Source organism: Bombina bombina, chromosome 4, assembly GCF_027579735.1.
Source record: "Bombina bombina isolate aBomBom1 chromosome 4, aBomBom1.pri, whole genome shotgun sequence".
Taxonomy (NCBI): domain Eukaryota; kingdom Metazoa; phylum Chordata; class Amphibia; order Anura; family Bombinatoridae; genus Bombina; species Bombina bombina.
In genome coordinates, this window is record NC_069502.1 from 546,572,167 (window position 1) to 546,716,345 (window position 144,179).

Below are 144,179 nucleotides of genomic sequence, written 5' to 3' on the forward strand. Positions count from 1 at the left end.
TAATCTTACAAAGCCTGCTGTTGACGCATGCGGTCACTGCAGCATTGCCACAATAAAGTTATAAATTACACAGAATAGCACGCATGCGCCCATGCCACGGTCAGCAAATATTACAGAAGGGGTCCAACACAGTTTTGGCACTAGCTGGGTCAGGTGGCATATCAATTGATCGTACTTATGTTTTCACAATATACATTGTTACAAGCACTCTGGGAACCTACTCAATTTGGGCACTAGCTAGGTGGCAGACAAATGGATCTTGCCTATTTTACGTAATATCAATATTTACAAACACTCTGGGGGACATCTAAGTACCACTGGCCAAAAAGTGCCCAAATTGAGTAGGTCCCCAGAGTGCTTGTAACTATGTATATTGTGAGAACATAAGTACGAACAATTGGTAGGTTACCTGACCCAGCTAGTGCCAAAACTGTGTTGGACCCCTTCTGTAATATTTGCCGACTGCGCCATGGGCGCATGCGTGCTATTTTGTTTCGGCCAGAATTTTGGCTATAACTTTATTGTAGCAATGCTGCAGTGAGCGCATGCATCAACAACAAGCTTTGTAAGAGGTAGGGGTATGTAACAAAGTCGGCAAATCAAACAGAACACCGGCCACGCCTCCAAAATAGTTTCAAAGACAGTTGTTCACGCATGCACTCACTGCAGAATTCCTACAATAAAATTGAAAATTACACTAAAGAGCATGCATGCGCCATGCCACAGCCGGCAAATATTACAGAAGCGGGACCTACACAATTTGGGCACTAGCTGTGTGGCATACAAATAGATTGTACTTATTTGAAAAGCAAGAAAGTTTAGATGCCGGACCATTTTTGGTGAATAGCCGGGGTTGTCCATGCTGATTGGACAGCACCAATAAACAAGTGCTGTCCATGGTTCTGAACCACAAATTGGCTGGCTCCTTAGCTTAGATGCCTCTTTTTCAAACAAAGATAGCAAGAGAACGAAGAAAACTTGATAATAGGAGTAAATTAGAAAGTTGCTTAAAATTGCATGCTCTATCGGAATCATGAAAGAAAAAAAAATGGGTTCAATGTCCCTTTAATTATTTATATAATTTTTTATTTTATTTAAAACATTCACTAATTTACTCATTTTTTGGCCAGTGGTATTTAGATGTCCCCAGAGTGTTTGTAACTATTTATATTATGAAAAATAAGTACAATCCATTTGTATGCCACCCAGCTAGTGCCCAAATTGTGAAGGTCCCCAGAGTGTTTGTAACTTTTTATAATATGAAAAATCACCCAGCTAGTGCCCAAATTGTGTAGGTCCCACTTCTGTAATATTTGCAGAATGCGGCATGGGCGCATGCGTGCTTTTTAGCGTAATTTTCAATTTTATTGTAGGAATCCTGCAGTGAGCGCCGAAGGTAGAAACTATTTTGGAGGCATGGCCGGAGGTAGGAAAATTTAACGCAATCTGGGAATAATACAGAACACTGGTATATACAAATCTAAATAGTCCAATATCGGTATGGGGGGGGGGGTGAGAAACATGGCCACTTTTTCAATGGAAGGATAATTACACTACTATTTGAAATGTAAATACAGTTTGTTTGTTTTTTTAATAAATACCTCAATCTGAACTATCCCATGAATATGGATTTGCCCAATGCTCATGATTGTTACTATCAATTATATATTCAAAGGGTTGCATGATATAAGTGCTAGTCATTCCTTTATCAACATGCTATTGTTGAGGGGAGTAATTACACACCAGGTGGGTATGTTTATACTAGAAATAATCTGATTGGGTTATGAACATAACATGTAGGCAAATGAGGCCAGCTGCGCCTTAGACAAAGCACTGAAGAAACTGTTCTGTCAAAATTGAGATATCAAATCTCGATGCTTTGTCTGCGCATGCTCGCCGTGCGCACCCTCAATATGTAAATAAAAGTAAGAGTCTCTTCAGCAGTAATTTGCAGCTCCGTATATCATCACAATTAAAGATTACTCCTAAATTAATTAACACAGTTAATGAATTTAGGCGTAACCTTGAATTGCGATAATATATGGAGCTGCAAATACGTATTGAGGGTGCGCCCAGCACACATGCGCAGAAAAAGCGTTGAGGATTTGCCATCTACCCCTCTCAGTGCGCATGAGTACACATGCAGTGACGTAATATGTGCTCATGCGCAATGAGAGGGTAGCAAAAATTAACAGACACCTAACCATAGTGGTAATTTGAGTAGAGATCTTTTCTACTCACAAGGTATGCTACAATGGGCTTCTCAGTTGTAGGCCATTTACTCCGTTGAATTGGACTAATATGTTAGTGAATTTTAAAAGTTTGATTTCTCTTAATAAAATAAATATAGATATCTTCATATACTTCAGCAGTCATGATTTGCTGTCTAACTGTTAAATGTATTTAAAGGGACACTGTACCCACATTTTTTCTTTCGTGATTCAGATAAAGCATGACATTTTAAGCAACTTTCTAATTTACTCAGATTATCAATTTTTCTTCATTCTCTTGGTATCTTTATTTGAAATGCAAGAAATGCAATTAAGTAAGTTTAGATGCCGGCCCATTTTTGGTGATCAACCTGGGTTGTTCTTGCTGATTGGTGAATAAACTCATCCACCAATAAAAAAAAAGTGCTGTCCAGAGTTCTGAATAAAAAAAAAAAGCTTAGATGTCTTCTTTTTAAAATAAAGATAGCAAGAGAACGAAGACAAATTGATAATAGGAATAAATTAGAAAGTGGCTTAAAATTGTATGCTCTATTTGAATCATGAATGAAAAAAATTGGGTTCAGTGTCCCTTTAACAATGGTATTTGTACACCTATCTTAAAAAGGGACATGAAACCCAAAAATTTATTTCATGATTTAGATAGAGAAAACAAATTTAAACAACTTTCCAGTTTACTTCTATTATTATTATTATTCTATTACAGGTATACCTCACTTTACAGCGCTTCACTTTACAGCGCTTCGCTAATACAGCGCTTTGTGGAGCTGAAGTTCAACCTCCAAGGATTTTAAAACAGTGCTGTAATCTTCGTGAGATTGCAAGAAAAGTGACTGGCACCATTTTATTATCCTTAGTTCGCTCTGTTTACAGCATTACAGTGCAATCTGTGTCTCAGTGCTATACTCTGGCAAATTGTACTACAGTGATTGTCACTATTTTGCAGGTACAGTATTTATTGAATACTGTGCTGTGCTAGTGTTAAACTAAACTTAGCGCTATTGCACACCTAATATAAGTTAATTAAAACATGTTTTTAAGTTTTTAAACACACTGGCAAGTGAAAAGAAAGCTAAAACTGCATTGTTTCACTTTAAGGCAGTTTTCACTTTACAGCGGGGCTCCGGTCCCTAACCCGCTGTATGAGCGGGGTATACCTGTATTTAAATTGCTTCCTTCTCTTGTTATCCTTTGCTGAAAGGTTTATCTAGGCAAGCTAAGGGGCAGCAGAGAATCTAGGTTCTAGTTGGGTGATTGGCTCACCCATGTGTTCAGTTAGAAACCATTAGTGCGATGCTGCTCCTTCAACAAATGATACCAAGAGAATGAATTAGATTAGATAATAGACGTAAATTAGAAAGTTATTTAAAAATATATTCTCTATCTGAATCATGAAAAAAAAAATTGGGGTTCATGTCCCTTTAAACTGCAAGATTATAAGTCATTTTTTGGTAGACTCACCTATATGTAAAATTTGTGTTGCTATTTAGCACTAATAAGTGTGTGCTCAAGGGATTTTCTCTCTCTCTTTCTTTTTTAGATGCATATCTAGTTAAAGGGATGTCATTTTTGCATTACTGCCTTTAACTCACATAAATGTTAAGTTACAAGTCCAGCTCTGGAGCTATGCTCTATCGCCCTTCCCTTTGCTAGCAGTAAACCTCCCTCTAGGTCTATTCTCTTGCATGTTGACAGCAGTGTGCTATTGTGAGACTTTTTGGGCTATAAAAATTAAATAGCTAACGTGACTTACATACGTCCCTGCATGTTGGATTATATGGGATATTCCATAAGGTTCCTGAGCCCACATTTTTGTTTCAGTCTAAAGAGACAAATGCTGCCTGTCTGGGCAATGATATTATAAGGTTAAGCTTTTGTATGAGTTTTGCAGAGTTGTTTTAAAACAATTTAATGGATAGGAAACTACTACTGAGGCTTGTTGTATTTCGATAAATTGCATTTTTGTTAGCATACTGTATAAATAGAATTATGTATATAACAACCATTGCATGCAATACTCGGACCTATTAAACAAAAATAATTATAGAGGAAAATATATATTTTTCTTAAAAGTAACCACCTTTACTAGAAAACACGGTTTTAGGGCTTAACCATCCCCGTCGGGACTTATTTGTCTACATCGGAACTGTAAACAAATAAGTAAAAATTGAAATCACACAATCGCATTATTTCAATGAAGGGATCATGTCAGGGGGGAGTGCCTAAGATGCTAGGCATGCCCTCGAGCCCACTATCCCATTTACGAAGCCACTATGGCTTCAGGACAGCCAAATGGCTAGGACATACATGCCGTCCTAACGGCGCTAAAGCCCAGCACAGTTAGGATGGCATGGTACGTCCTAACAGCGGGAAGGGGTTAATCTGTTGGCCCAGTGCCAAACAAGAAAATGTTTTGTTATATCAATATATTTAAAAGACAGGCTATAAGAAAAAGGTGAAAAGGAAAAAATACAACATGGGAGCAATGGTGTAACTAATAAATTTTTACTCTGAAAAATAATTGCACACTTTAGTATTTTGTTTACAATTTGCATATACAGTTCTATACACCATGGTACAAAAAAATCTACAAAGTAATTGAGTACATGATTAAGTTTCTTTCAGACACAGAAAATATTGTAAAAGTTTCAGAAAGAATACAGTTGTGAGTTATCAAACAGCTGCCACCTTAGTTATAAGGAACATTTCATTTTAACAGTTGAATTTATAGAACTGAACCCAAACTTTTGTACAAATGGAATTATCAAGAAGGGCAGAGGTTGACTTGAACTATTTTTACATTTCATGGGGTTTTTCTTTCTTCATCTTAAAGGTTTTGGCTCCTCTCCTACCCCTCCTGCAAGGTGATACACAGCAAGGCATACTTCATACGCCAGCGCATTTGCATTCCCCTGTGAATTCAGAAACAGGGATACATTAAATTCAGTTATGTGCAAAGGGATAGGAAAGTCAAAATGACATGCTCTATCTGAATCAGGCACGTTTAAGACACTTAAATTCACTTCTGTTTTCAAAATGTACTTTGTTCTATATTCAGATATTGACGAAACATTAAAACCAAAACATTTGGTACACAAATGTAATGACAACCTAACCATTCTAGAAAGAAAATCTTTGAAACTATCAGAAAACAACAGTGTGGTATTCAGGTTGGCTGACAAGGGTGGGCGGGTTGTTATACAGACAAGAGAGGACTATTTATCTAAAGCTTTTAAATTTGCTCGGAGAGAAAGATACATACACCATACTAGAAGAGGACCCCACGCCTAAATGTGTAAGATCTAAATAGATTGTTAAGTGAAGCCAACAATAATCAAATATTAACTAATAATGACTATCATTTCATTTATGAGCCTTTTCCCAAGAGGTATACTTTTTATCATCTCCCTAAAATCCATAAGGACCCTATCAATCCCCCTGGAAGACCGATCGTGTCAGGAATAGGGTCCTTATGTGAAAATCTGTCAAAATATGTAGATTACTACATTTATAATAAAAAAAGAGAAAATAAAGATCTCACACCAGCACTCTTGATCCAATATGTTTACTTAGTAAATAATAGTTTACACATGTATATAAACTATCTACTGTGCACAGTTTACACAATTCCTAATCTGACGTTATAATATATAACAGGTATAACATAGCTGAACCTGTTAAATAGCATAGAAACAGTAGGTTTGCAAACAGTAGAAACGAAAAATAAGGAGAAAGCTCATTGAAAAGACTGCAAACAAGGATAAATTTGAATGTTCAGATAGAGTAATACAGCACAGATATACTTATCGTTGGCCAACGTTAGTGCTGTTAACTTGCTGTCTCTTATACATCCATATAACCCATGATCTGGTAAATAACGATTTGTCCTCGTTATTGTTATCCAAAGAAAACAAATCCTCAAGGGGAATTACAGGACCTCATGTTTGAAGTATGTAGATTACTACCTTCAACCCATTGTGAAAAAAAACCAAGGTATGTATGTATGTGTATATATATATGTATGTATGTATATATATATATATATGTATGTGTATATATATATATATGTATGTGTATATATATATATATGTATGTGTATATATGTATATATGTATGTGTATATATATATATATATATATATATATGATACTGTGGAAGTAATCAAATTATTTAAAGGCCTTAAGTGGGAAGATGATTATTGGTGGGTGACGTGTCTTCCCTTTACACCTGCATTCCTCATAATGCAGGTGTAAGGGAGATATAAAATTAACTAAAAAACACTGGAGAATTCCCACTAATCACAAATAATTTTTAGTTAAAAGTATACAATTCATTTTACAGCATAACTTTTTTTTGTTTTGAAAATAAATGCTACTTACAAACCAAAGGCACAGCGATGGGGACGACTTTCGCCCTATCCTATGCTAATTTATATGTGAACAGTTATGAACATAAATATATCTGGGCTAACAATCCATTTTGTAAGAACATAATTAAATATAAATCGGTATATAGACAATGTAATAATCAGTGATGTGCAGTCACTAGAGGCAGGTGAGGCAGTGCTTCACCTCTCATATGGGCAAAAATATATATTTTTTTATTGGCTTTAAAAATAAAAATGTAATTTTTTTTCCCCCCAGCTATATGTTGTGCAATGGAGAGGCACAAGCAGGTCTGCCCACCATTACACAACATGCTACACCACCTACTGGATGCAAGTGGTTAAGATCATTGCATGGCCCATTAACTGCTTATTTGAGGCAGTCCTATTTGGGCTGAACCAATCCAGTGAGAGGCATTAGTAAGTGGAACTTAGGGTTGAGGCTGGATGTTAAATCATATAAAATAAAACAAAAACGGAAAAAAACAACTTTCATATATTTTGTTGCTGTCCTGTGAACCTGCTAGCTTTGCTAAAGTGAAAAAGAGAGTTCTGTTCTTCCCCTCTAAGTGCAGTGGAATGTGCCACTGTCACTTCCTGAATCCTTACAGAGCAGGAAGAGAGGCAGAGAGAGCAGTGTTTCAGCCACATCTTATTAAAGTAAGATTTTACTGAAAGGGATTCTGTTAGTGAAAATGATAATTTAATGAATGTGGTTTAGTGGTTTTTTTTACTCTTTTACAGCAGGGTCGTTTTTGTATTTTGTTTACTCAAACTTTACACCCACTAACTTAGCAGCTTGCCTCTGTACTTCACACTTAATTATAGACTCACACTTAATTATAGACTCATTTTCTGAACTATCTGTAGCTCTGCTGTTTTATTACTTTAAAATGCAGTGGTCCCTCTCCCCCCCCCCTTGTGTGTGTGTGTGTCTCTCTCTATCTATCCATCTCTCTCCTTATGTGTTGTTCTCCCCCATGGTCTCTTTCTCTCTCTGTCTCTCTTCCTCCCCCTCTGACTCTCATCCCTTATGTGTCTCTCTAACTCTCTGTGTGTGATTGTGTCTCTCTCTCTGTCTCTCTAACCCTCTGTGTGTGATTATGTCTCTCTCTCTCTAACCCTCTGTGTGTGATTGTGTCTCTCTTTTTCTCTAACCTTCTGTGTATGATTGTGTCTCTCTCTCTCTTTCTCTCTCTAACCCTCTGTGTGTGATTGTGTCTCTCTCTTTCTCTCTCACCCTCTGTGTGTGATTGTGTCTCTCTCTCTTTCTCTCTAACCCTCTGTGTGTGATTGTGTCTCTCTCTCTCTCTCTCTAACCCTCTGTGTGTGATTGTGTCTCTCTCTCTCTCTCTCTAACCCTCTGTGTGTGATTGTGTCTCTCTCTCTCTCTCTCTAACCCTCTGTGTGTGATTGTGTCTCTCTCTCTAACCCTCTGTGTGTGATTGTGTCTCTCTCTCTCTAACCCTCTGTGTGTGATTGTGTCTCTCTCTCTTTCTCTCTCTCTCTCTAACCCTCTGTGTGTGATTGTGTGTCTCTCTCTCTTTCTCTCTAACCCTCTGTGTGTGATTGTGTCTCTCTCTTTCTCTCTCTCTCTAACCCTCTGTGTGTGATTGTGTCTCTCTCTCTCTAACCCTCTGTGTGTGATTGTGTCTCTCTCTCTCTAACCCTCTGTGTGCGATTGTGTCTCTCTTTCTCTCTAACCCTCTGTGTGTGATTGTGTCCCTCTTTCTCTAACCCTCTGTATGTGATTGTGTCTCTCTTTCTCTCTAACTCTCTGTGTGTGATTGTGTCTCTCACTCTCTTTATTTCTCTCTCTCTAACCCTCTGTGTGTGATTGTGTCTCTCTCTCTTTCTCTCTCTCTAACCCTCTGTGTGTGATTGTGTCTCTCTTTCTCTCTCTAACCCTCTGTGTGTGATTGTGTCTCTCTTTCTCTCTCTAACCCTCTGTGTGTGATTGTATCTCTCTCTCTCTCTCTCTAACCCTCTGTGTGTGATTGTGTCTCTCTCTCTCTAAACCTCTGTGTCTCTCTCCCCCCGTCTCTCTCTCCCTTCCCCCCCCCCCCCGAGTGCTTTTCTGTGTTTCTGTCTACCTTTTATTTATTTATTTAATGAATTGGTAGTGCCATCTGATGGTGGGGCTTTATTTAAAGGGGTGGGGTCAAGCGCCCCACCATCTTTTATTTTCACCAGCCGCCACTGGATCAAGACATTTCTATATTTACTGAATAATGAAAGAATCTATAAGCATAATTTGCAGCATTAAAGTAAAAAGTATGTTTTAAACATATTTTAATGGGCATGGATTTCTAGATCTCATAATCAGAGCAAGCATTGTGTTATCTGGCAAGAGTTTCTGTTACAATCCTTTTAGACTAAAATCAGATGTTTACTAAGTTGACCAGTTTTCCAAGACACCATTTAAAAGGGACATGAAACCCATATGAAACCCATATGCAAATTTAAATAACTTTCCAATTTACATCTAATATCTAATTTTCTTCATTCTTTTGATATCCTTTGTTGAAAATCATATATAAATATGCTCAGTAGCTGCTGATTGGTGGCTGCACATAGATACCTCATGTGATTGGCTCACCCATGTGCATTGCTGTTTCTTCAACAAAGGATATCTAAAGAATGAAGGCGTAGCCTAGCCACTGCCTCACCAGCCTCTGACGTCACTGGTAATAATTTGTTTGGAAGGGTACCTTAGAAGGCATAATGGAATTTTAGGAGTACATTAACAACAACAACAACAACTATAACCTAAAATTCACATGAAAACACTGCCAAAATAGAACTGAGTTTCTGGATTTAATATTATTTAAAAATTAACATAATCTGGAGAAAGTAAGGAACTACAGAAAACCTACTGAAAAATATAGTTTTATTGATGCTGAAAGCTCCCATAAACTAAATTGGATAGATAATGGACCTTATAGCCAGTATTTAAGGCTTAGAAAAAATTGTAGTAAAATAAATTATTTCAAAACAAGAGTCCTTAATTTTGGATAAGAAATTCCTAGATAAGGGTTATAATAAGAGCTTCTACAAACAGCTAAAGATAAAGCTCTCACATATGATAGGGCTAAGTTGTTGGAGTATAATCATAAAAAAGAAAATAAATATAATCGAAAGGAAATAAAGCCAATTAAGGAAGCAAGATTTGTTACTACATACAACAAAGGTTCTTTTTTAATGCAAAAAACTTTAAATAAACATTGGGCGATATTAAAAGCTGACCCTATTTTAGGCCCCACTTTAGGAGATAGGCCATGTGTAATATACAAAAATGGAAAACATTTGAAAAATATTATGGCCCCTAGTAAATTGAAAGAACAGTCTGTAAGATTTGAAAATAGCAACTGGATTTCAATTATTAAAAGGAACAAGAAAGTGTGGAAAATCCAGGTGTAACGTGCACACATATTGATTAATCTACTAATTGCCATAATTCTAACAATTCACAATGCTTTGAGATTAAATATAAAACCAATTGTGATGCCTTGTTTGTAGTTTATCTTATCTTGTGGGTGTGGCCTAAAGTATGTAGGTCGTACTAAAAGGAGAATCATAAGACGTTTTAGTGAACACCTGTATAATATAAAAATCAAGTTATTAAAACAGTATTTCTAAGCATTTTTTAGATGTTCACAATTGTGATCCCGGATCCCTAAAAATCCAGGTAATAGACTAGATTGCTCAATCAGTTCATAATAGACTATTAAAATTAAGAAAACAAGAAACTTATAGGATTTTTAAATCAGATAGCTCAGAACCCAAGGGTTTAAATGTTGACATAGATATATAGGCTTATATGTAGTATCCTTTTTGGCATACAGATTTTTTCCTTACACAGTTTTTCTTCCGCTATTTTTAGTCAGTATTTCGTAGCATATATTTATGATGTAATATGCAATATTTTTTACTATGCAATAGGAAATGTTTATTATGGAATGTTTTTTATCCGTAATGTGATATTTTTTATCCGCAATGTGATATGTTTTTCAGTACATTTATATTTTATATTATGTACCATGACATGCTCTCTATCTATTGTAAGCATATTCAGATTGTTTTATGCAGTATGAATGTACCATTCCATAATTCAAATAAAATTACATAGCGGTACCATGATAGTTTTTAGACAGTTTTTTTTTGTCTATTTGCCCATACTATGTTTCTATTGTATTATGACTTATCATGCATGTATCCTTTTTATCATATTTTGTATTCACTATAATGTGGCATTACGATGGATTTTTGTATCTATTTTATGAGATTTTTGTATTTATTTTATGATATCTATTGTTTAGTGATTGTGTAAACCCATTGCAATCATTCTTGGTTATGAGAGGGTGCTCATTCACTTTTACACGCCCATGGGCGGTTCTATGAACTTTGCTTTTAAAAATAAGCCCGTGCACGCCATAACCTCTATTCAAACATCCTCTTGAGAAAGCCCAACCGGCGTCGGGAGAAACGCATTGAGGGAACCTTTGTCTTAACATCATTAGCAGTGCAATTCGCCTCTGTCCCAGAGTGACCGTAGAAATCACAAAGACTGAACCTGTGACACGCACGGGAGATTCTGCAGGAGCTTACCAGACACTGTTTGTTGCACTTGAGTCGGAGTTTGCGCTCTTGTTTCTTATCTTGCACATCCTTTTAAGAATAATGGGCTAGATTTAAGAATGGATAAAAATGGACAAGGGCGGACATTACCACCACTGTCCACCTGACATTGCAGCTAGTGCATAGCAATACGCTGTCCACATTAATCATTGCACAAGCTATCAATCACCTGGGTCAGAGAGTCCGGGGGGGATTGAGGAACACTACTTTAGGGTTGGCGGCAGTGGTCTGATGAGCACTGCTTCCTAACTATTAACAGCAGGCTCGAGTCAGCAGTTGAAGGCGTTCCAAGGATATATTCACAGCTTCTTAAATGGAACTCAATCATTTTTATTTTGTTTTGCTATTGTGATGATATTTTACACTTTTTAGTTTTACCTCTGAATTTTATCTTAGCTTATAGCACCATATTTTTCAAAAGCAAGCTATGGCACGTAAGTATAGAACTAGTAAGCTGGAGAGCAGATTACGTATTCAAAGTATGCACAGAAGCATCTTATATGCAATATAAACTAGATTTAACACATTTAAAAACCAAGATTAATGTTTAATTTTGTTTATTTTTTTTAAAGTAGTGTAATTTTGTTGTATGCTCCTACTTGGAGTTGTTGGAAACCTCCTACTGGTCTTTAGAATGACTCCACATTCCCATGTATACCCAACCCTGAAGGGGTTCAGTTCACTGTATCTGACTATAATGCTTCATCAACAAGGCCCTGATCCCAGAATGCACTGCAAGGAGCATGAATAAGAACTCATAGTGCAAAATATTTTGGAGGTTTTGTTGAGCATTATATTGCAACCTGTGTTCCCCTCTAACGCCAATATTGTTAGCAGCCCAGCATTAAAACAGTTAATTGGAGCAATAAGCAAACCCTTCACAATGCAGACTGCAAGGTGTAGTTCCCTTATTAACTGTTTCACTGCTGTGCCACTCAAAAAACTGGCCATAGAGGGAACACCGATTGCAACCCATGTATTTTTCCTTTACATCCAGAATCCTGAATATTGAGATAAACAGCACTCATGCTAAAATTTGCTTTTCTAAAATTCTTTAAGCCGCCTTGCAGAACTGACGAGACGTCTAACAATAATCTCCTCAGAGTGGAGAGCTTTGGATTGCAGGCCCATAATTAGGTTTGCCACCTCAGCCATGTTTTTCTGGATACTTATGAGTTACACATGCTGCAGGGTGTGCAGAGGGGAGCATGAGTAGTGATGTCCAGCATCATTATTTGTTTGCTGTACAAGGGTGCAATTCATGTTCCCCTCTGCACACCCTGCAACATGTGTAAATTATAAGTGTCCAGGAAAACATGGCCTAGATGGCAACCCTACCCATAATACACGAGATAAAACATGTGAAGTACCCGTTAGACTGAATTTGTGTTTAAAACAAACTTACTAATTATGCATTTTGTTTAGAGAAAAAGTTGATATGCAGCCTTTATTATAAGTAAAATATCATTAATAAAACCATATCAAATACTATACATGTTTCAGACAGCTTGTATATGAAAAACTCAGAATGTTATTTCCTATAAAATAATCTTGTGCATTGAAAAAATGTTAAAGTGCACTTTCATTATTTATTTTGCCATTTCCTGTAATTTAAATATGACAAAAAGAAAGGGAGTTGTACATTCCATGGAAACGAGAAACCTGACCCGCTTTTTTTAATCTGAACCTAACAAGTCACAACAAGAGAGATAAATTAAACCCCAAGGCTTTTCAAAGGGTATAGCCCTGGAATGCAAAGCAATGTAACTTTTGCTTACAAAACTAAAAGTGTTAATTGCTTTTAAAACATTGATTTAATATGCAGTGATTTTGTAAAACAATTATTAATTTCCGATACATATATAGAAATGACTAATGCCTTATTCACGTTTGAAATGAGAGGGACACTTTGCAAATCATTTTAATAATTCACCAATAGACATGCAAGTCCAAAACTGTTCCTTCAAGAAACTTGTCACAACATTAGCGCATCTCTTAGATCCTGTGTAACTTGTGACAAAAGCCTTACCTGAGTGTCTGCCTCAGCATATACACGCACAACATCCTCTGTACCTGAAGGACGTGCAAATGATCTGGACAAGTTGTACTTTTTAACAAGCTCATCAATTTTCTCCTGAAGCCCTGGTGGCTTTATAGTACGCCTCTCGGCATCAGTCGTTTCAATAACCTTTCTGTCTGAAACCTACAAGATGCGCAAGGAAAGCAGAAAAATCTAATTCAGCACAAGCCTTCAGATAGAATAGGAGTAAACAGGACTAATCCCACTAATATGTTAATAGTAAAAGCAAGGTATATAGAATAATACAAAATCATCAACTCTAATATTAGTGCATATGCCAACATAATTATATAGAATAATACTGTACCTAGATATTTAGATATATAGATATAGATATATACACACACACACACACATTATTATTATACTTTATTTATGAAGCACCATCATATTCCGCAGCGCTGTCTTTGGATACAGTTCATTTAAATAAAACAATAATATAAAACTTCTAAGAGATAGGACAAAATTTACAAACACATACAGGAGGAATCGAGGGCCCTTTTCCAGTGGGAGCTTAAAATCTAGAAGGGTAGGAGGTTGAGAAACAGGAGGTGAGGACTGCAGAAGTCCTGCAGTCTAGCATGAGAGGAGGTGATAGTCGCAGATGCAAGGAGCAGGTCACTGTTGGATCTTAGTGGGCAGTCTGGAGTATACTTGATGATTAGAGAGGATAGGTAGAGGGTAGAGGCGTTGGTGAGTGCTTTGTATGCAAGGGTGAGAATTTTGAATTTTATTCTGCTGTGTATGGGGAGCCAATGAAGGGACTCACAGAGAGGTGCAGCAGATACAGAGCAACGGGAAAGGTGGATCAGCCTGGCAGAGGCATTTAGGATTGATTGAAGGAGGGAGAGGCGGTAAAGAGGAAGGCCAGTAAGTAGGTTATTGCAGTAGTCAAGTCGGGAAATAACATACATACATACACACATACATATATATATTCCAAAGAAATAACTTGCACCCGGTTTCTTCAATAGGGATGTTACCACTTTATTCACATATTGTGGTACACTTCACATCCAAATACATCCAAAGTTTTGGTCCTCCACCTGGGACCTTTATCAAGGATACAAAACAAACTTAAACACCCAGCTTAAATAGTATTCCACACGGGGATCTATACACACTTCTCATCTGAAAATCACTAAACAGGAACAGCGGAAAACAACTTCTTGTGATGACATTACCACCAAAAAAAACCCCAACTAAACTAAAAAATAAAAAAAAAAAAAAAAATTAAAAAAAAAAAAAAAAGGTCTGAAAACAGATTTCCACTTCAAAATAAACAGAAGGGCTAAACCACATTCCTGTGCAATATATTCTATGCATAGATCATCCAAAAACAAAAAAAATATCTGTTGTCATGGCAACAGATAAACAAACCAGTCAAATAACAAAAAAAGAAGACGCTGCCTCTTGTCACTAGGTTATTTACATATATACACAACAGTACTCATTTTAAGTACCAATCAAAATCACAGTAGGGTAAATCATACTCCATATAATACTGAGCACATTTCTTACTAATTCTATCTCACACTGATCCTAACTGATTTGAGTAAGATGACCAAGAGATATGATCTAAGATAAAACTTAGCACATAGTTAATGCAATAAAAAACAAAAAAGCAACTAAATTATCTTTCATCCAAAAAACAACACGAGAGACCAGACTTGCTTATTGAGACCCCAGGGAGCCATCGTTTGCAACTTATAAATCCACTCGATCTCTCTTCTGAGTAGTAATTTATTCACATCCCCACCTCTGGGCGGTCTCTTGACTTGAGCTATGGGCATACAGCGAAGGTCAGCAACCGTATGTTTCTCTTGCAAAAAATGCAATGCCACCGGCTGGTCACTCTTTGCTTTCTTCAGGGCTTGTCTTATGCTTGACCGGTGATTGGCCATTCTGTCCTTCAGGGGGCACTCCGTTTTGCCTACATATGTAATGCCACACGGGCATTTAATAACGTAGACCACCATCTGTGAAGAACAGGTTAATCTATGCGTCAAATAGATCCTTTTGCCCGTCCTAGGGTGACTAAACGAGTTGCCCACAATAAGGCTGTTGCAGGTTATACATCCATATGGCAACCTGGGTTAATGGCCCAACTCCTGACGTCATAACTTCAAATAGGGTCAGTTCGAACCAGGAGGTCCTTCAAACTCTTTCCTCTCCTATATCTAATCAGAGGGCAGGTTTTGAAAACACCCTTCAGAGAGTCGTCTGTAGATAAAGTGTTCCAATACTTGCATATTGACTGTTTCATCTGCTGGGTGACTAAATTAAACCTAGGGGTAAAGACACAGCTCTCGGTCATCTTACTCCTTATTCTGGCACTCAACACTTTTTAATGAAAAGCCTTGGTCAAGGAATTTGTTGGTCATTTCCTCCTCCCTAACCTTTATCTGTCCCTCAGAGACCATTCTATTGATCCTTGAAAATTGAGAAAATATAGGTAAACTTTCCAATAGTGATTTGGGGTGAAAACTGGAAGCCAAAAGCAATGAATTTCTATCTGTATCCTTCACATAAAGGTCAGTCTGTAGCACCCCTCCCTGTTTCACTGCCATCACATCCAAGTATGGGATATGAGAGTAGCTCGCAATCATAGTAAATCTGATTTTCAAGGGAATCCTATTCAACTTGTTAATAAACTCAGTCCATACAAAAAACAGGTCATCTATATATCTACAATAACCTTTTATCTTATCACCAAATTCAATATTTTCCAAAATGTGTCGCTGTTTAGATTCAAACAAACATGTTGGCCAGCGATGGGGCCCTATTCTAACCCATCGCTGTCCCAACCCTTTCTCTATAGTATGACTTCTCAAATTTAAAATAATTAGACATAACAAAATCTAACAGTTCCAATAGAAAACCGCTACAAGGACCATTATACTGACCACTTTTTCTGATAACCTCCAGCACACTACCAATGCCCTCCTGTATGTCAATGTTAGTATAAAGACTAGAAACGTCTAAGATTACTAAAATGATATCAGGCCTTATTTCACCAATATCTTTTAACCTTTGCAAAAAATGAGACATCTTTTATCACACTAACTCCCATACACAGGGCTGAAGGTAAAAATCTATAAACCGTGCAATAGGCTGCATTACAGATACCCTAGCCCACACAATTACCAAGAAGGAGGTTTTTCGGGAGTGTGGGTCAGACCCAGACGTAGGGAGACCAGGAGGGGAGGTTATAAGCACAAGATTAAGAAGTGCCAGACGATGGAAAAAAAAGTAATATATAATTTGAGTGACTATACCCTGTCAGAGTCATAGAAGTTATTGTTATCAGAAGGTTTGAATTTCATACCATCTTATGTTCAAAATAACCTTGAGGATGATATTGAATTGTTTAAGATGCAGAGGCTTTTGGCAGTTAAGGACAGGTTTAGTGGAATTACAGGAGATAGATCTGACTTTAGGGTAAAGAGTGTTAGGGGTGAGTGCTGGTGGCTATATTTATATGTATCACAAACCTATGAATTAGCATAGTTTTGGCGGCAAAAGAGGGGAATTTGGCGCCAAAAAAATGACCCGACCCGGAAGTGCTTTTATTATTGTGTATCCGTTTTTTGCTTATTTGCCCCTTTTACTCAGATAATTACGGCTCTGTATTGGTCCTATAATTTGGAACGAATAAGGGGTTCTGTCAGTATTAGTTTCTCATACATTATCATGTACGTTGCCGATCGCTCTGTTTCTACATACATCAGCGTCGGGCCGGAAGTGACATAGTGTTTGTTTACTTCCGGTTTCTCATACTTCCGGTTGCGGTAATCACAAAGCGGTTTTTCGCATATGGCGATAACTAAAGAAGGGGTATTGAATTTTTTTTTATTTTTTTTTACATATACATGATATATTGTAAAATTTACACTTCATAAGACTTGATTGTACCAATTTATGTTAGTGGTATAGCGAGCAATAAAAACGAGCAATATTATTACGATTAGAAACGATTAGAAATTACAAATGAGAGTAAAAATATATATGTTGGATAAATATCAGTTTGTGCATTAGTACATTTAAACATTGTACATTATACATTAAAAAACACCAATAAAAAAACTTAAAATACAATTAAAATCGACATCTTCAATAAAATAACTTACTAATAAAATTCTTATTAAAATTGGAATCAAATTTTAATTTTAACAGAAGGGTTTATTAAAACTAGTAAAATGCAGATAAAATACGGCAATAAGCCCGAACATGGGGAATAGATATATATATATATACACCCTGTGCATATTGAAATATAAGGCAGAGATATGGTAGCTACACAGAGCTACACGAAAGACTACATCAAAGGCACAAAAGGATCACGGTATTCCTGAATAAGAGCATATCTGAAAATAATTAGAAATGGGACTTGGAATAGAACTAATAATAGGACTTCAAAATAGGGTACGTGTACTATGCTCGAGAGGCTGAATAACTCCAATTCTAAAGAAGGGACCTCAGTAAGACAAATGTATGATGATTGTAGTGACGCTTAGCTATAAGAAGCTAGTATGAAAATACATGCAAACTGGCCATGTGTCACCTGTTGTCTAAGATCAGTGATTATTTGTACTTACTAAGTGTGAGAGGTCCTCCCTATTATTCAAACCCCTAGGGTAAAGACAATCTATATTAAAAATCCACTTGGATTCTACCGTCAGTAAGCGCCTTTCATAGTCACCTCCCCTCCAGTTTGGTGTCACTAATTGTATACCTATATAATTACCTAGCTCGGTGATGGTTAGTGAAGTGTTTGTAGAGGGCTGTTTCGGTGCTTTCATGTTCAATCTTTAATATGTGTTCTCTAATACGATCTTTGAGGTGTCTGGACGTTTGTCCTATATATTGGAGTCCACAGCTGCACCATATCAAATAGACAACTCCTCTATCACTGCATCTTATGAGGTCATTAATCTTATATTTGACTCCTGAATTGTACGAGGTAAATTCTTTGGTTTTTATGCCTCTTTTACAGGCTTTACAGCCCAGACATGGGAAAAAACCTTTAATTTCCTTGCCGAATACATCCCTTGTTTTATTTGGTGTTCTTTTAGGTATACTTGGGGATAGTCTATTTTTAAGATTGTCTGTTTTCCTGTATATGAAGACAGGTCGACTTGACAGTTTATCCCCTATGATTTCATCATTCCTTAAAAGTGCCCAGTGCTTCTCTATAATTTTCTCTACAATGTGTCTGTTTTCACTATACTCAGTAATAAACGGGATAGTGAGTATGTTATCGTCAGAATAGTGAATAGTTTTTTTCGGTTTATATACCAGGAGATCTTTCCGGTCTTTCTTCCTGACCTCTTCCATGGTTTGAATTAGGGACTCTTCTTCATAACCTCTTTCTAAGAATTTTTCTTTGAGAGTAGCGGCTTGTTCTTCCCACTTTTTGGGATTGGAACAGTTTTTCTTCAGTCTTTGGAATTGGCCTTTTGGTATATTCGTCTTCCATCTGTTAAGATGACAGCTTTCCATGTGTATGTAATTATTGCAGTCCACTTTCTTAAAGAAAGTGGACGTCTCCAATTCCCCTTCGATAATCTCAATTTTTAAATCCAAATAGTTAATTGTTTTATTGCTCATCTCGTGTGTAAATTTAAGGTTACAAGTGTTGTCATTCATGACTTCCAAGGTGTGTTCCAAGTCTTCTCTAGATCCCTTCCAAATCATAATAATATCGTCAATGTACCTGTTATAGAGGACCAGGTCCGCGCTAGCTGGGCATGATTCCCAGAAAATCGATTCCCAGTAGCCCATGTATAGATTAGCATAGCTAGGCGCGAACCTGGTCCCCATGGCTGTACCACATATTTGTTTATAAAAAATCCCATTGTTGTTAAAATAATTATGGGTTAAAATGAACCGTATTCCTTTGAGAATGAATTCTCTCTGTAGTTCAGGTAAATTGGGGTCTTTTTTTAAAAAGAAATCCACTGCCTCTATACCGCCTTCATGTGGTATGCTGGTATAGAGGGACACGACGTCACATGTGACGAGTGTATAATTCTCTCCCCATTGTATATTCTCCAATTTGTTGAGAATTTGGGTAGAGTCCCTCAGATATGACAGTAATTCCGTAACGTATTTTTGTAACAATCTGTCTATATATTCAGATAGATTGCTAGACAGACCCCCTATTCCTGATATTATTGGCCGACCAGGGGGTCTGTCGAGGGATTTATGAACTTTGGGGAGGTAGTATAGAACTGGAGTTATGGGATGTTTGGTGTTTATATATTTATATTCTTTTTCATTGAGAATACCAGTATTTCTGGCTTCCCCCAACATTTCTTCTAATTCTTTTTTATAAACTTCAACTGGATTTTTCCTTAATGTTTCATATGTCTGTTGGTCCGATAAGATTCTGTTACACTCGTGGTCATAATCTATTTTGTTCAAAACCACGATGCCCCCGCCTTTATCAGCTGGTTTAATAACCACGTCATGGTTATTTTCGAGGGTCTTTATGGTGTTCATTTGTTCCTTAGATAGATTATGTTTATGTCTGTTCAGTTTCTTGTGGTTGATGTCCCTGATCTCATTACAGATCAAGGTATCAAATGTGTCTATGGCATTACCCTTACTTGCCAATGGGTAAAAAGTCGATCTCGGTCTTAAATCCGTATGGAGGTAGGTATTTCCATTAGTGGTTTGAGTGTCTGAGTAAACCTTTTCGTGTCGAGTGGATTGTGTTTCCAGTGGCGTTTTCATGAAATGTCTTTTAAGAGTCAGTTTCCTGACTAGTTCTTTGGCATTTATGAAGGTGTTAAATTTGTTCAAACCCTTTGATGGGGCGAATGACAATCCATAACTTAACACAGATGATTCTTTTTCTGTGAGTTCCTTTGAGCTTAAGTTAAAAATGCCTGTAGTGGTAACCTTGGCATTTGATGGGAGGGGAGATGGTAACTCCTTTTTTCTTCTTATTCTTCTTCCTCCTCTCTTGCCCCTGTGGGTCTTCTTTTGTCTGTAGGAGTTTGGAAATCTTCTGAGTTTGGGTTCTTTCTCTTCATAGATCCTCTTTCTGGTTCTTTGAGAGTGTTCTGAGGAACCCCTAAAAAAGAATGCCCTGATGTTGTTGCTTGGTATTCTTCATTTGTGCCTAAATCCGGTATTCTCTTATTTTGTTGTCTGTCTTCTTGTTTAGACTGGGGATTCATCCCACGCATGTTTTTATCTGGTCGTGGTCCTGGGTAGTTAGATCTGGGGGGCTGATAGTTATCATTATAATGGTGATTATGCCAATTTTCACCTCTATTGTATGGCTGTCGGTGTCTGTGGTTTGGGTAGGGGTGTCTTGGATATCCTCCTTGTCCCCAAGCTGAGTCTATGTCTTCTCTGTTATTACCGTTTATTCTGGCCAATATAGGAGAATAAACGGTAATAACAGAGAAGACAGACTCAGCTTGGGGACAAGGAGGATATCCAAGACACCCCTACCCAAACCACAGACACCGACAGCCATACAATAGAGGTGAAAATTGGCATAATCACCATTATAATGATAACTATCAGCCCCCCAGATCTAACTACCCAGGACCACGACCAGATAAAAACATGCGTGGGATGAATCCCCAGTCTAAACAAGAAGACAGACAACAAAATAAGAGAATACCGGATTTAGGCACAAATGAAGAATACCAAGCAACAACATCAGGGCATTCTTTTTTAGGGGTTCCTCAGAACACTCTCAAAGAACCAGAAAGAGGATCTATGAAGAGAAAGAACCCAAACTCAGAAGATTTCCAAATTCCTACAGACAAAAGAAGACCCACAGGGGCAAGAGAGGAGGAAGAAGAATAAGAAGAAAAAAGGAGTTACCATCTCCCCTCCCATCAAATGCCAAGGTTACCACTACAGGCATTTTTAACTTAAGCTCAAAGGAACTCACAGAAAAAGAATCATCTGTGTTAAGTTATGGATTGTCATTCGCCCCATCAAAGGGTTTGAACAAATTTAACACCTTCATAAATGCCAAAGAACTAGTCAGGAAACTGACTCTTAAAAGACATTTCATGAAAACGCCACTGGAAACACAATCCACTCGACACGAAAAGGTTTACTCAGACACTCAAACCACTAATGGAAATACCTACCTCCATACGGATTTAAGACCGAGATCGACTTTTTACCCATTGGCAAGTAAGGGTAATGCCATAGACACATTTGATACCTTGATCTGTAATGAGATCAGGGACATCAACCACAAGAAACTGAACAGACATAAACATAATCTATCTAAGGAACAAATGAACACCATAAAGACCCTCGAAAATAACCATGACGTGGTTATTAAACCAGCTGATAAAGGCGGGGGCATCGTGGTTTTGAACAAAATAGATTATGACCACGAGTGTAACAGAATCTTATCGGACCAACAGACATATGAAACATTAAGGAAAAATCCAGTTGAAGTTTATAAAAAAGAATTAGAAGAAATGTTGGGGGAAGCCAGAAATACTGGTATTCTCAATGAAAAAGAATATAAATATATAAACACCAAACATCCCATAACTCCAGTTCTATACTACCTCCCCAAAGTTCATAAATCCCTCGACAGACCCCTTGGTCGGCCAATAATATCAGGAATAGGGGGTCTGTCTAGCAATCTATCTGAATATATAGACAGATTGTTACAAAAATACGTTACGGAATTACCGTCATATCTGAGGGACTCTACCCAAATTCTCAACAAATTGGAGAATATACAATGGGGAGAGAATTATACACTCGTCACATGTGACGTCGTGTCCCTCTATACCAGCATACCACATGAAGGCGGTATAGAGGCAGTGGATTTCTTTTTAAAAAAAGACCCCAATTTACCTGAACTACAGAGAGAATTCATTCTCAAAGGAATACGGTTCATTTTAACCCATAATTATTTTAACAACAATGGGATTTTTTATAAACAAATATGTGGTACAGCCATGGGGACCAGGTTCGCGCCTAGCTATGCTAATCTATACATGGGCTACTGGGAATCGATTTTCTGGGAATCATGCCCAGCTAGCGCGGACCTGGTCCTCTATAACAGGTACATTGACGATATTATTATGATTTGGAAGGGATCTAGAGAAGACTTGGAACACACCTTGGAAGTCATGAATGACAACACTTGTAACCTTAAATTTACACACGAGATGAGCAATAAAACAATTAACTACTTGGATTTAAAAATTGAGATTATCGAAGGGGAATTGGAGACGTCCACTTTCTTTAAGAAAGTGGACTGCAATAATTACATACACATGGAAAGCTGTCATCTTAACAGATGGAAGACGAATATACCAAAAGGCCAATTCCAAAGACTGAAGAAAAACTGTTCCAATCCCAAAAAGTGGGAAGAACAAGCCGCTACTCTCAAAGAAAAATTCTTAGAAAGAGGTTATGAAGAAGAGTCCCTAATTCAAACCATGGAAGAGGTCAGGAAGAAAGACCGGAAAGATCTCCTGGTATATAAACCGAAAAAAACTATTCACTATTCTGACGATAACATACTCACTATCCCGTTTATTACTGAGTATAGTGAAAACAGACACATTGTAGAGAAAATTATAGAGAAGCACTGGGCACTTTTAAGGAATGATGAAATCATAGGGGATAAACTGTCAAGTCGACCTGTCTTCATATACAGGAAAACAGACAATCTTAAAAATAGACTATCCCCAAGTATACCTAAAAGAACACCAAATAAAACAAGGGATGTATTTGGCAAGGAAATTAAAGGTTTTTTCCCATGTCTGGGCTGTAAAGCCTGTAAAAGAGGCATAAAAACCAAAGAATTTACCTCGTACAATTCAGGAGTCAAATATAAGATTAATGACCTCATAAGATGCAGTGATAGAGGAGTTGTCTATTTGATATGGTGCAGCTGTGGACTCCAATATATAGGACAAACGTCCAGACACCTCAAAGATCGTATTAGAGAACACATATTAAAGATTGAACATGAAAGCACCGAAACAGCCCTCTACAAACACTTCACTAACCATCACCGAGCTAGTCTCAAAGATTTTAATTATATAGGTATACAATTAGTGACACCAAACTGGAGGGGAGGTGACTATGAAAGGCGCTTACTGACGGTAGAATCCAAGTGGATTTTTAATATAGATTGTCTTTACCCTAGGGGTTTGAATAATAGGGAGGACCTCTCACACTTAGTAAGTACAAATAATCACTGATCTTAGACAACAGGTGACACATGGCCAGTTTGCATGTATTTTCATACTAGCTTCTTATAGCTAAGCGTCACTACAATCATCATACATTTGTCTTACTGAGGTCCCTTCTTTAGAATTGGAGTTATTCAGCCTCTCGAGCATAGTACACGTACCCTATTTTGAAGTCCTATTATTAGTTCTATTCCAAGTCCCATTTCTAATTATTTTCAGATATGCTCTTATTCAGGAATACCGTGATCCTTTTGTGCCTTTGATGTAGTCTTTCGTGTAGCTCTGTGTAGCTACCATATCTCTGCCTTATATTTCAATATGCACAGGGTGTATATATATATATATATATATCTATTCCCCATGTTCAGGCTTATTGCCGTATTTTATCTGCATTTTACTAGTTTTAATAAACCCTTCTGTTAAAATTAAAATTTGATTCCAATTTTAATAAGAATTTTATTAGTAAGTTATTTTATTGAAGATGTCGATTTTAATTGTATTTTAAGTTTTTTTATTGGTGTTTTTTAATGTATAATTTACAATGTTTAAATGTACTAATGCACAAACTGATATTTATCCAACATATATATTTTTACTCTCATTTGTAATTTCTAATCGTTTCTAATCATAATAATATTGCTCGTTTTTATTGCTCGCTATACCACTAACATAAATTGGTACAATCAAGTCTTATGAAGTGTAAATTTTACAATATATCATGTATATGTAAAAAAAAAAAATTTCAATACCCCTTCTTTAGTTATCGCCATATGCGAAAAACCGCTTTGTGATTACCGCAACCGGAAGTATGAGAAACCGGAAGTAAACAAACACTATGTCACTTCCGGCCCGACGCTGATGTATGTAGAAACAGAGCGATCGGCAACGTACATGATAATGTATGAGAAACTAATACTGACAGAACCCATTATTCGTTCCAAATTATAGGACCAATACAGAGCCGTAATTATCTGAGTAAAAGGGGCAAATAAGCAAAAAACGGATACACAATAATAAAAGCACTTCCGGGTCGGGTCATTTTTTGGCGCCAAATTCCCCTCTTTTGCCGCCAAAACTATGCTAATTCATAGGTTTGTGATACATATAAATATAGCCACCAGCACTCACCCCTAGATAGTCTTGAAAAAGGCCTGTTAAAGAGGCCGAAACGCGTTGACATTTTTGGTGAGCATTATTTCTTTATTTCTTGCTTTTTGAAATTTTATTGCACTATGTTATTCTTTTGATTTACAGGGATTACAAGAGTTTATATTGAACAGGAAGGTAAAACCATCTATCTCAAAGAGTTCATCGCCATCATTCAAACGGAGTTAGCCACAAGGAGGATCATTCACTAATACCTAATGATTAAGACTTTCACTTGGATTATACTATATACACACTATTTATTATTTCTCTTATATTTTTAATTTTTAATTTTTGTTTAACCGGATTTTATATTTTTCACTATTTTTGACACATATTTTTGACACCTATTTTTAGGGGGTCCCCCACTTTTAATTTTAATACACATTTTTTTACATATTTTTATACAATTTTTTACAATTTTTACATCACTTTTTTCACACTTTTTTTCACATCCTCCCTCCAAGGGATCTTTTTATCATCAGTTTATTTTTAACATTTGATTTTTTCACTGGTCATTTCCACTGGATTTACTCACTGGACTTTTCATAGACTTCTATTGACATATCTGGACTTTTCTATAATTTTGTATATCCCCGTAATTGGTGACATACCCTTATACCCTTTATCGTTTTTAGCTACCATTGTGTCTTTAGTATTTATCTGCTAGTACTGTGAAATTCCATTTTTCAAGTCTATTCTGTTACATGGATCCATGTTTTTAACTATATGTTTTTGAATTAAATGTTTGATAATGTTTTATAATCACTGATGTATTTGTTAGATTTTTCCTTTGCCTTATAGTTGGCGCTCTTGGATTATTTGTGTTTTTTCTGTTGTTCTTACTAGGGTAAGCTAGATACCCTCTATCCAGGAGCTATAAGGAACCGGGCTGAGCGCTGTTAGATATCTTGTACTCTAAAGAGTGTTAGGGACTTCTCTAGTACTAATGCCAACATTTCTACCTTTTATCGTAGGGTTAGACAAGATATCATGATGCACCCTAGGAAATGTTTTTTTAATTTAACTAAACCTGAACTGGACGCACTTGACACTTTAAAGAAAAACAACAATATTGTGATTAGGGGGGCCGATAAGGGTGGGGGCATCGTTGTACAAAACTATAGCTCCTATCGAACGGAAGTTTTGAGACAATTGACTGATATTTCAGTGTATGAAAAGCTAGACTGTGACCCCACCATTGACATCAAAAGAGAAGCTAATAGATCAGTATCGGTGTTGCAGGGTGGGCATATTAATAAGGAAACTGCTTTATTTTTTACTCAGAAATTTCCCATCAGACCTATACTATACTGCATACCCAAAATCAATAAGGATCCGTTGGCACCACCTGGCCGCCCAATTGTGTCGGCTAGAGAATCTGTGATGCAGCCCATTGCACAGTTTATAGATTTTACCTTCAGCCCTGTGTATGGAAGTTAGTGATTGTGATAAAAGATACATCTCATTTTTTTGCAAAAGTTAAAATATATTGGTGAAATATGGCCTGGTATGATTTTAGTAACCTTAGACATTTCTAGACTTTATTATAGCATTGACATACAGGAGGGCATTGGTAGTGTGCTGGAGGTTATCAGAAAAAGTGGTCAGTATAATGGTCTTTGTAGCGGTTTTGTATTGGAACTGTTGGATTTTGTTTTATCTAATAATTATTTTAAATTGTTGGGACAGCAATGGGTTCGAATGTGACCCCATCGCTGGCCAACAATGTTTATGTTTAAATATGAACAGCGACACAATTTGGGAGCTATTGAATTTGGTGATAATATAAAAGGTTTTTGTAGATATACAGTATCTCACAAAAGTGAGTACACCCCTCACATTTTTGTAAATATTTTATTATATCTTTTCATGTGACAACACTGAAGAAATGACACTTTGCTACAATGTAAAGTAGTGAGTGTACAGCCTGTATAACAGTGTAAATTTGCTGTCCCCTCAAAATAACTCAACACAGCCAATAATGTCTAAACCGTTGGCAACAAAAGTGAGTACATCCCTAAGTGGAAATGTCCAAATTGAGCCCAATTAGCCATTTTCCCTCCCCGGTGTCATGTGACTCGTTAGTGTTACAAGGTCTCAGATGTAAATGGGGAGCAGGTGTGTTAAATTTTGTGTTATCACTCTCACACTCTCTCATACTGGTCACTGGAAGTTCAACATGGCACCTCATGGCAAAGAACTCTGAGGATCTGAAAAAAAGAATTGTTGCTCTACATAACGATGGCCTAGGCTATAAGAAGAAAACCAAGACCCTGAAACTGAGCTGCAGCACGGTGGGCAAGACCATACAGCGGTTTCACAGGACAGGTTCCACTCAGAACAGGCCTCGCAATGGTCGACCAAAGAAGTTGAGTGCACATGCTCAGTGTCATATTCAGAAGTTGTCTTTGGGAAATAGACGTATGAGTGCTGCCAGCATTGCTGCAGAGGTTGAAGGGGTGGGGAGTCAGCCTGTCAGTGCTCAGACCATAAGCCGCATCAAATTGGTCTGCATGGCTGTCGTCCGAGAAGGAAACCTCTTCTAAAGATGATGCACAAGAAAGTGTGCAAACAGTTTGCTGAAGACAAACAGACTAAGGACATGGATTGCTGGAACCATGTCATGTGGTCTGATATGACCAAGATAAACCTTTTTGGTTCAGATGGTGTCAAGCGTGTGTGGCGGCAACCAGGTGAGGAGTACAAAGACAAGTGTGTCTTGCCTACAGTCAAGCATGGTGGTAGGAGTGTCATGGTCCAGGCCTGCATGAGTGCTGCCGGCACTGGGGAGCTACAGTTCATTGAGGGAACCATGAATGCCAACATGTACTATGAGATACTGAAGCAGAGCATGATCCCCTCTCTTCTTCTCAGTATTCCAACATGATAATGACCCCAAACACACCTCCAAGACGGCCACTGCCTTGATAAAGAAGCTAAGGGTAAAAGTGATGGACTGGCCAAGCAGGTCTCCAGACCTAAACCCTTTTGAGCATCTGTAGGGCATCCTCAACCAGAAGGTGGGGGAGCGCAAGGTCACTAATATCCACCAGCTGCGTGATGTCGTCATGGAGGAGTGGAAGAGGACTCCAGTGGCAACCTGTGAAGCTTTGGTGAACTCCATGCCCAAGAGGATTAAAAGGGACACTAAACGCACATTTATTTCTTTAATGATAGAGCATGCAATTTTAAGCAACTTTCTAATTTACTCCTATTAATTTTTCTTCATTCTCTTGCTATCTTTATTTAAAAAGCAGGAATGTGATGCATAGGAGCCGGCCCATTTTTGGTTGAGAACCTGGGTTATGCTTGCTTATTGGTGGGTACATGTCAGCTTCCAATAAGCAAGCACTATCTCTGGTGCTGAACCTAAAATGAGCTGGCTGCTAAGATTTTCATTCATGATTTTCAAATAAAGATAGCAAAAGTAGGAAGAAAAATTAATAATAGGCGTAAATTAGAAAGCTGCTTAAAATTGCATGCTCTATCTGAATCATAAAAGAAAAAAATTGGGTTCAGGAAGTGCTGGAAAATAATGGTGGCCACACAAAATATTGACACACTGGGCCCAATTTGGACATTTCTACTTAGGGGTGCACTGACTTTTGTTGCCAACGGTTTAGACATTAATGGCTGTGTGTTTAATTATTTTGAGGGGACAGCACATTTACACTGTTATACAGGCTGTACACTCACTACTTTACATTGTAGCAAAGTGTCATTTCTTCAGTGTTGTCACATGAAAATATATAATACAATATTTACAAAAATGTGAGGGGTGTACTCACTTTTGTGAGATACTGTAGATGACCTGTTTTTTTGTATGGACTGACACCATGGACAAACTGACTGAGTTTATTAAAACAAGTTGAATTGGATTCCCTCGAAAATCAGATTTACTTTGAATGCGATCTACACTCATATCCCATGCTTGGATGTGATAGTAGTGAAACAGGTAGGGGTGCTACAGACTGACCTTTATGTGAAGGATACAGATAGAAATTCATTGCTTTTGGCTTCCAGTTTTCATCCCAAATAACTAGTGGAAAGTTTACCTATTAGCCAATTTTCAAGGATCAATAGAATTGTCTCTCATGAGGGACAGATAAAGGTTAGTGAGGATGAAATGACCAACAAATTCCTTGACAGAGGCTTTTCATTAAAAAGTGTTGAGTGCCAGAATAAGGAGTAAGGTGACCAAGAGAGCTGCAAGCTCTGAACCACCTTCATGTTTATTTACCCCTAGGTTTAATTAAGTCACCCAGCAGATGAAACAGTCAATATACACGTATTGGAACACTTTATCTACAGATGACTCTCTAAACTGTGTTTTCAAAGCCTACCCTCTGATTGGATATAGGAGAGGTAAGAGTTTGAAGGACCTCCTGGTTTAAACTGACCCTATTCGAAGTCATGACGTCAGGAGTTGGGACATTAACCCAGGTTGCCATAGATCAGATGGATGTATAACCTGCAACAGCCTTATTGTGGGCAACTCGTTTAGTCACCCTAGGACGGGCAAAAGGATCTATTTGAAGCATAGATTAACCTGTTCTTCGCAGATGGTGGTCTACATTATTAAATGCCCGTTTTGCCTTACCTAGGCAAAATGGAGTGCCCCCCCTGAAGGACAGAATAGCCAATAACGGGTCAAGCATAAGACAAGCCCTGAAGAAAGCAAAGAGTGTCCAGCCGGTGGCATTGCATTTTTGGCAAGAGAAAAATACGATCGCTGACCTTTGCTGTATGCACATAGCTCAAGTCAAGAGACCGCCCAGAGGTAGGGATGTGAATAAAACAACCAGGTTTTCTGGTAGTGTCCATTCCAAGTGCCTTTTTTAGAAAACCTGGTTGTTTTAAATGTGGGGATTGTACCACATGCAACAGCATGCTCACTGGATCTATATTCCACCACCCGCGCACAGGGAAGAAATACAAAATTTATCACAGATTGACCTGCACCAGCAGTTTTGTGATATATATCCTGACATGCCCATGTTCATTGGTCTATGTCGGAAAAACCTCCACCACGTTCCGAGAAAGGATGGCTAACCATCGCCATGCAATAAGAACAGCGATTGAGAAGAAGGAATCCGACCAACCTGTCGCCAGACACTTCATGTAGGCAGGGCATACTGCGGCAAGTTTGAGAACAATGGTCATTGACCATGTACCACCTATGAAGAGGGGCGGTGACAGACAAGCTAGGTTACTACAGGTCGAAGCATCTTGGATATATCGTTTGGACATGGTCACTCCCAGAGGATTAAACGCCCAACTTGATTATAATGTGTTTATATAGCTGGATCAGGCTATGATTGGACGATCTAGGTCTTTTTCTGGACATATACCATCATTTTATCAATTATGTGGACATTTTCCCTCTCCTAGCGGGTTGTACTATATAGGAGAACAAGGACACTGGCGTGAGTGTGTTGCCAATAAATCACGTTCTACCATACCTCAAGAGACATGAAGAGGGATTTGTTGTCTTTGGCTGCTATTAGTTGCTATTTTGATATCTGGATTTTAGGTAGTAGGTTTGTTAGTTTCCATTAAGCACATCAAAACCTATCAGAATCTATCATATTTTTCTGAGTATATTCTGGGATTGTGTGTACCCTAATTGCTGACTAAATTCATATAAATAGGAATATGAGATGGCAATACCAACATGGATGTTCATACATGCTGCCCAATTATCATACCTAGTTAGTGTTAAGTTTAGCCATTTTTAAATTCTATATTTTTTCACTCTATATGAGGTTTTTACCTCTGGTGTTATTAGTTATTGCCAGCCTTTTGCGGCGTTACGTGTCCACTACTCTAAGCCGTGATGATGAGGTGCTTCGCTCGTCATAGAAGGTGGGGTTATGCTAATTAGCCATGCGGCTGTTCCCTTCGCATACCTTGGTCGGCGGTAGTGACATAGCTCATCCGCACTGGTCTGGTAATACCGGAAGCTAAGAGCATGTTAGGGGTTTAAATAGGGAGATAGGGGTGGCGGGTAGTTAGATTGTTTGCTGGAGATTTGGATACATACCCATTGAGAAAGGTGCCAGAGGAGCACCGAAACGTCTGGGGTTAACTGTGTTATGGATATTGTCATATGTGTCTAATAAATGGACTTTTTACTTCAAGAACGGTGAGTGCAGCATTATTTTACCCGTATGGAGTGAAAATTGGAAATATATATATATATATATATATATATCAAAGTTCAAAAGGAATATGCACTCTCACCACCGTCCTGTATCTGCCAGGGTGCTCTGTAGGATTATCAACAAAGTAGCAAAATAGAAGCACTCACTGGACTTCAGAATATTGTGTACGAAAATAGTTATTTGTGACGTTTCAGGACCTCAAACGTCCCTTCTTCTGACAACCTGAGAATACAAACAGACTTATAAAGGCCTTTATAACCCTCCCCCAGTGTGGCCACCAAACCCTGGATACCGTGTGCAAAGGTATCAGGGGCTGTACCATAAGAAAGCCCAACTGTGAAGTATACCACTTTGATGCAAATATATCAATATACAAAATAACCAACAAGTGCACTGCTATTAATATATAAAAAATATAATTGTAAATAACTGTGTATAATTAAGACATGGTAAGAGATCCCACCTCCAAACTACTCCCACAAACAGAATGCCCCCTGTCCAGCATATAAAATGGAACAGTCCTCAGAAACCCTTATAACATAAACAAAGACCCGGCACTATCGGAACATCCTCAAGGCTATAACATCTGTGAGTCCCTAGGGTCAGTATCGTTTGTGAACCACCATATAGCTTCCAAAGATACAAATTATATACATAACAATGTGTCTCTTATCCAATGTCCTGGCATAACCACCACTAGACACACTCATAAACAAAGATCAGGGTCACTCTTACTGAGCCGCAATAGGTCAAATCCCGGCACACCTCCACTGTGATAGGCTGGGAGGGTGTAGCTTTCACTAATAATAACTCGAGCATCCAAAAACATGAAATCAAAGTAAAAGTCTGAAATAAAATAAAAATGCTACGTGCCAGATTCCTAAAATATAGATTATGTATATCACAATGTGTCACCGATCCGATGTCACGGCATAACCACTCTAATAAACAGAGGCCAGGGTCACTCCCACTAAGACGCCATTGGTCAAGCCCCGGCACACCTCCTCTGTGGTGGACTGGGAGGGTGTAGTTCACGCTGGTCACCACACTAACATCAACTAATTTAAAATCAAAGTAAAAGTTGTTACGTACCAGCTACCCTACTATATATCACTGTGGTTAAATGTCAGTGCGACAGCAGATATCTCGGCACTACATACATCATCAGTACGCATAGAGAGAAATAGAGGGATATAAAGGTCCCTCCCACTCGATCGCGATAGATCTACACTGAACACACCCCCCTTCTGATAGGTGGGGAAGAAGTAAACAAACCGCAAAACACACTGAGCTCTGTCACCGTCATTAATCTCAATGTTATATGTGTTACAAAAATAGAATGTGGTAAAAGAAGGTGACCGCTAGTATCCCAAAAGTCCTAGTCTAACCTGTGCATCATACACAGCTAACGGACTATATGTGAAAACTCCAAATAGATTACAAAGAATATAAGAATATAAGGACTAAAGAAGTGCCCCACCCAACAATCAATACTCAAAAACAAATTGATAAATATGTGTATGGAGACACATAACATCACAGCCTCAACATCCATTAGTGCGCATTGACAATCCCCCGTCGCAAAACTAGCATACAACCCCAAAAAAAGTCCAAAGGAATTTATTTATGAAATAAAAAAACAACCACATAACTAGCAAAGACAAAATATATTGAGTGTTATTAACACTATAAGACCCAAATCACAATACAAGGTAGAATGATTCAACTGCATACTCTCCAACCAAATTCCATTAATAATCAAACCAATATTTCAGCCAGACCAAAGAGCACACCGGATCCGGGAGCGGAGAAGTGGGATCCCATCCACAATAATGAACAAGTGAATCAAAATCAGTGAAACAAACATACACTAAGAAATAAAATAGAGACCACTAGTGGTCTCTCATTAAAAACAAATAGTCCTACTAGACACCTACTATCTCCACTGATTTGCACCTGTTACTGGATCACACAGTGACAAGCTGTAAATATGGAGGTATATATTAAAAACACTAAACTTCCACAGAAAATCACCCATGGGATCCATTAAGGGTAAATCACACAGCGTAGTAGGGACGGTGAGCAAACCCTTAGAAATAAGGACAGAAATAAATTGAAAATGATATACACTACTTAATATAATATCAGACAGAAGAATATGCGATAGGATCATGTACTCTCATCTTATAATGGAATCGCAGACTCCCCAAAGGTCAGGAAAGTCATATTGGTGTAAAGCCTCCTCACAAGAACGCTTGCCACCTGGTTTGCACATTAAGGCCCCTGGAAGCTAGAGTGCCAAGTTCATGTATCCATCTGGATTCTTTCTGTAGTAGGAACTCTGTTGCCCCCTCTGTTCAGTACTGGAACATGATCTATTATCCGGAATCTCAAATCCGTAACTGTGTGTCTGTTCTCCAAAAAGTGTCGGGCTACTGGTTGTTCTGATTTTCCATTTTTCAGGGCAGCCCTGATGCCCGATCGATGGTTCGCCATCCGAGTTCAGGCATCGTCGATGGTTTTCCCAATATAAAATAGCCCACAAGGACAATTGAAGAGGTAGATGATATGGGTCGTTGTACATGTAAGGAAGTAATTAATCTTGTATTTCTTCTTCTTGTCAGGGTGTTGGAACATATTCCCAATATGCATACCAATACATATAACGCAGCCCAGGCATTTAAAGCAGCCACATTTCCGCTTCAACCACATCTGTTTGTCGGTAGGTGTCGAGAAATCCGTTTTCATTAGATGATCCTTCAAGCTCTTGCCTCTCTTGTAGGCCAGTCGGGCCGGGTCTTTGTTTATGTTTACATTAGCTAAGATAACGCCCATGGGGGCGGTGGATCTGAACCTATAAGGGTTTCTGAGAACTGTTCCATTTTATATGCTGGACAGGGGGCATTCTGTTTGTGGGAGTAGTTTGGAGGTGGGATCTCTTAACATGTCTTAATTATACACAGTTATTTACAATTATATTTTTGATATATTAATAGCAGTGCACTTGTTGGTTATTTTGTATATTGATATATTTGCAGCAAAGTGGTATACTTCACAGTAGTGTAACGTCCTTCCTGTGAAGAGAGCACTTGTGCAAACATATAAAAAGTATCCTAACACGTTTCGAAGGGATTTCTACTCATTGGATTGAGGTGAAGGAGTGTAAGTAAACTCCCAAAGGGAGCTGTATTGTCTTTTGATTACTAAATTGGATGAACAGTTCACAAGGGATTACGTCTGTACCTGTTTTTCATAAGAAGATTGTACTACAAGTGACTTTAAATTTATCTTATAGTGACATTTTACTTTTATTGGATTTCTACCACTAATAGGGGGTTTTCCTGACTCGTCATATATTTTTATTGTGGCGATTTTATTTTATTCTACAGAACTTCCTATATATTTATATGATACATTGTTAGGATTTTTGACACACGCATCCTCGCATATACAATAGAGTATGTTAGAATTTTAGGGTCAAATGTTATATGGATAGTCATCTGCATAGTGTATCGCTATAAATACTAGCTTTACAGATATTCCATCTACCATATACATTTTACTTTCCTAATCAGAAGCTCATATTCCTTTATTAGTTATTTATATATTATTATTTCTATTGATTGAACTACAGGTTGCGCCACTAGAGTTATTCCTTTTATGTAGGGTTGTTTGCTTTCCCCTTTCCCCAATATTTGGACACGATATAGATAGAGATAGATAGAGATAGATAGAGATAGATATATATATATATATATATATATATATATATATATATATATATATATATATATATATATGTATTTCAAGTGATGGTGTAAGTGCACTCTCACCAACTTATGCAACTTGTCAGGGTGCTGTAAGATAATAGATAAACTGTAGCAAAGAAGCACTCACTGAACGATTCCAACTGTGACAAAAGACTTTAATTCAAACGAGTGACGTTTCGGGACAATGTGGCCCCATCGCTGGCCAACCTGTTTATGGCATTCTATGAGACATCCATTATGAAGATCTTTAACAATGTTAACATCAGGTACTACTGTCGATATATTGACGACCTGTTCCTGGTGTGGTCTGATGGAGAGGATAGCCTAACACAATGGATTGAGGATCTGAATACACTTGAAAGTCCCATTAGATTTACCCACACAATCAGTCATTCCACGGTGGACTACCTTGATGTGAGGGTCTTCAAGGTGAATGGGAGATTGGGTACAACTTTGTTCCGTAAAGCTACGGACCGAAACTCATTACTGCATGCCAGAAGCTGCCACCAGCCTAGCCTTATACACAATATCCCTAAAGCCCAGTACCAACGGGTGATTAGAAATAATACCAATGAGGTATTGTGTGAAGAACAACTACAGGATATGACAGAGCGCTTTAGGGAGAGAGGATACAAGCATAAGGATCTGCTAGAGATTAAATCAGGTGTGTTATGTACGAGTGTACCAGGAGAAGAGTCCCAATCTAAACAAGGAGATCAACTCACCTTTGTGACCACATATTCACCAGATATTATACCCCTAACCCATACGATTAAGGATGAATGGAAACTGATTGAAGCAGACCATACCCTGCCTTTCAAGAATTGGAAGGCACCAAGGATAGGGTTTCGTCGAGGAAGAAATCTGAGGGATCATCTTGTGAAAGCAGATGTCAATCCAGAAGGGGGTGCAAGGACATGGTTGAGGACGAAAAAGAAAGGGTGCTACCGCTGCATTAGTTGTGTGACGTGTAGTGGGATGATCACTGGCTCCCACTTTCGCCACCCTGAAAGCAACAGGTCATACGAGATCAAGTACTATCTGACTTGCACCACCCAATACGTAATATATCTTTTGAACTGCCCTTGTGGGAAATTTTATATTGGCAAAACAACCGACGATGCAAGGACGAGAATGGCCAACCACAGGTCCAGCATTCGTTTGGCCATAAGAAACAAAAAGGCAGATCAACCGGTCGCAAGGCACTTCCTGGAGGCAGGCCACACTGTCAACGATCTGAGATTTCGACTGATCGACCACGTACCGACCCCACGGAGGGGGGGAGACAGAGATAACATGCTACTCCGCAAAGAATCAAGGTGGATCTATGAACTTGGTACCCTCAGTCCCAGGGGTCTCAACACCCACACAGAATGGCAATGTTATTTATGAACGCTGAGACCCAGTCTATATGAATATTGATGTCCATTTCAATGAGAGCTCATGATCCATTTGTTCTTAGTCTTCATTCTTTCTCTATTTCTCTTTCCTTTCTAACTTGACTTCTTGATTCCCCCGTATTTTTATTTAATGTGGTTTCATTTTCTGTATGGTGGCTGTTTCTGTCTAATTTACTACTGGCTTTTTTCTTCTTCTACAGTTTCTTCCCCCTTTTTTTCCCTTGTCTTTTATATCTTATTCATTTATTTTCTATATTTATATTTATTTTATTTTGTTTTGGTTAGTTTATTTTAGTTTAATTTATTTTATTTTATTTTATTTAGTTTATCTTATTTTATTTTATGTTATTTTATTTTAGTCTATTTTCTTTATTTATTTATTTTGATTCATGTATTGATTTATTGATTTCAGTTCATTTTATTTATCTATTTTTATTGATTTATCATCTCATTTTATTATTTTATTTTATTTATTTATCTTTATTTTTATTTTTAATTTAATTTTATTATTTTTTCCAGACCCTGAATACAGTTGACTGATCTAAAAGCACAATGTAACCGAAGACAATGCTGATTTTTCTGTCCTATATTGCCCCTATGTAATATCCATAGGTGGCTCTCTTAACATCATGTTGTTATTATTGTGTCCATTATATGGACGAATTAATTTTAACTTTATTTTAATTTCATTATATTCACTTTGTGCTTACCCCGTGTTGCTTTTTAGCTTGGGTGGTCTACTTCACACTAAACCCATAATCGGTGCCACAATTATGGTTAGATACAAGGCTAGCGGAGCCTTTACAAGGAACCGACAGTGATATACTTTTCACTTTTTCGTGATTACTCACTATGGATATATAATAGCTTATATGTTGTTTTATACATATAGGTTTTATGTATATAGGTTTCCCTTTTTGTATATATAGTTTCTTTTCACATTGTTTACACTTTACTCTTAGGATGTTGTTTGATGCACAGAATAGGAGTCTGCATGCAGCGACCGTAGAAATAGATAGGTATTAGAAATAACAGTTGGTTGTTATGAAATAAACAACTAAAATTTATTTGTTTATACTTCTCACTTTTTCGTGATTACTCACTATGGATATATAATAGCTTATATGTTGTTTTATACATATAGGTTTTATGCATATAGGTTTCCCTTTTTTACATATATTGTTTCTATTCACACTGTTTACACTTTCTTAGGATGTTGTTTGATGCACAGAATAGGAGTCTGCATGCAGCGACCGTTGAAACAGATAGATATTAGAAATAACAGTTTATTGTTATGAAATAAACAACTAAAATTTATTGGTAATGTTACACGAATATAGCCATGTTCGCCATTGACAGTCTATGTGTGGCCCAGGATAGAAACTGCTTGTCACTTTTAGACGAGTGTGATTATTTTAATAGATTAGCCCATCATCTCTGATATAGAGGCATAGAGGCGGACAATAACATAGTGATGGTCTTGTTACGCCCATGGGGGTGTGGACACACGGCTGATTGGTCGGATCTCGCCATCTCTTTAACAGCATTAATTTGGCTGTGCAACGCCTTTGTTATCCGATATGGGAAAGCCGCTGTGATCTCTATGGCGAGCGTATCGCTGCATCTGTCCATGACTGGCAAGCAGCGATCTGATCCGATTTAGCAAAATGTTTTTGCTGTGTTGCTATAGGCAACAGGCATAGTCAGTGACAGGTGGGCGTATCTGGAAAGCGTAATGGTATGACGCTTCTGATACAGAATGCTATTAGGCTGCTGATTGGTACTATTATAATTCCCACAAGTCTGATGACTGCCCATTGGTGGAATTACGATCTACATGACTGGGATCACACTGATTGGTTGAATTACGATCCTCACATTATATGTTTTTTTCCTTTGTTTATGGTCGTTTAGCAGCTGATTAGAAAGGGTTGGACTGTGATTATTCCCCCCACTCTATTAGCAACACGGGGTCTTATGTTTTAACTCACTTGATTAACTTGCTTTGCACTATTGTAATATCGATCACTATTTGTTACTGGGTAAGATAGGTTTTGTTACCTTGACCGTGATTGGTCACACTTATGGGGAGGGTATTTTTGGAGCCTATTTAAGGCCTGCTTTTTCACATTGTTAGCTTGTCAGAGGAAGGGACTGTTATTGTCCCGAAACGTCACTCGTTTGAATTAAAGTCTTTTGTCACAGTTGGAATCGTTCAGTGAGTGCTTCTTTGCTACAGTTTATATATATATGTATATAGAGAAGTCTGGTGAAAAGACCATAGGGAAAATTACAAAACAAAACAAATTAACACACAGAGGAAGGCTGGCACTCACTTTGCAAGCATTCAGCTAAGATTAGAAGCAAAAAACACACAAACACATGCATACATACATACACACACACTCTGAACTATTAAAATAATAAACGGATTGTTAGAACTCCCACAGAGCTTTGATTTCAGTTTGGAAAGGATGTCTGTCCACGAACCTTAACTTTAAGTTGGCGATTGGGAAGGTCGGTGTACATTTCATCCCATTTCTGAACATTAAGACCCTTGATGGACAATATAGCTTCAATTAACAGCATGTCAGAAATAGCATCTCCAACAGTCTATAAACATAAAGCAAAATATTTATTAGATTTCCATGATTGAAACAAACAATATAAGAAACGAAATGACATGCAAGATGATGGCAAAATAATACATAGGTTCAAAACACACTGTCAGGAATGCAGCTGACACTACTGCTTTCATTTTCCCCTTCCCTATTCTTGGCCACTAGTCGGCATCAGGTGGAGAGATTCCTTAAACAGGAGTGACAGTGACAAAAGTATACGTGAAAAACAACAGGTCTGAGATGCAAAAGTCAAGGAAGAGAAGGTAGCTGGCAAGGCAAGTCGTTAAACAATCTGAGGTAAGGGCAAGCAGCTGGCAAGTCATTAAACAATCCAAGGTCAGGGTAGGCCAAGATTCGAATAGACTGAACAAGGAATAAGCGCTAGGTTGCTTTAAACTGGCCAAACAAACAAGCAACGCAATGAAGGACTGACGCTACTTATAAAACCCAAGGGGCGTGACTAGCAATAGGTGAGCAACGTGTATGGTTGCCTGTATAAGTACAAGCCAAGTTTAGTTTTTTGGTTTCTGTTTAGTCAAAAAAATAAAAACTAATCTAAAATCCAATTGATAACACTGGGGGAACCTTAAAGGGATATGAAACCCAATTTTTTTCTTTTATGATTTAGAAAGAGCATGCAATGTTAAACAACTTTCCATTTTACTTCTATTAACTAATTTGGTTCATTCTCTTGATAGCCTTTGTTGAAAAGCATATCTAAATAGGCTCAGTATTTACGGATTGGTGGCTGCACATAGATGCCTCATGTGATTGGCTCACCCATGTACATTGCTATTTCTTCAAAAAAGGATATCTAAAGAATGAAGCAAATTGGATAAATAAAAATGAAATGTTTAAAATTGTGTTCTCTATCTGAATTATGAAAGAAATATTTTGGGTTTCATGTCCCTTTAACACAATGAGTATTAGCCAGTCAGCCATTGTTTAATCTTTTTTTTCTTTATTTTTTTTGTTTTGAGTAAGAATCATTTTTAAAATAATGAATGCTTCAGATACTTCCTTCATAGTCTGTCTGTCTGTGCATAGTGTTAAAAGTGCAGGAGAAAGCAGATGGAAATCCTCAGAATTCTAGTGTGAGCCTCAAATAAAGTAGTCAGTCATGCTGTGCATATATAAAAGTTACAAACTTCACAGGTAGAGATGTCACAAACAAATGGCACGCTGCTGAATTGCTGCTACTAGGCCATTTCCCCTCTAACTTCATCTAACGAAGACTTGTCTACATCAAAAGTGATTGGAGTGATTTTGTTTAGTTATCTCTCTACAGTAGCTGTTATGAAACAGAAAGTTTATAATCAGGGAAGCCAAGAGAGAAACTATAATAAATTAGCATCATTTTTACTACAACCCTTACAGCTGCACTCTGAGGTGACCACTTGGTTTCCATTGTCTAGTCTCAACTACAACCCCTACATCTGCACTCTGAGGTGACCTTTTGGTTTTCCATTGCCTGGTCTCAACTACAACCCCTACAGCTGCCCTCTGAGGTGACCACTTGGTTTTCCATTGCCTGGTCTCATCTGCAACCCCTACATCTGCCCCTCTGAGGTGACCTTTTGGTTTTCCATTGCCTGGTCTCATCTGCAACCCCTACATCTGCCCCTCTGAGGTGACCTTTTGGTTTTCCATTGCCTGGTCTCATCTGCAACCCCTACATCTGCCCCTCTGAGGTGACCTTTTGGTTTTCCATTGCCTGGTCTCAACTACAACCCCTACAGCTGCACTCTGAGGTGACCCCTTGGTTTTCCATTGCCTGGTCTCATCTGCAACCCCTACAGCTGCCCTCTGAGGTGACCTTTTGGTTTTCCATTGCCTGGTCTCATCTGCAACCCCTACATCTGCACTTTGAGGTGACCTCTTGGCTGGTCTCCTTTCCTGGATATTTTTCAAAATGTATTGTTTTCCCCATAAATCTGGTTATAAAGAAATCTAGTTTAAAGAAAGGAAGGAGAGTCAGAAGTCCAAATCATGCTTAGTAGAAGGAATGAAGATCCTGTTCTACTGACATCCTAAAACACACATTAAAACATGTTATTGTTCCTTTTGCATTACTGGCCAATTGTAGCAAAGTGAAGAGTTTTGTTTGCCACCAAAAAAAATAAAAAAATGAATTTGTTTTTCACCTGGTTAATCAAATTGATTGTGTTATTAAGCATCTGTGCTGCTTTTTTCCTTTCCTCAGTGGTTTCCATACTGACCAACTGTTTAATCTGTTCTTCGGCTGCATTGCTAAACAGTACCTGCAAAACAGAGTAGGTCATATTAAAGCATATTAATTGGATTAAGACAAGTTAGCTTTAAAGTGACAGTCTAGTCAAAATTAAAAAAACTTTCACGATTCTGATAGGACATGCCATTTTAAACAACTTTTCAATTTACTTTTATAATCAAATTTGCTTTGTTCTCTTGTTATTCTTAGTTGAAAGCTAAACATAGGTAGGCTTATATGTTAATTTCTAAGTCCTTGAAGGCGGCCTTTTATCTGAATGCATTTGACAGTTTTCCAGCTAGAGGGTGTTAGTTCATTTGTTTCATTTAAATAACATTGTTCTCATGCCCGTGGAGGGCACTGATTGGCTAAAATACAAGTCTGTCAAAAAAACAAAAGGGGGCAGTCTGCAGAGGCTTAGATACAAGGTAATCACAGAGGTAAAAAGTATATTAATATAAATGTGTTGGCCATGCAAAACTGGGGATGGATAATACATGGATTATCTATCTATTTAAACAAATAACAATTCTGGAGTAATATAACGGTCTCTGAGGCATATTTTATATGCTGTGTAACAAATAGCCTTCAATGTAACAATTGTTAAATTTACAATATTATTTAACCCCTTGGCGACAGAGGACCTGTCAGACACGTCCTACAAAGGGTGTCAGATAAAGACCAAGAACGTGCCCAACATGTCCTCAAGTAATCTGAGTGCTGGAAGCAATCGAGATCGCTTCCAGCCGCTCAAACAGTATTGCAGCAATGCCTCAATGTTGAGGCATCCTGCAATACTGTAACTGACTGCTGGGCTCCGTTTTTATCGCTCCCACGGAGCGATCACTTCCGGTTTCACTCTATGTGGAGTCCAGTAGTCAGGCAGAGCATCAGAAGCCATCAGGCAGGCTTCTGATGCTCTGTAAGTGTGCCAAGTGCCTCCGTGGGTCGAGGCACTTAGTAAAATAATATATTAAAAAAAAATAATAAAAATAAATTAATAAAATAGCCCCCCCCTCCCCCATGTGTTGGTTATGCAAAACTGGGGAATTGGTAATTAAGGGATTATTTATCTTTTAAAAACAAAAATTCTGGTGTTGACTGTCCCTTTAACCCCTAGATTGCCCGTGATCACTATAAAACACTGGCAAAAGCACAGCAGCACTTTTTTGCTCTCTGTGCATTATTTTAGGGTTTTGGGGGGTTTTTTGTAAAAAAAAATTTAAGACCCAAAGTCTCTTTTCAGAGCCTTTTATTCAATTTAAATTTAGTGTTGATTTTTTTTGTAATTTTTTTTCTCTGTGACAGATACAAATAAATGCCTCTATGTCTGACTCAGACCCCAATTTTGACCCTGCCATATGCTCAGATACATCATTAGATACAGTCTCAACTGATAGTGATATATCTGTGGCTGCTAGCCCTACTGCCAGAAGGAAACGTGTTGCTCCAGCTGCCATTGCTGCTGAAGAGTGGGTAACGCCTCATCACCAGAGGCCAGATATCCCACCCTTCACTGCAAATCCTGGCATCAATGTGGATGTGGCATGATTTAGCCCCCAACAGTTTATGGAAGTGTTTCTGGGTGATGATGTATTGGGGAACATTGTCGCCAAAGCTAATTTATATGCCCATCAGTTCCGTACTGCAAAGCAGCAATGGGCCCCCATCGAGGTGCCAGAATTTAAAAAATTCTGGGCATTGACTATGCTGATGAGCATCATAAAGAAACCCTCAACCCGTTCCTACTGGAGCAGTTGCCCCATTTGCTCTACCCCCATTTTTGAGGAAGAGGTATGAAATGATTCTACATTTCATGTACTTCAGAGACAACAGCCTGTGCCCCACTAGGAAGCATCCCCAGTTTGACAGGCTGTATAAAATCTGCCCCCTAATTACCCACTTTACTGCCAGGTTTGCAGAGCTTATACACCTGGAAGGAATATATATGAATATATGTGTGAAGGCTGGGATTCAAGCAGTATATTCCTTCCAAGCACTCCAGGTATGGAGTAAAGGTCTATAAGTTCTGTGAGAGCGAGACTGGGTATACACAGGCCTTCCGGGTATACAACGGAAAGGATATCCACCTTGACCCTCCAGGCTGTCCAGAACATATGGGAACCACTGACAAGATTGTCTGGGACCCAATTTTACCCCTGATGAACAAAGGGTACCACTTGTATGTAGACAGTTTTTATACAAGTGTACTTTTGTTCAAGCTACTGTATTGTTTTGATACAGTAGCTTGCTGTACAAGTCAAAAGAAACGTGCAGGTTTCCCAAGACAATTTGCACGCACCGTCTACAAAGGGGGGAGACCTCAGCTCCGTGCCAAGAGGAGCTGTAGGCAGTTAAGTACAGAGACAAGAATGATTAATACCTTCTTACCACCATCCACACCGAGAGGATTGTGGAGGTCTCTGTACGTGGCAGAGCTGAGAGCACAATGAAGCCAGTGTGCATCAAGGTTTATAACCGGCATATGGGTGGGGTTGATCTAGGTCCTAGGAGATCAGCTGCTGAAACCCTACCTAATTATGCAGATGACAATGGCCTGGTACGAAAAGGTTTCAATTTACTTAATGCAGATTGCAACCCACAACGCTTTTTTGTTGTTCAAAAAAGCAAACCCCAGAATGAAACTGACTTTACCGTCATTTCAAGGATTTTGTACCAAGATGCACCTGCTACCTGGGCAGTGATGGGAGAGAGCAGAGTTGGGGCTACACATTTTATTTTCAAAATCCCCACCTACTGCGGCAAAGCAGAATCCTCAGAAGAAAATGCAGAGTCTGTACCAAGAGGGGGCAGAGAAAGGACACCACCTTTTACTGTCCTGATTGCCCTGGACAGCCTAGACTCTGCATTGGGGACTGCTTCAAGCGGTATCACACACTGGTAAATTAAAAAAAAAAACATTTTTTACATTTGCCGTTGTGTTTTTTTTTGGGGGGGGGGGGGAGTTGGTTAAGTTTACTGTTAGAGTTTGTTTGTTTGTTTTTACTGTGCCAGATTTTTAAATTTCACTGTTCTATTTTTTATGTTCTAAAATTGGTTCTGTATTTTACCAAAACCCCTGTCAAAGCTATGCATGAGGGGTATGGGTGTACTCAGGAGGTCTTACAGAAAACAACCTGGAGTGTTTTCTTTCAATAACTTACAACAGGCTCTCCTTAATCAGTCAAAAAGAAATGTGTGTAAAAATGAAAATTGAAAAATTACCACCATACACTTTCTCACAGTTGCATCAAAGGGCATCAAAAGACTCCATATACAATACATTAGGGTGTCAACTTTTCAAATATAAGCACATTCATGGCAAACAAATTGGGGTATGTAAAAAGACCCCCCCAAAAAGGAGATAGGCAAAGAAGATATTTTAAATGTGAAAATAAATCACACACACGTCACAAGTTTGGCATTGCACCCCCCAAACAAGCCAACAAACCTATGCATAGGTGGTATCACTGTACTCAGGATATGTTGCTGAACACATATTGGGGTCTTCATTGGCAGCAACACATAACAGGAGCTGAGAATCCATGCCTAAAGTACAATGTTTGTGAAAAATAACCAAAAAATGCCTGCCCAATAGTTTGACAAAGACTAGTGGTTGAATTAGTGCATGGAAAATACCAGCTAATCAAATACCCTAGGGTGTCTACTTTTCAAAAATATATATGTTGATTAAGTAAATTACATTGGCCGGCTTCAAAAATGTCCCAAATAGGACATGGGTGCATGGGATGTAAAAATGTCAAGTTGGAAACCTGGAATGCGGCCCCTAAAATTAAGGCCTTTTAGCCCCCAGAGAACCCGACACACCTATACATGGGTGGTATCACTTTACTCAGGAGATGTTGCTAATCACATATAGGGGTGTTATTTGGCAGTAAACATTAACATTCTCAGTAAATGTATTTTTTTTTTAACTTTGGCATAGATTGGTGGTAAAATGGTTGCATGAAAAGAGTCAAAATGCCCCAAGTTTAAGTCTTAATATATTGTTATTTTACAACTCAAGCATTGATTTTTCTACTTATAGATCACAAATTTTGCATTTGTTCTTTTATTATTATTTTTTTATTACCTATGAAGAGTAGCCGTTATAGTTTTACATAACTTATTATTATTTTTATACTATAAGATTTTTTTATTGCCGATATGTTTTATCTATTGCATGTTTCTTCTGCTTTCTATCTGGATTGTGCAGATTTATTGTTTTTAAGTTTTGTAGTGCGACAGATACGTTTGTTGCTTTCTTTTTAATATTATGTATCAGATGTATTGTTAGCTTTTAATTAGTGGATTTCCCGCCCTATCATGTTTCACTAGTGTGTTTTTAAAGTCCAAATGAAGGCCTAACCTGTTATTCTACCTGATGAAACGGCCACGAGAATAACGGCAGAGAAACGCGTTGTATTGCTCTAATAAATTCCCCCTTTTACAATACATCTGATTCTGCTGCATTGTATATACAGTTACAACGTTCAAAATAACTGTTAGCTATTTTCCAACACTGGCAATCTAGAGACATTACGGATCACTTATGCAGGCTCTGTGTAACGCTAGTGTGCAGCTTTCCCGGAATCATCTGTGAGGTTGACCATCTGATCTATACACGCCTATCTGATCCGCATACGCTGTGTGCCGAGGGATTTCCCCCATTGCGGCTACCAGGACCAGCTCGCCCTCGCTTTTGGCGGACAACTGGCAAGACTCACCCCCCAGCGTACTGACTGCTGTAAAAGGTCAGCCTGCTCGTATGCACTAATCTCTAGTGCCAACTCTTTTGTGAGTACCTTTACATCGTTTGCTGTTCCCTCTGCGTTTTTCACTTTATCAATACGATATCACACCATTAGGTGCTATCTTTTTTTCTGTTTCCACTTTCTAGATCATTCGACTTACCACCGGTTTTGAAGAGGAGCTGCCTTCATTTCTGAATTGTTTGGTGATTTCACGTATTTTGAACACTTATACTCAGAACATTTGTTGCTTCCTTTATTGAACTCTCTTTTTAGCAAAGACTTTTTTCACATGATTGATTCAGGTTTACAATACCGGACATTGATATAGTTTTTTGTTTGTGGCAAATACACCATATAGTTATTCAATTTACCTATCATCTAATATTTTAGAACATTGATATGTTTATGCTCGCACATGTTATATGACACTTCTTATTTTTTGCAATTGTACTTCTAGTACACTTTTTATCAACATCGTATCCGCAATTTATATTTAGTTTTTTCACTTATTATTCCTTTTATTATTTTCATTAGTTTTTTTATTTCAGTAGCACATTTGCTGTTTTATCAACCTTTAAGTGCACCCTATTGTATGCTTGTCTGCATACTCTTTACAAACACTAATACCTTAGGTTGTCTTCTTTTTAAAAAAAATATACATGTGAAAGGTTATTCAGGGATTCCTGACAGATATCAGTGTTAAAATGTAACTATTAAAATGTAATTATCGCTAATTTTGAAAAAACATAGTTTGGAAATAGCAAAGTGCTACTTGTACTTATTGCCCTATAACTTGCAAAAAAAAGCAAAGAACATGTAAACATTGGGTATTTCTAAACTTAGGACAACATTTAGAAACTAATTAGCATGGGTGTTTTTTGGTGGTTGTAGATGTGTAACAGATTTTGTAGGTCAAATTTAGAAAAATAGTTTTTTCCCCATTTTTTCATCATATTTTATCATTTTTTAAAGTAAATTATAAGATACTAGTTGATAAGTCTGCCCAAAGGTCAGTCTACTTGTTAAAAATGCAATCGCCCAAGCTACAAAAAATAAAAAAGTAAAAATACAGAAAGAAATAAACAAAGCTTTCCAAAATAATAAAATTAAACCTAATACCTATAAAAATAAAAAGTGCCCCCCCCCTAATCTAAATACTAAACTACCAATAGCCCTTAAAATGTCTTTTTGTAGGGCATTTCCCTAAAGAAATCAGCTTTTACATTAAAAATAAACAAAGTCCCCCCTAACAGTAAAACCACCTACCCACCAAAATATAAAAAAAACTAACACTAATAAACCTTTATTTTTTTATTTTGGATAGTGTTTATTATTTATTATGTAATTTTTTTTATTTTAATTTTAATGTAGTATTTTTTTGTATGTAATTAAGGGGTTAATTTAGGGGGGTGTTAGGTTAGGGGGCTTAGTCATTACATTAATTTTTTGCTTTGTGGGGGTTGGCAGTTTAGAAGTTAATAGGTTAATTAGGTTTAATGCGTTGTGGGGGGTTGGCGGATTAAGGGTTAATAGATGCATTAGGCAGTTTGCAATGTGTTTGGCGGATTTAGGAGTTAATCATTTTAATGGGTATTTTTTTTCCTTAATACTTTGTGCGGGTGGTTGTTTTATTTTTACTTATTGCGGACGTTTAGGGTTTTGTTTTTTAAATACTTATTGCGGCGGTTATTTTTTTATTTTTTTTGTAATGCTCCGTTTGCCTTTGCTGCATCCCGTTGGATTCCGAAAATGACAGGGTGGTGAAAGAATCCACTGCATCCATTCATTTTGTTGGCTGCCTCGCGCTGCCAACATTCCTTTAAGGATGCATGCGCAACTGCCAACGGACGCGTTACAAACGCGATTATAGTATAGATGATGAAAATAATGGTATCTTTAGAAAGTCAATTTAATGGCGAGAAAAACAGTATATAATAATATGTGTGGGAACAGTAAATGAGTAAGAGGAAAATTACAGCTATAGTAAGAAAATGGAAAAGTGCTGTGGTCACTAAGGGGTTGTACTACTTTAATACATGGTAAGTTCACAAGGCTACACATTGTTAAACCAAATACTTACTGTTCCATGACCGTTTGCCTCAAAATAAACCCCAATATCAAATTCCTGAGCTTTGTGGTGTAGATGCTTCACCCCAGTCTTTGCACAGAAAACGGGCACCTACAAGAAAGAACATTTTAATTAAAATAAACAGTATAAAGGAGTTAACAAGTAAATCGGAGCCAGCTTTGTCTACGAAACCCACATACCTAAAAACCATGGTGTAAATAACACTACCATCACAATAATCCAAAGACAATGCTGCTATAAAGAATCATTAAAAGGATATAACAGTTTCAGTGTTGCAATATCAAACAAAAACTAAAAGCAGTGGCTTATGCTTAATAGAAATGATTGTAATATTTATTATATACATACACACATTATATATATATATATATATATATATATATATATATATATATATATATATATATATATATATATATATATATATATATATATATATATATATATATATATATATATATATATATATATATATATATATATACACATACAAAGTAAACAGATAGAGTCCAGCACTATTGAGCTTCTTTACCTGGCTGTGTGCTCGTTACAATGGGCTATCAGCAAAAACCCAAACAAATACAGTCCATATGTAGAAAGTAACAGCACCACTGCATCAATATTCTTTAAAGGTGAATTATTTCTTTATTGGTGATATCACAACCATTAAAACAGCGACGTTTCGGACCTACATGGTCCTTAATCATGCATGATTAAGGACCATGTAGGTCCGAAACGTCGCTGTTTTAATGGTTGTGATATCACCAATAAAGAAATAATTCACCTTTAAGAATATTGATGCAGTGGTGCTGTTACTTTCTACATATGGTGTATATATATATATATATATATATATATATATATATATATATATATATATAGTGTATTGGCACAAGAACCTGGTGACACTGGAAATAAGAATGAACTGGGTGTTACAGTCCGGTGCTACCCCTAGTAAATAAACCAACAGAAAAGGGGAGAGAGGATAAAGATTAGGGTTTAGTGGGCACTCTTTCCTAGTGTAAAAAGTAATTCTATAAAAAATAACTTTTAATAATATGTATTAAAAAATGAGGATACAAACTCTATATGGTAATTATAACTTCACAAATCAAAAGTATATTCTAATAAAAGACATGCATTCACCCCCCTGTTTCCTGGCTGATAGCTGCAGTCGTCGGCATCAGGTGCCAGGGGTGAAAAGACATGAAATACCACTATACATTTACACAAAATAGTTTCAGCCTAGATAGTGGCCTTTATCAATGTGAGCGGTAAGAAGCTGAAGCCCCAAGTGCCGCCCTTTTAAATACGGTTCAGAAGGGGGCGGAGCCTGCGGGAGCTGGAAAATGGCAGCTTAGCTGGAGAGCTCTGTGCAGGACAATAGCTACTTAGGCAAATAAAAGGTAGCAGAGTGGTGAATTATAGTGAAGAAGGGGCCACTAACTGGTGGGAACACCTGACCATCAATGCGGCTGGGAGAAAAGTGACATTGCGGCTCACACACCGCGGATCTGAGAGGAGTCGGGCTAGACGCCATTCACATGGGCCACGTGGAGTTTCTAATGCCGCGGCTCCTGCAGCTGCCATAACTCTGAGGAGAAGAACGAAGGTTAGCGCAGACACGCTGCTGACATAGCAGTGTGCCGAGATTGGAGAAGGGGACAAGGGCAGATGTGGGGGCCACACATACAGAGATGATAGTCGGCGCCTGCAGCTCCTAAGCAGCGGAACTTCAGGTAAACATCGAGGGCTGACATACACCTGTCTGAGAGTTTAAGGCTAGTAGCTTACAAGTATTTGAGACCCTGAGGAAGGATAACACAGCGGGTTACAGAGACTTGTATCTGCACACTTTAATTTGAGACTGTGGATGCACAATGAGTTAAAATTGAAAAGCGCAGGTTCTCTACTGCCGCAGGAAGGCCCATGAGCTGAAATTCATGGCAGCATGCTATATTCACTTAAAGTATAGAGACTGCATTTAGTAATCATCAGGACATGGGCCTATTAGGTTGACACAGATAACTGCATCACTGGGCTAAGGATAACACACTACAGCTACATAGAGAGAGGCATGTAGCAACATATGCATCGGTTCCCTAAGAAAATGTTAAACACGTCACAGCAGGAATGGATTTGAAAGAAGCATTATATGTGTCATGTGCCATCTTCCCCATCCTCCACACACCTGGCGATATTAAGGGGACTATCTAAGGACCTACACTTCATGTGAATTATAGCTTCTCCCTTATACATCCAATCAGACTCTTAAACCTGGGGACATTCCTTACACTTATTTAAGAATTCCAGAGAGGTGCTGATCTCCCTAGACAGGTTTAAAGCTGAAGGTCAGACAACTGTGTGCAGCCTGCTCCTAGCTTGATTCTTTGGGCCCTGGAATATTGTATACATTTTTTGTAGGCAAAGGGAAGTCAAAATGGCGGTCAGGAAAAATACCAAACTGACCTCACTAAACAAACAATCCACACCTAATCTCTTCTTTAAGCCACAGAAGGGAGAAAAATTATCTGACACACAATCACAACATTCAGAGGAGGAGGGGGAAGTGGATGAAAGATCCAAAGAGAAAACGAGTGATTCTAGCCCAGTCACTAAAGCAGATCTGAAGCAGTTGGTCTCTAAGAAGGACATTAACGAAAATTTTGAAAAGCTGTTAGAAAAAATGGAGAGCCTTCAAAATTCTGTGACTAGCAGCTTAGCAGAATTGAAGCAGGAAGTGGTGGATTTGGGTTCACGAGTAAATTCTTTAGAAGAAAGTGGAGATTCCATGGTAGAGGGTTTGAATGCAGTAACGGACACGGTCACTTCTCAACAAAAGGAAATTGAAGATATATATGATAAGCTGGAGGACCTAGAGAATCGCAGCCGAAGATCCAATTTAAGATTAAAGGGAGTTCCGGAATCAATAGGTCCCAAAGAATTAAACCCATACCTTCTCAGTCTTTTTCAAAGTATCACTGCCTCAGAGGGAGAGGATAAGTTCCAGATGGAGAGGGCACATAGGGCCTTACGCCCCAAACCCAAGGGGGAAGACCCTCCCAGGGATGTCATTATAAAGATGCTGCGCTTCCAAGAAAAGGAGGAAATCCTCGCTGCGGCGAGGAAAAATCCTACGTTTAAACATCAAGGGAATATCATACAGTTTTTTCAGGATCTTTGTCTGAGGACCCTGCAGAGAAGAAGTTCACTCCGGCCTTTCACCTCTTTACTGAGGAAAAACCAAGTCCCATATCGGTGGGGCTTTCCCTTCTCTCTGCATATAACATGGGAAAATAGATCATTCTTCATTAAAGAACCCCACGAGATCCCGGAGGCATGTCGGAGGCTGAGAATGGACCCTCCAGCTCTAATGCTACAGGAGGCAATTCCAGATCAAAGCCTACAAGGGGGAAAGCCACACCAAAAGCAATGGTCCAAGATACCAGAGAAGAAGCGGAAAACTTGAACTACCTTCAAACTACTGAGAACTTCTACATTCGGAAAGATTGAGTGTTTTCTGGGACATAAGCTGTGAAATGCAGCGGACTTATGCCTTATCAGTTCCAGCACACAGATCTATATAACGAGGGATAGATAAGTATAATCCTGTTATGCTGTTTGTGTTTGCTTTGTTATCTTACTTTCAGGAGACTCTGGGACATAAGCTGTGAAATGCAGCGGACTTATGCCTCATCAGTTCCAGCCCACAGATCTATATAACGAGGGATAGATAAGTATAATCCTGTTATGCTGTTTGTGTTTGCTTTGTTATCTTACTTTCAGGAGACTTAACATGAGGCTTTTAGAAACATAAGACGGGGAATGAGACTAGTGGAAAGGATGTGTTTTTTTTTTTTCCTCTCTTTTTCTCCTTACAGGGTGCATCCAAAGACACTTCAATACAATGGTTGTTATTGTTTGTAATGTTCATAAGACCCGAGAGATTTCTTTACAGGAATAGTCCAGAGGTGGTCTCTCATTGTTGTCATCATTGACGTTTTTGTTATAACGGTTACAGATTTCTTATTCTGCTCTACTTCCTTTTTCAAGCTTGTTTACTCCATAAACATGTGATAGAGGTATTGCCACGATAAGTAAGAGATATAAATAACTGCACTAGGGGAAAAACATGTTCTGGACTTTGGATAAGAGTATCAAAGGTTACGGTTATATGTTTTATGTTTATTGTTTTTTAACAGTTTTTTTTTTTCAAACCAGGTGTTTCCTTACAGGGAGGTAGGTAGCAAAAAAGGGGGGTGCCGAGGAGTAGGGGTGACACCAGTTACAAAGGTTATAGAGGAGAGAAAGGTCTATCAGGGCACTTGCAAACTACTTGAGTTATGGCACATAGCGAAGCAAGGGAGAGGCACACCGTGTTACATAAATGACCCATAAGATAAGACTTATATCACATAACGTTAGGGGCCTGAACTCAGACACTAAGAGACGCACTGCACTCACCCACTACCTAAAGGAAAAGGCAAGTATCATATTCCTCCAAGAGACACATTTCATATCACAGACAGTCCCTAAATATTGGTCACATCAGTTCCCCCATCACTTCCATTCTACAACGGATTCAAAAAAAAGAGGGGTCTCAATTTTGCTACATAAATCCTTAGACTTTATACTTGACAGTGAAATTAAAGACAAAGAAGGCAGGTTTGTGATAGTTAGAGGCACAATTCACAATACTAGTGTTACTCTCTGTAATATATACGCACCGAATGAAACGCAGAATGCCTTTTTCGTGACAATTTCGCAACTCCTAACCCAATGGTCCCAAGATAGAATTATCTTAGCGGGGGATTTTAATGTAGTTATGGCTCCATTTTCAGGGGGAGACTCCGGGGGATTAACAAGTAAACAGCATCGACATAACTCTATTGTCAAATCAATTAGGGATTCATTGGGGACACACAACCTTATCGACTCTTGGGAGGCGGTGGGCAATTCTAAACATGACTACACTTACTTCTCACCAGCACATAATTCCTACTCAACATTGGACTATATCTATGTGAGCCAAATTTTGACCCCTAATCTAGTTTCAGCCACCACACAACCATGTGTATGGTCGGATCACTCACTAGTGCTCTTAGATCTATCGGGCATACTGAATTTCTTACGCCCCAGGACGTGGACATATAACCCAACACTACTTAAGAGACCTGAAATATATGAGAGGGTACAAGTAGCAATGAGGGAATACTGGCAGTTAAATGTAGGATCTACATGTAACCCACTGATGACATGGGCTGCACATAAAGCGGTCCTACGGGGCCTACTAATTAAGGAAAAATCATTAGCGACGAGACACTCTGCACAGTTAGTTAGGACACTTCAGAATGAGGTTGAAACACTTGAGATAGAACACAGACGTACCCTCTCTAGGGGGGTATATAAATCCCTCCAGTCCAAGAGACAGGAGTTATCCAAGATCTTAAATGAGTCCTCGTTCCGAGCGGCAATGAGACTGAGAGCACACTATTATGTGTATGCCAATAAGCCGGATAAATATCTTGCATATAAATTAAGGGAAAAAATTAAATCATTTGCTATACCCTCTATTCATAGACTCAATGGGACCCCCACTTCCAACCCTCAAGAAATAACTGAAACTTTTGCTCAGTTTTATGAAAACCTATATGATGGGAAAAAGGTGCTCCCGGGGGATCTTGGTCGGCAGACAGAGGAGTTTCTTAATCAGGCTAAGTTACCGTCCATTCAGGAGACAGATCCGGCAAACCTCAACGCAGACATCTCAGCTATAGAAATATTATCAGTAATTAAAGACCTTAAGTCAGGCAAAGCGGCGGGCCCAGATGGCCTTACAGGGGAATATTACAAATTATTTAAGAAAGAGCTGCTGCCCCACCTATTAGCCTTTTGTAACGGAATACTGGCGGGAGGGGAGTTACCTAAAGACATGTTACAAGCTAAGATAGTGGTAATACCCAAGGAGGGGAAAAATCTGAAATATTGTGGTAATTATAGGCCTATATCCCTAATCAACACGGATCTTAAGATCTTCACCAAGATTATGGCAAATAGACTTAAATTATTCCTACCCTCACTGATACATAAGGACCAAGTAGGGTTTATTAAAGATAGAGAAGCCCCCGACAATGTCAGGAGAATTCTAACCCTGGTTGACTACCTATCACAGACCAAGACGCCATCCATACTCCTTTCACTTGACGCAGAAAAGGCGTTTGATAGGGTGGATTGGAAGTTTATGTTTAGGGTATTAGATAAAATGGGCTTCAAGGGGGCCTTTATAAAAGCACTTACAACTATATATTCCAGACCGACGGCAGTAGTGGGGGCAGCAGGATACAACTCAAGGCTAATAGATATTTTAAAAATGGGACTCGTCGGGGGGGGCCCACTCTCTCCGCTATTATTTGCCATTAGCATTGAACCACTGGCGGCTTTCATTAGGCAATCAATGGATATAAGGGGGGTGGAGATAACCGGGGAAGAATATAAATTGACACTATTTGCTGACGATGTGTTGCTGACTTTAACCAGACCATTGGTGTCTCTGACTAACTTGTATAGTGTTCTGGGGAGTTTTTCAGAAATTTCTGGGTATAAGATCAACCTTGATAAATGCGAGGCTTTGCCAATCTGCCTTCCGTCACATACAAGAAAAATGGCTGAACTGAATTTCAACCTAATATGGGTAAAGAGCCATATCACCTATTTGGGGATTAAATTAAACAGTACTTTTTCAGATTTATACAGATTAAACTATTTGCCCATATATAAAACCATCAGGAGGGACCTAAACAATTGGAAAAAAGGTAGATTTTCGTGGTACGGGAGACTATCAGCTATTAAAATGAACGTTCTCCCCAGATTGCTGTACCTCTTTAGGGCTCTGCCGATCGGGGTTCCCTTGGTGGACTTAAACACTCTACAAACTGATCTATCTCGCTTTCTGAGAGCGGATGGGAAAGCTAGGATTGCTTCACAAATACTGAAACAACATAGACAGATGGGGGGAGTGGGGGTTCCAAACCTGGTGGATTACTACCAAGCAGCTAGGCTATCACAATCTATCATACTTGAGAAAAATTTACAAGAGCTCTCTTGGCCTAAAATTGAAGCAGATATAGCGGGATGTGAGTGTCCGCCCGATCTGCTGTGGGATCCAACTCTGAAACTGAAATCACTCACTTATAAATCACCAATAACAATGGAAACTATTCACAATTGGCATAAGATCACCAAACAATTGGGATTGATTACCCCACATTCCATATTTCTTCCATTGAAATTCTTATTGCCCTTGGACCTTAGAAAGGTGGTGGGGAAGTGGGAAAATAAAGGTTTGTACAGGGTGGCAGATTTTTTAGACAAAACCACGATTCTCACCTTCAATCAGATCAGAGACAAAATCCAACCATACACTTTACATTGGTTTCTTTACTTACAGATAACCTCAGCTATAACTAAGTATGCCCTTAATAGAAGAAACCAACCCCCGTCCTCTCTAGAAAGAATATGCAGCACACAGACTAGAGGGAAACATATGATTTCACAGATATACTTATTGTTACAAGAACGGAAAATTACCCTCAAATCTACCCTTATGGAAAGATGGGAGAATGATACAGGGGAAACAAGGGAAAGGGGAGTGTGGGAGAAAATTCTATTTGAAACTAGTAAGGGAATGATCAGTGCAGATATGAGGGAAAACTGCTTGAAGGTAGCCTTTAGGTGGTATCTTACACCGGAGCGGACAGCCCATATTCCCCCCCTTAGCACTGCAGCATGTTATAGAGGCTGTGGGGCACGAGGGTCCTATAGACACATGTGGTGGGACTGCCCAAAAGTACGCCCATTATGGACGAGACTCTCGAAATTACTCAGTGACACACTAGACGAGAACATTGATTTAACTATAACTCAAGGTCTTTTGAATGAACGGATAAGAAGGTTAAACTCAGCGTCCAACACCTTTATTAAAACTCTGTGTACATGCTTACGTATCTGTATTGCTAGACATTGGAAGGTGGGTGCGCCGAACTGGTCAGAAGTACTGGATAAGATAAAAGATACCTATTTAATGTCAGAATTAGCGGCTTGGTCTCAAGGGACTACTGATCATTTTCAGAAGGTTTGGTTTTATTGGATTCTAGGGGGGAACTCATAACCTACTATTACCCATGAAGAAGAAGAGAAGGGGGAGGCGACTTGAAAGGATGGGGATAAGAGGAACAGGCGGAGATCCATATCTTTAGTTATCTAAACTCCAGAGCTCGACAGATAAAATTGGTATTTTGCCGAGAGTTGACTGCTAGACTTATTAGAAGCTAAATTGAATTAGAGGAAACACCTGGTTTGGGGGGAGGGGGGTAGGGGGGGAAAGTTCATTGACTTATAATGTTTAGCTTAATTTGTTAAATGTTAAATTAACAGATATAGAAGCTATATTTGCATGGTCTGTGCACCTTACACAATGTTCTTTTGTTATACGTGCAGAATGCTATGTGTATGTTTCTTTGAGATACATAAGTGCTCTGTAACTCATCTCTGTTTGATATGCACGACTTGTACTTTAATCATATTATAACCAATAAAAAGTATTTCAACTAAATACGGTTCAGAAACCTTCGTTCTCCAATCATGGTGCTATACTGAACAACGCCCTACATATGGCCTATCTATGCCGTTTATGGCTAGTATATGGGCGTATATTATTTGTGTGCATCGTGATTGGTAGGCAAATAGTGACATGACATACCTAATGGGCGTGACTTTTAAACAGAGTCTGACAGCTTAAGTGTATCCTACGGTCTTCGTTATGCGATGTGTAATTCCAAGCATGTTACTTGACTCTCTTAGATGTACATTCATACATGTAAAATGATTACAACCGGATAAGCTATAAAACGCATATTCCCTATGTGCTTCTCTCATCTATCGTACAATAAAGTGCATTGTGTACCCTCTGATCTGTCTGTGTTGTTTACAGCAGATATGTGGGCGTGTTTGAATGATGCACATCATAGTTAGAAGGAAGATGCTGACATCACAAACAGTGGGTGTGAGTAAATAAAGAAATAGACAGCTAATGTATGTTACAAGATCTTGTTTTACAAAGTGTGTGCATCTGTGCATGTTGCCTAATAAATATACTCATTAATATGAATGTGAAAATATAAGCTCCGGATTAGCTCTAACACTTATACCTTGTGAACTCGCCCCAATAGGTAGGGTAATAGTGACGTCATGGAGTGGGCATTCCAAATAAACAAAAACCAAAACAGTAGTTGTGTATTAAACGATCCACAATATGTAAGTAGCCGTTTATTCAAATCACTAAGTCATGTGTACATATGTGGACCCTTGCCCATTATATGCAGTCCTTACAATCAGAATATGCATTAACATGCATTCCTAATCCTATTATCCCTATGAGGTTATTTAAAGAGTGCTCACTAAACCCTAATATGTATTATTTATAATTTTAAGGAGGATTATACCTTTTCTTTCTTTCCTTTTTTTTTTTTTAACTTTAATTTGTGCAGGGTCCAATACATCCTGTCAAATCTCCACAAGGGTTCTCTACAGGAAGGCATATCTAGCTTGATGTCATACATCTTCTAGAGTATATGCACATATAAATACATATGTACACACACACACACATTTTATTTTAATAATTTTTATTAGATAGTGTTATGAGTGTAACTGTTCTTTGTAATGTGTTTTTTAATTGTTGTGCAACACTTTTTGTTTTGCAAATCAGTTACCCAGAGCTCTGAGGTTGCGGTAATCATTCTAGTGTAAATTGCGATTGCACTCACATGTTCACATTTACTTTCAACTTGTAATATGAGCGCTACTTCCGCACACACAAGCAGCATCAATAAACAGGATATCGCTTGCGCATAACTGTTAGCGCGCCACTCATAATCTGGCCCTTAGTGTTTAGTGAATGAAATGACAGAAGTAACAGAATGCAACATAAATGGATGGTCTACTTGAAAACTGTTATTGTTTAAAAAGATAGAGAATCCCTTTATTACACATTCCCCAGTTCTGCATAACTGACAGTTATATTAATGTACATTTTACCTCTGTGATTACCTATACCTAAACATCTGCAGACTGCCCCTTATCTCAGTGCTTTCTACAAACTTGCATTTTAGCTAATTAGTGCTGACTCATGCATAACTCCAGAGGAGTGAGAACAATGTGATCTATATATGGCAGACATGAACTAGCACTGTCTGGCTGTGAAAAGCTAATGAAATGTACTGAGGTAAGAGGCAGCCTGCAGGGACTTAGAAACAGGCAGAGATTTAAAAGTTTATAAAGTAGTATATTAATATAACAATGTTGGTTGTGCAAAGCTGGGGAATGGGTAGTAAAGGCGTTATCCATCTTTTTTTTTTTTTTTTTTAAACCCTCAGGTAGACCGTCCTTCAAGTACAAAACATTTGCTATTTTTTAACACAATCTGTTTCTTTTTAGGTTTACTTTAATTTAGCATATGGAACACTGTTTCATAACCCTTTACTACAAAATGTTTTAGGTGTGGTTTATAAAAAAATAAAAAACCACGCAATTTATTATCGGTATTTGTCCTACTTTTCCTGAAACTTAAATGGACATTAATCTCAGTGTTATTCCCCTATGTTCAACTATGCATAGTTTATAAAAAAAAAAAAAAAAAAAACTTTGCACTACGCTGTCTTTGCCTGTTTATCCTGTAATTTAACCCCGAAATTTGTTTTTTCACGTACCCACAGACAAGCTGAAGTGCATTTCATGGAATGCAGAAAACTGAACCTTCCACATATCAAACAGTGACTGGGTGACGTATGCTGGCGCTCATCTATATTTGTACCTAATTGGCAGCAGCAAATGAGCTAAAAAACAACATTTAAGAAGCTTTTCAAAGAGTGTGTCCTGAGACTACAAACCAATGTGCACCTTGCTAGCAACAGGAGGATTAAATCCACACAGAATGTTCATGCATGTGTGATATCTATATGCAGATTACTTGTATTTACCACCACGGCTTTACTCCATATTAAAACTAAGGTTCATATTACCTTCATGATTTCCTCCAAATAATGAGTAGAACTGCCATTTGCATACGCTGTTTGAACAACTGCCATTTTTAGATGTAAGTCTGCCTGTGTATGACAAAAGGAAAACGTCACACAGCAGTTATTAGAAGAACGAGACATTTATTTATAAAGGGAAAATCTACAGGGCAGTGAATTAGCACAAATCATTTTTTATAGGTCTGTTTTTCTCTAGGATCTCATATTTTTATTTGTACTGCAGTTCTCATGTCGTCTCTTGCAATCCCCACTTTCCTCTCATCTTTATCTCCGTTATCTTTACCTTTCTCAGTCTGATTTCCTTCAGTCTTCCCACATATAATATAATCTTTTGTCTCTAACTTTCTCATTCTTTATTTCTTCCATTATGAAAGATACTGGACTTTGTAAAAAACAAAACCATATAGGCATGTATTATTCTAACAATCACCGATGCTTATCTAATCAGGGAAAATAGCAGGATTAAAGTTACATTTATTATCAAATTTACTTTGATACTTTTGGTATCATTTTGTCAAATAAAGAATATGTACTTATCCTTCACTACTGGAAGCTAGCTGGTGATTGGTTGATACACACATCTGTCTGTTGTTATTGGCTCACTAAACATATTCAAGTTAGCTCCCAGTAGTGCATTGCTTTTCTGGAGCTGACTTTAACTAGGGCTTTAATCTTACTTTACTATAAAGGAAAACTAAAAAAAATAATAATAAAAAAATAATAATAATATGCCTCATGTTATTGGCTCACCCAATGCGTTAACTAGCTACCAGTAGCGCATTGCTGTTTTTTCAACAGAGGATAGCAAGAGAATGAAGCAAATTAGATAATAGAAGTTAATTGGAAAGTTTCTTAAAATTGTATGCTCTATATGAATCAAGAAAGAAGAATTTGGGGTTTCATGTCCTTTTAATCTTACATATGCTAACTCTGTAGTGTTTGTTATCTTGAGCTCTATACTGAAGCCGTGTTTGTATTAATGCAAGTTAATTAACACGTTAACACAGCATGCACAAAAACGTATGTGGCAACAGCCAAGGTATGTTGTTTATAACAGGTCAGAGAGGGTTTACAAGTGGTCATGGTTGTTGAATTATATACATTAAAAAAAATCATGAAAACCCACTGAAGTACATTTGGAAAATTGCAGAATACTCTTTTGAAACTGTTTACAGCTTGAAATGCATAGTCCTGCTAATGGGAGAACTTGCAATATGTACAATAAGCATAAAACATAAGAAAAATATTTACAGGGATACCAGCGATCCATTGAAGAAAATAGATAAACGGATACAGACACCATGTCCAAAAGTAACTTTTCCTTACTTTAACCAACAATTCTTTGATGAACGTGCTTATTAAGGTAGCAATTTTATCCCCATCAAGAAGGTGAAAACAATTGGCATTATCATTGTAAAAGTAAACAATGCGATCAGCATCGCCATCAAATGAACAGCAAGGTTCACCAGGAATCACGTTTATACCTAGAAAGAAAAGAAAAAAAACAAACAAGGTCATAAACATCTGAGACCAAATAAATACATTTAGTTATTTCCGTATGTGTGACTTATGAGTGACGTAACTAGGAAAAAGTGCCCCCTGTTTGTATATCTGCAATAATTATCTGTTATATTAATTTATGAAAAAGATTAAAACTCAAAAGTTTAACTAAAACCATTAATAGGTTTGATGTTCACAGCTGCAGCTCTGACTGTAGGTTTTACAAAGCAAATCATATACAGGTGAAACTCGAAAAATTAGAATATTGTGCAAAAGTTCATTTATTTCACTAATGCAACTTAAAAGGTGAAACTAATGCATGAGATGGACTCATTACATGCAAAGCAAGATAGTTCAAGCCGTGATTTGTCAGAATTGTGATGATTATGGTTACAGCTCATGAAAACCCCAAAACCACAATCTCAGAAAATTAGAATATTACATGCAATCAATAAAACAAGGATTGTACATAGATCAATATCGGACCTCTGGAAAGTATAAGCATGCATACTGTATGTACTCAGTACTTGGTTTGGGCCCCTTTTGCAGCAATTACTGCCTCAATGCGGTGTGGCATGGAAGCTATCAGCCTGTGGCACTGCTGAGGTATTATGGAAGACCAGGAAGCTTCAAAAGTGGCCTTCAGCTCTTCTGCATTGTTCGGTCTCATGTCTCATCTTTCTCTTGGCAATGCCCCATAGATTCTCTATGTGGTTCAGGTCAGGCGAGTTTGCTGGCCAATCAAGCACAGTAATCCCACGGTCATTGAACCAGGTTTTGGTGCTTTTGGCAGTGTGGGCAGGTGCCAAGTCCAAAAAAAGAGAAAAATGGTTCAACGCAACAGAACAAACTATTTACTGCTTTAACTTAAAGGTGCCAAGTCCTGCTGGAAAATGAAGTCAGCATTCCCATAGAGCTCGACTGTGGAAGGAAGCATGAAGTGCTCCAAAATCTCCTGGTAGACGGCTGCGTTGACCCTGGACTTAATGAAGCACAGTGGACCAACACCAGCAGATGACATGGCTCCCCAAATCAACACAGACTGTGGAAACTTCACACTGGACATCAAGCATCTTGCAGTGTGTGCCTCTCCATTCTTCCTCCATACTCTGGGTCCTTGGTTTCCAAATGAGATGCAAAATTTGCTCTCATCAGAAAAGAGGACTTTGGACCACTGAGCAACAGACCAGGTCTATTTTTCTTTAGCCCAGGTAAGACACTTCTGACATTGTTTGTTGTTCAGGAGTGGCTTGACAAGAGGAATACGACATTTGAATCCCAAGTCCAGGATCCGTCTGTGTGTGGTGGCTCTTGATGCACCAACTCCAGCCTCAGCACACTCCTTGTGAAAGTCCCCAACTCTTTTGAATGGCCTTTTCCTGACAATCCTCTCCAGGCTGCGGTTATCCCTGCTGCTTGTGCACCTTTTTCTTCCACACTTTTCCCTTCCACATAACTTTCTATTTATGTGCTTTGATACAGCACTTTGGGAACATCCAACTTCTTTTGCAATTACCTTTTGAGGCTTTCCCTCCTTATGGAGGGTGTCAATGATGGTTTTCTGCACAACTGTCAGGTCATCAGTCTTTCCCATGATTGTGATTCCTACTGAAACAGACTGAGAGACCATTTAAAGGCTCAGGAACCCTTTGCAGGTGTTATGGCTTAATTAGCTGATTAGAGTGGGACATTTTGAGCCTAGAATATTGCACCTTTTCACAATATTCTAATTTTCTGAGATTGTGGATTTGGGGTTTTCATGAGCTGTAAGCCATAATCATCACAATTATAACAAATCACAGCTTGAACTACCTTGCTTTGTATGTAATGAGTCCATCTCATATATTAGTTTCACCTATTAAGTTGCATTAGTGAAATAAATTAACTTTTGCACGATATTCAAATTTTTCGAGTTTCACCTGTAGGTTCTCATGCACAGAGATTCATTAAGGTTCTGGTATAAGGCCTTCTCTGCTCTTGCCTACATAGGGGCGTGTGCATCTGGTTTGAGCCCTGAACCATAATATATCAGTGTGCAGTAGGTATGCACCTGATCTAGGGTTTACTTTTATATGGAGATCCCGGCCAAAAAGATACAAAAAAAATCAACAATGATGGATTCTAGGGCGTTTACTATTGGTCTGGAAGCTGCTCTGGTGTTATTTTTTCAGTCTTTCTAGAACATCAGTAACACTATCACTGCCTCTAGATAGACATTTATATGTAGGTCTATATTCTTAAAGGAAAATGCAACACAAACTAATGTAAAGTATAATTTTAAAGTAAAGCTATATTGATTAAAAAAAAATATTAACCAGGTGACCAAATATAACATAAAAAACAAACTCCATAAAAGTACAAGATAATTAGACATCAACAAAGAAAAATTAAAGAAAGAAGAAAAGCAATTTGTAACCATCACCCAGCCCAGTAAATCAGGATCAGAGCCCTGGCGCATTGTTCTTCTTACCCTCCGGAGGTTTCTGCTGCACCTTCACATAATCAGCACCACACATATAGTTCAGTTTTCCTTTTGCGCCGTCATTACAAAGCTGCACAGAAAGGGCTGAATCAAGATAACGCCGCATCTCTTTAAGTTTTAGAGCCCCAATGCCATTTGCTCCATCTACGTTCAGGTGTCTGTTTTCACCTCCACAGCTGTGAGACTAAATAACATATTAGTAAATATATATTGATCACATTCATAAATGTTTACAATCATTGCTCTCATACCCTTCAAGTTAAAAAAAAATAAAAAAAAATGGAATCTGGCCCTTCAATTGCAACAGTTGAACATCTCTGAAAACATCCATGCTTTAATTAGAAATTATAGTGTATTGGTGTATTTAAAAATGGTTGTGTCTGCTGCTGTCTATATTGTAACCTATAAAACGTATATATTTACTAGCTTATAATACATATTAGACATACCAACGGAGTTTGGTGCATTGCAGATCTATAAATAAAAAGGTTTATACAATGATCAGGGAAACAGAGAGGCTCAAAATGGTTTTCATCACTTTTGTGTGACTTACTTGCTTAACTAGTTCAGTAAATGCCTTGGAAAGTTTTTGGTAGTAGCCTTCAACTGTTGGTTCCCCATATGCTCCGCTAGTGTTGCGACAACAGACAATATAATGCAGCTGTGGGGTTGTTACTAGACCATAATCTAAAAATATAATTGGATAAAAAAAAATAAAAAAATGTATTGCTTAAAAAGTCACCAATCAAATACTGAGATCATCTGAGGTTATGAAATCTTTTAATGAAAACCTACAAAAAAATGTTTTTTTATTAGCTGTATTCCAGGGGCAGAACTACCATTGGTGCAGGGCCCAAGTGCTGGGGATGGCACATAGCAGCCAGTCAATAGATATGCATGTGTACCATAATAATGGTTACAGGTCCATATATACATACAGACACACGGCCTATTGGGAGCCCAAAAGCCCCCGTTCCGTCTATTCTGTTACTGTGTATGCAGCCAAAGGAGCCTAAAAATGTAGGGTTAATTCATTCTCATGGTGCTAGTGGTAAAGACAGGGGGGGACATGAATGTACATGGCCCGATTGCTGTATGCTCTGCAGGTTGAGTGCTCCATAAAAATGATGACAAAAGCAGTAATAACTTTTACTAGAAACATTTTTGGAAAGGGAGATGTATATTTTAAAAAAATGCTTCTATTCAAATCTGAAATACACCGCTGTGCTTTTTTTTACAGGAACAGTAGAGTCAAAACTAAACTTTCATGATTTACACACAGCTTGCAATTTTAAATAACTTTCTATTAGCAAATATGCTTTTTTCTCTTAGAATCCTTTGTAGAAAAGTATACCTATGTAGCCTTTAGGAACAGCAATGAACTACTGGGAGCTAACTGGTTATTGGTAGATCTATTTATATGCCACCTGTCTTTGGCTCATCTGATGTGTTCAGCAAAGAGCCCGTAGTTCATTGATGATCCTTCAACAAAGGATAGCAAGAGAATGAAGCAACTTTGTAATAGAAGTAAATTGGGAAATTGTTAAAAAGGTATATGAAACCCAACATTTTTTATTGATTCAGAAAGAGCATGCCATTTTAAACAACTTTCTAATTTACTTCTATTATTCATTTTTCTTCATTATCTTGGTATCTTTCGTTGAAAAACAGGTATGTAATCTTAGGAGCCGGCCCATTTCTAAAGCACTATATAGAAGTAATTTTTCAAGAATGTTATCCATTTGCAAGAGCACATGATAGCAACACTAGTTGCTGCCATGTAGTGCTGCAGATGCCTACCTAGGTATCTTCAACAAAGACTTGAATGGGAACAAAGCCAATTTGATAATAGAAGTAAATTAAACTGGTGTGCTCTGTCTTAAGATCAAAACATTTTTTCCGTTTCATATCCCTTTAATATTGTATGCTCTAGGTCTATCTGAATCATGAAATAAACATTTTGGAGGTTTTTGTAACTGTAAATATATTTGGACTAAAAGTTAAGAATATTGGTAGACATTACATATTACCAGCTACTTTTGCAGACATGCTATGTAACAGAATCATACTCACCATGGTATTTGGACTCCAAAGAATTTACACCATCTATTACTGCAAAGGAAAGGCTTTCACTGCTTGGCCTACAAATGCAAGCAAAGGAAACGTATAAGGACAAAGACTTCAATACAAGAAATAAAACAAGTGTTTAAAACAAGCATTTATAATAAATAGGAGTTTACAGTACACAAGGAGTACACTGATGACATTTTATTCAGCTTACCTTGTATCTTTACCAATAGCTATGAAAGCATCTTGTTGCATATTAATGGTTTCCTGGTGAATGATGTCACTCAAGACCGCCTGTAATTCATGCTCTTCAGCGTTGGCAAGATTAGTAGCGTACACTTCCCAAGTCTGTGCAAGCATTTCTCCCATTGGATCTACTAGTTTTACGCCATTATCTTCCTGCACGGCAAATATGAGCTTTTACTTACTAGTCTCTGTAACATTTAACAAACATTTCAGGCAACATGTGCTATTATTTTACCTCAGGGTTGTGTGAAGCGGTGACCATAACACCAATAACAGATTTGGTCTTTTTGGATCTCAGGACTGCTAACAAACCCATGCGATACATAACATGGTCCAGATGTTCTGCTTTGGTCCGAAATCCAGCTGTGCCATACTGAAGAATGAGGCCTGGAGGCTTAGCATGTTGAGTGGAGAACTTCAATACTGCTTCCAAATGCATCCTGCTGTGGAAATAGAAAAGTTATTAATATAAAAAAGTTATTAAATAACCGCAACCTAGAGAGAAAAGGCTCAAATAGCAAAGCTATAAAAGGTGCGGTATATGAACAAAACATAGCTTTTTAAAGAAACTATATAGAGATTTTTAACTTGTTTACAGGTGAAACTCGAAAAATTTGAATATCGTGCAAAAGTTCATTTATTTCACTAATGCAACTTAAAAGGTGAAACTAAAATATGAGATAGACTCATTACATGCAAAGCAAGATAGTTCAAGCCATTATTTGTCATAATTGTGATAATTATGGCTTACTGCTCATGAAAACCCCAAATCCACAATCTCAAAAAATTAGAATATTACATGCAATCAATACAACAAGGATTGTACAACATAGAACAATATCGGACCTCTGAGAAGTATAAGCATGCATGTACTGTATGTACTCAGTACTTGGTTTGGGCCCTTTTTGCAGCAATTACTGCCTCAATGTGGCGTGGCATGGAAGCTATCAGCATGTGGCACTGCTGAGGTGTTATGGAAGACCAGGATGCTTCAATAGTGGCCTTCAGCTGCTCTGCATTGTTCTGTCTCATGTCTCATCTTTCTCTTGGCAATGTCCCATAGATTCTCTATGGGGTTCAGGTCAGGCGAGTTTGCTGGCCAATCAAGCACAGTAATCCCACGGTCATTGAACCAGGTTTTGGTGCTTTTGGCAGTGTGGGCAGGTGCCAAGTCCTGCTGGAAAATGAAGTCAGCATCCTCATAGAGCTCGTCTGTGGAAGGAAGCATGAAGTTCTCCAAAATCTCCTGGTAGATGGCTGCATTGACCCTGGACTTAATGAAGCACAGTGGACCCTTTGCAGATGTTATGGCTTAATTAGCTGATTAGAGTGGGACACTTTGAGCCTAGAATATTGCACCTTTTCACAATATTCTAATTTTCTGAGATTGTGGTTTTGGGGTTTTCATGAGCTGTAAGCCATAATCATCACAATTATGACAAATCACGGCTTGAACTATCTTGCTTTGCATGTAATGAGTCTATCTCATGCATTAGTTTCACCTTTTAAGTTGCATTAGTGAAATAAATGAACTTTTGCACGATATTCTAATTTTTCGAATTTAACCTGTATCTAGTTGTGAATAGTAGGAAAAAGGATCGTCACCTGTCTAACAGCAATCCCTCTTGGCAGAACCAGCTGAAAATTAATTGATGTATATAAATAGGTTTGCTACAAACCACACAAGGGATATTAACATTTGATAAAGGGATATTAAACTCAAAATATGATCCTTGTTAAAATCTTTAATAAATAAATTATACTGGACTGCAAACCAATGACAATTTTGCTAAGAAAATAAACAAATTTTAAATGATTTTGAAAGTTTTAGTTTACATTTATATCTTTAGCAATGTAATGATTAAAAGGCATGAAACTATTTTTTTCTTTCATGATTCACGTGCAATCAAGTAAAAAAATGAATTTACTTTTATTATCAAATTTGCTTCATTGTTTTGGCATATTTTGTTGAAGGAGCAGCAATGCAATACTGGGAGCTAGCTGAACACATCTGGTGAGCAAATAATATCATTTCTGATTAAATATACATGCAAATGTCTAATGTCCCTTTAAATGAGCAACCCTGTGTAACTCAATTTGTCACACAGAACAATGAAATTGGTATTTTAAAGGGACATTAAACACCTCAAGATATTAATATAAATTGTTTGAAAATATGTAGTAAAACAACTTTGCACTATACAGGTATACCTCACTTTACAGCACCTCACTTTACAGCGCTTCGCTAATACAGCGTTTTGTGGAGCTGACATTCAACCTCCAAGGATTTTGAAACAGTGCTGTAATCTTTGTGAGATTGCGAGAAAAGTGACTGGCACCATTTTGTTATGCACATTTCACTCTGTTTACAGCAATACAGTGCAATTTCTGTGTCTCAGTGCTATAGTCTGGCAAGTTTTACTACAATAATTGTCACTATATTACAGGTACAGTATTTATTGAATACTAATTAAATACTGTGATATGCTAGTGTTAAACTAATCATAGCACTATTGCACCACTAATATATGTTAGTACAAACATGTTTTAAAGTCTTTAAACACACTGGCAAGTGAAAAGAAAGCTAAAACTGCCTTGTTTCACTTTAAGGCGGTTTTCACTTTACAGCGGGGGCTCCGGTCCCTAACCCGCTGTATGAGCAAGGTATACCTGTACTTTCATTATTTTGCTCCCCTTTCCTGTAATTTGATTCTTAAAGGGACACTGAACCCAATTTTTTTCTTTGTGATTCAGATAGAGCATGCAATTTTAAGCAACTTTCTAATTTACTCCTATTATCAATTTTTCTTTGTTCTCTTGCTATCTTTATTTGAAAAAGAAAGTCAAGAACCTTGGACAGCACTTGTTTATTGGTGGATGAATGTATCCACCAATCAGCAAGAACAACCCAGGATGTTCACCAAAATGGGCCAGCATTTAAACTTACATTCATGCTTTTCAAATAAAGATACCAAGAGAATGAAGAACATTTGCTAATAGGAGTAAATTAGAAAGTTGCTTAAAATGGCATGCTCTATCTGAATCACAAAAGAAAAAAATTGGGTTCAGTGTCCCTTTAAAGGGCCACTAAACCCAAAATCTTTCTTTCATGATTCAGATAGAACATACAAATTTAAACAACATTACAATTTACTTCTATTATTTATTTTGCTTCATTTTTTAGATATCCTTATTTGAAGAAAAAGCAATGCACATGGGTGAGCCAATCACATGAGGTTTCTATGTGCAGCAACCAATCAGCAGCTACTGAGCATATCTAGATATGCTTTTCAGCAAAGAATATCAAGAGAATAAAACAAATTAGATAATAGAAGTAAATTAGAAAGATGTTTAAAATTGCATTCTCTTTCTAAATCATGAAAGAAAAAATGTGGGTTTCATGTCCCTTTAATATTGTGGGCTTTCCAATTCATGTTAAACATGGAAGTGCAGACAAAGTCATTTGTTGCACACTCTAGTAAGTTATTTATACCAATTCCCAATTGGCCTCAGCAGAAAAAGTAACTTAAGTTACAATATGGCAGCACCCACTGCTTTATGGGCATTCATTTTACCCTTATTATATCAATATTTAAACACCTATTTTTTTAGAATACATGTACAAATTATTCTCAGGCTGATCTTTGCTCTACATACATAATTTAAGGAATTATTTATTTATTGTTTAATGTCCCTTTAAAATATATACTTAAAACACATATAAAAGGTAAAGCTGTACTTGGAACCAATGTTCAAAAATAGGTATCAGCGTGAGCGTATAAAGAATTATTAAATCGACCCAAGCTTCTGAAAATTAAAGTTGCACTATGAGTAACAGAACACTTACTATTGGAGCTCGTAAATAAACTGCAATAAATGATTATTTTTTTAGAAATCGCACTTTGCCGCGATTCACACTATAGTTCAAAAAGGAGCACAGAGCTTTATTTAACCCCTTTTATCTGTACTCTGAGATACTCCCCTTATGACAGACATACCGCCTACACTACACATATCTATGTGGCAGCTGCATTTAGTTGACATACTATATTAGGTGTCTGCACAAACCGACCGCTATTATATAGTGATTTCCCAGACACACAAGCTCCATCCTGCTCCTACCTGCCGAGATGCCCAGGTAACTAAAATCAAGCTGTGGGTGTGTCCTATGGTGACGTGGAACCTTATCAGTCTTCTGCCCATACTGCATATTCCACTTCCTGGTTCCACCTAAGCGCATGCGTAGTGTAAGGAGAGGCCGCATCTGTAATAGCCAATCGGCGCTGACCTCCCGGGGGAGCGCAGGGTGTGCAGAGAGAGCGGTGAGTAGTCACGGGGTGCTCTTACAGCAGTGCGCATGTTTACTATAGTATCTATTTTATATGTAGCAAATTGTTTATTTCACTATATTATTGTTATTGTGTAGGGGGATGGATTAGCGGTTAAAAGGAAACATGCAGAAAAAACTGCTACTGTTATGCATATTTGAAAGATTGTGTTTAAAATCTTGTGTCATAACTTATCATAAGGAGACTTTCTCACTATAAAGGAGTTGTGAAGATTAATGTATAAGAAACATGCTGAGCTTTGCGAATTTTAGTGGTGTGTTAATCGTACAAAGTGATGGTGGTTGTAAAACAATCTGGTACCAATATTTTAGCATTTTTATCCTATTTCTTTTTGCATTTATTAATCCAATAATATTGTTTCACCTCTATCTATTTTCTATACTAATAAACTCAGGATGTAGCCTTTTAGATTACCAGCCATTTCTATAAAGTTGTAAAGTGAAGAAACCACACAAACAGCTTGTAGAAGAAAAACTGAACTGTTCTTAGGGCACTTATTAACACACTGAATTTAATCCCCTTTGCTATTAACCCCTGCAATGCCATTAATTATTAACCATTAACTAATTTTCCTATTAACCTCTGCAATAATATTAGTCTTCCTGCAACTATATTAACTTGTTTCTCTTACCTATCACAATAGGTACATTCACTACATTAAACTTTTCCTTACAACAAATTACATATCATATTTCTCCTGTGTAGTATACGATAAAGGAGAAAGGCAGCACCTGTGGTTGTATTGTTGCGTTGCTAACTCCAAACACCCCTTTTATGTATAGCACCTGCTACAATTTCCAAAACCTCACAGTGGCCCCCAAAAGTTCCGTTATATATTCATACGACCTGTATTCCGTTGTGGCGCTGATTCTGGGGACCCACCAAAACCTTCTGGGCTCCAGATCCCCTCTCTCCGTATTCTGTGTATCAACAGTGATGGCCTGGAGGTCGAGCCGCGGCGTGGGTCCCTACAGCGTCTAAGCGTGTGTGCAGGATCGATCCGGAACTATGTGACGTCACAAATGGGAGCGGAAGAATCCGCAGGTGCGATGAGTCCTCAACCAGGGAGGACCGTTGTTACAGCGTCCTACTGTGTCTTTGCAGGGGTGATTCAATGCTGCTCAAAAGGTGCAAGTACCCGTGCCTTTGAACATATCCATCAAGATATAGCGTCAAAGAAAGAGAATAGAGGCACCGGGTAGTTGCACAAACAAATGTCCTTTATTAAGGGAATAAAACTGGAAACACTTAGGATAAAGCTTAAATCCTTGGGGCAATGGTGTAGTGGTAGTTCCCCACGTACCCTAGTGCTGACATGTTTCGGCGAATGCCGTAATCGTAGCTATAGGGTGCAAGCTTGTTTGTTTATTTAAATACACAAATCACATATCATTGGTTAAAAACTTGTGTGCTACGTGGGTGACACCCACCTCCACCTGTAGTTAATCTATCTGCCCTAATCTAGGATGTGTTACCGTGCTATCCACTCTATGTACAGGTTAGTCATTCTCAATTATAAACTAAACTGATATAATAAATATAATAGATAAATAATGTCATGAAACGAGACCTTCCTTAACATATGTATATAAATACATAAAGAAATACAAAAACTAAAACTGAAAAAACCTTTGTAATAATGAATTGTAAATAATAAACTAAGTGTACAATCTTAAATCCAAAAAATAATAATAATAACAAAGGCAGGGATCTGCTGAAACAGACCCAATACTGGAGGCACCAGAGAGTATTCTCGGCAGCTAATACTCATAAGCATTTTTACATTAAACCATGTTTTACTATAGTGTACATATACTAGACTATTTTAAGTCAGTTTTCTATGTCTTTTGTATAGTTGCCAAAGATAAAATTTAAAGATAGAATTTATCGAAGGTGAAATTTATTCATGAACATATAAACTTGTAAGCATATATATATATTATAATGCTTTGTTTTGAATACACAGGCTAACACCAGAAATTAATTAAATCATACTCAGAGTTGAGCCCCTTGGGCACCCTGGTGTTCAACCTGTGTATCCAGAACACTTCCCTTTTGAGGAGCAAGTTCTCCCTATCCCCTCCCCTATTTTGTGTATTCACCACTTCAATAATTGTCCATGACAATGTCCCTGGATCCTTATTATGTTTAGACTTGAAGTGGTTTACAAGGGGGGTGGTGAGTTTACCTTGCTTGATATCGTTTATATGTTCCCTAATCCTGGTTCTGACTTGTCGAGACGTTTGTCCTGTATATTGGATGTCACATGTATCGCAACTGAGAAGATACACTGCATATGTAGACCTACAATTAAAGAGCGCCCTGTGTGCAAATGTTTCACCTGAATAGGCACTCCTAAATATATTTCCTAGTTTTACATGTCCACATGCTATACAGCCGCTAAAATTGCACTTGTAAACCCCTTTGTACCTTAACCAAGAGGATGTATTTATTTCATCTTGTTTTAATTGTGTGGGGGCTACATAGTTTCCTATGGTTTTGCCTCTCCTGAAGGCAAACCTCACTTTTTGTGTGGCAATGTGAGCGAGCTCATCATCAGCCTTCAGCAACGTCATGTGCTTGCGTACAATATTGCACACCTGATAATATTGCCTACTAAACTGTGTGACAAAAGTTAACTGTTCTGGTTTGGTGTCACATTTTGATTGTTTCTCACAAAGTAAGGTGGTCCTTTTTATGGCCCTTACTTCCTCACATGCCCTATATATATCCTGCTTGGGGTACCCTCTCTCCTTAAATTTGGTTACTAGTTCAGTTTCATGCTTGAAATGTTCACTATCTCGGGTACAATTCCTTTTGACCCTGGTGAACTGACCCTTCAAGACTGATTTAAATACCTGTTTCGGGTGGCTACTATGGGCATGTAAAAGCGTATTTCTGGTTATTGGTTTCCTATAAAGCTCGACCTTAACATATTCCAGTTTCACACCATGAAGGGTAACATCCAAAAAATTGATGCTAGTAGGCCCATATTCATGGGTGAACTGTAGGCCAGCCTTATTGATATTCAGATACTCTGCAAAAATCTCAGCTTCCTCCACACTTCCATCCCAGACAAAAAGCAAATCGTCTATATAACGACGATAATATGCAATTTTGCTTCTCTGTCTGTTTTTATCTCCATAGATGTGGCACAGCTCCCACCAACCCATATACAGGTTGGCGTAAGAGGGAGCAAATTTTGCTCCCATGGCCGTGCCACATCTCTGGAGATAAAATACGTTTTCAAACACAAAGAAATTATGTGTGAGGAGGAATTCGGTTACCCTGACAACAAATTTAATGAAATCATCATTATATTTAGTAGATCTTCTTAGAAAGAAGGCTATGGCTTCCAAACCTAAATTATGTGGAATGGATGAATAAAGCGACTTTACATCCACTGATAACCAGCCATAGCCCTCCCTCCAAGAGATCTTTTCCACCTCTATGAGGAGTTGTTTGGTATCCCTCAGGTGACTAAGGAGTTCCCCCACTAGGGGTTGTAGAAGGGAGTCTAGCCATTTGGATAATGGTTCCAACATGGAACCAATCCCACTGATGATAGGCCTACCCTCAACCTTCTCCAGGGACTTGTGTACCTTAGGGAGAAGGTTGAAGGTAGGAATTCTGGGGTTACAATTATATAAATAATCGCTAGTACCTTCATCAAAAAAACCCCCCTTCCATCCCATCATCAATTAGGTGTGAAAGTTCTCTTTGGAACCTTAGTGTGGGGTTGAAATCCAGTTCGGTATATTGTTTGGGGTCATTAAGCTGTCGTAGGGCTTCTTTGATAAAGGATGCCCTATCCATTAAAACAACAGATCCCCCCACTTCAAGTCTAAACATAATAAGGATCCAGGGACATTGTCATGGACAATTATTGAAGTGGTGAATACACAAAATAGGGGAGGGGATAGGGAGAACTTGCTCCTCAAAAGGGAAGTGTTCTGGATACACAGGTTGAACACCAGGGTGCCCAAGGGGCTCAACTCTGAGTATGATTTAATTAATTTCTGGTGTTAGCCTGTGTATTCAAAACAAAGCATTATAATATATATATATGCTTACAAGTTTATATGTTCATGAATAAATTTCACCTTCGATAAATTCTATCTTTAAATTTTATCTTTGGCAACTATACAAAAGACATAGAAAACTGACTTAAAATAGTCTAGTATATGTACACTATAGTAAAACATGGTTTAATGTAAAAATGCTTATGAGTATTAGCTGCCGAGAATACTCTCTGGTGCCTCCAGTATTGGGTCTGTTTCAGCAGATCCCTGCCTTTGTTATTATTATTATTTTTTGGATTTAAGATTGTACACTTAGTTTATTATTTACAATTCATTATTACAAAGGTTTTTTCAGTTTTAGTTTTTGTATTTCTTTATGTATTTATATACATATGTTAAGGAAGGTCTCGTTTCATGACATTATTTATCTATTATATTTATTATATCAGTTTAGTTTATAATTGAGAATGACTAACCTGTACATAGAGTGGATAGCACGGTAACACATCCTAGATTAGGGCAGATAGATTAACTACAGGTGGAGGTGGGTGTCACCCACGTAGCACACAAGTTTTTAACCAATGATATGTGATTTGTGTATTTAAATAAACAAACAAGCTTGCACCCTATAGCTACGATTACGGCATTCGCCGAAACATGTCAGCACTAGGGTACGTGGGGAACTACCACTACACCATTGCCCCAAGGATTTAAGCTTTATCCTAAGTGTTTCCAGTTTTATTCCCTTAATAAAGGACATTTGTTTGTGCAACTACCCGGTGCCTCTATTCTCTTTCTTTGACGTTTCTCCTGTGTAGTCTCTGATGGCCTATGCTCAGCATTCAGCAAAGGTCACATAGTTATTTGAGGTAATTTAGAATTTTTGTGTAATGGATAAAAAAAAAAATGGTGTAAGACACAACTGAAGGCATAAAAGGGTTAACTTCGCATGACACCATACTGAAACTGAAGGCAGGAAGTGGTTAACTTCACAGGTTTTCATGCAGCCTGGTTACTTGCAACATTGTATAAACATTGTGTTAACTGTGGCAGCGCTGAAAATAAAATGGTAAATCCTAGCATTTCAGAAACGCTAGGATTTACCATCACTTTAACCTTTTCCCGCCGTTATGCCGTTGTATTCCGTCACAACGGCGCTGGGCTTTAAAGCTGTTATGACAGAATACAACGTCATAGCCAACGGCTGTCCTGAAGCCAACTGCGCTTGCAGGATTTGATCGCGGTCTGGAGGGTGTTCCTAGCGTCATAGGGACACCCCCAGACCCGATCCCATAAATGAAATCTTGTGATCGTGCATTTCAATTTGGTTACATCGGAACGTTGTTCCGATGTAGACTTTATAACCCAGTCACAAAAGGGTTAAAGGAGATGAGATTGAGGGGTTTGAATCACCTCCCCCCATCTAGCTCCCTTACCAGCTATAGTGACCCAGTTTGTGATGTCACCACACATATCTGGTGATATCACTAGCACTCTCATTGATGGCTTGGGAGTGTTGTCTACTCTGCCACCAATAATCCCTGTCCTGTAGTGCAGGGTATTGCCAGAAACAGCTTCTGATTGTGTTCCCCCTGCATGACAAAGGTGCTTCATTATGCACACACAGGCCATGATGCATATAGGGTTGCCACCTCAGACATGTTTTCCTGGACACTTATGAGTTACACATGCTTCAGGGTGTGCAGGGAGGAACATGAATAGTATTGTCCAGGATCACTATTCGTGTGCTGTCCAGCAGCACAATGCACATTGCCCTCTGCACACCCTGCAGCATGTGTAACTCATGGCCGAGGTGGCAACCCTAGATGCATATGATAAAGCATCCGCCTCATGCGCATCAAACTGGTTAAAGTGACGTTACCTATATACTAAATCATAGTTTCTTGACCTTTTTTGTAGCAAATGTATTATTGTAGGGGTGTTTGCAGCTAGCTCCCTGATAGTGGCACTGGCTATACTATTTCAATAAAACTTAAGTATAAAACACTTTGCACGCATTCACACACCTTTTGATACCTTTGTTTCCTAAATATTAAACATAAATAAAACATAAATTCTTTATTTTCTTAGCATCTTCATGTGTTTTGTTATGCAAACTAGCAAGCAATGATCATTTACTTCATGTCTCAAAAACCATAACATTTTACAGCGCTATTTTAGACTGCACTTAAGTGCGACACTTAACTCCCCACATGTAATTCAAGTACAATGTACTCACTAACAGTGCTCCCTGCACTATCCATTAAAAGTACAAAGTGCGGTACAAAGTTTCAGATGTGATAAAGGGCTTTGGTTAACATTTTAACCACCTATTTCTAATAACAGATTTCCATTAGTCTTTGCGCAAGACCGAGTGAAAAATGACTCACCATGCACTATCGATTCCACTCCATTTGTAATCTAGCCCATAATGAGGTAATATTGACGTTACAACATTTCTGTGTCATCTTTATCACATACAGTGGTAGAACTACCAGGGGCACTACGGACAAAGGTGTGACTGGGTCCTGGATGTCTGCCACTTGGGTGGGAGGGAAGCAGGTGCGAATGGGCCATAAAGTTCTGCCACTGCTAGGGAAGCCCAGGATGTAGGGAGGGCCCAGGATGGTAGCTCCTGTGGCACTAGGGCAGGTTTGGATAATTCTAAACACCAGGAAGCCCATTGTGCCGTATTATTATTATTTTTTTGTGTGTGTGTGTGCTACTCTTTAGGATTTGGGGCCGCATGGAGGTCACAGGCACCATGGTCTTTCAGCTGCAGCAGCCAGACAAGGAGTATCTACATTCTACTTGCCGAGCTGGCTGCTGCAGTTCTGCCATCACTGTTGGGGTGACTGCTCAACAGCAAATATTTATTTAAAATTTTGACTGCTGGGCTGGGGCTGGCTCTTACTTTAGTCCTCCCATATTGCAAAAACAGTACAGTGAGCACTACAGTGTGTAGGCTTTTACAGAGAGTACAGGGTAAGTGTGTAAGGAGCAGTGTAGCGGGCTCTGTACCCCAGAATGGGTATACCCGCTAAAGTCAGCTTCCTCCCACCAAACGCCAACCCATGAACCTCCACTGGATACCTGCCGCTATTAGAATAATGGCCGCTGCTAGTTGTTATACCTACCCCCAAGAACATTAGCAGAGACTGAATGCTTGAGGGTCAAAATAGGAACTGCTTTATTGCACAGAAAACACAGCTTTTATACATTTCCAACAAATCAATAGAAACAAATATACAATGAGACAAACATCAGACAATGGTTAGTTAAACAAGATTCTAATCACATCCTGACTTACAAAAGGACAATGGATGACTCACACAATAACAGAAAGACACTTCACACCTAGACTAGATAGCAACAAGGGGTCCCAGCATTAGAGCAGGAGGTTTCAATCAGCTCAAACATTCTGAGTCTGGGGGGGGGGGTTGCAGCAGACAATGCTGGATTGGGCTGTCACCTTATACTCCAACAAAACACAGGAATCTTCAGGGCCCTTCAGTTCTCAGAGTCTCTGGCAATTCATGAAAACGGGGTAAACCTGAATCCAGGGTAAAAGTACTCCCAATGTACCCTGGACACCCATCTCCCAAATCATAGAATCCCCTCAAGTTCCAGGGTCCATAGTCGGTGGGGAGGAGGCTGGCCTGAATTCCTCTCCAAGTACAAAAGTAACGGAAGCTTCCATTACAAGCAGCATTTTAAATCTGTTGTGTTGAAGAAGTGAAAGAGGCGGATAGACATGAGGACAGGACTAATCCCTAGTCTGCCATAGGAAAAGAACTTGTGGAGGAGGGGAAGTGCGCTGATTTTGTGCAAATTATATCTATACTTTTATGTACTGAATGATATGGTTCAGATTATTGTATACCTTGCTGTATGATATAGTGATGCTTTATAATCCATAAGTGTGAGCTGTGTATAAAATGTTATGTTTACTCATCAGCAATTGATATGTTGAAGCAACATTGCATAAAACTATGTTTATCTTATACTGATTTATTTTATTGCAGAATAACGTGACACTGTGCTACCATGTGTTTGTGTAATATTGTGTTGTTGTTTTACTTCAAAGGATATAAAACCAATTTTGTTTTCTTTCATGATTCAGATAGAGCATGTAGACACCAATCAGCAAGCACTACCCAGGGTTCTGAACGAAAAATTGTCTAGCTCCTAAGCTTACATTCATGTTAAAAATGGGAAACAAAAATATTAAAAGAAGATTATGGGAATGATATATCTCTAATTTGCGCAGTGATTCCACAGTATAAATGTGTACAGTAAACTACAAAACGGTTAAAGTGTTATCATATATAATATTCTAGACCAGTGGTTCTCAACCAAAGTGACCTCAAGGCCCGGTAAATTTTAGCTGGACATGTCCAGGGCCCGGTAGTTTTATTTATATATATAGTTATAGTAAGTAGCAGGGATTTGCCCTATCAGTAACTAAGCAGTTCAGTGTGGGTTTAGTGGGGGCCCTGGAGTGGGGAGGTCCTGCCGAGGGTCTGTCGCTGTGAGGGCCATGGAGTGTGAGGTCTGGCCCTGGAGGTTGGGGGCCCTTTCTTTGGCCCTTGATGTTGGAGGTCCTGGCTCTGGAGGTTGATGGGCCTGTTGGGATTAGGGCAGGGAGGCTACCATGTTCATTTGCATAAATTTGATTACATTTGGGTCAGTGTGAAACAGTTTTCCTGGGGCCTTGATTGGTCTCAGTCTGCCCCTGGTGTGCAGTTGGGTAAGAGTGTGCAGTGGGGGAATGACAGGTCAGGGCCCACCAGCAGGGCTATCACGGCCCGGTACTGGGCCACGGCCCGGCTGTTGAGAAACCAGGTTCTAGACCAGCTACATGTTAATGAAGAAGCTAAAGATATAGAGGCATAAAATAATAATCTGATGGTACATATAATGATATTCACTGTGCTAACGTGATGATATTAGGAAAAATATTTATTATTAGAAAGGAGTAGCGATAATAAAATATTATAAAGTTGCTACAGTATATTGCCTATACCAAGTGATAAACTATTAGCCTTCAGTAACGTATCGTAAACACTAAATGGTAATTGTATATTGAAATAATGGCAGTAACATCTATTTCTGTAACATAACTAATCGCTAAATGGATATAAAGTTAATAGTATTTGTATTACTTTATGTTGCAAAAATTGTTGATATTCATGAGTATAACGCTATTGTCATGTTCAAATAATTGTTCACCTAATGGTGAATTAATATACTGTAGTAACAAGTTGCATATGTAGCCCTTCAAAGAACAGGCGTACTGACAATTATTATTCTCACTGTGTTGTATAAACTGAGGATAAATTATAAGTAGTGTAATATCATTTCTTTTATTTTACACATATGCTTGATACACGTAACTAATAACCACGCTACTCATGCGGGCACAGTGCATACACACTGAGAAGCTAGTTATATGAACAGACTACCAATCTTAAAGTATTAGCGTATGGATTCGCGTAATTAACTTTTGTGTATCAACTGCTATTGCAATTCTATTATATTTTATACAAGGATTCCCATAATTATTAAAAATTAGGACCCCAAATATCCCCTGCTGTCTCAACTGATAGTGCAGGGTGCACTATCTTGTGCTGGGCCTTATGCAAAGAATAATGCACAATCTGGTATCACAGTTACATATTTAGCAATGTTAATCAAAGCATTTTAACTTGGACAATACTTTTATACCTATAAGTGAGCTATATACTTTTTAACAGATAGTGCAGAGAAAGCTATTAGCACACGGACTGCACAATCCAAAATACTGCTTAAAAATATTGTATGTTTTTTTTTTTTACCCTGAAGTAAATCATTATTGCTTGATAGTTTGCATAATAGAGCACGTGAAAATGCAATACAAATAATGGATTTAAAGGGATATGAAACCCAAATTTTGTCTTTTATAATTCAGACAGAGCATGCAATTTTAAGCAACTTTCTAATTTACTCCTATTATCAATATTTCTTTGTTCTCTTGGTATGCTTTGTCAAATGAGCAGTAATGCACTAGTGGTTGCTGACTGAACACATGGATGAGCCAATTACAATCAGTATTATACAGCCACCAATTATTAGCTAGAACCTAGGTTCTTTGCTGCTTCTGAGCTTTCCTAGATAAACCGTTCAGCAAAGGACAACTAGAGAAGGAAGCACATTAAATAATAGAAGTAAACTGGAAAGTTGTTTACTATTGTATTCTATACATAAATCATACATTTTTTGGGGGGGTTTCATGTCCCTTTAAGTTATAGGTTTTGTGCCAGAATTAAAGCAATATGTTATAAAACAAAGGGCTGTACTGGGAACAGGGCAAAGGTTTCTATGTGTGTGTGTATGTACCTTTAAGTTGCAGGTGATCACCATTAAATTAAGATTAATTGCAAAACATGATGCTAGGGAGTTTTTGGCTGAAAGGAAAGAGGGCTCTAATGTAGCCAATAACAACCCTCTTTCAATTTGACCACTCACTGTAAAAGGTTTCCCACGGTTACCTGCAACAGTGGACATCAGGGAGATTTCCAGTGGAGGGGGCTATTACAACACCATGTCCGTTATTTAATGATGTGCCAAATTCCCTACTAGGCCTGTGTTTGATAAGAGGATTCAGAATCAATATCTCCCCTAATAAACAACTCAAAGTAGGATGAGACACAATTATGCTAAACTCGACATATAGAGAATTGGATATTATTTGGTCTCTGTTAAACTTAATACTATGGGGGAGATTTAATAAGCAGCAGATGCTACTTTCTCCTCCCGAAGTTTCCGGCTCGCCGGAAACTTAAAAGGACACTCAGGTCAAATTCAATTTTCATGATTCAGATTCAGCATGTCATTTTAAACAACTTTCCAAATTACTTCCATTAAAAAAAAGAGTGCACATTCTTTTATATTTACACTTTTTGAGTCACCAGCTCCTACTGAGCATGTGCAAGAATTCACAGACTATACGTATATGCATTTGTGATTGGCTAATTGCTATCACATGGTACAGGGGGGGTGGAAATATATACGTAAATTTGAAATTTGTTAGAAAAAAATCTATTTCTCATTTAAAATTCAGAGTAAATGCTATTGTATTGTCTTGCTATCTTGCATTTGTTGATTATGCAAATCTACTGTGTTTACTGGTCCTTTAAGTTTAGAAGCAGCGGTCATAAGACTGCTGCTCCTTAACTTGTCCACCACCTCTGAGGGGGCGGACTGCAATCATCCCGTTCTGAACCGGATGATTGACACCCCCTGCTAGCGGCTGATTGTCCGCGAATGTGCAGGGGCGGCATTGCACAAGCATTTCTTGTGAAATGCTTGTGCAATGTTATATGCCAACTGTGTATGCTGTTGGCATTGAGCGATGCCAGGCGGACATGATTTTCTACAACGAATCATGTCCGACCTGCAAATGATAAATTGACACAAAACAGGGGATATTGGTGCATCCATTGCAAATAAACAAAACATTTTTAAATGCTGCAAAATATTGTCTGCAAAAACATCTATGCTTTTATATTAAAATTGGTATCTTAGTCACACAATATGGCCATATTTTTCTTAGCCAGTCACCAAATTACAAGGTGTCCCAATATTGACTGGTCCTAACACTACAGTGCTTTGCCTTTATAGGCTGAATCATTCCTGCTTTTTCTCTTCATAATAGAATGAGACTCCCTGGCTTTATAGACACAACTCCGTTACACTGCCATGAGTACACCTGAGCTTGGGTGGGATGCTTTAACCAATGGAAGGTGGTCAGTCTCCCTTTTATTTCTAAATACAAATACAAAGTTTGTATTAGCACACCTGTTAAAAAGTTTATATACACATCTTTGGGAATGCTGCCAATGTGACCCAATAGTTACATAAAACAGGGGGTATTGGTGCACATTCATTGCAAATAACACATTTTTAAATGCTGCGTAAAATTGCCTGCAAAAACATGGACTGTAGTGTTAGGACCAGTCAATATTGGGACACCTTGTATGTTGGTGACTGGCTAAGCACCATATGGCCATATTGTGTGACTAAGATCCTAATTTTAATATAAAAGCATAGATTTGTTTGCAGGCAATTTTTTGCAGCATTTAAAAATGTGTTGTTTATTTGCAATGGATGTGCACCAATACCCCATGTTTTGTGTAACTATTTGGTCATGTTGGCAGCACTCCCAAAGATATAGATATAAACTTTTTGTAAGGAGTGCTAAACCAAACTTAGTATTTGTAGTTAGAAATAATAAATTGACCCCATTGAGTTTGCCTTTACAAAAAAGCATGTTTGTGAATATCTACACTATCTGTTTATCTATATCTGTGGTTTGTGGTCACTGTCTGTCATAATTTTTCCAAAGCACATGTGACTGGTTTAATAGTTCATAACACAGAAATTGACTATGTAAAGCTACATATATTGTTTGCCTTAAAAACCCAAGATCTTATTCCTATTTATCTGTCTTATCTGTTTATATTTATAAATTGTTCTTTTCTCTACTTTGCATTCTCTTTTGGGTTCACTAGATGGCACTGTGGATTTTGCCACGTTGTACTGTAAGAGTTTATCTGAGCTGAGGACGGTACAAGCTGATTGTCACATTCAGTTTGCGCTAATTTTGTTCTTGTCTAACCGTCTGCTAAGCCTCTGCAATTTGATAGAGCAGTTGTCAAACTAGTTGATGAATTAACTGTATGAAAAGCAACGTCAATATATATTGATGTATACAGAACTACTATAAATGTATGTCACATATATATCTATATCTATATTTATATATATATATATATATATATATATATATATGTATATGTATATATATATATATATATATATATATATATATATATAATGTGTTCATCTGTTACATGCCAAAGTTTTATGGGGTCAATTTATCAAGCTACAGAGGACAGGGGCGCACATACGCAGCCCTGGCGGGCTGAATTCTGCTGCCGGAATTCAGCATTGCACAAGAACGCAATTTTGCCCTCTTGTGCAAAGCTGCCCCCTGCCCTCGCAAGCCAATCACTTGCGGACAGGAGTTGTCAATCTCCCCAGTGGCGAAAGGTTAAATAAAGACTGCAGGTTCTCTTGTGAGAACCTGTAGTCATAGGGGGTCGAAGGCTGGCGAAAGCCTTTGATAAATCGACTATATATATATATATATATATATATATATATATATATATATATATATATATATATATATATATATATACAGGGAGTGCAGAATTATTAGGCAAGTTGTATTTTTGAGGATTAATTTTATTATTGAACAACAACCATGTTCTCAATGAACCCAAAAAAACTCATTAATATCAAAGCTGAATAGTTTTGGAAGTAGTTTTTAGTTTGTTTTTAGTTATAGCTATTTTAGGGGGATATCTGTGTGTGCAGGTGACTATTACTGTGCATAATTATTAGGCAACTTAACAAAAAACAAATATATACCCATTTCAATTATTTATTTTTACCAGTGAAACCAATATAACATCTCAACATTCACAAATATACATTTCTGACATTCAAAAACAAAACAAAAACAAATCAGTGACCAATATAGCCACCTTTCTTTGCAAGGACACTCAAAAGCCTGCCATCCATGGATTCTGTCAGTGTTTTGATCTGTTCACCATCAACATTGCATGCAGCAGCAACCACAGCCTCCCAGACACTCTTCAGAGAGGTGTACTGTTTTCCCTCCTTGTAAATCTCACATATGATGATGGACCACAGGTTCTCAATGGGGTTCAGATCAGGTGAACAAGGAGGCCATGTCATTAGATTTTCTTCTTTTATACCTTTTCTTGCCAGCCACGCTGTGGAGTACTTGGACGCGTGTGATGGAGCATTGTCCTGCATGAAAATCATGTTTTTCTTGAAGGATGCAGACTTCTTCCTGTACCACTGCTTGAAGAAGGTGTCTTCCAGAAACTGGCAGTAGGACTGGGAGTTGAGCATGACTCCATCCTCAACCCGAAAAGGCCCCACAAGCTCATCTTTGATGATACCAGCCCAAACCAGTACTCCACCTCCACCTTGCTGGCGTCTGAGTCGGACTGGAGCTCTATGCCCTTTACCAATCCAGCCACGGGCCCATCCATCTGGCCCATCAAGACTCACTCTCATGTCATCAGTCCATAAAACCTTAGAAAAATCGGGGGGCGGAGCCGCGCCGTGCAGGGACATGGACGCACATTAGCAGTGCTCTGTAAATGCCAGGGCTCTCAGTCATAATTTAACAAATAGGAGCCAAAATTTATGTTTTAAAAAGACCCAGACAAGGATTACTATAACCACATCTACACCCCACATCGAACAGAAGGGCCACTAGAGCGGAGGAACTCTCACACGCAGAGAGACTTGAGGAGTTGAAGCGCCGCCATCTTGCGCTATACATGAGACACTCGGAGCCGGGTAAGACTAAAGAGGTGTACCATTATCAGAGGTGCTAGCGGGAGAAGCTGTAAGCACACTTAACACCCTGAGATCACCTTAAAAGCCAGCCGTTTTACACTTTCTAGGGCGGAACTACCGCCACGGCATTAGTAACTCCTGACTTGGGATGCAGGTCTGAGTTACCTCCCTGAATTAGGCAGATGCTGGCGGGCGGTGAGGTGTTCGCTTCCGACCCGTGACTGGCTGAGGGGATAGAGGACTGAGCTACAAGCGGCAATTTTTTAAGCTCCGAGTAGCCGCACAGCACACCTCCATAACTGCAATCTCCCATGTGATCTCACTAGTTCTAGTCAGAACAAGGCCACAACGCTAACAGACATAATAGTCTGCCACCAGCTCACCGCTCTACCCCAGATACGACTAGGAAATAGGGAGGAAGGAAAAAGTAAAGGGGAAATAAACAAAAAGCATCACAGAACTGACCCCTTCCAACCCCTAATATAACCACCGGTCCTGAGCTCAAACTAGATTAACATAAGGACACCACAACAGCTCTCCCATAAATTCAGATTTGGCCACTCTGATATGGCGGCTAGAAAGGGCCCCAAACAGGACAAACATACCAAGCTTGCTAACCCGGTACCCTCTGTGTCTTCTTTTTTTCAAATTACTGACACACCTACTACAGAACAGTTATCCACAACCACTGTGGAGATGGAATCACAATCTGACGCTGAAACTAATAAAAAGAACCCATTGCATGCCCTTCAATCTCAAATAGCGGAGTTACCCTCCAAAACAGACATCGAGTCTCTTAAGTCTTTTATTAAAGAAGAATTGAGAGACCTTAAGAAAGATCTCAATGAAATGGGATCTAGAATAGATTATTTGGAAGAAGGCCAAGACACTCTGAACAACCTAGTAAGCACTAATATGCAACAGATTTCAATTCAAGACTCTATGCTGCAAAGCTTACACGATAAAATTGAGGACTTGGATAACAGGGGGAGACGGAACAATCTCAGAATTCGAGGAATCCCAGAAGATATTCCACAAGACCAACTGAGATCCTATGCGTCAGACCTATTCCAACATATTTCCCCTCGATCCCCGCACCTTTCTACTGAGGATATAGAGAGGATACATAGAGCTCTGAGACCTCTCCCAAAACCACCCGCTCCTCCAAGAGATGTTATCATGCGTTTCTTGAAATATACCTTTAAGGAAGAAATATGGCAAGCTGCAAGATCAAGACAAGCTATTTCATTCCGTGGAAATAATATACAGATCTTCCAGGACCTCAGCCCACAAACCATACAACGCAGAAAAGAAGTCAGATTCATCACTAATACCCTACGTGAGAACAATATAAGATACCGGTGGGGCTTTCCATTTAGCCTAATAATAAATCATAATGGCTCTCAATTTATATACAAGAATTTTAGTGACCTGGACAATCTAGCCAAACACCTGAACATCCCTATTGCTCCTCCACCTGACAGCACAATGGCAATATCATCCTTACAACTTTCCACTGACACGACTAGACCTAAGGAACAACGTCCTCAATGGAGCAAGGTCTTGCCAAAGAGAAGGAAAACAAACCCTGTTCCATCTCCCGAACCACCATCGGACTGAAAGTGGTTTACGCACAGACCACCCCATGGGGATGGCTCCAGCCTACCCTCAGCTATAAAGGACAAAATGGACAAAAAGGAGTGTAGGGTAAGAAAACCCCCCATGTTTGTAGTGGGTCTATGATCTGACATTAAGACACCCTGGGACCCACTGAACTTTGATACTTAATCTAATATTTGTTTCATAACAACAAGTTTATTCTAGTTATATCGTTTGGATTATATATTTAATATGGTTTACTGTTTGCTTTCCCACTTTAGGTAATCTTGGCTTGTTTGGGAATTTTTTCCTAGACAAATAATTGAGTTACATATAACAAGAACATCCTTAACCTGGGGTGGTGTTTATCATCAGTCCCTAGGGGTTTACCTATGGAGGGATTGGCGAGCATTGATACCCTCTCTAGTATATGTTATAACAAGCTTAGTCTACCTACAATGTTTAGAATGTTTAATCACTATGGTTCAATGTTTGCATCGGTCATTTTGTTGAAACACTACCTGTTCGAGAATTACCCCTAGACAAATCATAGAGTTTCATATGATTGGACCCCTACCGTCTGGGTTCTGTATTTTAAATAACTCCTACATGTTTTCCTCACTTACCAAGAAAATTTACATACTGAGAATATACCTTGGCATTGCTTTTCCCCCACTTATGGTGTATAACGAGAAAAATACACTTATTGGTAACACTGTTAAAAGTAAATGTTTAATTGTTTATCATTTATTTGTTTTCATAATTTTTTTGCAGCGTTTCTCCGCGTCTCCGATGTTAGTTACTTCTCACCCCAGCCACTTTAGAATATCTAGCTCCAGTCTTCATTGCATACTACACAACATACTCCACTATGTCCTCAGTCCCATTAGTAGTTAAAGTTATTTCCCATAACGTCAAAGGGCTTAATATCCCCCCAAAAAGGTCCATAGCACTCAGAGAATATTCAAAACTTAAAGGGAGTATAATCCTTCTACAGGAAACACATTTCAAGAGAGGTCGAGAACCACAGCAGTCTTTCAAGAAATTTGGGCAGGCTTTTTTTGCTTCAAATACTTCCAAAAGCAGGGGGGTGGGCATTCTCTTCCACAAAACCCTTCCATTTACAGCAACATCAATTAGCAAAGATAAAGAGGGGAGGTATATTGTGGTCACAGGAAAATTGTTTAACAAACAAATCACTATAGCAAATGTTTACGCCCCAAATAGCAACTCATCCCAATTCTTTAGACATCTAAGCAACTGCCTTCTGGAAACAGCTAAAGGGAGCCTAATACTAGGAGGGGATTTTAACATTGCCCTGAACCCCACTCTTGATTGTTCCTCGGGAACATCGTCGGTCCCTAATAAAACTTTAAATTCAATCAAATCAAATTTAACAAACCTAGCTATACACGACCCATGGCGCATTTTCCACCCAACCACAAAAGACTATACCTACTATTCTTTTCCCCATAGACTTTACACTAGAATAGATTATATACTAACGGACGTTACTAGCCTAGCCTTAGTACAACACACAAAAATATACCCAATCACATGGTCGGATCATGCCGTAATTAGCTGCTCCCTTAGATGGCCCAATTCTCAAAGATTTGATAAAGTTTGGAAACTAGACGAAACATTATTAAAAGACCCCGTGGTATACGCACAACTCACAAAATCTATAGAAGAATATTTTAGACTTAATAATACTCCAGATGTTGGTGTGCAAAGCATCTGGAATGCACATAAATGTGTTGTAAGGGGGGAACTAATTGCTATGAAAGCGGCCAAAGTCAAACAACAACAAATATACCTGAAATCTTTATTAGAAGACCTTAATAAACTTCAAGAAATCCATAAACAATTCCCATATAATAGATCCCTCCAAGATAGCCTAGAACATAAAAGACAGCAACTAAATCTACATTTGGGCATAGAGGCTAAGCATAGGGCTTTATACCTTCAGAAGAGATTCTATGAGGGGGCAAACAAACAAGGGAAATATCTAGCAAGGCAACTTAAAAAAAGAACAAATAAACGTTACATATTACATATAAAAGATGATTCAGGAAAACAATGGTTCTCCTCTCAGGACATAGCAAAAGCCTTCAAACATTATTACACTAAATTGTACAACCGAGACCAACAAGGACCTGACATAAATGAAATACGGAATTACTTAGCACCCCTGCACCTACCTACTCTTACCACCGAACAACAAAGCGACTTAGACACACCTTTCTCTCTTGAGGAACTCAAACTAGCCATCAAATCACTTCCTACCGGAAAATCCCCTGGACCGGACGGACTGGGAAACACATACTACACTAAATTAATAGACATCCTAGCGCCTCACCTATTAGCTTATTTCCAAGAAATCGACAATAACACCTCCTTTCCTGCGCAGGCCTTACAGGCACACATAACAATAATCCCTAAGCCCAACAAATCCTCTAGCCATATTACGAACTACCGCCCAATCTCACTGTTAAATACAGATATCAAGCTTTATGCAAAACTCATAGCTAACAGGATGAACTGAATCCTACCATCCCTTATACACCAGGACCAGGTTGGCTTTGTCCCAAATAGGGAGGCAAAGGACAACACGGTCCGTAATCTGCATCTACTCGGCTACGCTAGGGATGCGGAAAAGGCCTTTGACCGGGTCAATTGGTCTTTCCTTAGAGCCACATTACACACATTTGGGGTAGGTAAAGTTATGCTACATAGAATTTTTGCACTTTATCTAAATCCCAGCGCCCAGATCTCTGTTAATGGTGTTCTCTTGGACTCATTTTCTATTGCAAACGGGACTAGACAGGGATGCCCCCTTTCCCCAATTTTATTCACTTGTCTTATAGAGATCTTCGCCACCAAAATCAGAAACAACCCAGACATACCAGGCATAACATTTAAAGACGAAGAATACAAGGTATCATTGTTTGCCGATGATGTCCTATTTTCCCTAACAACCCCAGAAAAGGCAATCCCCCACTTGCTGCAAGAATTAAAATTATTCCAAAATGTCTCTAATTTCTTAATTAACCCTAGCAAATCAGAGATTTTGGGGATCTCTCTTACCCCACAAATGGAGGGACATATTAAAACCATCTGCCCATTTCGATGGTGCAGGGGCTCCCTGAAGTATTTAGGTATACTACTAGCTGACAACCAGGAATCAGTATTTACATTAAACTATATCCCAATTAAAAATGCGCTAGTACGAGACCTCTCTTCTTGGCTCTCTAAGAATTTGACATGGCTGGGAAGAATACACACTATTAAGATGAATGCATTCCCTAGACTCCTATACATCTTGCAAACCCTTCCTATCCCCCTACCTCATAGTTATATCCCACAGATACAACGTATTTTTAGCTCTTCCATTTGGAATAGAAAACCCCCCAGAATAAGCAAACATATCATGTCACTTCCTACACTCTCGGGTGGGCTTGGAGTACCAAATGTAGAATCATACCGACAGTCTATTTTTCTCCAACGAATCCTAGACTGGAGATTACATACCCAACAAAAGAGGTGGGTGGTCTTAGAGGGAAACCTGAATCCTGCTATAAACCTTAGTTCTATCTGCTGGCACCCAAATTTCAAACATGTCACAAGATCAATTACCAACCCTATCACAGCCGAAACCATACAAGTATGGGAAGCGGCTAATAGATCAAACCAGCTCTTATCATCTAGGCCCGGACCCCTAACCTCCTTAAACTATAATGATGAATTCTCTCTTGCGGAGCTGATGACCTCCCCCACAGATATGGACATATACCACATAATAAACAACGAACAGATTCTTTCACAGGAACAATTGAAAGAATTAAACATTCCTTGGGCGACCAACTGGTTCTCTTACAGGAGGGTTCACTACTAAGTTTCTACCCACAAACACACTCTTAATCTAGTTCGTCCACTAACTAATCTCGAGAGACTGTTCGTGGCAACACCCCCTCTCAAACACACCTTGTCTCATATTCACAAACTTTTCACACAGCCCCCCCGGGACACATGCCACTCTATGTCGAAACCTGGGAGAGGGAGTTGGGAACGATTATCACTCCCCAGATTGCTGCCAATATTTTTCAAAATATAAAATCCTCCTCCACATCATCATCTATGTTAGAAATAAATTATAAACTGCTGCACTGCTGGTATTTAACACCAAAACGTTTGCATAGATTGTTCCCTAAGACTAACAATAAATGTTGGAGGTGCGGCCATGTGGGCAGTGGTATGGGCCACATGTGGTGGTGGTGTAATCAAATAAATCATTACTGGAGAGTTGTAATTAAAAAAATTGAGGACATTCTTCAAACTTCCTTTCCTCTCGACCCTTGGGTCTGGCTGTTAAATAAATCGATTAAACTCCCCAATAAAAACTACAAACCCCTTTTTAAGATCATGATTAATAGTGCAAGATATTTAATTGCAAAAAACTGGAAGTCTAGAGAGGCCCCCTCTTTGAAAATGTGGAGATCTAAGGTTACTAACCTACTCGAATTAGAAGAATACAGCACGTACAAATCAGAAAATAGAGACCCGTTCATAGAATCACAGGCAACATGGGATCATTACCTAAGACAGCTCACCCTCAGGATACCGGATAGTTGAACCTAGATAAAATATATTGAACAGGAGAAAGCTAAATAGGCCCTTCACTTTCAACAAGCTTAGGAACTTACACAAAATGTTTTAGACTGGAATTCATAATAAATCTTACATATATCATTCTAGGTGGGTGGCGGGGATGCGGAGAGATGAGCTGCTGCAATTATTACTGTTTATGGTTTAAAAATATGAAGACAAGGGTCCATATTGTGAGACTAATAACTTTTTGTCAATAACTTTACAACTGATATATAACCAACTGATGTGATTGATTGTAACGTATTGTATTGTTTGATAATTGTTTATGCCTGTCTCTCTTTTTCTGGATTCTTAATAAAAAGAAGTTGGAAAGAAAAAGAAAGAAAAATCAGTCTTGAGATATTTCTTGGCCCAGTCTTGCCGTTTCAGCTTGTGTGTCTTGTTCAGTGGTGGTCGTCTTTCAGCCTTTCTTACCTTGGCCATGTCTCTGAGTATTGCACACCTTGTGCTTTTGGGCACTCCAGTGATGTTGCAGCTCTGAAATATGGCCAAACTGGTGGCAAGTGGCATCTTGGCAGCTGCACGCTTGACTTTTCTCAGTTCATGGGCAGTTATTTTGCGCCTTGGTTTTTCCACACGCTTCTTGCGACCCTGTTGACTATTTTGAATGAAACGCTTGATTGTTCGATGATCACGCTTCAGAAGCTTTGCAATTTTAAGAGTGCTGCATCCCTCTGCAAGATATCTCACTATTTTTGACTTTTCTGAGCCTGTCAAGTCCTTCTTTTGACCCATTTTGCCAAAGGAAAGGAAGTTGCCAAATAATTATGCACACCTGATATAGGGTGTTGATGTCATTAGACCACACCCCTTCTCATTACAGAGATGCAAATCACCTAATATGCTTAATTGGTAGTAGGCTTTCGAGCCTATACAGCTTGGAGTAAGACAACATGCATAAAGAGGATGATGTGGTCAAAATACTCATTTGCCTAATAATTCTGCACTCCCTGTAGATATATATATATATATATATATATATATATATATATATATATATAAACATTGTTGCAAACACTGCTGCCAGATGGCTAAAGGTACCTGCACACTCCTAAATTCACCTAGGATTTACTTTTTTAACAAAGGATACCAAGAGAACTAAACTGATTATAGAAGTAAAATGGAACGTTGTTTAAAATGTCATACTCTATTCAGTCCATTTAAGTTTAATTTGCAACATACTGCACATGCCTACAGTTATGTCTCTCTTATGCCTGTGTGTCTTTGTGTGGGAGTGTGTTGTAGGAGTGTGTGTGTTTCTGTGTGTGTAAGTGTCTTTTTGTGTCTTTGTGTTTGTCAATGCCTTTGTGTGTAAAAAAACTTTTCTTTGTGTGTGTGAGAGTGTGTTAGGGTTTGACAGAGAGTGTGTGTGTTTTTATGTGAGAGAGAGTATATGTGAGCATGAGTGAGAGAGTATGTGAGTTGTGAGAGTATGTTTATCTATGTGCGAGTTTGTATTATTTGATATTATACGTAGTGTGTGCACAGCATAAGAGGGTTCAGGTTTAGCCTGAAATAAAGGTGGCAACTGTCAACCCTATATGGACCTATACAATTATTCAGGTGTATTATTATACCATGTTGCAAAACAATGACCTACTTAGGTTAACCCCTTCCCACCATTAGGACTTTTCATGCCGTCCTAACTGCACTGGGCTTTAGCGCCATTAGGACGGCATGGAATGTCCTAGCTGTTTAGCTGTCTTGAAGCCATAGGCGCTTCTTAAAGGGACAGTATACTGTAAAATAGTTTTTCCCTTAATGTGTTTACAATTGCTTTTTTTACCAAATGCAGAGTAAAAAATGTATGAAAATTAGCTTTTTAAGGTTTATTTGTGTATATTAAAGCTCTGATTTTGTGTTTTGAAGCCACAACCTAATAAAATAGGTTGAGCTTGTAGGTATAATCAGATCTCATTACTGTATCACATTGTGCACATATACCTGCTTCTTTATCTTATATCTGTCCTTAAAACAATCACCAATGCTTTGAGAGAACAATGGAAAATCAACATTTTATTACCTTATCTCTGCTTTATCACACTGGGAGTGTAATTTCTTCTGCTGGCTGTGTTTACAAAGCTTATCTATAGCTGGTACGCACGGCCACAAACTTTCAGAATAGGTGGGGATACCACATGCTAAATTAACAATTTCAAATGCCAATATAAGGGTAAAGGAGCTACTTGTAAACAATTTAATACACTCCAGCAGGTAAAGTGGATCATTGGGAACAAATTAAAGGGGAGAAAATTTTTGAGTAAACTGTCCCTTTAAATGGGATTGCTGGCTGGAGGGGGTGCCTAGCATCATATGCACTCCCTTCTGACCCGATCCTATAATTGAAATGAAATGGTTTAAATTTTTACTTGTTTACATCTGAACTTTGTTTTGATGTGTACAAATAAGTCGAGTCAGGAAAGGATTGATCATTACTATGTGTTAATATGCGATTGATATGAAGTAAATTGGTTGAATATTTGAGTTATTTTTAAATGTGAATAAACATTTTTGAATGGGCAGAGGCAAAAGAGAAAATTCTGTGTGGGAAATGAATCTTTATGACAAATTTGTGTGTGTTTATGTGTGTGGTGTGTAATACTTATTTGAGTTATGGTGGAGAGAAACATATATTGAATAAACTGTTTTACAATATGCCTTTAATTAGGCAAAACATAGAAAAAAATAAACTGTAACTTAAACAATAAAACTGTTGCTTAAAGGGTCATGAAACACATGTATTCTGTATTGCAATATACTTTATACATATCTACATAGTGGTTTTACCTTCATCACAAAAAGAAAAGAAAGAGAAACCTTTTTTTCCTGCTGCCTTTTCTCCGTACCATCTTTGATCCATTCCTGTGATAACAGCAGAGTTTAATTCTAGAGAGTGTTCTGTTTTATTAATGAATGTTTTGCTTTCACAGAACAAACTTACAATTGACTAAGTTAGCAAATGGCAAGAAGCGATATTCAGGAGTAATGAACTGAAAATAAACATAATGTCAAACTGCAATATCTCACTATGCTTATTATACAAATAAACTCTTTACTTTGCACTGGTCCTTTAGATATGTTGGTGGTCAGAGATGAAGTATAGTAATTAATGACTGCTTTGCTTAATCATGTTATTGCTTAGAAAAGAAACGTGGTTGTTCTACAGTTGTGCACAAAATGTAATGTGAAAGGCTTTATTTGATTATTTCTTTTCCATGTCTTTCAGAGGACTAATTAGATGACTAAGGAATCTATAAACACAGCAGGAACATTATTCCTCCTTGGTGAAACATGGAACTGATAAACTGTTTAATTTGGACTAAATATTTTTATGCTGGTTACTGCACACCATTTAAACAGATTTCTTAGATATCATTAAAATATCTGCCTCAGCAGTGACAGCAGCTTGTAATGTCATGCGGCTGCTCTAAGAGGAGTGGTCTGGAATACCCCTTACTGCAATGGGAATGAGGGAAAAGCTGTGACCATTAGATGGAAAAATTGCTGAAAATTATTGTTCTCTAAAGCCCATTTTCTGACATAACTACATCACCATGAAATCCGTTTTCCTTTGTGAATCCTTGATAATTACAGTGTTCCATCATGTTTTTAAATGTCTTCTGAGTCATCATAGCAGTTTATACATTTAAAGGGACATGCAAACAATTTTTTATATATATACAGGGAGTGCAGAATTATTAGGCAAATGAGTATTTTGACCACATCATCCTCTTTATGCATGTTGTCTTACTCCAAGCTGTATAGGCTCGAAAGCCTACTACCAATTAAGCATATTAGGTGATGTGCATCTCTGTAATGAGAAGGGGTGTGGTCTAATGACATCAACACCCTATATCAGGTGTGCATAATTATTAGGTAACTTCCTTTCCTTTGGCAAAATGGGTCAAAACAAGGACTTGACAGGCTCAGAAAAGTCAAAAATAGTGAGATATCTTGCAGAAGGATGCAGCATTCTTAAAATTGCAAAGCTTCTGAAGCGTGATCATCGAACAATCAAGCGTTTCATTCAAAATAGTCAACAGGGTCGCAAGAAGCGTGTGGAAAAACCAAGGCGCAAAATAACTGCCCATGAACTGAGAAAAGTCAAGCGTGCAGCTGCCAAGATGCCACTTGCCACCAGTTTGGCCATATTTCAGAGCTGCAACATCACTGGAGTGCCCAAAAGCACAAGGTGTGCAATACTCAGAGACATGGCCAAGGTAAGAAAGGCTGAAAGACGACCACCACTGAACAAGACACACAAGCTGAAACATCAAGACTGAGACAAGAAATATCTCAAGACTGATTTTTCTAAGGTTTTATGGACTGATGAAATGAGAGTGAGTCTTGATGGGCCAGATGGCTGGATTGGTAAAGGGCAGAGAGCTCCAGTCCGACTCAGACGCCAGCAAGGTGGAGGTGGAGTACTGGTTTGGGCTGGTATCGTCAAAGATGAGCTTGTGGGGCCTTTTCGGGTTGAGGATGGAGTCAAGCTCAACTCCCAGTCCTACTGCCAGTTTCTGGAAGACACCTTCTTCAAGCAGTGGTACAGGAAGAAGTCTGCATCCTTCAAGAAAAACATGATTTTCATGCAGGACAATGCTCCATCACACGCGTCCAAGTACTCCACAGCGTGGCTGGCAAGAAAGGGTATAAAAGAAGAACATCTAATGACATGGCCTCCTTGTTCACCTGATCTGAACCCCATTGAGAACCTGTGGTCCATCATCAAATGTGAGATTTACAAGGAGGGAAAACGGTACACCTCTCTGAACAGTGTCTGGGAGGCTGTGGTTGCTGCTGCACGCAATGTTGATGGTGAACAGATCAAAACACTGACAGAATCCATGAATGGCAGGCTTTTGAGTGTCCTTGCAAAGAAAGGTGGCTATATTGGTCACTGATTTGTTTTGTTTTTGAATGTCAGAAATGTATATTTGTGAATGTTGAGATGTTATATTGGTTTCACTGGTAAAAATAAATAATTGAACTTAATACTATATCGACAGATTTAAAGACTTGGAAGGACCGTCCCTTTTCATGGTGGGGTAGACTCCAAATTTTGAAAATGAATGTACTCCCTAGATTGCTGTACGCGATTCAAGCTGTCCCTATCACCCTACCACAGGGCCTCCTTACTCAGATACAACATGTTTTAGATTCCTTCGTTTGGGGTAGCATAAAACCCAGAGTTAAGAAGGCAACTATGTACAGGTCAGCCAGAGAGGGAGGGTTGGGTCTGCCTAAGATAGAAACCTATTATCATGCCACGGGCTTACAGAGAATCATAGAGTGGCACAGAAATAGGGACTCTAAGGCTTGGATTCCAATAGATTCACATATACTTCACTCCCCCTCTCCGGGAGCTTTATGTTGGATAGCAGGGCAGAATCGACCCCCATGGTTGAAGGCATACCCACTTTTACACCATGTGTTCGAATTATGGGACACTTTGATAAAGAGATTCCCAGGAATATCAACACTCAGATCACCCATGTCCCCAATTTCCCCGAATGCTGAGCTATTAGGGGGGTAATGTTTGACAGGAATAACCTGAATAATTGGGAGATGGGTTACACGGTTCCCCTATTTAATTTACTCAGTGAGAGCAAACTCAAAAACAGGTTAGACCTTACAGACATCCTAGGTGGAGTTTTTGTTAGGTGGCTAAAATATAACCAAGTTCACAATTTTCTCCATACCCACCCTCTCAAACAGTCACTTACAAGAAATCTCACACCCTTTGAACAGACATGCGCTATGACAAGTTCAGCACATCACACCTTATCATGGGCTAAGAGACTCCTAATTAATGCACAGAGCTCGAAACTTCCTGATTATATAGAAAGCTGGCATAGGGAATTGAATAAGACTATCACAGAAGCAGAGTGGGTTAAAAATTTTAATAATATAAGAAAATCTTCATCCTCAGCTAGATTTTTAGAGACAAATTACAAACTCCTGACTAGGTGGTACTTAACACCTACCAGACTTAAATGCATTTTCCCTGCCTCGTCGGAACTTTGTTGGAGGGGTTGTGGGGAAAGGGGGACGATGACACACATATGGTGGGCATGTCATAAATTGTCACCTTTTTGGCAGGGCATACAGAATATCCTACAAGTCATAATGGGGCGGGGGATTCCTATCAGCTAGACCCGACAACGGCCCTACTGAATCTGTTACCTAAATGTAAATGTAAATTAAGAACACGACTAATTCAGTTGGCATTGAATTCTGCTAGGTCCTTAGTCGCTAGGCTCTGGAAATCTCAAATCTGCCTGACCCTAAAGGACTGGCACTCTCACATGACAGATACCTTGAGAATGGAAGAATACGGTTTCTTTAAATCGAATAGTTTAGAATTCTTCCATGATTTAAAATTCATCTGGGATGAAATCCAAAATGATCTGAGGATAGAAGGGGGGAGCTTTACACAAGTTACAGGAGTGACCTAGGAGGAATGACAGGCCTAGTGTTATCTTAGAGAGGTATGGCTGACGTGGTCCCACCCCTGACTGATACTCTAATAATGACCTCTTTAGCTTAGCACTTCTCTCAAAGGTTGATAGTTAAATACAAAGTCGAGGGATACCACTAGATGTGTAGAATATATACAAAGTGATCTTAAATTAAGAAATTTCGGCATAGTTTTGTTGTTGTTTGAGTTATGTTTTGTACATTGGTGTCATTGTCAATCACCATGCATTTATATGGAGTGGGGCTACTGTTTTCAAATGGACTTATCACGGACAGTCTAGCTCTACTATTTCATTTTACTATATGGGAGTTTGTTCTCCTTTCTTTTGGAGACTGATGGTTTCTCCCTCTTTTGTTTCTGTTTAAACTTTTGTATCAACAATGACATCCTTTTGTACCATGCTGCTAAATAATGATAATAAAAATTAATAAATAAAATAAATAAATAAATAAATAATTGAAATGGGTATATATTTGTTTTTTGTTAAGTTGCCTAATAATTATGCACAGCAATAGTCACCTGCACACACAGATATCCCCCTAAAATAGCTATAACTAAAAACAAACTAAAAACTACTTCCAAAACTATTCAGCTTTGATATTAATGAGTTTTTTGGGTTCATTGAGAACATGGTTGTTGTTCAATAATAAAATTAATCCTCAAAAATACAACTTGCCTAATAATTCTGCACTCCCTGTATATACATATATATATATATATATATATATATATCTCAAAATAACAAGAGTATTGCATTGAGCAATTATACTTTTTTTATTGGACTAACTATACATTTATAAGTTGACAAGCTTTCGGAAGAGTTCCTTCCTTTATCAAGTCTGAAGCAATACTATAATAATAGTATTGCTCCAGACTTGATAAAGGAAGGAACTCTTCGAAAGCTTGTCAACTTATAAATGTATAGTTAGTCCAATAAAAAAAAGTATCATTGCTCAATGCAATATCTTAATCTCTGGAATAACACGGCTACTCCAATCAACGTATATATATATATATATATATATATATATATATATATATATAGTAAGCTAATAGATATTATCTGTATTGTGATAAAATATAACATGGAGGTATTTTTAAAGGACCTTATTATGCACATCATTATATTTCTGTTTTGATTAACAACATTTTGGGAATACATATGTTACTGATAAACAATTTTGATGATAGTTTTACTGTGGAACATATTTGCTAATACAGGTTAAGGTGTACATGGTTTAACCAAACCTGCAACAGTCACCAGTTTGTCACAAAAAAGGTTTAACTAACCCTTCCCACCTTAACTAGTTTGTCCAAATCTAGCCACTCTAGGCAAACATGTGACTTAGTTCAGTTGGTGCAGGCAGGGTGAAAACTCTCTCTTGTCTATACTAGAGCCAGATAAATGCCCAAACTCCCCTTTAATGCCACCCACCCTAAACCATCTCTGTTCTACCACAATAACATTATTATATGGGAAAGCATAAGGAAAAACCCAGACTAAAAGACAATTTTGAAAAAAAAAATCAATAGAAAAAACACAATCAAATATTAGACAAAGGCAAAAACGTAATAAAGGAACACAAAAGAGCCAAAGTGCATTTATAAGAAAAGGAGTAACAAACAAAATTGCACAAAGCAACAGTTTTTAAAATAAAAAAGAAGTAAAAACAGAGCCTAATACTGTACTATCTGTCCCAAGTTATCTTGGCAAGGGAAGATGATCACTTACTCTGTTTTACGCAGCCTCCCATGTACTGTATAATGACCATGTTATTTTGCTGAAATCACAATTAAATAATTTTTTTCCTGAGGTCAGGTTTCTAACCAGACCCCTTCAAGTTTGGGCAAGGAAATAAGCTACCCATTTTTATGGTAGGCCATAAATCAAACTTGCAAGCCCTGGCTGAAATTATGGGATAATGTATCATTTTAGTTATGTGTATATAATACACAAACCCTTATAAGCAATCCCATTGTGACATCATGAGGATTAATTTGACACTCACTACTGCACTCCCCACTGGTTAAGGCACAGGCAGACATACACCATCCACCCACTCAGTCAGTATTTCCCTTTTGATTTTCACTCGATACTGCAGACCCCACTGGTTCTTGCACCATCTCGTTCATGTTATTTTGCTCTCCCAGTCATACCATACTCTCACTCTTTCACATCTCAGCACAAACACTCCTGGTTCAGGCACAGATTGTTGCAAATATGCACTCTGTCTTCCCTCCCAGTGAGCATGTACCTAGTAATACATCAGTAGGAATATTGTCAGTTACCACCACATTTCTTAGGCCCCTATTTATCATAGGTCTATGCGGACCTGATCCGACAGTGCGGATCAGGTCCGCAAGACCTCGCTAAATGCAGAGAGCAATACGCTGTCCGCATTTAACATTGTACCAGTAGCTCACAAGAGCTGCTGGTGAAACGCCCCCCCCTGCTGACTCGCAGCCAATCGGCCGCCAGCAGGGAGGTGTAAATCAACCCGATCGTATTCGATTGGGTTGATTTCCAGCGATTCCTGTCTGCCTGCTCAGAGCAGGGGGACAGGGTTATGGAGCAGCGGTCTTTAGACCGCTGCTTCATAACTTGTGTTTCTGGCGAGTCTGAAGACTCGCCAGAAACACGGCCCTTCAAGCTCCGTACGGAGTTTGATAAATATGGGCCTTAGACCTTTCCCTGCTCCCCAATCAAGATATCTACATGCCATAGGCACTGAAAGTTGTATTCCCCAAATGCCTTAACTACTAATGTCCTTGCAGCTCTGGACACCCAAGAGTCACATCTGCCCTAGTGTCCCTGAGTCCTAGTTTTACCTTCTGTCCCACAGCGACAGGTTGTAGATTTTCATTGACGTTTGCAGCTGACCAGCAACACAAAAGCCAGTACTTCTGAATTATGACTAATTGTAACAATTTCTTTTTCTCTGGGCAGGTGGGGTGGATATGCCCCAGCTTGTTGCATGTGAAACACCTGTGGTTATCTCCCAGCCTATAAGTGTTACTAGCACCCCCTCTCCCTGAGGAAGCTGAAGCAAAACATGGTACCACAGGTGATGGAAGTTGTGAAGCAACAGCCTTCAAGTTAGAAGCTCTTCTCCAATTCACTGGTGATCTGTTAGCCATATAGAAATCTGCCTGCTCACCTGCTTCCAATGCTGTTTCGGGCCTCCTTGACCATCATTTCCTCCAGGTCCTCCATGGTGGTAATCTCCAGCATTCTGATCCACTGCTGAAATGTTGTTTTCAGGTTTACCACAGCTGCAGTGTAGCTTTAAGAGGTACCCCTATGCAGAGTCTGGAATTTCTTTTATAAATCTCAGGAGCCATATTATATCACCTCTGCAATGCATCATAGTCCTAATCAAACTCTGGAGGCAGTCCTGCATAAGCATCCAGTGCAGGGCCTTTCAGATCAGGGGTGAGATACTTTGCCCACTGGTCCCTTGGTAGCTGGTACCATCTGCAATTCTTTTCAAAGCTGCACAGGAATACATCTAGATTACCATCTTTATCTAGAGAAGGACAATTCTCTAGTTGTAGTCTGAGTACAGAGGATTCTCTATATTCACTAACAACAGGTGAGGCAGTTGTTCTCAACAGTCATGCCAGCTCTAGTTGATACTCTCTCTCAGCTTGTCTCTCTGTTGCTTCTCTCTTGGCTTGACAATCAGCAGCTTGTTTCTCTACTGCCAGTGCCTCCCTCTCAGCCTGGCATTCAGCTGCAGCAGCCTGACATTCTGAGGACTCCTCATAGTGTATTACAGATTGCTGAATTTTTCGACAAACAGGTAGAAATATGCTCACCAGATGCCGATGCACCGTACTATGACCAGTGCTTTACTGCAGGCTAGCACCTTATACAGCGGCTAGTACACTGTCAGCTGTTTCTTAGTTGAGGGCTGATAGAGATGTCGGAACTCCCAAGAGTTTTTCGCCAGTCAGGACTACGATTTGTTACCCCAATTGGAGATAAAATAAGCTGAAATCAAGTCAGCATATAGAGCCAACTTCCCAAGTTTAATATAAAACAAAGCATTAATATCTCTTTGCTGCAGAGAGATTTCTAGATTCCTCGAACTATATAATTAAAGAAACATATAAAATGTGGGATAGATTGACAGTCACATACCTATTACTTACTTCTAAACCTTCACCATTAACACCACTCCTAGATAACCCAGAGTTTTCCCCAGGACAGGAAATAACTAAATTAAACCCTCTTGATAGACAATGTAACATTCATCAGAAGACCGAAAATGCATCCTAGATCAAAACTTCTAGAAAATAACTTAAATATCTTTGATAATTGGTTCTTTTACTCACAAGTCCACTCATTTCCACAACGACACAAAGGGAAAAACAACCTGTTGCGTTCTCCGACAAACTTTGAGAAATTATGCATCTCAAAATCGCCAATTAGGCATACTTTATCTATTATATAAAATGTGTTACAACTGGTCCCATTGGGCACAGAACACCAATATATAAAACGTTGGGAAAAAGAGTTGAACACTAACATATCTCCAGGGGACATGAATAAAATATATAAAAGAACAATGACAGCCTCTACTTCAGCTCGAATACTAGAACTTAATTTTAAAATTTTACACCGCTTGTATTTTATGCCCACACGCTTAAAAACTTTATACCCACAGAGATCTGACCTATGCTGGCATTGTAAACAAGATGTTAGAAACATGGGTCACATATGGTGGAATTGCGCTCACATTATCCCCTTCTTGAAGGAAGTAATAACCCAAACAGAAAAAATACTAGGACTAAATATACCTCTAGACCCACTAATATGGCTCTTAAATAAACCTACTAAAAAATTACCTGCAACACATTTGACCTTACTCCAAATTGCGAGTAATAGTGCTAAAATATTAATTGCCCAATTGTGGAAACAAGATCAGTCCCCTACTATAGCCCAGTGGGATGATACTATACATAAGACCACAAATGAAAAAACCTGTAAAGCCGTCAGAACCAAATTAAGACTCCAAGGAGGAGAAATTGATTAAATAACAGGCTTAATAAGAACTAAAGCCTGTACAAAACAGTGTATATCAGGAAGTATAGCAATCTTTCTGTGAAATAAAACAGAAAGAGCGTAGATTTGTCCTTTCAAGGAACTCGCAGACAAACCCTTATCCAAACCGTCCTGAATAAACTGTAAAATTCTAGGAATTCTAAAAGAATGCCAGGAGAATTTATGAGAAGAACACCATGAAATGTAAGTCTTCCAAACTCTATAATAAATCTTTCAAGAAACAGATTTACAAGCTTGTAACATAGTATTAATCACTGAGTCAGAGAAAACCTCTATGACTTTGTACTAAGCGTTCAATTTCCATACCTTCAAATTTAATGATTTGAGATCCTAATGGAAAAACGGACCTTGAGATAGTAGGTCTGGCTGAACGGAAGTGGCCAAAGCGAGCAACTGGACATCCAAACCAGATCCGAATACCAAAACCTGTGTGGCCATGCTGGAGTCACAAGCAACACAAATGATTGTTCCATGATGATTTTGGAGATCACTCTTGGAAGAACTAGAGGCGGGAAAATGTAAGCAGGATGAAAACACCAAGGAAGTGTCAGCGCATGCCCTGCTTCCGCCTGAACATCCCTGGACCTGGACAGGTATCTGTGAAGTTTCTTGTTTAGATGAGAGGCCATGAGATCTATCTCTGAAAGACCCCACAACTGAACAATCTAAGAAAACACATCTGGATGGAGAGACTACTCCTCTGGATGTAAAGTCTGGCGGCTGAGATAATCCGCCTCCCAATTGTCTACTCCTGGGATAAGCACCGCAGAGATTAGACAAGAGCTGGATTCCGCCCAAACAAGTATCAGAGATACTTTTTTTCATAGCTTGGGGACTGTGAGTCCCACCCTGATGACATATGCCACTGTTGTGATATTGTCTGTCTGAAAACAAATGAACGGTTCTCTAGTAGAGGCCAAAACTGAAGAACTCTGAGAATTGCAAGGAGTTCTAAAATATTTATTGGTAATCTCGCCTCTTGAGATTTCCAAACCCCTTGTGCTGTCAGAGATCCCCAAACAGCTCCCCAACCTGAAAGACTTGCATCTGTTGTGATCACAGTCCAGGTTGGTCAAAAAAAAGAAGCCCATTGAACTAAACAATGGTGATCTATCCACCATGTCAGAGAGTGTCGTATATTGATTCAGCATACAAAGCTGTAGAAGTCTCATGTGAAAACGAGCAAAGGGGATTGCGTCCGATGCTGCAGTCATGAGACCTAAAACTTCCATGCACATAGCCACTGAAGGGAAAGACTTAGACTGAAGGTGCCGGCATGCTGCAACCAATTTAAAACATCTCTTGTCTGTTAGATTCAGTGTCCATGACTCTGTCTCTATCTGGAAACCTAAAAAGGTGACCCTTGTCTGAGGAATCAAAAAACTTATGGTAAATTGATCCTCCAACCATGTTTCCAAAGAAACAACACTAGTTGATTTGTGTGAGATTCTGCAGTATGCAAAGTCTGAGCTAGTACCAAGATATCATCCAAATAAGGAAACACTGCAATACCCTGTTCTCTGATTACAGAGAGTAGGGCACCCAGAACCTTTGAAAAGATTCTTGGAGCTGTTGCTAGGCCAAATGGAAGAGCAACAAATTGGTAATGCTTGTTTAGAAAAGAGAATCTCAGAAACTGATAATGAACTGATAATGAATCGGAATATGAAGGTATGCATCCTGCAAGTCTATTGTGCACATATAATGTCCTTGCTGAACAAAAAGCAGAATAGACCTTATAGTCACCATCTTGAAAGTTGGTACTCTTACATAACGATTCAAAATTTTTCAGATCCAGAACTGGTCTGAATAAATCTTCCTTCTTTGGCACAATGAATAGATTTGAATAAAACCCCAAACCTTGTTCCTGAGGAGGAACTGGCATGATTACCCCTGAAGACTCCAGGTCTGAAACACACTTCAGGAAAGCCTGAGCTTTTACTGGATTTCCTGGGATACGTGAGAGAAAAAAATCTTCTCACAGGAGGTCTTACTCTGAATCCTATTCGATACCCTTGAGACAATGCTCTGAATCCATTGATTTTGGACAGATCTTAGTTTTTGTTCCTTATTCTGATGAAAGGAACGAAAAAGGTTAGAAGTCTTAGATTTACCCTTAGGTCTTTAATCCTGAGGCAGTAAAACTCCCTTCCCCCAGTGACAGTTGAAATAATAGAATCCAACTGAGAACCAAATTAATTATTACCTTGGAAAGGAAAGAGATAGTAATCTAGATTATATGTCATATCAGCAATCCAAGATTTAAGCTAAAAAAGCTCTTCTAGCTAAAATAGCTAAAGACATGGACCTAACATAAATTTTGATAATATCAAAAATTGCATCACAATAAAATGATTAGCATATTGCAATAGGCGAATAATGCTAGATAAGTCAGAATCCATTTCCTGTTGCGCTAAATTCTCCAACCAGAAGGTTGATGCAGCCGCAACATCAGCCAAAGAAATTGCAGATCTGAGAAGATGACCTGAAAATAAATAGGCATTCCTTAGATAAGATTCAAGCTTCCTATCTAAAGGATCCTTAAAAGGAAGTACTATCTTCCATAGGAATAGTGGTACGTTTAGCAAGAGTAGAAATAGCCCCATCAACTTTGGGGATTTTTTCCCAAAACTTTATAGATTTTGCTGGTAAAGGATACAATTTTAGACCTTGAAGAAGGAATAAAAGAAGTACCTGGCTTATTCCATTCCCTAGAAATCATATCAGAAATGGGAAAAACCCCTGGAGAAACCACAGGAGGTTTAAAAACAGCATTTAAACGTTTATTAGACTGAACGTCAATAGGACTGGTTACCTCAATATCCGAAATAATTAACACTTCTTTAAATAAAGACCGCATATACTCTATTTTAAATAAATAAGTAGATTTGTCAGTGTCAATGTCTGAGGAAGGATCTTCTGCATCAGATAGATCCTCATCAGAAGAGGATAAATTATGTTGTTGGTCATTTGAAATTTCATCAATTAAATGAGAAGTTTTAAAAGACCTTACATTTATTAGAAGGTGGAGATGCAGACAAAGCCTTCAAAATAGAATCAGAAACAAATTCTTTAAAAATTACAGGTATATCATGCACATTAGAAGTTGAAGGAACTACAACTGGCAATGTGCTATTACTGATGGATACACTAACTGCATGTAAAAGTTTATCATGACAACTATTACAAATAACATTCGGCGAATAATTTCAACAATTTTACAACAAATGCACTTAGCTTTGGTAGGACCGATGTCAGGCAGCAATGTTCCAGCAGAAACTTCTGAGGCAGGATCAGATAAAGACATCTTGTAAAATGTAAGAGAAAAAACAACATAAAAAGCAAAATTATCTATTTCCTTGTATGACAGTTTCAAGAATGGGAAAAAAAGCAAATAGCATAGGCCTCTGATAGAGAAAAAATCAAGAGGCAAACATCAATGGGGTATTGAAATAATGAAAAAGTTTGGCACCAAGTATGACGCACAACGTAACGTAAATTTTTTGGTGCCAAAAATAACCGGAAATGACACACTTGCATCACTAATGACGCAACCGTGTGAAAGGTCTCGGCGTCAAGTATGACGCCGGAAATGACGAAGTTGCGTCATAGACGTATTTTTTCGCGCCATAAATATTTTCGCGCCAAGAATGACGCAATAAAGTTTAGCATTTGACGCACCCGCGGGCCTAATGCCACCCGCAATTTGCAAGAAGTAGTCAATTGGAAAAAAAAAAAGACTAAACCCCAGGTAAGAAATTTTTTTCTATAAAAGATGTTTATATTACCCAAATATGAAACTGACAGTCTGCAGAAGGAAATACATGAACCTGACTCATGGCAAATATAAGTACAATACATATATTTAGAACTTTATATAAATGCATAAAGTGCCAAACCATAGCTGAGGTGTCTTAAGTAATAAAAAACATACTTACCAAAAGACACCCATCCACACATAGCAGATAGCCAAACCAGTACAGAAACAGTTATCAGTAGAGGTAATGGTAATTTGAGAGTATATCGTCGATCTGAAAAGGGAGGTAGGAGATGAATCTCTACGACCGATAACAGAGAACCCATGAAATAGACCCCCGTTAGGGAAATCATCGTATTCAATAAGTGATACTCCCTTCACGTCCCTCTGAAATTCGCTGTACTCTGAGAGGAATCGGGCTTCAACAATGCTGAGAAGCGCATATCAATGTAGAAATCTTAGCACAAACTTACTTCATCACCTCCATAGGAGGCAACGTTTGTAAAAACTGAATTGTGGGTGTGGTGAGGGGTGTATTTATAGGCATTTTGAGGTTTGGGAAACTTTGCCCCTCCTGGTAGGATTGTATATCCCATATGTCACTAGCTCATGGACTCTTGCCAATTAAATTAAAGAAATATAGATACAAGGTAGTGATGCCATAAAATACAATAGGACAATATAGTGTTCAAACAAAGCACAACTAAAACTAAACTAAAGTGAAGACACAGGTCCATATGGTAAAATCTTCAATATGCTATATTCTTTGTTCCAGGATTTCCTCAAAGAAAAAGAGAGCAAGACTCATAGGGCAGTAAGTAATAGCTCTAAGGACTTGGTTGCAGGAATACTCGCATTCTTCAGAGCTATATTCCATCTCTGAGAAAATCAAGCATGAAAATCAATCCTCTGGCACCGTACAGGAACTGATTAAACAATATTTTTTTTACATGCAATAAAATCCATCATAAAATAGTAAAAAGGTTATAGGAACACTCAGGGTAAATCGCAACACATACAGAGCAACAGTGGTTTTTAGATTACTAGGCAGGTCCGATTGAACTCACTTTTACAGAAATCCTCTTATTGTGCCCAAGTCAAATCCTCTCCCCTCTTTGTATCATAACCTCCAAATTCTCCAACGCACATTTATCTTCTTGTAGTGCAGCTTTTTCAAGGAGTCTCATAACATGTTTTTGCTTAGATCTGGATTTCATTTCATTTTTGAGTTATAATCCATTTACTTTTATTAGATTAGGTTACTGCAACTGATTGTTTTTTGGTGTTTCTGCATTATCAGTGCTATCAGGTAGGTTTAGTGAACTATTGACTGTAAACCAAGAAAATATTTTTTACTGTAAGATTTGCTGCTTGTGTAGACTCCCACTGTGCACAATGTATAGTATCTCCTGTTTATCTTAGTGCATCTCAGACAAAATCACCTGTCATTTTAAAAGCATTTTGAAAATACAGTTGTAACATATATAGGTTTTCTATATCTTTCATATTCATCATGCAAATAATTTAAAAAGTATGTTTTCTGTTTTTGTTTACAGGAATGCTTGAATCAGCTCTACACTGACTGACTTACAGTGTATACAGAGATCTTAGATTCCACTTATCAGCCTTCAATACAATGACTACAGAGCTACGGGAATGCTTAGAACTTCAGCTTTTAGAAATGGAAATGCTTTTTTCTATGTTTCCAAGTAAAGAGGAAATTGTTCTCCAAGATAAGAATTCAGTGTTGTATGTTCAGCGTTATTTGGAGGGAATTCTTGAGTCGCTTCCACCATCTATTGCGTTTTCCATCTTTGTTAAAGCTGAGGATTCTTTGGTAATCATTTCTTTAGTTATTTTATTATTGTTTACTCATAGCCTAAATCCTTTTAGGTATTTTGTTTTTTAAAAGCCAACTAAGGGCCAGATTGGAGTGGAGCGTAAAATATTGCTTTCGCTAAAACAATATTTGCACTCCACTTTGTAATACCAGTGCACGCAAATGTGTGCTGGTATTACAGATTAGGGGGAATGTTAACGCAACCTCACATTCGCATTGCACTGAAGCATTGCGCTCACGCGCTTCCCTAGGCTCCAAAGGGAGGCTCATTCTCATGACCACAATGTAAAGGTACTTTTTCAGGTTTTTTTTATTTCTAACACCCCACACTCGCTAACTTTAACCCCTAAAAATTGCTTTGTGCAGTTTCTTTTTATTAAAAATAAAATAGCTTTTTTATTTATATATATATATATATATATATATATATATATATATATATATATATATATATATATATATATATATATATAAAAAACTACAATATACTTTATTTTGGGGGCAATTGGGGGATATTTTTAAAATTAACCACAGATCTGATCTCTGGTTAATTTTCTTAGTGCTAATTGCTACCACGAGCTTGCAGTAGCAATACATTTTAATGGCTGGTTATTTATCGCACGCCCCCACAAACGGGCGTGTGATACATTAGCGCTCCACTTGTAATCTATAGCCCTAAATCTGTAATGCTGCTCAAATATTTAAGTGTTAAGGCAAGTCTCAGCTATGTTAACTCCCCAGGAAGAAAATAAAGATCTGTAATTATTGTGTAAATATACAGAGCCTTTTTTCATGAGATACCATTAATGACCATCACAGAGATAGCAAATATAACTAAGTTAGCTAGAAGGTAAACAGAGTTAATACATTATTTTGGTAAGTTTTGTTGGAGAATTTTAAAGTTAAATCTCTTGACTACCACTGAGAGCTGCAACACATTTATATGCATTGTGTTCTATGCATTGTGTTATAGCCCTTTTCGTCAGACAAGGTCTTAGTTGCCTAACCCTAAGTCAATGGACATTTTTTTAAACAATATTTTTGGTTCATAGTAAATCTGAAATATCAGCTAAAGCAAATGGTAAATAACGTGGTCAGTGCCAATAGCATGACATGATCATACAATAGTACTAGGCCTGTAAGTGCTGATACACCTTTGTAATAAATGCTAGTGATTTGCAACAGTAATTAAACTATTATGAGTGTCACCGCACTACTTCTGCCCCCTCATTTCTCTCTCAATGTCCCCCCTGAGCTTTCACATTTTCTAGCTTTTCTTACCACTTGATGTTCCCCTCTTATCACCCTGTTGTATTTCTTTACCTCCCTCCTCTTTCTGTGATTTGCCCTCATTTCAGCCTAATGCCGCTCTGCTCTTTGCCCTTTCACTTACTCTGCTATCAGTACTTCCCTGTCACTTGCATTACTCTCTCATAGTTACTTTCCTTACATGATTAATATCTTTTCTATCTCTTCTCTCATCCCTCCCCTCTCTTTCTGTATTGTCTGCCTCTTTTTCTACCTCTCTCTCATTTTCTCTCTTTCTATAATTTGCTACATGCAACTTTTGTCACTCTCCTGCCATTTTGTCTGTGTGGCTGTCCCCAGTAGTGTTTTCCTTGCATTACCCCACTGTTTGAAGCACAAAGCCAATAAGAAAGCATGCAGCTATTTAAATACAAAACAGCATATTAAAATAGGTTACAACATTTCCCTTTCTCAATCACTTAATAGAAGCTGCAGAAGTCTGCATATATAGGGCTACATTACCAGTGAATCGCACATCTCCTGTGAGTGCTTTATCTGTGCTCAATGTTGTTTTACCATTGCGCGCCCAGTTGCGCACGTATCACAGGTTGCATCCTTGCACAGAAAAAAGGACTTTACAAAGTTGCCAACGCAGGATCTTATTCCTCCATAGATGTTAATGGAGCCTTGTTTTGAACGAACAATAACAGGCACCAGCCTGAGCAAACACAAGTGCAGGATTGCAATGAGATATATATATGTATTTCTATACATACATATATCTATATTTATATGAGTATATGTCTGTAAATACTGATACACATATGTATAGAAATACATGCATATATATACCTATATACTGTGTATGTGTATATATATATATATATATATATATATATATATATATATACGTGTTCCTATGGATCCCTATGTAAAAGCACTTTTGGCCTGTTTTTTTTTTTTTTTACTAACAACTGATATCTCATATATTTGAGCCCTTATAACTTTTTATTGCAATTTTTTTAAAATTCTGAAAACTGTGGGTTTTTCACTTTAACAGGTACTTTAACAGATACTAATTGATGTGTGAGCATTTTGAACACTCTTTATAAATGTGAATTAAATATATTACAGTTGCATTTTTATCATCTGCCTTGGTCATGCTTATACAATTAAGCAACAATATGTTAGAATTTTACTGGCTATGCACATTTCTATGAAAAGAATGGTACACAAACTCACAGAAAATGTAAAATGTCAACAAGACAGAAATGAAATTAGGTTTTTATTATAGAAACTTAATAATAAAGCACTGTCTTTCCACAATCAAAAAAGTTGTTTAGAAATTCAAATTTGTTATATTATATTTAACAGCATGGTCCTGGCCTGGAGCATAGTCCAGATAGAGGATATTCTTGTCATGTAGTGCTATGTTGTAATGAACTCTTGATATCTTTTTCAGATAAAGGCTGAGATGCATGTGTCATTACCTCAGAATTATCCTCAAAAAGAGCCGCAGCTATTTGTGAGGTCATCTGTACTAGACAGACAGCAACAAAACCTTGTTAATAAATCTCTGGCAGCTCATATTCGTTCCTTGGATCGTGGCGAGCTGTGTATCACTAGTGCTGTACAGTGGCTACAGGACAATATATCTACTTACATACAGTGCTCTAAACAACAAACAGAGCCAGAAAATGATCGGAAGGAATCTACAGCAACATTTTATCGTATGTGGATCTACAGCCATCACATTTACCGCCAGGAACTGAGAAAGAAGATTTTGGAGTGTGCCAAGCGACTAAACCTAACTGGGTTCTGCTTGACAGGAAAACCTGGAGTTATATGTGTAGAAGGATTAAAAGAACATTGTGAAGAGTTCTGGAGGGATATTCGCTATCCAAACTGGAAACACATATCTTGCAAACACACTGACAGCAAAGAAGTGACTGGCAAAATAGATGATCTATGTTTATTTCAGTCATTTGAAGAGTTAAAGTTCGAGGCCCATGGGGATTATGGACTCAGGAATGACTACCACATGGATCTAGGACAGTTCTTTGAATATCTCAGGGAACATAACAGCGAACATATCTTTCAAATACTGTTTGGGATTGAAGGGAAATCTTGATTAACCACTAGAAAAAAATGTTTTGTTATGTTTCTATAACTAGATAAGTAACTGTCCTTTTTGGAATAAATGGTTAAAGTCATCTCTTTTTGGGCGATGCATATTTGCTATTTTGGTTTGAATTATTCTCTTCCAAGGATGTTCATGTCGAGAAATCTACAGTCAAGTTTTTTCTTTGTGTTTGTATGTGATGCTCAGCACCAATGAGCAGGAAACAGACATCAGAAACACAACTGTATAGTTCTCATTAGGTAACACAATAAATCAGATCTTTCCAAACTTTTCATGTTGGTGACACACTTTTTAGACCTACATCATTTCACAACACAGTAATTCAGTTGTACTAACAAACAGGAGGTTAAACTAACTTGTTTTAAGTGATACGGACACATACATAGATTATATAATAACGAAATGTATTTACAAGTGACAGTATATGTATGTGCAAGAATTAAAAAAAAGTTTTAATAACACCAATTACTACGTACCATTTTAATGGGATGTATGAGGTTGATGGGATGAACACAGTTTCCGAATATTTGGTGGAATATTAGATAAAGACACTCACATTTCATCGTCAAGCATTTTTAAGCTTCCACTTCCTGTCCATATATCAAGAGCAGGAGCAGCAATGCACTACTGGGAGTTAGCTGCTGACTGGTAGCTGCACATGCATGCCTTTTGTCAATGGCTCACCCAGTATGTTCAGCTAGCTACCAGTAGTGCATTACTGCCTTCAACAAAGGATACCAAAGAGAATTAAGAAAAATTAATAACAAAAGTAAATTGGAAGGTTGCTTTAAAATGATACATTCTATCTGAATAATGAAAGAAAAATATTGGGGTTCATGTCCCTTTAAAATGGAACACAGCTTTAAATAAACCTGTCAGTATATGGCCGGGTTATAATACAATTTATTTAATCATTATTCTTTAAAACAAACCCCCAATAAAATGCATATACAAAACAATTAAAATCAATATTTTATTCCTAAATTCTTTATATTAGTTAAAGTTATAAACACATTGAATTATATTTATAGAAAACCAGATTATGAATCAAACTATACAAGCTTAAACTGTTACAATATTCTGTACAAAGATTATAAAAATATACCTTTAGAATTAACCTTATTCACAATTGAATTGCATTACATCACCACAATGAAATACCAAAGTATCTTCTGTTATTAACCAATAACATAATAGTTCAATACTCAATATGGATTACCATCTTACTATGCTTAATTAATAACTACCAGGGATATTATCACAATAACTAGTTTATGTACAGTTCTAAAAGAGTTTACTATAATAACTGACTTATAAATCTGGAGTATAAAACCCTGTCTAGAAAATAAATTATATAGCAATATTGACTAGTTAAGACTACACAGGACTATGGATATAACTTAAAATACAAATTGTGCCCTTTTCAAATTACTAACTGCAATCTAGTTATAGTTACCAAATACCTTTGATTTAAATATTATATATATATTTATCAATCGCGTATACTTTACCAAACATAACCAAATCGATATTTCAGCTTCCAGAACTTCTTGTTTCACCTCATATGAATAAGGGTATTGCAATATGGATAATAAAAAGGTAGCCCAATTTTGCTTATAGTGACTGTGTTCCAACGTAGCAAGTTATCAGTCACAAAATCAGCAAACATTCAGCCAACCAGCCTTCTTCTATCCTCTTGCGTGAGGTTATATCACGTGATAATACCCTCCCTTTATTATACTAATCATCGGTGAAACGATATGATAGGCCCTCGGAGCTTGTCTTTGATTCACCCTTGGATCTGAACATCTCATAGGTTATTTTGGAAAACGCCTCCCTGAGCAGCCAAATGCCTCTTGACTGCAATACCATTTTTGAACCATAGGTGGCAGCATATACACAGAAATGCAGTTATATCATCAATGCTGCTATAGTTTAATATGGATTCATATATCTAGTATTAGATATTATTATTGTTCCATGTGTAGTGGACCACGTCACACCACTCATCCTGAGCATTTTAAGACCAGATATAATATATAATACAAAGTAATTCTTATATATTTAAAATGATTTTAATACTTATTAGCATGGATCCAATTAATATCTCAGCCATCATCTTAACATCACATACATACCTTGAGATCAGCAAACATATATGGTTTCATATTTATTACTATTCCATATAAATATTTCATATCTGAATATTTCTTGCTGAGAGTGTAAAACACATGACACTATTTAAAACACAAACCACATATGTACTTTTTAGATGCCTGAAAAATATAAGAATATATTATCCATTAAATTTATTACAAAACTGAAATGCATTTCTCAGATCCATGGAGTTGTACATTTTTATACAGTATTGAAAATTATCACAGTTGTATTTTAAAATGAATTTAACAGCTACAATGCAATATATGTTTCTGCTTAGCTAAATTTTTATCTAGACATAACGTCTAGAATTCGTGGATTCAACACAACAGGGACAATTTAACACCTAGGTGATATTTAGTCATTTCTTCAGCTAAAACTGTTTTTTCTGAATCTGTTTAAGCTTCAAAAGAAATGGCATATTAATCAGGAGGAAGGTATCTTGTGTCTGATCTAAGATTTGTAATACACAGCCATATAGATGACCATCTCTTGGAATAAATTGCCTGAACTAATGGCCAAATGTTTCAGAGCAAGAAGAAGGGGTCAGTGGCAATCTGATAGGAACTTTAGCTTCCCACCTTAGGCAGGAAATCTTTGAAAGCAATCCCTTGTTCTCAGATGTTCTGTTAATCAGGAAAAAGGGGGGTTGGTCTGTTATGGTTATAGTCCACACAATTCATGTCAAATTTGATATTAACTAAAATGGAATATCAAATAATGTGGTATATCTGTAGTTTATTTCATGTTACTCACAGATGCCCTGACATAAATTAATTCCCCCTTCCAATTTAAATATATGTAGGACACATGTATTTGAATTGGCTTAAAGTCAGTGGTACTTGGTGGGTGTATTGACAGTATACATCATAGACAGCCTTCTATGAAGAGATTCTGTTATTTTTAAACCCTTATGCTCATTAGCTAGGCATCTTTAAACTACAATATTTCTTTTAGTGCATTTGGGGATATGACACTTCATTCTCCCTCTATGACTTGTAGTTGGGATCTAGGATGGCACGCTCGCAACAAATTAATATGGACCCATTAATCCGTAAAAGTATCATTTTTAGGGATCCTAATTTTATAGGCGATATAAAATGGAGATATTTTGTCAGTAACGACAAAAGGACCCTTCCATGATGGGAGAAAGTTCTTCTCCTTAACCTGATCTCTTCCAAAGTTATAAAGATAAACTTTATCATTTATTTCATATTCCTTTTTGGACGTTTTGAGATCATAATAGGTTTTAGTGGCAGTTGCAGCTTTCTTTAAGTTCCTTTGAGCAAATGCAAAGGCATATTGCATGTGCTTTCTTACGGCTAGATTTAGAGTTTTGTCGGTAACGACCCACGTAGCTAACGCTGGCTTTTTTCTGGCTGCTCCTTTAAAATAACTCTGGTATTGAGAGTCCATATAATGTCAGTGTTAGGCTCCAAAAAAGGAGCATAGAGCATATTTAACGCAAATGCAACTCTCGATACCAGAGTTGCTTACGGACGCGGCCAGCCTCAAAAACGTGCTCGTGCACGATTCCCCCATAGGAAACAATGGGGCTGTTTGAGCTGAAAAAAAACCTAACACCTGCAAAAAAGCCGTGTTCAGCTCCTAACGCAGCCCCATTGTTTGCTATGGGGAAACACTTCCTACGTCTGCACCTAACACCCTAACATGTACCCCGAGTCTAAACACCCCTAACCTTACACTTATTAACCCCTATTCTGCCGCCCCCGCTATCGCTGACCCCTGTATATTATTTTTAACCCCTAATCTGCCGCTCCGTAAACCGCCGCTACTTACATTATCCTTATGTACCCCTAATCTGCTGCCCCTAACACTGCCGACCCCTATATTATATTTATTAACCCCTAATCTGCCCCCCACAACGTCGCCTCCACCTGTTTACACTTATTAACCCCTAATCTACCGAGCGGACCGCACCGCTATTATTATAAAGTTATTAACCCCTAATCCGCCTCACTAACCCTATAATAAATAGTATTAACCCCTAATCTGCCCTCCCTAACATCGCCGACACCTAACTTCAATTATTAACCCCTAATCTGCCGACCGGAGCTCACCGCTATTCTAATAAATGTATTAACCCCTAAAGCTAAGTCTAACCCTAACACTAACACCCCCCTAAATTAAATATAAGTTTAATCTAACGAAATTAATTAACTCTTATTAAATAAATTATTCCTATTTAAAGCTAAATACTTACCTGTAAAATAAATCCTAATATAGCTACAATATAAATTATAATTACATTGTAGCTATTTTAGGATTAATATTTATTTTACAGGCAACTTTGTAATTATTTTAACCATGTACAATAGCTATTAAATAGTTAAGAACTATTTAATAGTTACCTAGTTAAAATAATTACAAAATTACCTGTAAAATAAATCCTAACCTAAGTTACAATTAAACCTAACACTATACTATCATTAAATTAATTAAATAAAATACCTACAATTACCTACAATTAAACCTAACACTACACTATCAATAAATTAATTAAATACAATATGTACAAATAACTACAATGAAATAAACTAACTAAAGTACAAAAAATAAAAAAGAACTAAGTTACAAAAAATAAAAAAATATTTACAAACATAAGAAAAATATTACAACAATTTAAAACTAATTACACCTACTCTAAGCCCCCTAATAAAATAACAAAGACCCCCAAAATAAAAAATGCCCTACCCTATTCTAAATTACTAAAGTTCAAAGCTCTTTTACCTTACCAGCCCTGAACAGGGCCCTTTGCGGGGCATGCCCCAAGAAGTTCAGCTCTTTTGCCTGTAAAAAAAACCATACAATAACCCCCCCCAACATTACAACCCACCACCCACATACCCCTAATCTAACCCAAACCCCCCTTAAATAAACCTAACACTAAGCCCCTGAAGATCATCCATCCTACCTTGTCTTCACTTCACCAGGTATCACCGATCCGTCCTGGCTCCAAAATCTTCATCCAACCCAAGCGGGGGCTGGCGATCCATCATCCGGTGGCTGAAGAGGTCCAGAAGAGGCTCCAAAGTCTTCATCCTATCCGGGAAGAAGAGTAGATCCGGACCGGCAACCATCATCTTCCAAGCGGCATCTTCTATCTTCATCCGATGAGGACCGGCTCCATCCTGAAGACCTCCACCGCGGACCCATCTTCATCCGGCGATGTCCAACTGAAGAATGACGGTTCCTTTAAGGGACGTCATCCAAGATGGCGTCCCTCGAATTCCGATTGGCTGATAGGATTCTATCAGCCAATCGGAATTAAGGTAGGAATATTCTGATTGGCTGATGGAATCAGCCAATCAGAATCAAGATCAATCCGATTGGCTGATCCAATCAGCCAATCAGATTGAGCTCGCATTCTATTGGCTGATCGGAACTTTTTGGGAATTTCTCATGTGACCTGCTGAACCTTTGGAATCAGTCAGCTGGGTGGCTGAGAAGCTCCAGACTGTTTTTATTGCACCTGGAGGTGCTTTGGAACATGTAAGTGTAATTATTTCCACAATACAAACATTCTTGTACCAAACTGTGCTATGCTATGTTGGCTCTGTCTCCCTCTACATAGGAAAACCTTGGAACCAAGAAGTGGGGGAGTCCTCTTTGAATATCTGGCTGCTCATATCCAGTTAGCTGGGCAACTGTGAGGTTCCAGTCTGCTTGTCTGTACCTTCTGGTCCTTTTCGTTTGTAAGTATCCATTTTGCTTCTTCGTATCCATTCTGCGTTTATGGTATTAGGCCATTGGGCGCCTCTGTGTTTTCTCTGCTAGACCATTCGTGCTGCCAGGATACTGACCTTCCTATGACAGAAAGCTGCAAATATTGTTTTTTTTGGAGTAATCTTTTTTGGACTTATTTTCTTTATGGACTTTCTGTCAGGAATCAGACTGAGACGAGAAGTGCAAAAATAATCACACCTTTATTAATAGCAAAAAATAATAAAAAGTCCACAAGTCAAATAACAAGCCAGGAATCATAACCAGAGCTGGTAGTCAGACGAGCCAAGTCAGGAGCCAAAGCGAGTAGTCAGATGAGCCGGAATCAGGAACAAGGAAAACAGCAGAGTCAGGAACAAGCCAGAGATCAGGGATCAGGAACCAGGAGGGACGTCAGACAGCCAGGTAATACACAGGAGATCTCACAAAAAGGTCTGAGACAACGCAAGGGTAAAGCATACTGAACAGAGGCGCTTTAAATAATAAGTGATGACATCACAATTCTGAGACTGCATCCTGTCTCACATGGATGATGTACACCAGTCTGGCCATAAAAGGAAGTGCAGGAAATGAGCAGCATCACACAGTATGCCCCAGAGTCAGCAAGAGAGGTGAGTAAACAAAGCAAGGGAAAAACCCCTGACAGTACCCTCCCCTCAATGACCCCTCCCCCGCGGGAGGACAAAAGGCTTATTGGGGAAATGGGCATGGAAGGTAAGGAGGAGGGCGGGAGCATGAACATCAGAGGAGGGAACCGATGATTGGATTGAGGGTGATATGCCGAGGAGAAGGAAAGCTTGATCCCCATTTGAGCACAAAAGGAATGCCAAAATCTGGAGACAAACTGGCTACACCGGTCCGACACTATCTCCTTGGGTAACCCATGTAAACGGAAGACCTCCCGGGCAAAAATTAATGCAAGCTCCTGAGCGGTAGGCAACTTCTTCAAGGGAATGCAATGTGACATTTTAGAAAAAAAGGTTAACCACCATAAGGATAACAGTATTGCCATCAGAAACAGGGAGCTTGACAATGAAGTCCATGGAAAAATGTGTCCAAGGACGCTCACCATTAGCAATAGGTTGAAGAAGACCCACTGGAAGACGTTGAGGAGTCTTATTCTGTGCACAAGCTGAGCAGGAGGCAACATACGCAGCAACATCAGAACAAAGACCTGGCCACCAGAATTGTCGAGTGACAGACCAAATCATTTGGTTCTTGCCGGGATGACCTGCGGCTTTAGGATAGTGGTAAGTGTGCAAAAGTTTAGTTTGAAGATTCTCAGGAACAAAACACTTACCACTAGGTTTCTCAGGAGGTGCATTGGTTTATGCAGTTTGGGCATCTACTCCAGTCTCAGACGCATCAACCTCAAGAACGAAAGGCAGGACAGGGTTAGGATGAGCCAGAACTGGAGTGGCAGCAAAGGCCGTCTTAAGACATTCAAAGGCCTTAATGGCAGTAGGTGACCAATGGAGTGGATCATTCTCTTTACGGGTCATGTCTGTGATAGGTTTGACCAAGGAAGAAAAGTTTTTACTAAACTTTCTATAGTAATTGGCGAACCCCAAAAAACGTTGAATAGACTGAAGACCAACTGGGCAAGGCCACTGCAGAACTGCAGATAACTTGTCAGGATCCATGGAGAACCCTGCAACGGAGATAACATAACCTAGGAAGGTTACTTGAGTCTGATGGAACTCACATTTCTCGAGTTTACAGAACAGCCCGTTCTCACGTAGTCTCTGAAGAACCCATGTAACATCAGAACGATGAGCCTCAAGTGTGGGTGAGTGTATGAGGATGTTGTCCAAGTACACCACAACACACTGTTGCAACATATCTCGTAGGACATCATTAATAAATTCCTGGAAAACAGCAGGAGCATTACATAGGCCAAAGGGCATTACAAGATACTCATAATGCCCGCTCCTGGTGTTAAATGCTGTTTTCCATTCGTGGCCCTCCTTGATCCTAACGAGATTGTACTCTCCTTTCAAATCAAGTTTAGTAAAGAACGTAGCTCCCTTGAGGCGGTCAAAGAGTTCCGTAATGAGCGGAATAGGGTAAGCATTCTTAATGGTAAGACGATTAAGACCCCTATAATCGATGCAAGGTCTTAACTCGCCACCCTTTTTCTTCACAAAGAAGAAGCCAGCCCCTGCAGGAGAGCAGGATTTGCGGGTGATCCCCCACGACAGAGCATCGGTAACATACTCCTCCATAGTACAATTCTCCGCAACAGACAGAGGGTAAACCCGGCACAGAGGAGGAATGGCTCCGGGTTGCAGGTCTATGGCACAATTGTAAGACAAGTGAGGAGGCAATGTACCGGCACGCACCTTGTCAAAAACGTCTAGGAATTCTCTGTACTGCTCTGGCAATTGAGATACCGAAGAAGTGCACAAGACTTTAACTGGTTTCCGAAAACAAGTGGAAATACATTGCGGAGACCACAACAACATTTTGGACCTACACTAGTCGAGACTGGGATTGTGCTTTTGGAGCCAGGGATAACCCAGAACAACCGGAAAATGCGGAGAGTTTATCACCTGGAACTGGAGGGTTTCAAAATGGAGAGCCCCAACAGCCATGGATAATGGAGCAGTTTTGTGAGTAACGAGTGCGGGATGAGGGGGCCTGCCATCAATGGCCTCAATAGCAAGCGGAACAGACTGAAGCAAAACAGGAATGGAGTGCTTTGATACAAAAGCACTGTCATTGAAATAGCCAGCAGCACCGGAGTCAACAAGAGCCTGGGTGACTATGGAGGAGACCACCCAGGAAAGGACAACCATGATCAAAGGTTTCTCCTTTAGCAGTTGCGGGGACGAGGATAAACCCCCCAAGGTCTGCCCCCGACAGGACCTTAGGTGTGAGCGTTTTCCGGCCATGTAGGACAAGACTTCAATAGGTGGTCCTGTAACCCACAATAGAGGCAGAGCCCCTATCTCCTCCTAAAGGCCCTCTCCGCCCCGGAGAGACGCGTGAATCCCAACTGCATCGACTCAGCAGTACCTGGTGACTCGGTAACAGGAGGCATGGGAAGAGAGGGAGGCATGGGTGGGAACGAACACATAGGAGACATTGGAAAAGGAGGCTTCTGCAAGCGCTCCTTGAAAGAGGGCCTCTCTCTGAGTCTGATGTCAATTAGGATCAAAAAAGACACCAATGCCTCGAGATCCTCTCGTAAATCTCTGGCAGCAACGTCATCTTTATTCGCATCAGAGAGCCCATGAAAGAAGGCGGAAACAAGGGCTTCATTGTTCCAACCTACCTCTGCGACAAGCGTACGGAAATCAATGGCATACTGAGCAACAGATCTTGTACCTTGCTGAATAGACATGAGTTGTTTAGCAGCAGTGGAGGAGCGAGCCAGAACATCAAATACCCTTTGAAAGGATGCCACATATTCAGGGTAATTTGAAATCACAAGTTTATTAGTCTCCCACAAGGGATTAGCCCGGGCAAGAGCTGAGATGAGAAAACCCACCTTAGCTCTGTCAGAGGGAAACGTCTGAGGTAACATCTCAAAGTAAATGCCCACCTGGTTCAAAAACCCTCTGCACTAAATAGGATCGCCTCTATATCGCTGAGGTAGAAGCGCAGAACCGGACATGCTCCTGGTAGGACTAGGTGCAGCAGTGGAAACAGGAGCAGCCATAACTTGCGGGACACTTTGGTCCAAATGTGCAGAGCGAGTAGGCAGGATTTGCAGGGCTAGTGCAAATTGATCCAAGCGGTGATCCTGTTCATCCATCCTGGAAATTATGGTAGGTAAAGGTGGATTATTAGCACCATCAGGATTCATGACCCTTGCGTAATGTCAGGATGCCAGTAATCAGACTGAGACGAGAAGTGCAAAAATAATCACACCTTTATTAATAGCAAAAAATAATAAAAAGTCCACAAGTCAAATAACAAGCCAGAAATCAAAACCAGAGCGAATAGTCAGACAAGCCGAGTCAGGAGCCAAAGCGAGTAGTCAGACGAGCCGGAATCAGGAACAAGGAAAACAGCAGAGTCAGGAACAAGCCAGGGATCAGGAACCAGGAGGGACGTCAGACAGCCCGGTAATACACAGGAGCTCTCACAAACAGGTCTGAGACAACGCAAGGGCAAAGCATACTGAACAGAGGCCCTTTAAATAATAAGTGATGACATCACAATTCTGAGACTGCATCCTGTCTCACATGGATGATGTACACCAGTCTGGCCATAAAAGGAAGTGCAGGAAATGAGCAGCATCACACAGTATGCACCAGAGCAAGAGAGGTGAGTAAAATGGCTACCAGCAGCACATGACAAGCAAAGCAAGGGAAAAACCCTGACACATACAAATAGATTTGATTAACACTTGCCTCTGGAGCAGGTTAAAGGGGGACCCTGAAGTATTTCAGGATGAAAACACAGCCCTGAAATCAAACCAGCAAATGCCATATGCTGTGAATATGCAGGTGGCTAACAATATTATAATCCCTGCTGGGGCTGACAGATTCCTCTTACCCTTACAGGTAAAAAGAGGTCAGAAATTAAAAACTTCTGAAACACTAATTTGCCTCTCCCATAGAATGCAAAATCTGGGTATAACAATGACCCATACTCCTATGGTAAATATTGGAACTATTCCAATACATGCTATTGTGCATAACATGATACCACAGGATATAACCTTATCCAAGGAAACTACCATGGGATATGTGCTGGAATCAAGTTATTACACTTTTGGATTTCAAAATAATGTAATTGGGCTAATACCTGAAGGATACTTAACTGAAGAACAATTAATAGAACAATCCTTTGCATCTATGCCAGAGGGTCTATTTACAATTCAGTCTATTTATCCCTTCAGCTCAGAGGAAGGCATCTGTAAAATTAAAGAAGCCTCTCTAGTATTTGATCAGCCTATCAAACAGCAAGAATACCCCGATACCCAGAGTCATGGGGGCAATGTAAACTATAATCAAGGGGATCTCACCTCTAGGTTGGAAGAAGCCTATGAGATAGGAAAGCCTGAAATCTTTCCAGGATTTCAGCAAATAGTCGAAGAGCAAATATCTTTAGCTAATGGCTGTTCCAGTGATGATGAACGCCAACAGCTACGAGAACTCCTGATGGAGTACAAGGATATTTTTAAAAGGATTTTTAAAAGGATTTTAATACTTTTTAGCATGGATCCAATTAATATCTCAGCCATCATCTTAACATCACATACATACCTTGAGATCAGCAAACATATGTGGTTTCATATTTATTACTATTCCATATAAATATTTTATATCTGCATATTTCTTGCTGAGAGTGTAAAACACATGGCACTATTTAAAACACAAACCACATATGTACTTATTAGATGCCTGAAAATTTAAGAATATGTTATCCAATAAATTTATTACAAAACTGAAATACATTTCTCAGATCCATGGAGTTGTAAATTTTTATACAGTATTGAAAATTATCCCAGTTGTATTTTAAAATAAATTTAACAGCTACAATGCAATATATGTTTCTGCTTAGCTAAATTTTCATCTAGATGTAATGTCTAGAATTTGTGGACTCAACACAACAGGGAGAATTTAACACCTAGGTGATATTTAGTAATTTCTTCAGCTAAAACTGTTTTTTCTGAATCTGTTTAAGCTTCAAAAGAAATTCTCAGACATCATGTCGGTTGGCATATTAATCAGGAGGAAGGTATCTTGTGTCTGATCTAAGATTTGTAATACACAGCAATATAGAAGACCATCTCTTGGAATAAATTGCCTGAACTAATGGCCAAATGTTTCAGAGCAAGAAAAAGGGGTCAGTGGCAATCTGATAGGAACTTTAGCATTACATCTTAGGCAGGAAAGCAAACCCTTGTTCTCAGATGTTCTGTTAATCAGGAAAAAGGGGGGTTGGTCTGTTATGGTTATAGTCCACACAATTCATGTCAAATTTGATATTAACTAAAATGGAATTTCAAATCATGTGGTATATCTGTAGTTTATTTCATGTTACTGACAGATACCCTGACAAACCATAGTCTTCAAGTAAGCTTAAACTGCCTTAAACTGTTAAATGTGGCATTCACCGTTAGACACAAGCTATGTTTTCTGTAAAACTATTGGCAGTGTGTATGAAAGTTAAGTATTATGCCATATTAGCAGCAGTTCTTGTGATTTATACACGTCAGCTACTTACTTATGTCAGTTGTATGTGTTAAAGGAAAAGCAATGTCTTCTTCCACTCCAGTCAGTATCAAATCAGGATAAATGCACCACATTATTCAAAGGAACAATTAAACCAAATTTTCTTATGTTCTGTCCTGTGGCTGCCCATATTTCCCTCTTCCCAAGCAAACAAATTTCCCCAAAACTCCAAAAGTCAGAAGAGCAATTGAATGAATCCCTTCACTAGATTAAAAATAATTTGTGATAGGAAGAACATCGAAGGGCGACAGTTACTTAATAAAGACTATATTATTATCCATATTATTATCCAATAATACCATAGCAATAGATTTAAACATTGTGTACTGTTCTCTAGAGTAAAGGACATGGAAATAGAATTCTTTAAGATTGTTCCGTCTGACTCTGAGAAGCTTTCTTAGAATTTAAAATTAAATTTTGAGCCTTTTTAGGAATTAAACGGCTCCCAGTGCTCCCACATAATTATTAACATACATAGAGTAAAAATGCCACTCACAATCTTAGACCTGCTGCGCTTAAACCTTGGAAAGGTGGACCTCTGTGGAGTCTGCAAAAAAAAAAAAAAACACTGACTTCTGACTTCAGCTCAGTGTTTAAGCTGCCGCCCTCAGAGCTCTGCGAGTCTGACTGACTACTGCCCACGCTGCAAACACACTGCTGTCCCACTCACTGACTACATGTGCAGTCATGAGCTGATTGGGGAGACTACACATGCAGTCAGGAGCCAATGTGCCGCCAAAGTCGCCAATGGGAATAGTTTCAGTTCCGGCTAAGCTGCACCAATAGGTTAAGATGATCTGTGACCCACTAGGTAACAATCATTAAAATTAAAAAAAAGTTTGTGCTGGAGCTGTGGCGTACTGACCAGCTCGGTCGCAGTCGCGACCTTTGCGACTTCGAGTGACACACCTACACCCTGCCGCCGACACACTAATGTGTTGCGGCACACAGTTTGGAAAGCACTGCAATAAATGTTTGTGCTTAGTACTTAGATTATTTCCTGCCACCCTCTAGTCATGGGTGCTGTCATGTTGCAATAGATATATGGGGAACAGGGGATAGTGCAAAGCTCAAATTTCAAAGCCTCCCAAATGACTACCACCTCCCAAGTAGAAAAGAGTTACAAAGATATGGAAAAGGGAATGGCGCTAAATGCTTATAGGTTAAAAGACAATTTAATCACAAAATATTAAATGCATGGACATAAATATGTGGGACGTCTCCCCATAAACTAAAAATACAGATGGTTAAAAATATATTATCACTAGAATGCCACCTCTATATTAAAAAGTTACAAAATGCATAAAAAATACTTAAAAATTCACTAGAAGTAACAGTGTATAAATGTTACAGAGAATCTCCGGAGAATACTTAATGTGTACTGCAATCTAGCAAAAGATGATATTGAATGTTTACATCTACATAAAGTCTGTTTTCATAAACGTCTTTTTACAAACAGTGGACAATTTTATTAAAGGATCCTTGTAGTGTTCATAGCTTCATTACCAGATTACCATTAGTCAATACTATTGTTTACCTTAACAGCCCCAGACACCGAACTTCTGTAAGTGTCTCAAACTTTAGGGGAAAGGTACCTTTATCCAGCTGTGTTGGAGCCCTCTCAACGGTCCACCACTCCCAAATGTGTGTGAGCGGTCTCTTCACTCAGCGTCCAAGACTTGTAATCCTGTGAGATTTGCTGCTTTGCGGGGTGTCTGGCAACTGAACTTAGTGCTTACAGTACGCAGATAGCCGGTGTGAGGTTTCGGACTTCAATTATAACTGTAGTTATTTCGTATTAGCTCCTGTAGTTTACTTCTACGCATTTCGCACCGTTCAGGGCTTTTTCAAGATAGCGATTTCATACATGGAGATACTTTTAAAGGTCCCGCTTCCTTCCTATTGATTATAGATCTCTGCATCAATTTAAGGTGGTAATTCGGATTTGTTTCTCTGTCTTTTAGAACATAAGTCCTTTTTTCTCTGGGATAAAGGTGGTATCTTTAGTTGCTATTCCAGAATTTCTGTTTTATTCCATAATTATGTATGGTTCATAGTTTGTGAATATTTATTATTAAGACACACAATGTTAAGAATTTGTGATAATAAAATCCAAATTATATTTCAATAGATGTTCACATAAATAAATCTTTCAGTAGTTGACAATATATGACAATTAATTGTAATGTAAATATTTTAATAAATATTAAGAAGATGGTAATTAATTATAGGGTGGTATTCTTATTTCATAATTCAACTAGACTCATAAATCTAAATTCATATGGGGTCTTTCAAGAAAGGGGAAATGTCTTAATCAGAATTAAACCCCATCAGAAATAGTGACCCAAAATGATAAATTAACTCTACTTCCTTGAGTAAAAGTTTTCTTATATAATCACCCCCCCCCTCCAATCTGGACGAACTATGCAGATACCCCAATATTTGAGATCATTAAGATTATTTTTGTGGATTTCCCTAAAATGTTTATATAGATATGTATCTAATTTTCCATTGTCAATGTTGCATAAGTGTTTCCTAATGGATCTCTTAATGACCTTGTCGTCTCTCCGATGTAAATTAGATCACATGAGCACTGTAATAAATATACACCTTTTTAATTACATCTAATAGTATCCTTGATGGTATATGGTCTTTCGACAGTAGGTAAAGAGATTACTTTTTTCTTAGTGCTATATCTGCATGCTCTACAAGTAAAGCATGGATAAAAACATTTCACACCATGCCCAGGCAGATCTTTTTTTTAAAGGACAATAAGACAGGATATACCCTTTATAACCGACTATAGTGGGGAGTCTGGAGTGATACGTAGAACTATACGCAAAAATTGGCACCTAATTAAAAGTAATACATTATTAGGAGACCTAGTTCCATCCTACCCAAAAATTAAATACAGGAAAGCCAGACATTTTAAATCACAGCTAGCCCCAAGTGAGTTTAAAAGAGCCAATACATGCATTTATTTAGTGTTTAATGTCCCTTTAAGTAAAAAAAAACTTCATGCTAAAAGTACCTTTATTTGCCTGTGAGTTTATTTCAAGCTGAGTGCCCCCGGCCACTCACAGCAAAACGCTATTTTTCAATGAGGTGATGCTGGCCGATCAGCATTATGCCGTATGGCTAGCATGCTTTTGGCTAAGAGGTGGAAACACCACCTAATTAAGAAAATAGCGTTTTGGGTGGCCGGAGGCGCTCATCTTTCAATAAAATAAAGGAACTTTCAGCATGAAGTATTTTATACTCCATGACTGAAAGTCCCCTTTATTTCTTCCAATGGTAAATCCTAGCGTTTCATAAATGCTAGGATTTATCATAACTTTAATGACTGAAAGTCCCCTCTTTCAAAAACGCTTGGATTTACCATCACTTTAAGCATTTTATATTACAATCTCAAAGTGTTTACTGTTCCTTTTAAGCAACGCACCTGTGCATAGTGACACATAAATCCTGTCCAGTTTCTAGGGCAGTGATAGGCAACTAAACGAAAGGATCACACATACCTCTCCTAAATTCTCTGTCTAATGCTCTAATCACTTATATTGATACCCAGTTAAACAACTGATTGACATGCAAAAAAAAAGCACCAGCGTAAGGGGGTTTACACCAGTTTTGGTATTAAATTATCTGATGGGTTGTCTGCCAGAATTAAAAAAATGATCAGGTAAAGAAATATTATTTTGTATAAATACAAATCTAAATACTTTTACCTTATTGTAACATTATTTGTAGATAGTTGCAGATTATGACAGACCGCTTATATTGGCGTTTCCATAGAATTAACACATGCAATACAGCTGTTACTCCTTTTAATTGCCTATAGTACTTTTACACATGTACATTGTTTCTCTTTAAGAGGTTTCAAGAACTCATTGCCACATTTCACCTCTTATTTGGCTGCTGATTTTTGGATCAAGTTTTAAATGCATATTTCACAGAGACGCTGGAATGGAAAAATGCTCTAAGTTACAACCACTTTTGCTATTTAGTGGTTTATCACAATGTTAACAAGTAATTTTAAAATTTAGATGTAAATTACAACTTTATGTGCTTTGCAGGACTTTGGTATAGTTGGATATTTTTTTTTATGGTTCCCGGGGCTGCAATCAAGTTTATCTCTTGTTTCAGGCTGCCATGTTGCTATCTGAAAACCATAAATAGCTGTCAAAATAGACTTTTTCAATAGATAAATTAAAATAATTAAACAAATCCTATTTTTTTTCCAATCTTATTCTCTATATGATTCTTGCTATATTAAGAGTGGATTCAGCAAAGTCCTAAGCCCTTTCTAAAGTAGTTACCTCCAAGAGGTGCCAATGTTATTGTTATAAGTACAGTAAACTCAAAATTAAATTCTCATAAAAAATAGTATGCATAGTAAAAACAAAAAGCAAAAACTAACTATGCAGTGTATGCTCATTATTTATTTTGTCTGCCTGTCACTTCTCTCTAACAAATATGTTCTTTCATCTTACCAAAAACACTGGAGTGCCTACTGCATATGTAACATGTAACAATTAGACATATAAATATATTAAAAAATAAACTGTATATTGGTAGACTGGTTGCTAGTGCCTAAGATGATGGTGACCAGTTTGTGTGTGTGGGGTGGGGGTAGGATCAGGCAGGTAGAAGGTGTACAGCAAATATTACCAATGACAGTTTACTGATTAATCCCTTCCCTGCCAAGAATTTCAGAAGGGTGGTGTGCAGCTACAATTAGTGGCCTTCTAATTACCAAAAGCCAATGGCAAAGCCAATTATATCTGCCATTTCTGAACAAAGGGGATCCCAAAGAAGCTTTTACATACTTGTTTCACATGACTGCAGTAGTTGTGTGTAAATAATTCCAGGGCCTGATGATTGAAAGCTCTCTGCTCAGGTGATATTATTTAAAATGATCCTCTGGCACTGCAATATCCCTAGTGAAATTCTTTAAAGGCAGATTTTGCTATACTTCTCTAAGCAGTGTTCCCTGCATTTCTGCATGTAAAGGAGAGATTGAGTCCTTTCAGTATTTTTGCATTTAAACTTTGCACATTCTATTTTGTATTTTATTTTGTATACAGCCGTGTATTTGGGATTGTGATTTTAAGAATTCTGATTATGCTTTCACAGTTTGTTTGTAACTTTAACAAATTAGAATTATTCTTTGTACATTTATGTGTATCTTTTACAAATGAGATTGCACTTTGCATTTCTTCTATTTAAAATAAAACTGAAAAACTGTCAGCTTCAGTTTCCCAGAGAGATTCATTACTTTCTATATTCAAACATGCTCTAGTTTGGATAGAAATTATAGTGCAGACTTCAAACAGGCTAACACTGAATTGGGGAATGTGGAAGTCCTAGAGAGATAAGAGATGCCTTCCATATACAAATTTCACATGGGAGAGAGAAGGTAAGTGGAGAACACTTGGGGCTTTTATAAAGACTCTGTTTGCATCAATTACAAAATAAACTGAAATGTTTTCACTACAATTTAAATTGCTTTTGTCCTATATTTTAGTATATATTATTTTTATGTTAAAAGATGTGTATTGTGAATCTTAAGCAAACTTCAACTGCATATAGCTGGCGAGATAAATCATTGAGACCAGCTTGTTTTAAATGCTTACATCATTTCACAAGAAATTTAAGAGAGCTTGAGACATAGCCTGGGATCTGACCTGTTTAGCCCAGGAAACAGAACTGCTCTGCCCCTCCCACTGAAACTGTCGTTTTGATGCATATTTCACATTTTCTGTTAATCCAATAAACCTCATTTCACAACTGAAATATTACTGTGTCCTTCAGTTATTTGATAGATCAAAATGAAATTGCTGATCCAAACACCCAATTATTTATAAATTAAAATCATTGTAATTGTTAGGGGTGCCTAAACTTTTGCATACGACTGTATATGTATATGTATGTAACTACAAAATAAATATTAGTAAACCTTACCCAGCAACCCCATATTAAGCTAAATAAAAAACAGTAAGAGCTACCAGAATCTCAAGAACACACATACACATATGTTAGCAGGGAAAATCAAATCTATATATTAATTCCAATATGTGAGAACAACAAAATAAACAAATCCTAATACCATCCAATTGATGGTCTGAAGTTTTAAGCAAATCATTCATTACCCAGGATATTAGAATCAGGGATCCCTGTAGCTATATTAGGTCAGCATAAGACACTTATTAATCATAAACCATGGTATGCAGAGCTACCAGTATAGCAAATCTTGCAATTTCATATATTTGAAACCATGAATAAACGGTCCACAGTCTAAGACAGTAGCTGACAGCCTTACAGTTGCAATCATACAGGCTGGGTATCCCAAATCTTCACCCTTACTCGCTATGTAGTAATCAAATCTTACATCCGAGCAGGTAACGGTCCACCTAGAGATCACGCTCACTGGACCATCACCAATGGGCGCATAGTAACCCACTACTCACTGTAGATATCACGTTTCACTATATTCAGCAATATACAGGCTGTGAGCACAGATATTAGAATCAGTATCCAGACTTACAGGTATTAATCACAACCGCTTACTCACAGCGTATCATCCGTGTTACCTGTGCGGTGGTTACTGCTTTAATTCCTCCCCTGCGAGTTCGCCATTCATTGAAGACAAACAAAAGTCCTATACTCACATAGGGAGTGCTTAAAGGGCTCCTTGGTCTGTGTAAAGAATGCTGTAATTCCAGAAAGCGTAGAAATCAGCACAAGCCGTCTGACAAGCCGCTACACATGTTTCACCCTTGCGTCACTAAGGGCTTCCTCAGGCACGATCAATTGATGCCTGTTACACTGATTCAGCTCAATTTATAGCTCTGCCCACAGGTGAAATTGAACTTCTTTTTCTCTAACAAACAGCTAAGCAAATTATATTCATAATAATTAAACTAGCAAAATACATAACCTTTTTAACATCTGCTGTCAGCGATTTTATTTCAGCCTAAAAAGATCGCTAGTGATACTAATCAAGTAATTCAACATCTTCATAGTGTATATTTGTGAATCATCATGTACATTTAAGATTACCAATATCGTTACTTGTTATTAAGTATCATACATACATTGTTTCAACCATATTTATATCAAGAGTAAGTTGCAATTGAATATATTTTTACTCCTTAATCACTATCCCAGTCCTAATGTACCCCCCACACACAGACTTGGGGATACGGATTAGTACTTGTCATTATGTATAGATATTATATCCACATTCAATCATATTGCTAAACCATTGATATTTAAACCAGGTAAAGGCATATTATTGGAACAAGAATAACTAGGCATTAGCTCTTGAGAAATGGGGGCATAGTTCAGTTCTTCATTTAACCCTCTCAGCTGGAGTGTGTTTAAGTTGTAGATCCATCTACATTCTGATTTCAAAAGTAAATTATCCCAATCGCCACCTCTCTCTGTAATATCTACCAGCTCCAAACCCATAAATTTCAGATCCTGGACACTACTATTGTGTGTTTCATAATATTGCCTTGCTGCTCCACTATCCTTGATTTTTTTCATTAAGGATATCCCTTCTATACTCCTTAATTTGTTCCCTAAATTATCTGTATGTTTTACCCACGTAGTAACAGGGGCAAGAACAGGAAGCAACATAAACAACCCCCTCACTGCGGCAAGTAATATGGCCTTTTATTTTATGTGGGTGACCAAAAGCATCAATCATGTATTGTCCCCTCAATAGGTGTTTGCACATTTTGCATTTACCACACATAAAACAGCCATCTTTTGTTTGTTGTTTCCCTAACCAATCATTGTTGCCTTTATAGTGGCTGTGTACTAGTTTATCCTTAAGGGAAGGGGCGCGCCTGGCCGTCATCAATGATTATCCCCCTACTATTTTGTGGACCTCTGTGTCTGCAGTAAGAATATTCGAATATCTGCGTAACACTGTTCTCAATTTCTCCCACTCAGAATTATATGCACTAATGAATTTCACTTCTGAACTCTTTTGTTTTTCCACTTTCGTACAATAATTTTTCACATGGGATCTCTGTAGCTCTTTTATAGCCTTTTTAATTGCTTTAAAGGTAGTTTCTGATGAACAATTTCTTTTTTTTCTCAGATATTGACCTATGGGAATGACATTGATTTGGTATTTAGGGTGATGACTAGTGTCTTTTAATAACGTGTTAGCAGAAGTACTTTTTCTGAAAGTTTCTGTCACCAGTCTATCTTGGTACCTGGAAATCTTTAAATCCAAAAAAGGATAGAGATACATAACTCCACTCAAACATAAATTTGAGATTCCAGTCATTACAGTTTAGTTGCTGCATTAATTTGTGCAAATCATCTGATGTGCCCTCCCATAATAGGAGGACACCATCTATACAGAGAATCCATAATGCTATAGTGTTTCCAAACTCACTTGCAGCATCCAAAATGTTTTCCTTTACCACTTACCAAGGTAGAGACAGGCATAAGTCGATGCACAGCAGGCACCGATTGCTGTGCCCATTATTTGTCTGTAATATTTACCATCAAATTTAAAATAGTTCATATGCAGAACAAAATGTAGCAATTCCACAACAGAGTCAGTGTGTTTATCAAATTTTTTACCTATCTGGTTCAGAATCTCTTTTATATTCTCAATTCCTTTTGTGTGAGGGATGGAGGAATATAAGACTTCTACGTCAATAGACACCTAAATTGTTTCTGGAGTGAGGACTGTGTCATCAAGTTTTCTCAAGACTTCAGTAGTGTCTTTGACGTAGGAGGGTAGTGAAGTCAGATAGGGCCTTAGGCACCAATCCAAATATTTTGTCACTCCTTCAGTAAGTCCCCCCCATCCCTGACACAATAGGCCACCCCGGTAGAGGGATCTTATTTTATTGTGTTTTTGGTGTTGTGTAAAATGTTGGGGTAACCGTGAATTTAACCTGCATGAAAGATAGTTCATTTTTGTTTATAAGGCCATTGTCCAAAGCTTTGGTAAGAATCCTGTCTAGTTCATCTTTGTATAAAAAGTTGAGTTGTATTTGAGTTTCTCATATTGATTTGTATTCTTAAAGGGACACTGAACCCAAATTTTTTCTTTCATGATTCAGATAGAGCATGACATTTTAAGCAACTTTCTAATTTACTCCTATTATCAAATTTTCTTTATTCTCTTGGTATCTTTATTTGAAATGCAAGAATTTAAGTTTAGATGCCGGCCCATTTTTGGTGAACAACCTGGGTTGTTCTTGCTGATTGGTGGATAAATTCATCCACCAATAAAAAAGTGCTGTCCAGAGGTCTAAACCCAAAAAAAACGTAGATGCCTTCTTTTTTAAATAGAGATAGCAAGAGATCAGAAAAAAATGATAATAGGAGTAAATTAGAAAGTTGCTTAAAATGTTATGCTCTATCTGAATCACAAAAGAAAAAAATTGGGTTCAGTGTCCCTTTAAGTTGTCGCAGACATTCTGTTTTGTAATCATGGCAATTAAGGATGACCACATTACCCCCCCCCCCTTCTCCGAGGGTTTTATCACTATGGTTTTATCCATAATCGTAATCGTTTAGGGCCATACGTAGTTTTTGTCAGGGTTTTTCCCTGTTGTGTTTGCCATGTGCTGGCAGCCATTTCACTCACCTCTCTTCCTGACTATGGTGCATTGTGGGGGATGCTGCTCACTTCCTGCACTTCCTTTTATGGCCAGACTGGTGTGCATCATCCATGTTAGAAAGGATGCAGTCTCAGAATTGTGATGTCATCACTTATTATTTAAAGGGCCTCTGTTCAGTATGCTTTGCCTTTGCATTGTCTCAGACCTGTTTGTGAGAGTTCCTGTGTATTACCTGGCTGCCTGACGTCCTTCCTGGTTACTGATCCCTGACTTGTTACTGACTCTGCTGTTTTCTTTGTTCCTGATTCCGGCTCGTCTGACTATTCGCTTTGGCTCTTGACTCGGCTTGTCTGACTACCAGCTCTGGTTTTGACTCCTGGCTTGTTATTTGACTTGTGGACTTTTTATTATTTTTTGCACTTCTCGTCTCAGTCTGATTCCTGGCCATGAATCTTGATGGTGCTAATAATCCACCTTTACCTGCCATCATTTCCAGGATGGATGAACAGTATCGCTGCTTGGATCAATTTGCACTAGCCCTGCAAACCCTGCTGACTCGCACTGCACATTTGGACCAAAGTGTTCCGCAAGTTATGGCTGCTCCTGTTTCCGCTGCTGCACCTATGCCTACCAGGAGCATGTCCAGTTCTGCACCTCTACCTCAGTGATATGGAGCCGATCCTATTCAGTGCAGAGGGTTTTTGAACCAGGTGGGCATTAACTTTGAGATGTTACCTCAGGCGTTTCCCTCTGACAGAGCTAAGGTGGGATTTCTCATCTCGTTACTCTCTGACACAGCTCTTGCCTGGGCTAATCCCTTGTGGGAGACTAATAAACCTGTGATTTCAAATTACCCTGAATTTGTGGCCTCCTTTCAAAGGGTATTTGATGTTCCGGCTCGCTCCTCCTCTGGTGCTAAACGACTCATGTCCATTCAGCAAGGTACAAGATCTGTTGCTCAGTATGCTATTGAGTTCCGTACGCTTGCCGCAGAGGTAGGTTGGAACAATGAAGCCCTTGTTGCCACCTTCTTTCATGGGCTCTCTGATGCGATTAAAGATGAAGTTGCTGCCAGAGATTTACCAGAGGATCTCGAGGCATTGGTGTCTTTTTTTTATCCTAATTGACATCAGACTCAGAGAGAGGCCCTCTTTCAAGGAGCGCTTGCGGAAGCCTCCTGTTCCGTTGTCTCCTAAGTGTTTGTTCCCACCCATGTCTCCCTCTCCTCTTATGCCTCCCGGTCCCGAGTCACCAGGTGCTGCTGAGCTGATGCAGCTGGGATTCACGCGTCTCTCCGCGGCGGAAAGGGCCTTTAGGAGAAGGGAGGGGCTCTGCCTCTATTGTGGGTTACAGGGTCACTTTTTGAAGTCTTGTCCTACACAGCTGGGAAATGCTCACACCTAAGGTCCTGTCGGGGGCAGACCTTGGGTGGTTTATCCTCGTCCCCGGAACCGCTTAAGGAGAAACCTTTGGTCACGGTTGTCCTTTCCTGGGTGGACTCCTCCATTGTCACTCAGGCTCTTGTTGACTCCGGTGCTGCGGGCTATTTCATTGACAGTGATTTGTATCAAAGCACTCCATTCCTGTTTTGCCTCGGTCCATACCGCTTGCTATTGAGGCCATTGATGGCAGGCCCTTTCAGCCCGCACTCGTTACTCACGAAACTGCTCCGTTGTCCATGGCTGTTGGGGCTCTCCATTTTGAAACCCTCCAGTTCCAGGTGATAAACTCTCCGCATTTTCCGGTTGTTCTGGGTTATCCCTGGCTCCAAAAGCACAATCCCAGTCTCGACTGGCACAGGTCCGAAATTTTGTTGTGGTCCCCGCAATGTATTTCCACTTGTCTTCGGAAACCAGTTAAAGTCTTGTGCACTTCTTCGGTATCTCAATTGCCAGAGGAGTACCGAAAATTCCTAGAAGTGTTTGACAAGGTGCGTGCCGGTACGTTGCCTCCTAACCGGTCTTACGATTGTGCCATAGACCTGCAACCCGGAGCCATTCCTCCTCGGGGCCGGGTGTACCCTCTGTCTGTTGCAGAGAATTGTGCTATGGAGGAATATGTTGCCGATGCTCTGTCGCGGGGGATCATCCGCAAATCCTGCTCTCCTGCAGGGGCTGGCATCTTCTTTGTGAAGAAAAAGGGTGGCGAGTTAAGACCATGTATCGATTATTGTCAGGAATTGTGGTTATGCTGTACCTTTAAGGAATTCAACCAATAGGATTCTTCCTCCTCTCATTTAAACACCTGCTCAGGTTACAAACGTTGCTTAGTATTTTGTTATTTTCACTAGTAACACTGAGCCTTGCTACAGCTGAACTACTGCCTTCTCTCTACATTTGTTTAACCTCTTGGTCTTTTGTGTTTGCAAATAGGAACTTCAGTCACTGGAATCAATTCCTTTTATTTAGGAACTTTCTGTTTGCACATTCCTGCACAGCCAGTGACTGCAACTAAATATTCATCTACCTTATCAACACCCTCCAACTGCCTTCCTCCAGACTCACCATTGTCTACTTATCAAAGGTACTCTGCAGATGTACATATTTAATTTTACCTTATATTTCTTGTGAATTGCATAATATCAGTTTAAGCTCTCCACTCTGTCCTGTGACATCACAAGCTCTGCAAAGACTCATCTGTGCACACAGAACAGGAAGTCTCCTCCCCTCCAGATCAGATACCAACATTCAGAGACTCTAGTCACTGCTGTGAGCTTCACAAGAGATTCTGTGAGTACACAATGTTTTATTGAACAGACTTAGCATTTAAGAAACTGCTACTTAATTGTGGATTGCATAAAACATATAAGGTTGTCTAAACTGCTACTGAATTGTGGACTGCATAAAACATATAAGACTGTCTTACTTCTCATGCCTGATTAACTCACTCACTGCAGCTTTGCATAAAACATATAAGACTGTCTTACTTCTCTTGCCTGATTAACTCACTCACTGCAGCTTAACTGTTAAAGCAACTCTCAAGTATATTCTAAGGAAAAGACAAAGTAATTCCACCTTATTTTAATTTTTCTTACTACTCAGTTAATTTATCTTTAAAGTTCCATCATCTATAAATAATAGATTGAATGGATACCAAAGTTATATCTTGTTTGTACATTCTCCATACAAAATTAACCTTTGCAAACTAAATGACACTATACTACTTGGTTTCACTTTGAAGCTAGTGTTACCATATCAATTAGTGTTACATTCAAATATTTCTAAATCTTACATAATACTAAGCCCAATAAGAAGGAAAAAAAAAAAAAAAGAATAAAAAAAAAAAAAAAGAATAAGAATTTAGTGATTTATATTCAGCTAGTATGGATCCTGCTGAAATACCTCAATTCGTACATGATTTAAATCAAAAGGTGGATAAAATGGGACAAGCCATTTTAGATTTGCAACTTGAAACTCAGGTACTTAGAGAACTAATTAAAGATCTCAAAGATCAAAACACACCAAGTACTGAGCCACAAGTAAGCCTACCAGAACCCTTTCACTGGTGATAGGAGGTTATACAGGCAATTCAAAAATGCATGCCATTTGTTATTTAACCTAAAACCCAAAACGTACCCTACAGACAGGGTCAGGGTTCTTTCAACAATTTAATTTCTTAGGTCAGAACCCAGGGTGTGGGCTGACCACTTATGTGAAACAAATGATCCTTTGCTGAATTCTTTCTCAGGATTTTTTTCTGCTATGGATGAGCTGTACAGGGATGCAGATATACAACTCACCGCTGAACAAAAAATGAGGAGTCTCAAGCAAGGAAAAAAAACAGTAGAAGACTACATCACCAAATTTAAATTATATGCATCAGATTCTGCCTGGAGTTCGGTTTCCCTAAGAAATCAGTTCAGACTGGGATTGTCTGACTCAGTTAAAGATGAACTTGCTCGAATAGAAATGCCAAGTACCTTAGAAGCACTTATGGCAACACAAATTGACTGAAGACTCAGGGAATGCAAGGCAGAACGCAGCTATTCTGAAACTACATCTAAGCCATCTTCATCTACTTACTCACACCAGAGACCTATAACTACAGAACAAGCAACACCCATGGAGATTGGAGTTATTAGAGGACCCCTTACCGCAGATGAAAGAATGAGACGTAAAACCAACCATCTCTGTATGTATTGTGGCAATTCCAACCATATGGTCACAGATTGCCCCATCTTACGCAAGAACAAAAAGAGTAAGTTTTTAACTATAAATAATACTAGTCATGTAGAAAAAACACTTTCTTATTGCAATTTATCTCTTACTCTGCAGTGGGACCTTAGAAGACTCACAACCAATGCCATAGTGGACTCCGGAGCTTTTGGCAATTTCATAGATATCAGCACTGTTCAAAAAAATAAAATACCTACCGTATTAAAAAAAACTCCAGTCTCTCTCAAGGTTATTGATGGTTCTGATCTAAAAAATGGTCCAATCACACATAACACAATTCCAATATTAGTTACTATTGATGGGGCACATACAGAATATCTTACATTTGACATCATACCATCACCACATTTTCAGGTTGTTTTGGGTCTGTATTGGTTACAGTTACACAACCCTAGCATCAATTGGTCTAGTTTCTCAGTAAACTTTAATTCACCCTATTGTGAAAGCACTTGTTACCCACAGCCTGTAATACTTCAAGCAACTACTGAAGAAGTAAAAATACCTGAACCTTATCAAGATTTTGTTGAAGTCTTCAGTAAGTCTGAGGCCAAATCATTACCCCCGCACAGGGTTTATGACTGCCCGATAGAACTAATCCCTGGAGCAACATTACCAGTTGGTCACTTATACCCATTAAGTCAACCGGAATTGGATCATTTAAAGCAATACCTACAGGACAACCTAAGGAAAGGTTTCATACGCCCCTCTTCCTCTCCTGCCGCAGCTGGTATGTTCTTCGTGACCAACAAAGACTCTACTCTCAGACCTATAATAGATTATAGGGAGCTCAACAAACGTACAGTAAAAAAACGGTACCCACTTCCATTGATACCGGAACTGATCGAACGCCTAACCAATGCATCCATTTTCACAAAGCTTGATTTAAGGGGGGCTTACAACCTAATCCGTATAAGGGAAGGCGACGAATGGCTCACTGCATTCAGAACGAGGTATGACCTCTATGAATACCTAGTGATGCCATTCGGCCTTTGTAATGCCCCCGCAACCTTCCAACACTTCATAAACGACATATTCCGTGATTTACTAGATGTCTGTTTGGTTGTATATCTTGATGATATTCTAATTTATTCTAATAACATATCAGACCACATAAAACATGTACGTTGGGTGTTAGCTCGTTTAAAAATACATAAGTTATATGCAAAATTAGAGAAGTGTTCTTTCCACAACACTTCCATTTCATTTCTAGGATACACCATTTCCTCAGCTGGCATTCAGATGCAGTCAGAAAAGGTCGAAGCAGTTAAACATTGGCCACAGCCTACTGATCGGAAATCTTTGCAAAGATTTCTTGGTTTCGCTAACTATTATCGAAAATTTATAAAGAATTTTTCGACGGTTGTAAAACCACTCACTCAACTCACTGGAACTACACATCCATTCCTATGGGAAGAGAAGCATACTCATGTTTTTGAAAATTTAAAAAGATTATTTACAGAAGCTCCTATACTCCCATCCTCACTCAGCATGCAAGACTCGGATGTGTATGAGGTTAAGGAACTCCTTGATTCACGTTATTCTAGAGGAATGTTACAATACCTTGTGAGGTGGAAGAATTATTCGGAAGAAGAAGATAATTGGGAGCCTGCTTCTAATATTTACGCACCTAGGTTGGTGGCACAATTTCACAGGAGATTTCCGGACCGTCCCAGGCCTCAAGCTGAGGATCAGCTTGCTTGAGGGGGGAGTCATGTCAGGAATTGTGGTTATGCTGTACCTTTAAGGAATTCAACCAATAGGATTCTTCCTCCTCTCATTTAAACACCTGCTCAGGTTACAAACGTTGCTTAGTATTTTGTTATTTTCACTAGTAACACTGAGCCTTGCTACAGCTGAACTACTGCCTTCTCTCTGCATTTGTTTAACCTCTTGGTCTTTTGTGTTTGCAAATAGGAACTTCAGTCACTGGAATCAATTCCTTTTATTTAGGAACTTTCTGTTTGCACATTCCTGCACAGCCAGTGACTGCAACTAAATATTCATCTACCTTATCAACACCCTCCAACTGCCTTCCTCCAGACTCACCATTGTCTACTTATCAAAGGTACTCTGCAGATGTACATATTTAATTTTACCTTATATTTCTTGTGAATTGCATAATATCAGTTTAAGCTCTCCACTCTGTCCTGTGACATCACAAGCTCTGCAAAGACTCATCTGTGCACACAGAACAGGAAGTCTCCTCCCCTCCAGATCAGATACCAACTTTCAGAGACTCTAGTCACTGCTGTGAGCTTCACAAGAGATTCTGTGAGTACACAATGTTTTATTGAACAGACTTAGCATTTAAGAAACTGCTACTTAATTGTGGATTGCATAAAACATATAAGGTTGTCTAAACTGCTACTGAATTGTGGACTGCATAAAACATATAAGACTGTCTTACTTCTCATGCCTGATTAACTCACTCACTGCAGCTTTGCATAAAACATATAAGACTACTTCCGGTGGGCGGACCAAGCGAGCAGTCGACTCCTCACAGAGCTACGCTGGTCGGGACATAACTAAGTTAAATTCGGGCATTTAACTGCCGGGTCCCGCACGCCAGACTTGCTGGACTTACAGAAGAGGCAAAGTGCCAGCTGTCTAACATTGTGCGCGGAGCATATTTCACCCGCTCCGGCAACCGGAGGCCACAAACGGTTAGACGCCTTCACGGACCGGCGCCATCTTGGAGGTCCCTCAGACGCAGATCACAGTAAATACCGCGCTGAACGCGGTGGGGGAAACATCGAGTAACAAGCAGCACTGATCAAGCTACATCCACCTCCCCGTGGGGAGAGGAAGGGGTCAGATAAGGACCTGGGGTAAAGTAAACACTCTGAATTTGAGCTTACAGGCACTTCACTGTTAAGGGGATTAAGTGAAACCGCATGGGAAACTTTGCTGGCTGAATAGTCTGCTTGGGACTTTATAATTGCCACGTGAACTCAGCAAACAGTTCTTTCTTTTATTCTGCACCAGTCAGTTAAACCCACACTGCAACATCTACACTTTAGAACTGTGTTGTACTAGAGAATACCCATGTGACCCATAAGCAACTGACAAGCTACACTTAGGCACTTATGTGTTCCTGTTCTCCAAGCCAACCGCAGGGGTTCTAAGCATAATCTACTGAAACAATCCTCTAGACATCTCTTCTTGGTGGGTGCACCAACATATTTGTCCTCCGGCACCCTGACCAATAGCTAATTAACTCCGTAGGTTAAAGAGATATCTGTCTGCACAAATCCACTCGACACTGCAAGTGTTGGCCTGAACCTGCGGATACTGTGCCTAACTCGTTGGCATCCATTAAGAACCCCTTCCCTCCCCCTTTCTAATGAAAGTGGATAAGTACTTCTTTAAACTGTCTCCTGCTACCAAATCTAGCATGACTCACAGATCAAAAACCAATGAAAAGAAGCTGAAACAGACCACTGAATTACAACCAGAAACCTCGACCTTCTCGGAGCATGGAGGGGTCTTAGACCCTGACCCACAATCCTCTCTCCTACAAGAATTAAAATCTTTTTTTCTCCCCAAAATGGACTCTCTGCAAGCAGGCGTAGACACGCTTACAAGCGAGGTGCGACAGTTTTCCTCTCGACTCACCCAGGCTGAAACCCGCATTTCTGATGTGGAAGACAGACAAATCGCCTCAGCAACTACAATCAAGCAACTGGTAAAGAAAACTCAAACACTCCAAGATCGTATAGACGATCTGGAGAATAGAAGCCGTCGCAACAATTTGCGCATTGTGGGAGTCCCTGAGTCCATCAAAGGCAAAGACCTGCTTGAATTCACGGCACTCAAACTACCGAGGATGCTGGGCCTACACCCTGACATACTACCCATAGATGTTGAGAGGGCCCACCGTGTGGGTCCAGAGAGGGCCCTAGACCAGACAGGAGCAAGACCTAGACAGGTCATATTCAAGTGTCTCAACTTTCAAGAAAAGCTGAAAATCCTAAGGGCCTACCGCACCCACAGGGAACTCTTGTATGAAGGTTCAAAATTACTCCTGTTCCAGGACTTTTCTATGGATGTCTCCAGACAGAGGAAGGAATTTGCCCCAATCTGTACCCAGCTACATGAACAAGGAAGACAGGTGGCACTGCTGTTTCCTGCAAAGTTACGTCTTCAAACCCAATATGGTGTCAAGATCTTTCACTCTCCTCAAGCTGTGAGGAGCTACTTAGCCACTGAAAATCAGAATCAATGTCCACCAACTTGAAGTATTTCCTTTTTGTTTGCTCTACTATATTTCTCTCCCTCTGCCATAGGCCTCAAGGCTAGGAAATGGCTGAATCTGTTTTTTGCTCTCCTCCCTCGGAGAATAGAGGGGACTATTTCCCTGGGGGGCTTCTGGACTCCGGTAAGAGGCTGGACGATGCCTCTTGGGTAATGTTGAATACTGTTATTGTATTGTTTTGTTGGTTATATTTGTTATTTGTTTTGTTTTACAAGTTAGTTACATGCAGAAGGTTCTCTCTGTTGCCATTATGTAATACTGTTTGGTTAACACCTCAATCACTTATGGTTAAGCACCCAACCCCACAAGATACGGGGCTACTCTTAGGCATTACTCTTAGACCACTTGGCGGGATTGCACATAGATGGCCCATGAGCCAGCATATAAGCACTTATGGGCCTTATCCTATAATACCATACATAGGTTTCACTTTAGTTTTGGCTAGAAAATTCCACTGTTATAAAGGCACTGGGGTATCAGCCACCTCCACTGTCACCATTAGTCTGTACATCCCCCCATACAAACATGTTTGGTAGTCTGGTGCCCTCAACACCCTTAATACAATCACCCACCTCTCCCCTCTGTGCTGATATGGTACGGCTAGGTATCACCAGGAGGAGAACTCACTCTCACCCCCAATCCCGCTTGCAGGAGCTAGTGACCACTTCCATTTTCAATCTAGGCGGTGATATCATATTCACACCCCTTTCTTTTATGTATTTGATGTTAACTCTGCATCTTACCTCAGATATTGATATGTTTTGCCTGTTTTACCTGCTGTTCTTGTGGTTTGGTAATCTGCCTACATTTAGAAGATTTCAGAGGCTGACATCATGTGGCTTAGTGGGGTTAGAGCTCCAAATATGCGGGTTTAATTATGCAACACTGCACTATGCGGGAATTCTCACTGGGGATAGTATCAGACAACTGGCTAGGTTACCATACAGACGGCCCACACCTCAGAAGGCAAACATTCATTGGTGCTACCTTATAACTCCTTACAGAGCGGTTATCTTAATTTCTGCTGGAAAATGTTACTACTGTAACTGCTCCGGGAACTCATTGGTGACACACATACCCCTACTATGTATACCTGCCTATATACATACACACGGTAACCGGGCCCCCTTGCCTCTTATGGTACATTCCCCTACTTTGCCCCTAGAGTCTGGTCTAGAACGATTAGGTTGCTCTAAGGTAGAGACCCACATTATGTTGATTGCTGCTATGCCTAAACTATTTCACTACATCATGTGTGTATTACTTCTTTCTATGCATTTTATACTGGACCTATGCCTTCTTATAGGTTGAGCGCTGCTTTGTTATATGTTATATTACTGTGTTGGTACCCCGTACATGCCCTTTCCCTCTTTTCCCCTTTTCTCCCCCCCCCCTTTTTTTTTTTTTTTTTTTTTTTTTTTTTTCCCTCTCATTGCTGGTAAACATATTATGACTTGACATGTCTCTAAAAGTAGTGACCTGGAATGTGGGAGGTATTCACTCCCCCATAAAGCGTAAGGCAATTCTCACACATCTTAGGAAGTTGGGTACTGACGTTGCCCTATTACAAGAGACCCACCTAACAGATATAGAGCATCAGAAGTTACAGAGAGATTGGGTAGGACATGTAGTATTCCTCTCACATACTAGTGCCAGTCGCGGATTAGCCATTGCATTTGGGAAAAAAGTCTCAGTTAAGGTGGAAAATTCTTATTTTGATAGGGATGGTAGACATATGATAGTACAGGCCATGGTAAATTCAGTGAGATATGTATTTTGTAATCTCTATGCCCCTAATCAGAGAGCGATGGGCTTCTGGACTGACTTGACACGACACCTAGCTCCACACATAGGCTCAAACCTGATAATTGGGGGGGACTTTAATATTTCACCTACTCACACCTTAGACAGACTTTGGTTGGAACCGCACTCTTTTCGGGACCCCAAATCAAACTATAAAGCTAGATATGAAACAAAAATTTTTGGTATGCTGGAGGCCGACCTGGGGGTCTGTGACATCTGGAGGCTGCAGAACCCGGAAGGCAAAGATTATACATGCCTGTCCAAAGCTAAACACACACTATCCAGAATCGACCTTTTCATGACGGCCTGTAACTTAATCACCCACATTCATAGGTGTAAAATACACGACATCCTACTGTCAGATCATGCACCTGTGGAGTTAACATTGGGAACCCGGGGGCCGCGGTCCAATAGGAACATCCTTAGATTCCCTACATACTTATCTACTTCAGAGGCATTCACTAAATTCTTGCGACACACTTGGACAGACTTTGCCACTGACAACGCTGCTCATGTAGATGACACACAGCTCTTCTGGGACACGGCGAAAGCAGTGTCTGCGGGGGCCATAATTTCCTATGTATCGAAGCTGCGATATAACACACAATATAAATATCGATCCTTACAGAGGCAGTTGGGACTGTCTTACCAATCTTACTTGCAAGCTAAGACTAAAGCAAGCTATGAGACATATATAGCGAGTAAAGCAGAATTGGAGGCCTTTATGAAACAACAAACTGCATCTGGGCTACTCAAGTCCACGGGCAGATATTACAGGTTCGGGAGCAGAGCAGGTAAAATGCTCGCATCTCTGACAAGGCCGCAGACATCTAGGACTAACATAGCAGCAATTAGATCACGAGGCGTGACACACACTAAACCGGCTGACATAGCACAATGCTTTGCACAGTTCTTCGCAGAACTATACACAAACCAAGACAGAGCCCCGGAGGGTGTTCAGGCTCGATTTTGGCAATCGATGCAACTCCCTCAAATAACACAAGAGCAGAGTGATGCACTCAATGCCCCCATAACTGTGGAGGAGTTGACATCTACTCTAAGGTCCCTGCCGACGGGCAAGGCGTCGGGCCCTGACGGCCTACCAGCCGAATTTTATAAGCTGCTTCTACCCCAAATCACACCCACTTTGACCAATTTGTACAATGCTTTCCTACATACGGAAGCATCTCCCTCCAATAATTTCACGGCGGCTCACATTACACTTATTCCCAAGCCAGGGAAAGATCTCTCCTTACCAGGGTCTTATAGGCCAATATCGCTGCTGAACACAGACTACAAGCTGTTCATGAAGATCTTAGCGAACAGACTAAAAGTAGTCCTTCCAGACATTATACACCCTGATCAAACGGGTTTTGTGTTCAGACGCTCATCAGTGGTGAATCTCCGTAGGGTACTGCAAGTCATAGAGCACTACTGGTTGAAGGGACAGGAGAGATCGGAGGGGGTCAAATCGGAGGCCTTCCTGCTATCCCTGGATGCAGAGAAGGCCTTCGATAGGGTGGAGTGGCCTCACCTAGTA

General features: G+C 38.7%; 2 protein-coding genes and 1 long non-coding RNA gene across 6 annotated transcripts; 2 read left to right on the forward strand and 1 right to left on the reverse strand.

Moving 5' to 3' along the window:
• Positions 1–4,717: 4,717 nt before the first annotated feature.
• On the reverse strand, positions 4,718–69,346 carry PGM3 (phosphoglucomutase 3). Of its 2 annotated transcripts, none has more exons than XM_053710481.1 (13): positions 69,223–69,346; positions 65,336–65,543; positions 65,069–65,253; positions 64,861–64,928; positions 63,341–63,474; positions 62,776–62,971; positions 60,132–60,289; positions 58,791–58,874; positions 47,704–47,802; positions 40,784–40,900; positions 38,509–38,631; positions 13,280–13,453; positions 4,718–5,140 (listed from the first exon to the last, which is right to left on the reverse strand). In XM_053710481.1, exons 2-13 carry the CDS (start codon positions 65,537–65,539, stop codon positions 5,051–5,053), a joined length of 1,632 nt encoding a protein of 543 aa, XP_053566456.1. In that variant the 5' UTR covers positions 65,540–65,543; positions 69,223–69,346; the 3' UTR covers positions 4,718–5,050. The 2 variants fall into 2 exon arrangements, with proteins under 2 accessions (XP_053566456.1, XP_053566457.1); XM_053710482.1 differs by lacking the exon at positions 69,223–69,346 and adding an exon at positions 68,948–69,054.
• On the forward strand, positions 69,330–110,788 carry RWDD2A (RWD domain containing 2A). Of its 3 annotated transcripts, none has more exons than XM_053710485.1 (3): positions 69,330–69,422; positions 107,044–107,324; positions 110,038–110,788. In XM_053710485.1, the coding sequence occupies exons 2-3, from the start codon at positions 107,124–107,126 to the stop codon at positions 110,704–110,706; spliced, it is 870 nt and encodes a 289-aa protein (XP_053566460.1). In that variant the 5' UTR covers positions 69,330–69,422; positions 107,044–107,123; the 3' UTR covers positions 110,707–110,788. The 3 variants fall into 3 exon arrangements, with proteins under 3 accessions (XP_053566460.1, XP_053566458.1, XP_053566459.1); XM_053710483.1 differs by lacking the exon at positions 69,330–69,422 and adding an exon at positions 99,370–100,255; XM_053710484.1 differs by lacking the exon at positions 69,330–69,422 and having other exon boundaries at positions 102,689–107,324.
• A 25,601-nt stretch (positions 110,789–136,389) lies between these two features.
• LOC128655475 (uncharacterized) lies at positions 136,390–136,792 on the forward strand. Its single transcript, XR_008401816.1, has 2 exons — positions 136,390–136,603; positions 136,681–136,792. It is a non-coding gene; the product is annotated as an uncharacterized LOC128655475 (long non-coding RNA).
• The last annotated feature ends 7,387 nt before the right edge of the window (positions 136,793–144,179 follow it).

Bases quoted from the DNA above. Each gene is read 5' to 3' on its own strand.
- PGM3 (XM_053710481.1), bottom strand. From the start codon at position 65,539: ATGCATTTGGAAGCAGTATTGAAGTTCTCCACTCAACATGCTAAGCCT. The intron at 47,803-58,790 runs GTAATATGAACC...TCTTTCTTGTAG, and splicing joins ATTTGGAGGAAATCATGAAG to GTGCCCGTTTTCTGTGCAAA. The intron at 38,632-40,783 runs GTGAAAAACAAA...TTATGTTTATAG, and splicing joins CAATCAATTTGATTAACCAG to ACTGTTGGAGATGCTATTTC.
- RWDD2A (XM_053710485.1), top strand. From the start codon at position 107,124: ATGACTACAGAGCTACGGGAATGCTTAGAACTTCAGCTTTTAGAAATG. The intron at 107,325-110,037 runs GTAATCATTTCT...TATCTTTTTCAG, and splicing joins TTAAAGCTGAGGATTCTTTG to ATAAAGGCTGAGATGCATGT.